The sequence below is a fragment of the Giraffa tippelskirchi genome, chromosome 2 (assembly GCF_054371585.1).
Source record: "Giraffa tippelskirchi isolate mGirTip1 chromosome 2, T2T-mGirTip1v1.2.pri, whole genome shotgun sequence".
Classification (NCBI taxonomy): Eukaryota; Metazoa; Chordata; class Mammalia; order Artiodactyla; family Giraffidae; genus Giraffa; species Giraffa tippelskirchi.
The window spans coordinates 43,364,503-43,508,681 of record NC_137276.1 but is presented as its reverse complement, the minus strand read 5'-3'; positions in this window follow the sequence as shown (position 1 = coordinate 43,508,681).

The window sequence follows — 144,179 nt, the reverse complement described above, 5'->3', positions numbered from 1 at the left end:
TTGGAAAACCTAAAATTTATATTTTATATGTTAAAATCATAATCATTTATTGCATAATAATTAAACTCTAAGGCATGCTTCCGGATAAAATGACTTATGAATTCAACTCAGATTATTATCTCTATATTTATAAATAAAATAGCATATTAAGATGACACCACCTTTATGCAGATGACACCACTCTTATGGTAGAAAGCAAAGAAGAACTAAAGAGCCTCTTAATGAAAGTGAAAGAGGAGAGTGAAAAAGTTGACTTAAAGCTCAACATTCAGAAAACTAAGATTATGGCTTCTGGTCCCATCACTTCATAGCAAATAGATGGGGAAACAATGGAAACAGTGACAGACTTTATTTTTTGGGCTCCAAAATCACTGCAAATGGTGATTGCAGCCATGAAATTAAAAGACACTTACTCCTTGGAAGAAAAGTTATGACCAACCTAGACAGCATATTAAAAAGAAGATATATTATTTTTCCAACAAAGGTCCATCTAGTCAAAGGTATGTTTCTTCCAGTAGTCATGTATGTATGTGGGAATTGGACTATAAAGAAAGCTGAGCTCCAAAGAATTGATGCTTTTGAACTTTGGTGTTTGAGAAGACTCTTGAGGGTCCCTTGGACTTCAAGGAGATCCAACCAGTCCTAAAGAAAATCAGTCCTGACTATTCATTGGAAGGACTGATGCTAAAGCTGAAGCTCCAATACTTTGGTCACATGACATGTAGAACTGACTCATTTGAAAAGACCCTGATGCTGGGAAAGATTGAGGGTGGGAGGAGAAGGGGACGGCAGAGGATGAGATGGTCAGATGGCATCACCATCTCAATGGACATGAGTTTGGGTAAACTCTGGAAGTTGGTGATGGACTGGGAGGCCTGGCATGCTACAGTCCACACGGTCACAAAGAGTCAGACACGACTGAGCAACTGAGCTGAACTGAAGATGATATTTTCACTTCTTGCCCATGTTGCATTAATGGACAAAAATGAAAAGAAAAGAGGAGAATTTATAGATATTTTAGTATTTTTTCCTTATTGTTCTATTAGAAATTTTTCTTTCCTAATTAACAAAAAGGATAATTATTATAGCTAATAACACCAACTACTTTAAAAAGGAAAATAGCATTTATAATAGTGGGACATCCTTGAAATTATACACAGTTTGACCATGATATAGATAAAATAAATTTACCAAAATATCCATCATCAAAGGTGAGAAAATAAATGTAGTTTTCTGTATACTGTGTTTTAAACTGAGTACTCAAATTCTACTCTTTTGTTGCCATTTCTTTTATTCTCAGATTACTTCAAAGAGATTTATAGTCAATGCAAATTAAGACTTTTCCAATTATTTTCTCAGGCTAATATTTCAGTGCATTAAACATCACAAATAAGATGATTATTAATAATAAACATATAAAACAGAAGGAAATGTATATTAGAGAGTCAATTCAGCTCAAAAGCAATTTTCATCAAAATGTTTTTAGAGATTTATGTGTTCTATAGTACTGAGGTAATGATTTCATTCCAAACATCCCAGTTTCCATTTAGATCATTATATGCTATTAATGACACTACTAATAAAGATTCCTTCTGGAACAGACACAAGTGAAAGGAAAGCAATTTGTTAATATTAAAAAATCTGGGCTGAAAATATCCTGATAATTCTTCCCAGTATGACTTAACAATCATTGCCTCTGCTAATCAATATAAAATTATTAAGACTTCATGAAATAGTTTTATATTATTTTAGTTACTCTGGATAAGCAATATTCCCTCCTCAAAAGTTTATGAGCAATTGAGGTAAAAGCTTGGCTTAGGTAATCCTATGCACATCTATCCAATATGTATTGTCTCTCCCTAAAAATATCTCTATGATGCATGCTAAACAATAATGTTTGCACATAGTTCAAAGAGACATGACATTAAAGTTTAGCACTGGAAATTTGGAAATACTGTACTGAACATAAATATTTTGATGAAAGATATTATTAAACATAAATAGACATTAGTTCATGAAAGCTGTGCCATCCTTAGTAGATACATTGATTCCTATTGTGGCATGATAAGAAAGAATTGATGCTCTCATGTTGTGGTGCTGGAGAAGACCCTTGAGAGTCCTTTGGACAGCAAGGAGGTCAAACCAATCAATCCTAAAGGAAATCAATCCTTAATATTTATTGGAAGGACTGATGCTGAAGCTGAAGCTCCAATACTTTGGCCACCTGATGCAAAGAGGACTCATTGGAAAAGACCCTAATGCTGGGAAAGATTGAGGCCAAGAGGAGAAGGGGGCAACAGAGGATGAGATAGATGGACAGCTTCACTGTATCAGTGAACATGTGTCTGAGCAAATTTCAGGAGATAGCGAAGGACAGAGAAGCCTGGAGTGCTGTTGTTCATGGGATCACAAGGAGTCAGATGCAACTTAGCAACTGAATAACAAAAAACAAGATATATCAAGACTATAAAGTGATTAGATTAGAACTTCCCTCATACCATACACAAAATAAAATGCTTTAAAGACCTAAATGTAATACCTAAAATCATAAATCTCCTATAAGTTGAACATAAGCATAACACTTTTTGATGTAACTCATAGCAATATTTTCTTGAATCAATTTCCAAGGCAAAAGAAAAGTAAAATTAAACAAATGGGACCTAATTAAATTTAAAAGCTTTTGCACAGCAAAGGAAATCATCAACAAAAGAAAAAGACAACCTACAATATGAAATAGAATAAAGTATTTGCAAATGAAGTGACAAGGGGTTAATACTGAAAAATATACAAACATCTCATAATACTCAATATTAACAAAATAAATAATCCAATCAAAATGGGTAGAAGATCTGAATAGACATTTCTCAAAAGAAGATATATACTTGGCTAATGGGCACATGAAAAAAATCCTCAACATCACTAATTATTAGAGAAATGCAAATCAAAACCATAATGAAATGTCACTTCACATCTATAAAAATGTCTGTCATCAAAAAACCTAAAAGTAACAAAAAATATGGAGAAAAGGGAATCTTTGTACATTCTTGGTGGGAATGTAAACTGGTGAAGCCACTATGGAAAATAGTATGGAAGTTTCTTTAAAAAAAAAAAGAACTACTATGTGATCCAGCAATTCTACACCTGTGTATATATCTGGAAAAATGAAAACACTAGTTCAAAAGCATACACACACCCAATGTTCACAGCAGCTCTATTTACAATAGCCTAGCTATGAAAGCAACCCAAGTACCCAGTAATAAATAAGTGGACTAAAAAGATGTGGAATCTATCTATCTATACACAATGGAATATTGTTCAGTCATAAAAAAGAATGAAATACTGACATTTGCAGCAATACAGATGAATCTAGATAGTATTGTGCTTAGTGGAATAAATCAGACAGGCAAAGTCCAAAACCAGTTCACAAGTGACTTGAATTACTAGCAGTGCTAAAATATACTTAAATGAAGATAGCTTTAAATTTTCTTTAAGTTTTCCAGTACATAAGAAAATTAAAGTGCTTAATATGATCATTTGAGCAGTTCAAATGTTTGCCTTTTTATGGAGACCATATACTCCATGGTGAAATTCATATATTCTAGATCGGAAATTATAATAATAATGTTATAATGTTAATTATGTATAACATTTATATATAATTATATATTATATAATATATAATTATATGTATTTAATAATGTTTAAAATACACATTTTTTTCTTTTAAATTAGTTTATTTTCTATTTTTTAACTTTACAATATTATATTTGTTTTGCTATACATTCACATGAATCCACCATGGGTGTACATGTTTTCCCCTTCCAGAACCCCTCTTCCACCTCCCTCCCCCTCCCATCCCTCCGGGTCATCCCGGTGCACATATTGTTATTACCCTATCAATTATAAAATAGAAAGGCTCAGGATAGATATTTTACTAATATTTCATGACTTTCAATAAATCATAAGTATTTAAGGATAATGATTACATAACTGCATGGCAACCCACTCCAGTACTCTTGCCTGGAAAATCCCATGGACGGAGGAGCCTGGTAGGCTGCAGACCATGGGGTCGCGAAGAGTCAGACGCGACTGAGCAACTTCACTTTCACTTTTCACTTTCATGCATTGGAGAAGGAAATGGCAACCCACTTCAGTGTTCTTGCCTGGAGAATCCCAGGGACAGAGGATCCTGTTGGGCTGCAGTCTATGGGGTCACACAGAGTCGGACACGACTGATGCAACTTAGCAGCAGCAACAGCAACTGCACACATTTTTTAACCACATAAAGAATAGCCATAAAATTTTTCAAAGTGGTAAAACAGGTATTTGAATGAATGACAGGTTTAGCTTTTTTACCCCACAAATTAGAATCCCACATTTGCAATGTACATTATATAATATCAAAAATATTTAATGATTAAGTTTATGATTGTTTACTTGTTATTAAATCATGAGACTATAACTACCCAGACAAGTAAAGAAAATAAACAACAAAGTAACATTTAAATTCTGAAAGTAAAATTTTTTCATTACTCTTCATATGATGTATATATGTAATAAATTCAGAAGCAATAAATTCACAGTGATGTACCTTATTACTATGTTGTAAAATCACAATTAACTAAAATTTTCTATCTGAAGTAGTTAGGATGTATCATCACACATCTTGCTGCTAACTGCAAAACTCCTTTGACTAGAAAAAAGAGGAAGATTGTTGGATAAAGGTGACTAATGAAAGATAACCTAGCTATGTTAGACAGCTCTAGTTTCTCAGCCTTATTTGAATAATGTAACAAGATAATGGCCCTGCTACTTCACTGAACACCATAAAAAGTAAATCATTCAGTATTTCTGAATAATGCTCTGAATTGTATTGGGAATATTTTACTGTCATAATAATAAGGAAAGTTTTGATTTCAAATATCTGAAATTGAGATCTGAGAGGGCTTATTTGGCTCTATAAGATTTACTGATGGGAAAATTAATTATTATGGAAACTGAATCACACATGTGCCAAAATACTGACAATAGATTTTTTAAAGTGTTTCCCTGAATCACTGCTAACAAAAAAAGAAAAACCAAAAAAAAGACATACCTAGTCCCAAACCGACTAAATAATATGTGGATTAGTTTCACTTGATAGTTAACCATGGTTCTGCTGGTGATAGGTTTCAAATCAGTGCCAGATTTAGCACCCATTTTATTTTCCAGACCTTATTATCTTTGCAAGTAATTGATTTTTTATTCTTTGGTCTTGTCTTAATGCATTCAGCTCTGATATTACATCCATCTCCAATTAAACATCTGTGCTATGCAACTTTGTGTTAATCTATTGTGAAAAGTTCCAAAAGAATCACTAATGGTTTATGGATTATCTACACTACTCCCATTAAAATTAATGGGAATTACATGGCTAATTCCCTAAGTGCCAGAATGAAAATTGCCCCATGCTATTCAAAAGCCAGCAGTTCTCATTTCTGAGCCAGCATTCCAAATACTAAGTAGATGGTGCTACCTGCTTTAATTACATATTTAAGTGGAGAAAAAAAAAAAATAAAGATGCAGTAGGATTTCACTTGTCATATAGGAATTGAAACCATTTTACAGGCTAGGAATATATAATAGTACACAGTTATTGGCTGAGGTTGAACTAATATTTTGAAATTAATTTTATTGTTGAGAAAATTCCTAAAGAACATTAAATTCTAAGCAATACATAAGTCATAATACTTTTAAAATAATATGGGAAAGATATGCACCTTACCATGAAAGAAATGTTTGTCTTTGTTACCAACGATGACAGCCAAATATTTGATGTATTGGTAATTGAGACCAATCCTTCCCATCTTACACTTAACTTATTACTTGCTCCTTGACAATTTTTGAATTATTGGCTTAAAACAAATAGTGGTTGGTGGATTAGTCGTTAAGTTCTGTCCTACTCTTATGAACCTGCCATGATCCTCAGTCCATGGAATTTTCCAGGCAAGAGTACTGGAGTGGGTTGCTATTTCCTTCTCCAGGAGATCTTCTTGACCCAGGGATTGAATCACAGTCTCCTGCATTGCAGGCATATTCTTTATATGACTGAGTCACAAGGGAAAACAAATAGACTTCCATTTACTTTAAAAAAAAAAAAACAGATTTATTCAAGATCAACAGTGACTTGAAAATCAGGGTCTTCAACCATGGTGAATATCCAAAAAAAGTAGAGTGGAGATCTGTTTTATATAAGAGGAAATGTAAGTTAAATGGGCTATAGTCAAGGAAGAGTCTATGGCTTTGCTATGGCTAAACTGTGGCAATCTCTCATTCACCGAGTTCTTGTCAGGAAAAAAGAGGAAGCCTTCCATCCTCTTGGGCTCTGCTATCATTGCAGGGCATGAGAGCTCCCTGTTTTGGTCCCCTGAATCTATTTAATTGAAGTTTTTATTTAATAGTTTTTTTACAGAATACAAATACATTTATATTAAATGTTGAAAAATAAAACTAAAAGTTGGTGGCATGAAATTCTCCCTTTGTCCCTTCCCTTCAATCCATAGCCAATAAAACATTCATAGCTCAACAAAGGCAACTGTGCTTAACACTACCAAGACAACAGAGAATTTCATATACTGTACATATAAAGGTGATTGGACTGGAAACAGCAGACATAGGTGGAACTCTGAAAACTGAGAAATTATACTTCCGTTAGAACAATTTACATTTATAAGGGAAATCTCTATTTGTAAATGTATGTCTTTCTCTGTGTACCTGGATGATTAAACTTCAGGAACTCTTACCAATGAAGAAGGCAGGAACTTAAATCTGCAACATGCAATTGTTCATTATATTTTTCCTAGTTACCCAATCAAAACTGCAATGCGGGAGACCCCGGTTCCACCCGTGAGCGACTAACACTTTCACCTTCAACCAAGACTGTCCTCTGTCTTCCACCCTCCACCCTCACATACCAACATTTCCTTTTTTTCTTTAGCTAGAGATGATATTCAAGGAGTGGCTAGGGCTATTTCCAGGAGCTACTCAGTTTCCTGGGCTATCTCCCCTGTATACAGGTATGAAAAGTGAAAAGTGAAAAGTGAAAGTGTAAGTTGCTCTGTCCTGTCTGACTCTGTGAGCACATGTACTGTAGCCAGCAAGGCTCCTCTGTCCATGGAATTCTCCAGGCAAGAATACCGGAGTGGGTAGCCATTTTCTTCTCGAAGTGATCTTCCCAACCCAGAGTTGAACCTGGGTCTCTTGCATTGCAGGCAGATTCTTTACTATCTGAGGCACCAGAATAACCATACAGCAGGTGCACATGTTATTAAATTTCTGTTTGCTTTTCTCCTGTTATTCTGTCTTTCATTATGGGAGAGGGTCTCAGCCAAGAACCTAGATGAGTAGATGAAAACACTTTTTCTTCCTACACATACCCCATATCCTTTTCAAGATAAAATATTTTCATCAACCCAGAAATATCTTTCTTATTTCTCCCCAGCCAAACCATGCCCTTCATCCAAGCAAACAATATTTCCACTTCTTTCAACACAGATTCCACATATAGAAATTATGCAATATTCCTTATATCTATTTTCAATTGTTTAGCATGTTTTTAAAATTTATTAATGTTACATGTGCTAGTACTATTGTGGAACAATATTCAATGCATGGATATAGTGAAATTTATTTATCAATTCTATTGATTCTTCATTTCAGTTTTTGACTGTTATGAATAAAGCTGCTGTAAATATTCTATACAGTTCTTGTATAGACCCAAGTAATCAATTCTGAATGGCAAAGTAGGTATCCTTCAATTAAAAAAAAACAAATTAAGAAACAAAAATTTGAATATCAAATAACTAGGAGTAGAATTACTGGGTCACAAGGGAGGTGCATGTGTAACTTTATAATAAATTCCCAACTATTTTCCAAAGTGGTGCTACCATTTTACACTCTCACCAGGAAGCTGTAAGAGTTGCAAATTGACTCCTAATCATTATTTGAGGTTTTCAAGCTTTTTAATTATACTGACTCTAACAGGTGTGAATTAGCATTTCCTTGTATCTTTAATTTGCACCTCTAGGTGAATAATTATGGCAAGTACCTTTTAGTGTTCTTACAGACCATCTGATGTTTTCTTTTGCTGAGAGAAGTGAAGTCTTTTAACTTCTTTCATTCAAGACTTTTGCCCAATTTAAATTTAGAATAAAGTATAAAAACATTTTGGTTGATGTGCACTTAAGACTAACTTTTTATTGTTTTTGTTTTTCACTTTATTTTACATTTTAGTATTTATTTTATATATTATTATTGGGTGTTAAGCCCTATGCATATAAATTAGGTTGTTGATAGAATTGCTCCAATCTTCTCTATACTTCTTAATCTCTAATTGTATCGAATATTGAGAGAGAGGTACTGAAACACGCTCGAGATTAAGATTTCCAAACAATTATAAAAAATGAAAAGTGCCAAAAGTTTTCATCTGGAAACACAAAAGATAATATCTAACAGTGAGATTCCAGGACAGTAATGCAGTAGTTATGAAAATGGTTCTTTTGGAAGGAAAAGGTATTTAGTAATGAATAAAAATTAAAGTTGACATATGGTGGTAATATGTGGGTTTCATCCCTGTGTTAGGAAGATCCTCTGGAGGAGGGCATGGTAGCCCACTCCAATATTCCTGTCTGGAGAATCCCATGGGCAGAGGAGCCTGGAGGGCTACAGTCCAAAGGGTTGCAAAGAACTGGACACAACTGAAGGGACTTAACACATGCCCATGGTGGTAAAAAAAAAACAAAAAACAAACTGACTTTCTATGCTAAAGCCAAGATTTTTACCTACCATCCAATGAGACTGTACATAAATTTTGCAATGTGGCTTATAATTTCTTAAAATGAAACAAAGTTTACATCAGTTCAGTTCAGTCACTCAATCATTTCTGACTCTGCCACCTCATGGATTGCCTCCCTGTCCATCACCGACTCCCGGAGCTTGCTCAAATTCATGTCAATCGAGTCAGTGATGCCATCCAACCATCTCTTCCTCTGTTGTCCCCTTCTCCTCCTGCCTTCAATCTTTCCCAGCATCAGGATCTTTTCCAAAGAGTCAGTTCTTCTCATCAGGTGGCCAAAGTATTGGAGCTTCAGCTCCAGCATCAGTCTTTCCAATGAATATTCACGACTGATTTCCTTGGGATTGACTGGTTTGATCTCCTTGCAGTCCAATGGACTCTCAAGAATATTCTCCAACATGACAAATCAGTTTTTGAATGTTGATACTGAATCATGTATTAGTCAATTTCTACAGAGTATTTAGTAATATAACATTCTAGCATTTAAAGATAAACATCAGAATCATACACTGCTATTTAAAAGTAATTTCTTGTCTATAACTGATAGTTATCTTATGACTTTAAATTTCCCCTAGTTTCAATGTTGATGTTTTTAAAGCTGTGTTTACTTTTATTTAAAAATATGCATTGTATTCAAAGGTCAGTATATTTTCACTTCTACAGTATTACGAAGTCCTTACAAAACAGCTTAAAATATTTATGTGTTTGTATATGTTTGACACATTTTTTTCAACAAAAAGAAAATGAGCTAGTATAAAGTACAATACTCAGTGTTGGTGTAGCATTATAATTTATGAGGGGGGAATAGTCTGTTCATGAAATCTCACCATGCTGAACAAGATCCTCTGGGCTTATGCATTGCAAGTACTTTTTGAATCACCTGTTAAGACTTATATTGAGTTCAGGAGAGGAATTATAAAGTCCTCTCTGTACTTTATTTCAGTAAGAATGCTAAGTTAGATGACTTTCTTGCACATAGCCAAGGTCTCATTCAATGCAATATAACGATGCCTCCAGCTGGTATGAAAACCAAATGGATAACTGCCTGCTGAGCAAATTGAGTCCAAGACAGAGAAAGTAAGGAGCTAACATTGTTAAATGCTAGCCTTGAAAGTAGAGGCTTCTTTAAACTAAAATAACCCAAAATATGGGTAAGCTGTGTTAAAGAATATATAAAGTAGTTTATGCTCCCTAGGGTTTTAAGGAGTTGAAGAAAATATCCAAAATGTTAGAAACTCTGTAATTATATGCATAATTTTACAAGCCCCAATATTCTCACTTCCTCAACCATTCACTATTTTTAAGGTAGGCAGCCCAAAGATAACCCTGTATGTTTTACTAAATGTAATGTATATTAAAAGTGTGGACCACTATGACAGCATCCAGAATCAGACATTTCTTTCAGGCTCCAAGTTAGTTGTTAATAAATTGTTTCATTTTAGGATATGGAAACATAAAATTTCTGAAAAAAATAGATATGTTTCTGTATACTTTCTTACATAGGAATGTTACTGACCAATAGTAGCAATGTACTTAGGCAAATGATTAAATAAAATTGGAATGATGTGGCAGTGCTGGGTGCTGAGTTGATGGAGACAAAAAGGAGAGAGATCTTGGTCAACAGTTTACAGGTATATCCTCTTTATCATATACCTTAATTATATCATTGCAGCATGTATTAAAAATAACTTGGTCAGAGACTGTTTTTCTATTCAAGTGACTGGGGTAGGGGAAAAGTAATGGGTGTCTAGAGAAACCTTAAGCAATTCTATGTATGAAAGGAGGACACAAGAATCACTACCCCCAAGATGTTTGTAGGAAATCAGATTAAGGGTTTGGATCACATTTATCACAAACAAAATTAACACCAAAACTTTCTTCAGTAATATACCAGAACTGTTCCCTTGCTTCTTAAATAGAAAGTAGAAATTAGCCTCGCTGAATTGTCTGCTATGGTGTTTGTGAAACTTCTGTTTTCCTGGATACCCATTTTGGTTACACTCGAATCTCTGTCTCCCCACCACTATATATCACAAGGACACCTCTCTTCTGTCAGAACCATCAGAATCAATTGCCCAGTAAGGAGAACTCCAGCTCATATTTGCTCTTAAGCCTAAACATATCTAACTGTTTTACTTCTTTCATCCTGACCAAGAAGATATTGAAAACTGAGGGGAAAAAAAATGGATGAAAATGGAAAAGGAAAGATAACCTCCCATAAGTATTGTGCAAAGTAACATCTTGCCCCTTGAACTGAAAAATCAAAAAAACCACTGATCACCAAACTTTTTTTCTATAATTTATGCACTGGAGAATAAATTTAACAACATTTTTGAATCTATGTTTGAATGATAGTATTATTAATTAACATTACGGAAAGAATACCTAAATGCCAATCTTCTGTCCATATTAATATTATTAATATTACTTAAGGAAGAAGAAGCAATAGAAGGAGGAGGAAGAGAAGTGGGGGAAAACACACAATTAAAAAAACAAGCAAAAGTTCTGAATATAATTCTCATCAGATGGAAACAAGCATGTGATAAGTTGCTCAAAGTTATGGTTTAGGTAATTGTAAATGTAAACAAAAATGAGACACCACTAAATATCAACTAGTAAAGGTAAAATTTAAAACACAACACCAAATTCTAGTGAGGATGGCGAAAATAAGTACTCCCATTCACTGCTGTGGGGGAAGCAAAATGGTACAGCTACTCTAGAAGAAAGCTTGACTGTTTCTTAAAAGTTAAATCCATTTTTACCATGGGATCCAGTAATTGTATCCTTGATCTTTATACAAAGAAGTTAGCATGTCCAGTACACTGCTCACTCCAGTATACTGCTCAGTCGTGTCCGACTCTTTGCGACCCCATGGACGATACAGTCCATGGAATTCTCCAGGCCAGAATGCTGGAATGGGTAGCCATTCCCTTTTTCAGAGGATCTTCTCAACCCAGGGATCGAACCCAGTTCTCCCACATTATGGGCATATTCTTTACCTGCTGAGCTACAAAGGAAGCCCAAGGATACTAAAGTGAGTAGCCTATCCCTCCTCCAGTAGATTTTCTAGGAATCCAACCCAGGTCTGCTGCATTGCAGGTGGATTCTTTACCAACTGAGCTATCACGGAAGCCCGTCCAGTACACTGCTAGAAGTGCGTAAAGGGAAATTAATGGGTGGATCAAATATACTAGAAAAGAAAAAAGATTTAAAAACAATAATCTAATCTAATCTATCATAGGAAAGTAGAAAGCAAGAGCAAATTAAGTCTAAAGCAAACTGAAGAAAAAAAGTGAGAAGAATTAGAGCAGAAATAGGTGAAACTGAAAACAGGAAATCAATCGAGAACGTCAACAAATACAAAACCAAGTTCATTGGAAAGATTCATAAAATAACTTAGTCTCAAGCCAGGCTAACTAACAAAAAAAGAGAGAGAGAATACGAATTACTAATACCAGGAAAGAAAGTGGGAACAGCATTACAGAGCCCACAGACATGAAAAAGATGATAAGGGAATACTCAGCACAATTCTGCCCAGAAATTTGGCAACCTTGATGAAATGAACCAGTTCCTTTAAACACACAATCTGCACAAAGTCACTTTAAAAGATATAGACAATCTGAATAAGCCTATATCTATTATATAACTTGAATCATTAATTAATAATCTTCCAAAACAGAAAACACTAGGTCTAGATGAGCCATAAACTAAAAGTCCATTTTAACACAAAATACTTTTTTCAAATTTTATTTTTCATTCAGATTTAATAAACAAAGACTTCTGAAGTACAAGTGACTCACCTCCTGTCCATATCTCTGACAATACTAAGGTCAAAAAGTAGTTAGTCTCTATGGTGAGTTCGCAGCAATGAAATTGTTTTGATATTGTACCAACAGACATTTTTTTTCTTCTATGCATAAAGCATTATCATTTAGAAATAATTATTTTCTGTTGACTGAACATTGTTTTGTTTTTTCTTTTCTTTTAGTTTTTATATTTATTTGATGTTTTAATTTATGGAAGAAAAGAGGGTAATAGGGCAAATTCATTCAGCAACCAAATAAAACACCACTGTTAGAAGTGGAGCTTGACTAAATGGCTTATTATGATAATACGTTTTTTAAACTTATAGTGTTCATTTCCCTCCCAGCTCAGTTGGTAAAGAATCTGCCTGCAATTCAGGAGACCCCGGTTCCATTCCTGGGTCTGGAAGATCTGCTGGAGAAGATGGAGAAGGAAATAGCAACCCACTCCAGTATTCTTGCCTAGAGAATCCTGTGGACAGAGGAGCCTGGTGGGCTGCTGTCCATGGGGTCGCACAGAGTCGGACACAACTGAAGCGACTTAGCGTGCATGCATGCGTTGGAGAAGAAAATGGCAACCCACTCCAGTACTCTTGCCTGGAGAATCCCAGGGACAGAGGAGCCTGGTGGGCTGCCGTCTATGGGGTCACACAGAGTTAGACACGACTGAAGTGATTTAGCAGCAGCAGCAGCAGCAGCAGCAGCAGCAGCAGCAGCTGGAGAAGGGATAGGCTACACACTCCAATATTCTTGGGCTACCCTTGTGGCTCAGCTGGTAAAGAATCCACCTGCAATGTGAGAGACCTGGGGTTCGATCCCTGGATTAGGAAAATCCTGGAGAAGGGAAAGACTACCCACTCCAGTATTCTGGCCTGGAGAATTCCGTGGACTAGTCCACGGGTTGAAGAGTCAAACACCACTGAGCGACTTTCACTTTTCAGTGTTCATTTCAAAGCAGTACTGCTTGCAGTAAAGCAAGCATCTGGCAGACCATTTACGCAGATCATAATAAAAGAGTAAGATAATTCTTTCTAGCATTGGGATTTTGGTAGAAAGTACATCAATCTTCTCATATCGATGTAATTTCTTAGTGTATCCCCAATTGGGTTGCCTCAGGTTCCAAAGAGACCCCTGGGAAGATGCTTTGTCATGTGTAGAGTGAGCTAATAAAAAAGTAGTTGGTATTTAATTTTATGAGAGAAAAAAAAAAGAAAAAGCTTCAACTTGATGTAGAGCTGGTTAATGCCTTTTTTTTTTTCAACCAAAAAGACACTAAACCTACTATTATCTCCCTTCCCACTGTCTACTATTGAAATGAAAATGAAACTAGAAAAAAAGAGTAGATAAGATACCCAAACTGAGTTTGAAGGGAAGCCAATATGGTGTTTTAGCTGAACGTGCCATCAGTTCTTTCATTTTTCCCTGTGCCTTTCAAAAAATATTAGGTTCAATAGGCCAGCATGAAGCATTGCTCTTTCCAAATAATACAGTGTTACATTACACAGTGTCTATTAGACAATCTAAGATAGAAAAGGTTCCTGAGTTAGTTATTAAAAATACAAAGAAGTAGCAGACTGGAAGGGAATGAGAAATAACAAAAGAGGTTCAAGGATGAAGTAGAATTTATTTTAAAAATAGTTATATCTACCATGAATAGAACTGAAATTTGTTGACTCTTCAGAACATTTGAATCCAATTGTTGCCCAACAACATAAAGGCATGGTTCTACATTGCATCCTTTTATCTTAGCTTTCTAGGATGTGTAGATCCATCATTGACTTCTTATGCATGAAGTCATTGCTAAAATTTAATAGAATTTTGCATATTTTATTTAATTTTGTATTTTTGCACAAAACTAGGAGTTAATGAATTTCAAATTTATTGGGAATCTAGTAAGAAAAATATTTAATTTGCTATTGTAATCACTTTGGGCTTCCTTTGTGGCTCAGCTGGTAAAGAATCCGCCTGCAGTGAGAGAGACCTGGGTTAGATTCCTGGGTTGGGAAGATCTGCTGGAGAAGGGATAGGCTACCCACTCCAGTATTCTTGGGTTTCCCTTGTGGCTCAGCTGGTAAAGAATCCGCCTGCAATGCGGGAGACTGGGGTTCAATCCCTGAGTTCGGAAGATCCCCTGTAGAAGGGAAAGGCTACCCACTGCAGTATTCTGGCCTGGAGAATTCCATGGACTGTATAGTCCATGGGGTCACAGAGTCGAACACAGACTGAGCAACTTTCACACTTCACTTATAACCACTTTGATCTGCATACTTGAAATCTACATTCAATGAATTCATGAATCCATTATTTTCTCTTCATCTCAATTGCTGCCACGCAAGGCATCATCACTTATCTGATGGAGGATTATCATAGTCCCTGCATATATGCTATACATATACATGGGCTTGCCTGGTGGCTCAGTGGTAAAGAATCTGCCTGCCAATGCAGGAGACGTGAGTTCGATCCCTGGGTAAGGGAAATGACAGCCTGCTCTAGTATTCTTGTCTGGGAAATCCCATGGACAGAGGAGGATGACAGGCTACAGTCCATGGGGTCGCAAAGAGTTGCACATGACTTAGCGACTACATAATAAAAACAATATGTATATATAGTATTTATACTATGTGTGTATGTGTGTGCTAGTTGTTCAGTTGTGTCTGACTCTTCACAATCCTATGGACTGTAGCACACCAGGCTCCTCTGTTCATGGGATTCTCCAGGCAAGAATACTGGAGTGGGTTGCCATGCCCTTCTCCAGGGAATACATATCCTATATACATACTACATATGTGTAATATATAATCTATATTAATTACATATGCAAATAAATAAAATTTTATTTTTAGACTTCCACCTACAACCCATTCTCTAGTAGGGTGACATAATTCTGGTTGTGTCAGGCACAGCACAAATACTTTAAAAAACTTGCAGCTGCACTAGTAACAACAATACACCAGGCTAGACAGAGCACTGTGTGTTTTCACTCTGTTTTTATCTCTATCCTAAACATGGGCAACCTCTCTACTCACCTGTCTGTGCCAGCCACTTTATCTTTTCTCAGTTCTTCTAAAATATTATGCTGACCCCTGCTTAAAGACCTTTTTATATTCATTTCCTCTATCAGGATTGCTCTTCCTAAACTCTTCACACTAATGTGTCCTTATCTTTCAGGTAACAGATTAGGTATCACCTTGCCCCCAAAAGCTTTTTCTCACCCGTTCCCCATGATTAACAACTAAAGTAGAAATGTGGTACATTTATTTCACAAAATTTACAGTAATTTATAATGATATCTATGCCTATTTTTCTTGACATTTTTATTTTGTGTCTCTTAACAGCAACCATTCAGCTGGGTCTGGTCTTTCTTGAGGTCTTTCTCATTTTCTTGGATGCAGAAAGCCTAGGACATTGGAAGTAATTAGAAGCTCAGAAATGCCTTTTATCAAGTGAAAAGACTTGAGATTAGAGGAGATAATTATTAAAAGCTTTTGATATTAAATTAATGCTTTAAAAGCATAAAGAAGTCCATCATTAATCTAGTAAATTTAGCTTCATCATATCTTTGCTATTCTTTATTGCCACATCTAAGATTGTTTACAATAAAAATGGCCGATATAATATATCATTATAGGAACTCTTTGTTTTGTGAAACTTTGTTTTTATAGTTTCATATTTTAATAACACCATCAATTTTTAAATGAGAAACTCTGTTGAGCCAGAGTCTTGCTCCTTTCCTTATTTTCTTTTCAAAACAAATTTAAATTAATTAATTTATGGCTGTGCTGGGTCTTTGTTGCTGCACGGGCTTTACTCTAGCTGCGGTGCTTGGGCTTCTCACGGCAGTGGCTTCTCTTCTCAATGGAGCATAGGCTCTAGGTTGCGGGCCTCAGAAGGTGTGGCACATGGGCTCAATAGTTGCACCTCCTGGGCTCTAGAGCACAGGTTCAATAGTTGTGGTGCAGGGATTAGCTGCTCCGCAGCATGTGGGGTTTTCCCAGATCAGGGAACAATTGAAACCGTATCTCCTGCATTGGCAGGTGGATTCTTTACCACTGAGCCACCAAGGAAGTCCCTTCTTGTTTAATTTTTAAAATTATTTTTGATTTGGCTTAGGCTGGATTGGTTTTTGTTACTTTTCTCTTATATTTGCAACTTCTTTACATTTAAAATATAGTAAACATTGCCAGCTCAGTACCATAATTGGTCATGCCAAGGCTATCTTACTAGTTAGGGAGACTGAATGTAAACATGTGGAATGCTCAGTAACACCACAAAGACAGGAAACTTTGTTTCAGAAAAATTTGTACTCTGTTGTTATTTTACTCTTTAGTAAGTATCAGTGAGTTATTTCAGGTGGATGCTTTCCTTTGATGATATAACACAGACACGTTGCAGTCATGTATTTTACTAAAAGAGAAACTCAAGGCAGTTTCAATAAAATATGACAAATCTGTGAAGACAAAATTTTATGAAACACCTTTAACTATATGTAGATAAACTAAATTCAAGACAATAAAAATGATTATGACGTTTATTCCAAAACTCCAGCCATAATATTGAAAAAAAATAAATCCCCTTTTCCATATGTTACCGTTATTTTCATTTCAAGCCATTAGTTAATCCATATGTTGCAACTATGTCATGATTTTCGGTTTACTAATATGAAATCTTTGCTTGATTTTAAAACTGTAGGGAAAGAAGTATTTTAGGGCTAGGTGAATGATTACCTTCTCTGTCCTTTACATGTTCTTCAAAGATAAAGAAAATAAAGATTTGTGTTTATAAGTGTACATTATAGAAATTAAATAATGTAAACTAAAAATAATGTAAACATTTTTTAAAAGTCTGTTAATTTTTTTCAGATTCTATTTATAAGGTTATGTTAAGCATCCAGTTCTTTTTTGAGTTCAATGTAGATATTAAGCAACCAAAACCTTGAGAAGTTTTTTAAAAGTCACTGAATTTATTGGAACTTTTTCAGGTGCTCTCTGATCAAAATAATAACAATTTTTATGTTTTCTATGAAATGAAATTCTCCTCAAATATAACTAAAACAGATGAGATTTACTACTGACAGTTCTTGATATGTTTTACTACTACATTATCGTTACCTGGGAGACCATGTGATTCAGCAGAGAAAACACGGCCATAGTTAGAGAGGCTTAGGATTTTACCTTGATTAACAATGAGACTACAGGGAAATATTTTTTCCACAATATGTTTTATTGATAATGTTATTTTTGTTTTGATCATCATTATAAATAGTCTTCATTATGTATATGAACAGCACCATATTCTGTAAAACCTATAACTTTTACAAGAAAATACAGAAAAAATTTCTGTGACTTTGATTCAAACAAAAAATCACAAACCATTGAAAAGTGATAAATTCTGATAAACTGATATTCATTAAAGTTTATGAAATTTATTCTTCAAATAATACTGTTAAGAAAGTTAAGAAAGAGAAAAAAAACATGTATTTTTAAAATACCTACCTGGTAAAGGATTTAATGTATATAAAACATATGCATCAATATAATAATATATATTAGCACATCCACACACATATATACAAATATATAATTATATGAAAAATATATGATCAGGCATTTCACCAGAAAGGAGAAACAAATAGCAATAGGAAATATGCTCAAAACAGTTATTAATGAAATATGAATTAAAGTCACTATTAAATATCAAACATATCTATTAGAATGGCAAACCTAAACAAAAGCAAACAAAAACTAAACAAGGCACAAGAAAACTCTAGCTAACAATGCCATACTGTAGAAGATGTGGAAAACCTAGAATTGTTACTTTCCTCTACTACAAAGTTGGAAAATAGTTGGACAGTTTCTTATTAAGATACCATATGTTGTTCTTAGTTGTTCAGTTGTGTCTGACTCTTTGCCACCCCATGGACTATATACCATACCACCCAGCAATTCCACTGCTAGCTGTTTTCTTATGAATAGTGAAAATATATGTGTACAAAAAGACTTGTGTTGGAAAAAAAACAAATTTCCATCAACTTATAGATGGGTAAATATATATGGCATATTCCTAAATGGAATATAACTCAGAAAAAAAAAAAGTAAATGAATGAATGGATGAAACTGAATAATCGACAAACCGGGTATATCTCAAAAGTATTATGCTAAATTAAAGAAGACAAAGATAGGAAAATTTATGCTCTGTAATTCCATTTGTATGATGCTCTGGAGAAAAAGGCAATATTAAAAAAGAGCAACAATTGTCAAGAACTGAGGGCAGAGGCAGAAGATTGACTAAAAAGGAACATTAAGCATCTCTTTGGAGTAATGGAAGTATTCTCCATTTTGATTGTGGTGGTGGTTATAGCTGTAAGTGTTTGCCAACACTCATAATTGTGTCACTAAAAGGGTACTTTTAATAGGATGCAAATTATACCCCAAACTCTAGGAGAAATAGTAGTGATTATGTTAGTCATATAATTTTCAGTAGCAAGAATATACATGTCTGCAAAATAATATAGTGTCATGTAACTAAAGATGTTTATTTGCTGTAATGTATGAGGAACTTTCCAATAGACCTTGCTGGAAGTGATGATGGCGCTATCCTAATAAATGTGTTTCATATCTCATTGTGATTTTAGTTTGCATCTCAAGGGGAAATGGGTAGAGTACTATGAAAAGATATGTGGGAAGAAGATGCTGGAATTTAGATTATTCCTATTATTGTGACATTTTTTAAACTCACAAGTGTTAAAGCCTGGGGAAGCTAAGGTCAAATTCACAGGAGAAGGAACTCAAATTAGTAGTGGCTTAAAATTATAGATAAAATCTCTTTCCTCTATAAAGCTTCCAGATTCTACAAACCATACATCTAACAATGAGAAAATGTTCAAATAACTGAATAGCAGTTCATGTTTTCATGCTTACCAAAGCAAACAAAAGCAAGGGTGAGAAAATAGGGTTTATAGAAAATGTTGGACTGTATCCTAAAACTGGTTTTCCTGGCAGCATTTAAACACAACTAGAAAACATTTCAAAGCCTAGTGATGGCTCAGTAAACATCTCTGGGCCCTCATTTCTGCTGTATCAAAACACTTCAGGCTGTGCTAATGCAGCCCTGCAAATAAGCATTACTGAAGAAATGTCAGTGTGTGTCGTGGTACTGACAAGTTGAAAGCAACTGGGCTATTTAAGCCTTTCAAATCCAGCCAACACAAGATAATACCTGATTTTTTTTTTCTTTTAAGTCCATCAAATATTCAGCCTGAAATGCCTTCCTTATAATTTCTGTCCAGTGAAGGACACTTCCTGAGTCTCAGATATCACATACTCTCTTTGTCCCATTACATGAACCCTCTTTTCAATCCACAAACCCTACAATTAATGACTTCTTTCAAACATACCGGTATTAGGGCACTTAATGTGAGTAATTGCATCTGATCTCTTGTAATAATGTTATTTACTGCTGCTAATATATTTATTTTGGGCAGTTTTATTGACCATTGTAATAATTGATTGCTATTTTTCATGTTTATTATAATAATTAACTGATATTTTTCATATATGATGTACTTCAAATCTCATAATTTATTCTATTATTTGCTTCTAATCTAAATATTTCTACTCTTTCAATACAAATATAAATTTATTCTAAGAGCAAAATATAGAAGGAAAGAAATTCTCACCATTTTGACCCGTCTGAAACAAAATTGTTGCAGGAACCACATCAAGGCTCTTGCTAAAGATTTGCTGCTTATATCATTTTTATTTACAAGAAGTCAGAGTACGGTTTGAATTGAATCCTCCCAACTAATGAACTATAGCAATAAAGTCAGCTTCTCTCCATCTATAGTAACCATTTACTTTTCTGTAAAGGGATCTTCATTTAAAGTGGGAAAAGGCAGGTGTTAGAAGAAATTGCTGTCAATTATTTGAACACATTCAGCATCATGGCATAACAGGGAGTCTATTCCATAGTTAGACTTCTTTGAACTGAACATTGGTGGTGGTTGTTAAGTTGTGTCCTACTCTTGCAACCCTATAGTTTGTAGCCAGCGAGGCTCCTCTCTCCATGGGACTCTCCAGGCCAGAATATTGGAGTGGGTTGCCATTTCCTTCTCCAGACGATCTTCTAGACCCAGGAATTGAACCTGTGTCTTCTGCATTGCAGGCTGATTCTTTAACAACTGAGCTACAAGGAAAGTCCAACTGAACAATAGTACTGCTTTAATCATTTAGAAAAAGCACAGGCTTGTCTCAGAGAAAGAACAGCCAATTAGATAGATGACCCTGATTCCTAGCCTACAGCCTGACTTACACACAGATAAATATACTACCATTTACATTATATATTTTGTGAGAAATATCGAGTAGATTTTATTAGCCATTAAGATCACCCTTGCATCTATCTTAAAACCTCACTACAACCTTGATTGTTACTCTCTACTTTGGACCTTGAGCATCATACTATTTTAATTCCCCTGGAAGCCAAAGAACTATGAACTTTCTAGATTACATTTCAAGCCACATTAGGCTACATCTTACATTAGGTTACACTCCATCTGCTTTTGAATTTCCAATGAGGAGAGAGTACCTTAGAATATAGATAGAAGTTCTACGTATTAGAAGACTATGTATTAGTATCTCACAATATACAGGTGCTAATACACATGGAGACCTCCTGAGAGAGAGGGGTTAGAACATGTGAGCTCAACCCTGATGACTCCAGGCAAGCTCTTCTAGACTAGAACAATAAACAGTATGTCAATACTTATTCTACAGTGGTTCATACTGTTCTTCCTTGGGTAACATTTGAAGACTGCAAATTACTACTTACTATTGCACTCAGCAAATGTTCGTTTCCTTGTACCATATTCCAGTCACACTGAGCCAGCATCTGAAACATTACAAGTATGAAGGCAGTCACCACAGATACTCAAGTAATTTAATTAACTCTAACTCAACACTTTACTAATATAACAAATGTTATTGAACACGTGCTATGTTTCAGTTACTTGACTACGTAGTGGAGATACAAAAAGATGTTCAGTATCTCCCAGAAAAGGCACCATAAAAATAAGTCCTTCAGGTTGCACAAGCAATTGCACTCTTCATAAGTTTCGGGTATGAATTCTCAAGGCCACAGATACCACACTGCTCTTACCAGCCTTCAATGGCTAAGTGTCCAGGCGAACACACTCAGTACACAGGTACTTATCTATCCAGGAAAATCACTTCAGTTAACTAAAAGCCGTAGGAATTCCCAACTACACATCAGATGTGCCCAGATATTTCTGGATCCTCAGTTCAGTTCAGTTGCTCAGTCGTGTCTCATTCTTTGCGACCCCATGGACTGCAGCACGCCAGGCTTCCCTGTCCATGACCAACTCATAGAGCCTACTCAAACTCATGTCCATTGAGTCGGTGATGCCATCCAACCATCTCATCCTCTGTCATCCCCTTCTCCTCCCGCCTTCAATCTTTCCCAGTATCAGGGTCTTTTCAAATGAGTCAGTTCTTTGCATCAGGTGGCCAAAGTATTGGAGTTTCAGCGTGAGCATCAGTCCTTCCAATGAATATTCAGGACTGATTCCTTTAGGAATGACTGGCTGGATCTCCTTGCAGTCCAAGGAACTCTCAATTCTGGGTCCTAGAGAAAGACAAATATTTTATATTAAATCTCTATCTATCAGTCCCTCTGTATGTGTCTGCTTGGGCATGTGTACATTTCTCTTGCATAAGCAAAAAATTTATCAGAAATTCTCCTCAGATAGTTTTCTTGATATGAAAAATTAAATAGAAATAATTTATTAAAAGATAAAAAAAAATTGTTAATTCTGAAAAAAACTAGCAGAAAAACACTTTTTGATTCCAAAGCTCATTTTGCAGGAGCAAATTTTCCTCCCAGGCACAGATTTTTTTAAGGTAGTAGAAAAAAAGCAATTTACCTAGAAAAATTGTTATACATTGCAGTAACTATCTTCCAAACTATTAATGTTAATGTAAACATTTGTTTTGATTGTTAGTAATAGCACAATAAAATCCCACAGAAGGATGTAAATAGATTGCTTTGAATGTAATGGGAAATAGACAATTTCCCAGAAACCATCAACAATATTTCACTGATTACAAAACTTTACAAAGGAAACCCATAAAAATCCTGTAGTTTATACCACACTGGAGATATTGGTCATGAGAAAAAAAAAATCAAAAAGGTCTAGAAGAAATTACTTTCCATATTATCCTTGTAATAACCTGCTGTGAATTATGGTTTGTGATTAATAAAGATTCACTTTGCTAATATTACAATCCATGGAAGGGAAGCATTGGAAGAAAAGTCTAGACCTAAAGCTGAACTGTAATATTTCATTCAATAGGATGGAGGAAATCTAAATAAGAGGAAAGAGAAATTATTAGGAGGATCTAAATTAAAGTAGATGCTTACTGTTTGTATTCAGGAGGCTATGCACCTTTATATCCATTAAATAATTGCATGTAAATTGAGTCATGTGGAAGGGATAAAGTTTAATAATGTCCTATTTTATGTATCACAAGTATAGAGCTAACCTATTGATCATCTATTGTAATTGAGAGCATCCTTTGCTTCAAATGAACACAGCCCCTATGGTTCAATTTATGCTCTAATTGCTCCTAACATCTCTCCTGATGGAAACAAGCCAAATCATCTGTCATATGGGGCCAATTTCTCATATTATGATGCATATTTTAATTAAAAGCACTTTTTAAAAATAAAAACACAGTTTGCTAATAATACCAAAATACTTCATTTTTTTTTTTTTTTTTTGTCATGGAAGTTACCCTTCCAGTTACATTGTACACTGAAAAATAAAGTTAAGTGACAAATGTGAAAATGCAACTATTTTTGATAGAGAAAGATATAAGCATATAAGAGGTTTTTAACACGGAATTTTTGTTTCTGTCCTATAATTTTTTTTTTCCTGTCATCTCACTCTGTCTTGCCTCAGAGCAGACAGAAAATGCTGCACAGTGACTTATTAATAGGGCAAGGATTGATGAACTAAAATGTGCAAGTGTCTCTTCATCTAACAATATGCACATCAGTGGCATTCTTTTTGTGACCCATGTAGCCTTTAAGTGAAGGTTTTATCACCCCTACTGCTTATATTCCTGTCTTTGAAAGAGATTTAAAGAAGGTACAGCCATTGAGGAGAATAGTATGGAGACTCTTTAAAAACTAAAGACAGAGCTGCTGTGTGATCCAGCAATCCCACTCCTGAGTATATATCCAGAGAAAACTGTAATTAGAAAAGACACATGCACTCAAGTATTCATTAATAAGAGGTGGCAAGAATACACAGAAGAACTCTACAGAACGGGTCTTAATGACATGGATAACCACAATGGTGTGATCACTCACCTAGATCTAGACATCCTGGAGCATGAAGTCAAGTGGAACTTAGAAAGCTTTACTATGAACAAAGCTAACAGATGAGTTACTTCAAATCCTAAAAGATGATGCTGTGAAAGTGCTGCACTCAATATGCCAGCAAATTTGGAAAACTCAGCAGGGGCCACAGGACTGGAAAAGGTCAGTTTTCATTCCAATCCAAAAGAAGAACAATGGCAAAGACTGTTCAAACTACCACAAAATTGCACTCATTTCACATACTAGCAAGGTAATGCTCAAAATCCTTCAAGCTAGGCTTCAGCAGTACATTAACCAAGAACTTTCAAATGTACAAGCTAGGTTTTGAAGATGCAGAGGATCCACAGATTAAATTGCCAGCATTGGTTGGATCATGGAGAAAGCAAAAGAATTTCAGAAAAACAATCTACTTCTGCTTAATTGACTATACTAAAGCCTTTGATGGTGTGGATCAAAACATACTGTAAAAATTCTTAAAGAGATAGGAGTATCAGATCACCTTACCTGCCTCTTGAAAACCTGTATGCAGGTCAAGAAGCAACAGCTAGAATTGGACATGGAATAACTGACTGGTTCAAAATTGGGAAAAGAGTAAAACAAGGCTGTATATTGTCACCCTGCTTATTTAACTTATATGCAGGGTACACCATGCAAAATGCCAGACTGGATGAATCACAGGCTGGAATCAAGATTGCTAGGAGAAATATCAAAAACCTCAGATATGCAGATGATACCACTCTAATGGCAGAAAGTAAAGAGGAACTAAAGAGCATCTTGATGATGGTGAAAAAGTAGAGAGTTAAAAAACTGGCTTAAAACTCAACATTCAAAAAAACTAAGATTATGGCATCAGGACCCATCACTTCATGGCAAATAGAAGGGGAAAAGTGGAAGCAGTGACTGATTTTGTTTTCTTGGGCTCCAAAATCACTGCAGATGGTGATTGCAGCCATGAAATTAAAAGACACTTGCTCCTTGGAAGAAAAGCTATGACCAACCTAGACAGCATATTAAAAAGCAGAGACATAATTTTGCCAACAAAGGTCCATCTAGTCAAAGCTATGGTTTTTCCAGTGGTCACGTGTGGATGTGAGAGTTGGATCATAAAGAAGGCTGAGCACCAAAGAATTGATGCTTTTGAACTGTGGTGCTGGAGAAAACACTTGGGAGTTCCTTGGTCTGCAAGGAGATCAAACCTGTTCATCCTAAAGGAAATCAGTCCTGAATATTCTTTGGAAGGACTGATGCTGAAGTTGAAGCTCAAATACTTTCGCCACCTGATGTGAAGAACTGACTCTGGAAAAGACCCTGCTGCTGGGAAAGATTGAAGGAAGGAAGAGAAGTGGGCAACAGAAGATGAGATGGTTGGATGGCATCACAAACTTGATGGACGTGAGTTTGAGGAAACTCTGGGAGTTGGTGATGAACAGGGCAGCCTGGCATGCTGAAGTCCATGGGGTCGTGAAGAGTCGGACACAACTGAGCAACTGAACTGAACTGAAATGTTCTGCCAGTGATTTCTCCACATGAGTCATAGTTGACATGTGGAGAGAACTTGGTCTCCCAGGTATGGATCATATGATGTGTATGTCCAAAACTAGGTGACAAGTCTTGCTAAGTAAGAGTCATTCTTCCAGAAGGGATAAGAAAGGAAATAAAAGTGGGACATGTGGGAGAGACTTCCAGGCTCATGTACATCACAGAGACTTCCTCAAGCTTTGCTTTTTCTTTTACGTGTTAAGGGCAAAAAAATTGTCTTAATCCCAAAATTTCAAAACTGTAACGTCTCTTGAAATATTTTTTTATTAGAATTTCAGTCTCCTCAATAAAGATGCTCTAAATTTAGTCTAACCTGTAAAGCATTTCTGAATTTCTAAATAAACAAGTAACAACCTCCCTCTCCAAACAACTTTTCCCTTCTCCTTGTAATGTGATATATTTTAGTGGTTAAGTTTGGGCTTTGGGATCAGAGAGATTTTCTTTAATATTCTAGTTTTGATACTTAGCTGTTGTACAATTTCATAAAACCCACTTAATCTCTAAATGCCAAAATGTTCAACAAGCAGTTATTGTAGATCCCAATCATGATGGTAACCGTAGCAGAGTATCAATGTTATTAGCACTAAATCAATGCATAAATATTGACACTGTCTTCACACTGTGATTTCACAGCTCACTTCTCAGACTGGATCCTATGCTTGTTGCTTCTGACATAAGAATTCTAAATCCTGGTTGTCTCACTATAAGATTCTTTTTCACTTTGAAAAAGATAATATGAAAGAGAAAGTAGGGAGAATAAGTAAAACAAGACAAAGGAAGAAGAGAAGGAGGAAGGGAAAAAAAAGAGGAGAAGGAGAAGAAGGAACAGTTGACAATTTACATTTGATTTTAATGTCTATTGAATAATGACACCGGAAGCATGAGTTACTTTATTTCTGCACAGTTGCTATTTTTATTTGTTTAATGCACTTAATTTTTGGTCTTGACATTGTTCATAAGGGTAATTATTTGTTCATTAGCATTCCTGACAGTAATTTTACAAATCTAGACCTATATGAATATCTTTCTAGTGACTTGAATGTCATTTCATATTTTGTGCATATTCCTGTTTTTCTCTGAGTTCATTAGCAAGCTCTCTGTGCAGCCATATTGCTTTCTGGTATTTGTTCTAGGGATTTCATCAAGGGCAATAAAATTTTTGAAATTCTTGATGAATATTTGTGAAAAAAATCCCTCTACTTTATTTATAAATAATGTGAATTCATCTTCCATTCCTCTGTCCTTGTTAAGAAGTCAACTGAATAAGATTTCCCAATAGTTTGTTCCTCTTTTTAGATTATGACAGACATTCAAATGAATTTCCTTTTTCAGAGTATTAATGGCTTGTGAAATTGGACTCTGTGAGATAGCCTGCCCAGCCATATAAATATCCCCTCCCATACAGACTTTGTGAATGATGGACAGGTTTTCTTCTGTTTAAGAGATGTGTGATAGTTACCAAGAGGATCTGAGAACTATATAAAGACAGGGGGAAAAATAAAAAAGTATGACTTTTATTATTTAAGCGGGAGAAGTTAGAATATTAAGCTAAAGAAAATATAAATATCTGAATTATGATAACCTTAAAGAATGCACAATCACTGTAATACTGAAAATCAGCAACAATGGAATCTAGATTTTGAGTATGCTGTCTCTCTATGAAGTAGGAAAAAAATAACTTTTAGATATTTCTTATTCATTCGATATCAGTATAAATTGGGAAGTTGTATGTAAAAGCATTTCCATGTCATAGGAAAAAAATATGAGGCACTAGAAAATGTTCTCAAAGGAGAAAATGACATTTTAGCCTGCAAACTCCACATTAAATTGCCCTGTGCTGGAAGGAAATCTCTTAATTTGAACCACATCACACAAATCAAATGAATATAGAGTAAAGGAGCCAAGATTTGCAAGTTTTTGTACTAAAAGCTGAAAGACTTAGGAAACTGAGATATGATTTTATTTGAATTAATATTTTATATAAAAACCAAATTGCTTTTTATAATGTATCTCACAAGCAAGACCCATTTTTATGAGGGGGCAGTGTCTCTCAAGCCAGTCATTATCCCTAGTTATAAATAATACAGGTAGATTAACCTTAAGAATGCAAGACTCAATCAAATCTGACTGCCCTAGAAAATGCATTTATCCAATATGCTAAGCTGAAGAAGGAAGGCAGGCTGTCATTGTGACTCTTTTAATAAGGTTCTTCTACCTAACAGGTGGAAAATTTTGGGAAAAAAATGACTATATTATCTTAGTTACTGTTAGTACTGTATGGGCTCTATCCCTAGATCAATTTCATGCTGGGCAAATATTAATGAATGGAAAATCAATAAATAAACAAATAAATAAAATGAAAATAATTCCCCTAACCATATGATAATATGGACTAATTCTTAGGGTTGTCTCTCATCTCCTGCATTCAGGAGACCTATGGTTCTGAATGGAACCCCATCTAAGCCTGTCATACTTGAAGAGCTCATCAGTGGGAGGGCCACCACTTCTGGTAATCATGCCATGAGTCCTGGTAGAAAACTAATAATAGCACTGCCTGAGATTTGCAAGTTTCTAAGTATAAATCAGCAGGACTACATAAAATGAGGAAACTCTATGAAGTGTGTGAAGTGTTAGCTACTCTGTCATGTCCGACTCATGCCATGTCCTCTTTGTGACCCCATGGACTGTAGCCTGCCCATCTCTTCTGCCCATGGAATTCTCCAGGCAAAAATACTGGAGTGGGTAGCCATTCCCTTCTCCAGGGATCTTCCCAATCCAGGGATCAAACCTGGGTTTTCTGAATTGCAGATGATTATTTACCATCTGAGCAACCAGGGAAGCCCCCAACTATGATGCAACTGGCTACTTTTCTGGATGATGTGAACACCTTACTATCCCTGCACTTATTTGTCGTGCATTATGAATATCACAGGAAAATTACAAAAATTAATCTGCCTCCTAAAATTTCCTTTGGCCCATGTACTCTATTAAGGACATTTATGAGCACAGTTAGGGAAAGAAAAAGAAAGGAATTGAAAGTGACCATGAAAGATACTTGTCAAGATTAGAGTTTATTTCCTTCAGTGAAATAGTTTCAGCTAGATGTACTTGGAAATTTCTTAACACCTTTGTATCTGACTCTTCCCCGGTAATTACATGTGCATACATACAACTAAGATCACGACATCTGGTTCCATCACTTCATGGGAAGTAGATGGGGAGACAGTGGAAACAGTGTCAGACTTTATTTTGGGGGGCTCCAAAATCATTGTTGATGGTGATTGCAGCCATGAAATTAAAAGACGCTTACTCCTTGGAAAGAAGGTTATGACCAACCTTGATAGCATATTTAAAAGCAGAGACATTACTTTGCCAACCAAGGTCCGTCTAGTCAAAGCTATGGTTTTTCCAGTGGTCATGTATGGATGTGACAGTTGGACGGTGAAGAAAGCTGTTTTCCTCTATTTCTTTGCATTGGTCACTGAGGAAGGCTTTCTTATCTCTCCTTGCCACTCTTTGGAATTCCACATTCAAATGGGTATATCTTTCTTTTTCTCCTTTGCCTGTTGCTTGTCTTCTATTCACAGCTATTTGTAAGACCTCCTTAGAATCTAACTCTATGTCCTTTTAAAGGCAATACAATAAAGTTTTGAATTTCAATATAACTTTCAGAATCAATGAATTAACAAAACATGCACTTATATAGATTAAAGCAGAGTAAAGGCCCATGTTTAAAATGTATGGATTCCATGGCTAGATTTTTTTAAACTATTCATTTAGTAAATATTGAATATTTGCTGCTTTTTATTACTAATTTATTTTTATGTCTTATCTTTTCAATTATTTTCAATGCTCTTTAAAGATTTGTCTTGTTTCATGCCTTATTATTTCATCTTCATTTTGAAAAAGAGACTTCTACCTATTCATCCTTAAATCTTTTTTTGTTGACTAATTTATATCTATTTCAACTTAGTAGAATTTTAAAACTGAAACATCTTGTGAATATTTACAGTTTTAAAAATTATATTATGGTCATAATTAAATAATTTCATAAAAGAGTTGAACATTTTGAGATTTATAGTCCATGTATTTAATACACAAATTTGTAACCTCACATCTTTTTTAAATTGTACTTTTGGCATGATACCTATAAATGACAGAACTAATTAGGAAAAGATTATTTCTTTGGCTCTGGAATGGTCACTTTAAAGTGCTTCACTGCTAAATTTTATTCTCACTGCATAATACTATTTTAAAAACTCCTTCTAGAGGCATTATTATTTCTTAGTTTAGAGGACAAATAATCCAATAATAATTACACGAAGAAAAAAAACTAGAGCTCAGATAGATTGGGTGCCTCAATTTAGGACATAAACATAATAAGTGGAGGATCCAGCATTCAACATTAGAAATCTGACTCCTAAATCCACACTCCCTATCTTTATACTACAGGTGACTCATCTGAGAAATGTCAGATGAGGGAAGGCAAATATTTGATCTTATAAAACCTTTATGTACATATGCTACGTGACTATCAAAATAATTTGTGAGACTACTGACTTAACACATGTTGATCCTTCAAACAATCAACTGGGGTCTGTGGTTTAATCAAATCAATGTATATAGTCCAGCTAAGTTTACTTTTAAGCTACATTTCTATTAAATTAACTTTAAAATGATTTTTCTAATTAAAGAGATAAATATAAAATGAATGGGTAAACAAGTCATAGAACTGTGGATGATTAGTAATGATGAAATTATTACAGGGGAGATTATAGGAGAAAAGCACATACATTTGGAATTTTATAAATATGAAAGCATCATTAATTAAAGTTATAGACCATAAACAATAGTACATACAAGTTCATGTAAATGTAGTTCAAAGTTTATGGTGCAACATAATCTAGAGTAATGAATGAACAATTAAATCGGGTGTTGTATGTAACCAATGCCCATGCTTTTTGAGTGACCTTATGTTTGATTTTTAAATCAAAGCAAATAGATATTTTTTTCAATTGGAGAAAGCAATGTCACCTGGTCATTCCTTAATTTGGGATTGAAACAGACTTTTAAATATATTACCAAAGTTTAAAAAGTACTTGCTAATTTATCTCTCACAAAAACTGCATTTTAACTTTACCGTGGTTCTGCCTTTTCTAGTGTCAAAATCCACAATCAGTGGAAAAAGTTAATTAGTAAAACTAACTTATTCTTTTTGTTACAGGCAAAGACAGGAATTAAGCAATCGTTTAAGAGTATTTCCAGATGGGGTTTGTCTGAAATTGTAGATGCTTTTGAATGGAAAATCCATGACACACATATGAAATTAGTCACATTTTAAAACCAAATCATGAAAGAACAGAAATGAGAAAATAATCCAATATACTCAGAGTTGTGAGTCTTTAATGTCTTATTCATCCATGCAAAGAGTACATTCCTAGTAAGTCAAAGAAACTTGATAGACACTGATCATTTTAAGTTTTTTCCAATAAAAGTAGTTAAAGAAGTGTATGGGGATTAAAGCTACTTAACACTTATGGGAGTCTCCTTTGAAAATCACATCACATGGTGAAAAATGAGTAGACGTAATTAAATAAATGTGCCTTTACTTTTTATACACATTGAAATTAAGACAAAAACTATAATTCATGTGGTTTCCCTTAACCATGATAAATGGTACTTCAAAGATTGATTAATGCACTTTCCAAACAAACTTAATCCAAAATAACATTGCAAGCAGTTTCTTTCTTTCTTTCTTTCTTTCTTTTTTTAATTTAGACAATTTCTTGGCCTGATGCACATTCTCTGAGTTTTATAAAATCTGTAACTGCCACCAGAGGGGAGGTGGGAAACTGACGGCATGATGACCCGACTGTAGTCATGACATAAACTGCTCCATCTTGAGCAATATTGAGTCTATGGCTAGCACAGTTTCAAGAACTGGTAAGAGAATAAGATTAACACTGTTGCTCATAATAATCTATATCTTTGTGGCCATCCAAATAACTATAGTTTGTTCTGCCCACTTATGTAAATAAGCAACTACAACTGTCAGCCAAGAAATGCTACAGACCCATGTGGACATCTTCCACTCTAAGAATATGACACCCTATGTCAGCATGAAGAAGTTACAGAAGATGGACCTTGTCCATGATCTCATAGAAATGGAATAATGTTCTGACAAGTGGGAATTATTAGAAGCTTTGGGCAGGAAAGAGCACTTTGCAAGAAAGAGCTCTCTGCACGTAGCCCCTTTTGTTTTGTCACTAACCATAAACCAAGCATCCCCATGCTCTGTTCCTCTCCAGCCCTAGCGTATCTTTCACATGTTTTTATCACACAATATCTTGCATATCTTATCGGTTCACTCCATAGATTGAAGAAGTAGAAATAAAGAATAAGTAAGCAACAGATGACCAGATCTATTTTCTATCTTCCCCTTTGGTAATCTCACAATAACCAGTATGAAAAACATACTATCAAAAGAAAACTCACAAGACGTCGACTAGCCTGCACACAAGCCTGCACACAGTGGTGGATGGCGATGACTCTGACCTCCTATCAGATTTGCTGAGATTACTTCTCTTTTTCCCTTTAAAAGCTTTCATGACAGAGCAGAATCTTTAGAGGTGACTTCTGGGGGACACTTGAACCCACTGTCTCCCCAGATTGCTGTCATTATGATTCAAAGAAACTTTCCTTTCTACCAACAACTGCTTCTTTGGTATTGATATTTGAGTGGCAAGCAGCCAGACCTGATTGGGTAACAGGTCCGGGATCATTTTCAGGTGAAACTGTCAAAAACTTATCGGAAATGATGTATGTGCAACTTATTTCTTGAAAACTCATTCTGATAACTTCTTATATCATATAGTAATATAGGTATTAGTTCATAGAAGAGTCAGATTGGGAAATAAATATATTTTCAAAAAGTCAGAAAGACATATCTAAGGAAGAATGGTAGTCATAAGCTTGCAGTTTATTGATAACAATTAAGACACCATTATATGTAAAATAAGCTGATAAAGCAATATTAAACTGTGAACTCCTGACTCTCACACTATAATATTTCCTTTGCACAGATGGTAAGCTCAGGATGACTGCCAAGATGAAACTAAGGTCAGTTCACCCAGCAAATGAAAACAAATTATACTTTTGACTCCATCTGCTATTGTCCTTATCTTCCCCAAGGCCAGGTGATTGCAACAGAACTGCAGTGTTATTGCTCAGCTCACTACGTTACTATAGAATTAATCAATTAAAAACACAACCAAAATTTTCCCTCCTCATTATTCTATTTCAAAAACTTAACTACCAGGCAAATTTAATGTCTTGCAAAACCTAGAAAGCAATTTTCAAAACTTCTCCCACAACTCTTATTAGCATAGCCTAAGGAAATTCAGAGATGTCCAGATTTTTGTTAAGTCCTATCTAGTGGATTTCAGTCCTCTTAGTGCTTTAAATACACTGTAATAGACTCTTGGTTCAACATATACTGTTTTTTTGTTTTTTTTTTTTAATTTACTATTGTACTCTGGCACCCATATAAAGTTGCACCCTTTCTGTGATTTCATGCCAAATCACTTGTAAAGCCGAGAAACTTTACTGAGGTCTTGGGGAAGAAAAAGGAAATGTTCTCTAATAAAAACTATTACCAAACAGTGAAACATTCACCTTTTTTAGAATCTCCTGCAACTAGACCATTATAAACTTTGATATTATAGGATCCATGGCAGTGAAAGCCCCAAGTCTTAACCACTGAATTGTCAGGGATTATCTTGCGTTTCTCTTTACTGTTTTTATCTTTGCTCCACTTTCTTTCCTTTATTAATTTTCTTGTTTTCCATTTCACTGATAAGTTTGTTTCATCTATGCTCTTCACCCTTTTTTAAAATTTGGGGGTACATTTGAAGCAATTCATTGTAATTCTATTTTTGTTAGTTATCCTTATGTATAAGTAAGTAAGTAAAGTCGCTCAGTCGTGTCCGACTCTTTGCGACCCCATGGACTGCAGCCTACCAGGCTCCTCTATCCATGGGATTCTCCAGGCAAGAGTACAGGAGTAGGTTGCCATTTCCTTATGTATCCTTATGTATACTTAATTTTAAATTCTAAATTGTTCAACAGCTTATCTTCCTTCCAATGAGAAAAGAAGTTGTCAATTTATTTCTTAGTTATTTAGCATTCATTTCTCAGGCCTTCCCCACATGCTTCATTACTATTAAAAAATTTACAGTCACATTTTTTCTAACAGCCGATTTTATCAGCATTACTATGGATGCATTCATTCCACTGTGTCTTTGGGGTTCAATTCTACTTACTAAAGTTAATCATTTAATACTTTTTTCCGAAGAAGTTCTGTGTGTATTTTGCTTGATTTTTAAAGTATATATCAAAATGCTTTTAATTTTGCTTTTATTCTAGTCTGCTATCTTTCCAGGTTATAAACTTCTATTACACTTTAGCCCTTTTGATTTGTCAGTGTTTTCTGGAAACTAATAATGCTGATGATGAGAAATCTAAAGTCATTCAAATTGTTTTAATATCTTCTTCACTGTGATAATATTCACAATGATGTTTTGCAATTTCAATTCATTATGAGTCTGGGTGTATTTAGTATGCTTTTTTATTGACTGGTAATTGGCCAATTATTATTTTTTATTGAAATTATTATACTTTTCATTTTGAGATTTGCAATTGTTTTTCATATTCATCTCAATACTATTTCCTCCTTGTCTTTTAATCTTTGTTTAGATTGTATTATTATATTTTTCATGGCTTTTTAATTTTACTTCAGAGACTATGCATATTGATTTTAAATTCATTTTCAAATTTCACTATTATTTTCATGTTGTTCTGAGTGAATAAATATCCAGAATATTATTTTATGTGAGTTTACTATTCTTCATCTTATGCATTTTGGATTTTTTACCTCTTGATTTCTGTAACTAGTCTTTCCTCTGTGTGTGCTAAGTCACTTCAGTTGTGTCCAGCTCTTTGCAACCCCATGAACTGTAGCCTGCCAGACTCCTCTGTCCATGGGATTCTCCAGGGAAGAATACTAGAATGTGTTGCCACGCCCTCCTCCAGGCGATCTTCCCAACTCAGGAATACAACCCTTGTCTCTTATGTCTCCTGCATTGGCAGGTTGGTTCTTTATCACTAGCACCACTTGGGAAGCCCTAGCCTTCCCTATCTAGTACTTATGTTGCAACTTCCAGGTGTCGCTATTGGTAAAAACCTGCCTGCCAATGCAGGAGACGTGAGACAAGGGTTTGATTCCTTTGTCAGGAAGATCACCTGGAGGAGGGCATGGCAACCCACTCCATTATTCTTGCCTGGAGAATCCCATGGATGGAGGAACCTGGTTGGCTACGGTTGCACAGAGTCAGACACTACTGAAGCAACTTAGCATGCATGCAGGCACTGTCCTCAAGGATCCTTGGTTTACTGGCCTAGTAAGCCTATTACAGTGCAGTACTGGGACAATGTCAGATCGAGTATTTAACAATAATTTTATCCCAAATTTAGGCTGCTAATCTATGTCAGCTTTCTAAAGCTGCCTTAAGTAGGAGACTTTGTCAAAACATTAACCTTCTGTTAGTGGATCTCTCTCACTTTCAAAAAGTGAGCCTGAATTTTTGTTTTCTTCAGATGGGCCATTTTCTTTAAACAAGACCCTGTATCTACTGTTTGGACGCAAAGTACAAGACACCAGTTGCCAATTCTCACCTTTGATGATTAATTTGTTTATTTCAACCTTCTTCATTTTTCTGCTTGTTTTCTATCACTGCAATCCACTTGGACAAATGGAGTGAGTATAATTCTTTAAACATTAATTACCAAAGTTAAAAAACACATTTTTGATAAATTCATTTAATAAAACATAGATTAAGCATCATCTCTTCTATATTTCATATTTCCATTCTAAAATTATTCTAAAAATGGGATTATTCCAAAAGGGAAAAAATGATCAATTAAAGTTTCCAAAGGTTGAACTGCTTCAATTTCACTCACTTGGGCATGTTTAGTAATTGAAGAAAATCCCTCTACTACCACCTGTATCCAGTTGAACAAATCCTTCCTATTAGAGGCTCACCAAAGATAAAACATTATTTTCATTCTTTGCCAGATTTGTTTAATTTAAACTTACACTGCTGTCTAAACCAAAAATATTTGGTTTGTTTTAGAAATTCTTTTGTACTTAATTCTCTCTCTTGTCAGCAAAAGATGATGCTGTGTGTTAGTAGAAGCTGTTCACCTTCCAGACACTAAGTGATTAAGAAGCATCCTACAACTTCAAATAAAACAGCAAAATGAGTGCAAACCTCTAAGCAAACTTTGTCAAATATTATTTTTTTTACTATTTCCATTCAAGTTTTGCTGACTCGAGCAGTCACCAGACCCTGATAACTGCAGTCTTCTGTAATTACTCTGTATCCATGAACAGTTCCAGTGCTATGCCTAAAATAATTTATTGCCTGGTCACAGAAGGACTATTGTTGACAAATCCCTTTGTTCCACACCTGGCAGATTGTCTCATCACACCTATAGTTTTATAGACTTTAGTAAATCCTTCTGTGTTTAGAGATGGTGTCTCACCTGTCATTTCATCATTTAAATTGCCTGTAAAACCACATTTCTAATATGGCCACTTGCCTGGTTTAATTAGTACAGATCAGAAATGGCAGGGTATTTTTGTTTTCCAACCAAGAAATTCAACTGCCACTCTAGTAGCCATATCTTGGATACTCTGTCACATTAACTCAAAGAAGTATCTATCTATTGCTTTCAACTTTGTTTTGTCGCCTGTGTTTGAGCTCAGGTTCTATGACTTAACCCTGTCTTTCCATTCCTGTGACAGGCCTTCCTTCCCAAACTGATTATTTTCCATACTAGTAAATGTAAATGAATTATCCACATGTGAATATTAGCTCCTGCTCTTCCTCAGTAAGCATAATAACAAATGTGTGTCCTAACCAAGGGGGAAAGTGCAATATCTATTATACATCTTCAATTCAATATTCTTTTTTTATAACATATCACATATTATTGCCTCATAGTCAGGATTTAATTCACAGTACAGAACGAAAGATACATGGAAAGTCAACAAATAAAAAAGCAAGATACTTACATACATAAACTATTAGCTATGAATAAAAAGTGTTGCCTGCCCTATCAGTAAACAAAGGATGTTGAAGCCACAAAGCCACTACAGCTACTCCTACCATGAGCCTTGAGGGAAATCCTGACAGAAACAAACAGGATACCCTCCATCAAGCCCTCAGCCACTGCAACCACCTCCAAAGGTACACCGTGAAGGGACTCAGGCTGGGAAAGAACAGAATACTGGCTCTAGATAGCTAAAGTTCATATAAAAAGGATGATTTCAGTGAACTCAGACTCTAACACTGTCACATACTTCAGTTTCAGTTTAGTCGCTCAGTCGTGTCCGACTCTCTGTGACCCCATGAACTGCAGCATGCCAGTCCTCCCTGTCCATCACCAACTCCCGGAGTCTACCCAAACCCATGTCCATTGAGTCAGTGATGCCATCCAACCATCTCATCCTCTGTCGTCCCCTTCTCCTCCCGCCCCCAATCCTACCCAGCATTAGGGTCTTTTCCAATGAGTCAACCCTTCGCATGAGGTGGCATACTTAGAAAAGTGCTAAATTCATTAACTTGAGATAGCTGATTTTCTTTTAACAATAATCTTTTGATGACTACCTTGTTTTTATTGCAAAATCTCCTATCTATGGTGGCTCTTACCTCTTCAGAACAGTCCCTCAGCTATCTGAAAGACTGTCTTCCAGGCTTGGAAGTTCTCAGAAAGACCGTTGAGTGAAACATAATTCTCAACTTTTATGTTTCTCATATTTTTTTTTTTTGTAGACGTGGCCTTTTAGTTTATGATGCTTTAATTTTGTATTCAAATAACTAAATATATTTGCATTTATCATTTGAGTTTCAAGTTATATTATTTTTTTCCTTCCAGTTTTATTGAGCTATAAATGACATAAAGTACTATAAAAATTTAAGGTGTACGGCATAATAGTTTTAACATATATATTATAATGTTATTACCATAGTAAGTTTAGTGAATATCCATCATCTCATGTAGATACAACACTAAAGAAAAATAAAAATATATATATATTTTTCTTGTGATAAAAAATCTCATGATCTACCCTCTTAACAACTTTCATATATAACATCGTGATAGCAGTTTAGTTGTTAAGTCATGTCTTACACTTTTGCAATCCCATGAACTATAGCCAGCCAGGCTCCTATGTCCATGGGATTTCCCAGGTAAGAATACTGGAGTAGATTGCCATTTCCTTCTCCAGGGGTTTTTCCCCACCAAAGGGACTGAACCTGGTCTCCTGTATTGCAGACTGTCTTCTGCATTGCAGGTGGATTCTTTATCAACTGAGCCAACAGACACTCTGTATAACATATACTAGTGCTAATTATGTGAAATGCCAGGCTGGATGAAGCACAAGCTGGAATCAAAATTGTAGAGAGACATATCAATAACCTTAGATATGCAGATGACACCACCCTTATGGCAAAAACCAAAGAGGAACTAAAGGGCCTCCTGATAAAAGTGAAAGAGGAGAGTGAAATAGCTGGCTTAAAACTCAACATTAAAAAAAATGAAGATTATGGCATCCAGTCCCATCATTTCATGGCCAATAGCTGGGGAAACAACGGAAACAGTGACAGGCTTTATTTTCTTGGGCTCCAAAATCACTGCAGATGGTGACTGCAGCCATGAAATTAAAAGATGATTCTTTCTTGGAAGAAACGCTATGCCAACCTAGACAGCATATTGAAAAGCAGAGACATTACTTTGCCGACAAAGGTCCATCTAGTCAAAGCTATGGTTTTTCCAGTAGTCATGTGTAGATGTGAGAGTTAGACTATAAAGAAAGCTGAGCACCGAAGAATTGATGTTTTTGAACTGTAGTGTTGGAGAAGACTCTTGAGAGTCCCTTGAATTGCAAGGAGATCCAACCAGTCCATCCTAAAGGAAATCAGTCCTGAATATTCATAGGAAGGACTGATGCTGAAGCTGAAGCTTCAATACTTTGGCCACCTGATGTGAAGAACTGACTCATTGGAAAAGATCCTGATGCTGGGAAAGATTGAAAGCAGGAGGAGAAGGGGATGACAGAGGATGAGATGGTTCGAGGGATCACCAACTGGATGGACATGAATTTGAGCAAGCTCCAGGGTTTGGTGATGGACAGGGAGGCCTGGCATACTGCAGTCCATTGGGTGAGAAAGAGTTAGACACGACTGAGTGACTGAACTGTTAACTTTATTTATCATGTTGTACTTTATATCTCTAGTACCTATTTATCTTATAATTGAAAGTTTGTGAAACTGAGCAGGACCCTGTGGGGTCCTCTTGGGCACAAAAGCCTTTCTGTGTCACCAATTACTTGATTGTAGGAAATAGGCTTCTTTTGGCCTTCTTCACTTTCCCTGAGTTTCAAAGCGCAGATTCAAACAGTTGCTAACCAGGGAATGGAGAAACAAGGGAGGAGCAGTCAAGAAAAATAGTGCTGCCTTGGGGTACAGTCCTGGTTTCTCCTCAAGAAATATGTTGTACATAACAGTATCTTGAGTTCTTCTGCAGGAACTAAGGCTCCCTGCTCCCTCCCCCGACATGGAGGATAGTAACTTCATGCAGATCACCAGATTCCTGGAGCTTTTCCCTGTTACCTCACCACCAATCAATCAGAACATACGCTGAAGCCCTCACCCCAAATTTTGCCTATAAAAACTTTTCTCTGAAAACCACTGGAGAGTTTCAGGGTTTTAGCATGAACCACCCGTTCTCCTTGCTTTGCCTTGCAATAAACCTTTCTCTGTTCCAAATTCTGATGCTTGGATTTGTTTTGCCTCACTGTGTGTCAGGCACACAAACTTGTGTTAGGTAACATTTGTACATTTTGATTGCATTCATCCAACTCTCCCTCTGAAAAACCCAGCCTCTGGTAACCACAAATCTGATCTTTTTTTCTACTAGTTTGTTCTTTATAGGTTTCTTTACTTATAAATTAGGGATAATATTACCTATTTCATTCTATTGATATAATAATTGAATGAAAGAATGTGTCAAAGTTTCTCAAACTTTAGTCTGCTTAAAAATCACCTGATATACATGTTAAAATGCAGAATGGGTACTAACCCATATATTCTCATGCAGGATACCTGGGATACCTATAAGAAAATGAATTTTTAGTGAGTCATGGTGATTTTAATGTATGTAGCTAGAGGGAAATTTGAAAATCATTGATAAGTGCAATTAATTACCACAATGTCTCACATATTAAGGATTCTATAGATGATAATTAATAGGGTTATTTTTAATAAGTACCATGGAGTTGAAACTATGTATACAACATATATATAACTATATATATAACATATAATATTATATAACTATAACTATAATATTATACAGCTGATGATATTTGAGTCTTCCATCACAAGACAATAGACTCTCCACAAAAGTGGATTTGAAGTGACCCTTGCAGCTAGTTATTGTCCTGTCCATTTATGAGTCATAATCCCTGTGCTGAGTGTCTAATCATGTTCTCTAATTGTGAATCTCAAATTCTTCTTGTGTTAATGTTGATATGCTCAATACAAAAGTCTCAGTCTATTCACAGTTGCCTGAAATTACATCCTTAAACATTTAATTAGATTTGGACAACACAGAATTCAGCAACTGAATGTGCATTTTTCTGCTATTTGTGTTTTTAAATGTTTGGAGCAAGTTTGAATGGTTTTGGAAGTGAATCAAGCACTCCTTTCTTGATTGTCTCACTATGATTTTCTAAATGCCTGAGAATGGCCTCTTATTCTTTGCCTTGTCACACCATTTTGTTTTTCCACTACAGCCCCATTGATAAAGAAAGTTCTTTCACTGGGAGTAAAATAAAGGTAGCCTGTTTAATCTAGGTAGTGGCCTGATATATGCTCAGTTTTCATGCAAATATTTTCATCATATTAAAATAGCTAGAAAAGCATATTTGGTAGAAAAATCAGTTGTTTATTAGATAAATTAGTATGCTATAGACTTGATTTCCTATGAACTAGAATGGTAATTAAGAGAATCATGGAATTTATTGATTTCAAAAACTTTAATAGAACCACTCAAAAGTATAAGTAGAATTAGATACAACCAAGATTATGCGATTTCTGGGAATTACTCACAGATCATTCTTCATGTGACATTAAACATCCATGTGTAGGTGATGATTTCCTTGATTGAAGACACAGCAATTAGATGAATCCCTTATTGAAAGCAGAGTATTATAACAAGTTGTCCTCTTAGAAAAATATTTCTGAAAGTTTGTCTTAAGGCAATTATTTGTTCACTGGAAAAGAGTATAGGAAGGTGTGGTTCCTAGCCACTGACTAAGCCTCTCAGAGTGGCATGCACAGAGTTGTCTTGTGGCATCATGTGCCTGGAAGGAGGGAATAATGAGCCAGAAGTAGGGAGATGAGCATCGGAAGAAAAGTTGACTAGATTCAGAAAGAAGGCTTAATTACTTTACAGTTGTATCCAGGTGTTTCTCTGCTCCTAAATAATCTTAAGCAACACATTCAACAGTGAGCTATGCCCAAGAGCTGGTTAGTAGAATTATCCCTACCCTCTGGCCCTATCCATTGGGTAGAAAACACTAGAACAACTAAAAATGAAATTAATGTGCTTTGAAATTGACTTTAGCAGGAGGAGAAATTTAATTATTTGCTAACATTAAAGTTTAAAGTATCTTTTATTGATACCTTTATATTTTAAGCTTTTAAGTTGAGATGATCAAAAGAATATTTTAGAAATCATAAATCTAAACCAAACTGAAAAACTTACACAGCTACTTATATTCTGTTTAGTATCTCCTATATCATGATATTGATAAATGGCCTTCAAAAATAATTGCTGTTTATTTGACACCTCATTCATTATATAGAGACATGATGGATTAGACACCTGAAACATATTCACACAAGTTGACTGTAATGGAATGAGAGAACATGGGGAAAGCTGAAATTGGAAAAGCCCAAGAACTGATCAGGGGTCTAGGCTAGGGGAACTGATGGAATAATAACACTGTATCCTTCAGAAAAAATTCTTACTTGAATTTCAAAACCATGATAATTGGAGCATAAGTTCAGTCAGTCGCTCAGTCGTGTCTGACTCTGCGATCCCATGAATCGCAGCATGCCAGGCCTCCCTGTCCATCACCAACTCCCGGAGTTTACCCAAACCCATGTCCATCAAGTCGGTGATGCCATCCAACGATCTCATCCTCTGTCGTCCCCTTCTCCTCCTGCCCTCAGTCTTTCCCAGCATTAGGGTATTTTCCAATGAGTCAGCTCTTCGCATGAGGTGGCCAAAGTATTGGAGTTTCAGCTTCAACATCAGTCCTTCCAATGAACACCCAGGACTGATCTCCTTTAGGATGGACTGGTTGGATCTTCTTGCAGTCCAAGGGACTCTCAAGAGTCTTCTCCAACACCACAGTTCAAAAGCATCAATTCTACGGTGCTCAGCTTTCTTCACTGTCCAACTCTCACATCCATACATGACTACTGGAAAAACCATAGCCTTGACTAGATGGACCTTTGTTGGCAAAGTAATGTCTCTGCTTTTTAATATGCTATCTAGGTTGGTCATAACCTTCCTTCCAAGGAGTAAGCGTATTTTAATTTCATGGCTGCAATCACCATCAGCAGTGATTTTGGAGCCCCAAAAAATAAAGTTTGACACTGTTTCCACTGTTTCCCCATCTATTTGCCATGAAGTGATGGGACCAAGTGCCATGATCTTAGTTTTCTGAACGTTGAGCTTTAAGCCAACTTTTTCACTCTCCTCTTTCACTTTCATCAAGAGGCTCTTTAGTTCTTCTTCACTTTCTGCCATAAGGGTGGTGTCATCTGTATATCTGAGGTTATTGATATTTCTCCCGGCAATCTTGATTCCAGCTTGTGTTTCTTCCAGCCTAGCGTTTCTCACGATGTACTCTGCATATAAGTTAAATAAGCAGGGTGACAATATACAGCCTTGACGTACTCCTTTTCCTATTTGGAACCAGTCTGTTGTTCCATGTCCAGTTCTGACTATTGCTTCCTGACCTGCATACAGGTTTCTCAAGAGACAGGTCAGATGGTCTGGGATTCCCACCACTTTCAGAATTTTTTGCAGTTTATTGTGATCCACACAGTCAAAGGCTTTGGCATAGTCAATAAAGCAGAAGTAGATGTTTTTCTGGAACTCTCTTGCTTTTTCGATGATCCAGCGGATGTTGGCAATTTGATCTCTGGTTCCTCTGCCTTTTCTAAAACCAGCTTGAACATCTGGAAGTTCACGGTTCATGTATTGCTGAAGCCTGGCTTGGAGAATTTTGAGCATTACTTTACTAGCGTGTGAGATGAGTGCAATTGTGTGGTAGTTTGAATATTCTTTGGCATTGCCTTTCTTTGGGATTGGAATGAAAACTGACCTTTTCCAGTCCTGTGGCCACTGCTGATTTTTCCAGATTTGCTGGCATATCGAGTGCAGTACTTTCACAGCATCATCTTTCAGGATTTGAAATAGCTCAACTGGAATTCCATCACCTCCACTAGCTTTGTTCATAGTGATGCTTTCTAATTGCAGCATATTCTCATCTAATCTGGGCTGATATATACAGCCAAAGGGTCATACCTTTCGGTTCAGTACACTATACTACATCAATATTTGTAATTAGGAAAGTAGCCCAGGCCTGTTTCCTGGAATGTGAACCTAGTATGAAGTATGCATTCTTAGGCAACTGGAACAGGAGAAGCCTAAGGTCTTTGTGAGATTGAATGCTACAAAAGAATTTTTGCTTTGAATTATTTTAGCTTGTGACTTTCAAATCCTACAAAATATAACCACATTCTTGTGATAAGATAAATGTCACTTCAGCCAAGTTTATCCAATGAGGATGCCCAGCCTTTAACTAAGGCCTTTATCAGAGCCCCAGAAAATCATCTTCTTCTTTCAAATATGGAGAAAAAAAATCAATGTAGGTAAAAGTTACTGAATCTTCAAGTTTCATAAAAAAAAGAAAAATAATTTATGTATTTCAGAAAGAAAGGGGGACTACAGAGGATGAAGTTATTCTTTATATTGAAGTAATGTTGTGTCTTCCCCTCAGCTGTTGAGCCAATATCTATTATTATTGGCTTCAGTTTTTGCATGAGCTTCAACAAATGTTTCATTCTATTAGATCTCACTTTTTCACATTTTTAAACATAGATTTTATTCTACTTTCTTTTCAAGCTATATTCAGGAAGGAGATGATGAATGACTTGACTTGATGGGGAACAATCTGTCAGTGTACCTAGTAAGAGATAATGCCTTGATCAAATTATTTTTTAGTGTCCAGATTTCATCCACAGGATAAGCTATATTAACAGCTGCTTGAAGTATAGTAGATAATCCTAAGATAAGTTTAATAGAGAAGTAGCAGCACCTCTGTAGTTAATACTTAAAAACAAAACATGCCATAGAGGGAAGTGTAAATTAGGAAAAGTCATCAATTTGTGTGTCAAGGTAAATGGTGCAAACAGAAGCACAACTAGAAAACACACTGGATAAGAGACAGGTTGGAGGGACTGTGGAAAGTATAATATGGAAAAATGAAAGCAACTCTGAAAATATCTGAAGATATTTCTATGAATGTGGAATCTCCTCCAAAATGCTTTATATAGAGGTCAAAAGACTCCCCTCCTATGGAGGTGAACTCTTTAAAGAGGTGTAAAAGGCTAGATAGACAATATCTCAGGGTGCTCTTTAACATGTGAATCCAGTAAACCTCCCTGGCTTGGAGGGCTATTTCAAGGGGAAGGTTATCAGCTTCACAGAAGACTTTTAGTTTAATCTGACTTTCTGAAAGAATGCAGCTCTCTGCTCTAAGCATACCACAAAAATACTTTTGGGAGAGAGTAACTTCTTCATTGGAATTTGATTTGGGCACGTCTTCTTGAAAAACCATTTGCTTCCAATCTTTGCAATATTTGCAGTTGTCTGAGGGCATAATGACTCAGTCAAATAATTCCCAAGTTTTTAAATAGCTGTATTTATATTCTAAGAAAATATTGTCTTCAAAATTATATACCATTTAAAAAAAACAAGCAAAAACTAGCCAGGATGCAGGAATTGTACTATACTAATCCAGAAAGAAAGCTATGACCAAACTAGACAGCATACTGAAAAGTAGAGACATTACTTTGCCAACAAAGGTCCATCCAGTCAAAGCTATGGTTTTTCCAGTAGTCATGTTTGGATGTGAGAGTTGGACCAACAAGAAAGCTGAGAACTGAAGAACTGATGCTTTTGAACCATGGTTTTGGAGAAGACTCTTGAGACTCCCTTGGACCGCAAGGAGACCAAACCAGCCAATACTAAAGGAAATCAGTCCTGAATATTCATAGGAAGGACTGATACTGAAGCTGAAGCTCCAATTCTTTGGCCACCTGATGTGAAGAACTGACTCACTGGAAAAGACCCTGATGCTGGGAACGATTGAAGGCAGGAGGAGAAATGGATGACAGAGGATGAGATGGTTGGATGGCATCACAGACTTGATGGACATGTGTTTGAGCAAGCTCCAAGAGTTGGTGATGGACAAGGAATCCTGGTGTGCTGCAATCCATGGGGCCGCAGAATTGGACATGACTGAGTGACTGAACTGAATCCAGAAATGCTACTCCTCTTTTCAGGGTGAAATTCTGCAAGAATGAGTGGTTAGAATGAAAAATACAGCAAATATTATAATAATGATGATGTTTCTGATGAAGTTATTAGTCAATACTTTATATGAATATCATTTTATAAATGTTATCGAATAACATCTGTCAAATATATTTATGAAAATATTATATTATCCTAATTATACAAAATAAAAAATAGAAGTAAAACATCTATTAACTTTAGCAAGCATAAGTTTGGCCAAGGATGGAATTGTCCTAATTTATGTAGTTGTAGCTATAATCATATATTTAAAGAAAGAGAATGTCACAATTTCTATTGTCAAACTGCTACTAAGGCATACTGAACATGGAACAATTATTTATAAACTTGTAAATACCTAATACAATAGAATACTTCAAAATGTATTTTATTCCACATCAATAAACTTGTCAGAAACGTCATACATAAATTTGAACTAATATATACTGCAGTAAAGTGGTACCAGAGTGTTGAAAGACAGGAGGGCTGTCCTGTTTTATTTTTTGTATTCACCAGTTCAAAATTCATGGCTATTCATGCTTTAGGCACTATAGTTAATATGACATAGTAATAATGAAGACAAATGTTTCCTTTTATAAAATAACCCAAGAATATTACCACTCAGTTACAAATGCTCACTTTTTGTTTTGTTTTGGTATTTGCAACTTGTTTTGAATATTATGCTGGAGCTACTTGATATTCAAATTTTTTAAAAGATAATATTCCAAATCACCCCACATTGAAACATACACATTACTAGATAGATAATACACATTAATAGATAGCAAGTAGGGGTTTGCTGTATGACAAAGGAAACCCAAAAGCCCTCTATGACAATCTAGAGGGGTGGGAGGGGGAGGGGGAGCTAGGGGGTTACCAGAGGGAGGGGATATACATATATCTATGACTGATTCATGTTGATGCATGGCTGAAGCATCATTGTAAAGTAATTACCCTACAATTAAAAATAAAATATAATTTTTTAAAATGCTAATATTCCAAGAGCAATTAAATTTAGTCATTTTTTGTTGCTGATGAAAATAATGATCTAAATATTTTATCACAATTTTGTGTTTACTTTTTGCCTCATGATTATGAGCTCCATTTATTCAGCCACACTAGAAATCGACAAGCGTGGCTGTTGCTGGAAAGTAGCACTGCAAATATCATTTTTCTCTCCTGACCCTCCAAGAATCAAACAGTGTTCATTAATGTGTTCATTCATTTTCCAGCCACTATCTAATGATTAGTATGTACCATACCTCATTTTCAACACAGAAATGAAGTAATGAATGTGTGATTCATTCAATAAGCAGTTACTGATCTTTTTCTGGAACTGTAATGTCCTAAACACAAAAGAAAGGGCCCAACAGATAACAGCTTCTGATTAAGTAACTATTGATTCAGTAACTCCCAAAAGAAATGCCAAATGCCTGTTCAAACATTCCAAACCTTACAATTTACCAGTACATACAAGAGCTCCTTTTAAAAGAAAGAAAGTAAAAGTTAGTCACTCAGTCATGTCTGACACTCTGTGACCCCATGGACTGTAGCCCACCAGGCTCCTCTGTCCATTGAATTTTCCAGGCAAGAATGCTGGAGTGGGTTGCCACTTCCTTCTCCAGGGGATCTTCCCAACCCAGGGATCAAACCCAGGTCATCCACATTGCAGGCAGACTCGTTACCAACTGAGCCACCAGGGAAGCATTCTGGGCCCTTTTAAAAGGGTATGTCCTAAATTCTTGATAATAAACCTAGAGAGAGATGACAGCATCCCCACTGAATCATGTGTGATACCTGCAGGAATCATTTACTTTACGTAAAAGTTGAGGAGAAAAAAAAAGATCAATCCAGTGACAGCACAGAGCATAACAAATCTAGTGATTAACCTGGTAAGCCTAGGTAGTTCAGTTCAGTTCAGTTCAGTCACTCAGTCATGTCTGACTCTTTGTGACCCCATGGACTGCAGCATGCCAGGCTTCCCTGTCCATCACCAACTCCCAGAGTTTACTCAAACTCATGTCCATTGAGTCGGTGATGCCATCCAACCATCTCATCCTCTGTTGAGCCCTTCTTCTCCTGCCTTCAATCTTTCCCAGCATCAGGGTCTTTTCCAGTGAGTCAGTTCTTCACATCAGGTGGACAAAGTATTGGAGTTTCAGCATCAGCATCAGTCCTTCCAATGAATATTCAGGACTGATTTCCTTTAGGATTGACTGGTTTGATCTCCTTGCGGTCCAAGGGACGCTCAGGAGTATTCTCTAACACCACAGTTCAAGAGCATCAATTCTTCAGTTCTCAACTTTCTTTGTGATCCAACTCTCATATCCATACATGACTACTGGAAATGCCATAGCCTTGACTAGATGGACCTTTGTTGGCAAAGTAATGTTTCTGCCGAGGTAAGGAAGATATAATAGCCATTCCATACATATGGGAGGAAGTTGTAAACTTATTTTGTAAATGCAATGTTTGACAGAATTGCTTGTACCAATAATTTAAAAATTCTTTAGAATTACAGATTGTAGGTCAACATATTCAATAATTCCAACAGAGCCAGTTTTATTTGTTTGTTTTGTGTATGCAGAACTGATCTAATTAAACTTCCTTCATCTGAGTAGTAAATGAAATTATTAAACAATGTTGTAGCTATGCTAGACTTAGAAATTGACTATAATTCCATTACATATAAATATAGATGTAATTACTTATAGAATGAGAGAGGAGTATAAACAGAGATGAACTGTGAAAAAACAAGAGTTATGACAACCACCTCGTACTCCATAGAAATGTTCATATTCCATTTGAACTTGAATGTTGATATTCCATTTCTTTGATTTTTATTTCCTTTCCTTTTGTTTTATCTTTTTGGTTAAAGGTACTTTTGAAAGTCAGAGCTCAGAACATAGCTGTTTCAGAGTTGGATAAAAATCATAATCATTTCTTTTAACTCAGAACAAGGAAGAATGGATCAAGAAGTGTGAAGAAGTAAGCCACATATGGAGTTGAAGCATAATGACAAAACAGTTTCAAAACCAGCAAAAAAAAGACCATTTTATTAATAAATGTCATAGTCCACCATTAAACATAGATAGTACTTAATTGTTACAGAATAGGTTCAAGCAGGGGAATAAAGGGTAGTTCATAAATATCTGAGTATAATAGCAATCATAGATCTAATACAAAGGTGGATTAATTAACTGAATAACATTCAGAGCAGTGGGTTTTAAAGTATTATTTCCTGTTCTAATATTAACCTGCATTTTAAATTATTTTAAATTACATTATAAAGTAGTAGTATTTCTTCTAGTTATTTTATTTTAAGTTAATGGTAAAAAAGCAGTTAGATTCTGACTTCACTTTTGGTAAGCATATGTTCCATTGCTTCAAAACTAATTATTTCAGATATGAAATTATTTTAAGCTGAAGAAACTGTTTACACAGAAATATTGAGTCCATGATTAGGTAATTAGCTTGTGAAACACAGGGCCACTGCTGGCCTTTATGATGCCTTTCTAGTAATTTGTAAAAGGTATGAACTCCTCAGGACAGAAGAAGTTCCAATCAGGGGACACGACCTACAGAATGGTATGTTAGCTGGATTTCAAACCCCTCATCACTCTCAGCTGGGCTCCATGGCATTAGCGTTCGTTTGTCGCTCAGTCATGTCTGACTCTTTGCGACCCCATGGACCGTAGTCCTCCAGGCTTCTCTGTCCTTGAAATTTTCCAGGCAAGAATACTGGAATGGATAGCCAGTCCCTTCTCCAGGGGATCTTCCCAATGCAGGGATCCAACCTGGGTCTCCTGCATTGCAGGCAGATTCTTTACTGTCTGATCCACCAGGGAAATTCAAGGATCCAAGGGAACAAACTGCCTAATAGGGTCCAAAAACCCAAAAGTTACGTTCCCGGTGTTTTAACCTGTGGTTAGATTTGTATTTCACAGCAAGAAATCAATTGTAGACTTTTACTTTTTTTCTGGATTCTTCCAAAGGGCCAGAGGTGAAGTCATGTTTAAACACTCTTCTTTAACCTACATGATTATCGATGACTTTCTTTTGTTTATTTTCAAGTATAGATAAGACAACTGAGGCTTAAAGAGTTCATCTATCTTTCCTGAGATTACCAGTGATATCAGGGTTATACTGAGGCCTAGCAACTTCAAATTCAGATGTCTTTGTACTAAAGCTCAACCATCCCAAAGAGGCAATGGAAAATAAAATAATCAATCTTCTTTTATATTTGAAAGAAGTTCCCTAGTGCTATTATTCTCACTGTTTAGTACCTAAATGGATACTTTATGATATATTGTAACCGAGACCATTCTCGGATAAAAAACTTTATCCTTGGTTACCATCTTTCACTCAATAGATGCAAGCAGTTATTTAATTTGTCCATAAACATAGCACTGGGATTTTTCTATAACGATTTTGTGGAAAATGTATCAACTAGTTTCAACTTTTCAAAGGGTGAATAATTCTCCAGAGACAAACCACAAAATTTTTGAACTTTGAATTTTGAAAATAATAAGATAGAAATTAGCTTAATATTTTAAGTAGAAAAGTGTGATATCTGTTTAAAAGTAATGGTAAAACATCATTCACTGATATTGTGGTAAGATAAGGCAAGATTAGATCATCAAATATTATGATACTATTAAAACTGTTAAACTGTGATTGACAGTATCTTTTTTCAAGATTAACTGAATTTTCTAAGCAGATGCTGAATTTCATATATAGAAGGTACTGAATTCAATAGTTTATACCTAAATAATCTTAATTCAGTGAATATAGAAAGATGGATGTCTAATTTTTGCTTTGACAGAAAATTTCAATTGCTTAAACTTCCCAAAGAGTATTTGTGTGTAATTTGAAAAATCTATAATGGAAAAGATTTAGGAAGACCACACATTGACATAAAATGTGCTTTCTTTTGTTGCTTAATCAATAGCAGTTGTGTTCTGGGAAAATGACATATTTACAACCAGCAAGCTATCTGCGTCTTTTGTGATTTTCACTCCAGGACTATGTATGTGGAACTGAACAAGCTTGTTATAAGTAGTTACTCATCATCTTTGGCACTGACTGTCTATTGTAGCTATTATTGTACTGTCAAGCAAAAGGGCTATGAACAATAAACAGGCAAAAGGGTAGTTTACTTGGGGTTTTATAATTACAATTTGGGGATCAGAGATTCTGGAAGAATTGATAACAGTGTCCCCACTTGGGGGGAGGTGATGAGTAGGATTTTGAATGAGGAAAAGGAACAAGTTAATTCAGGCTTATGTGAATTGTTTACCAATAATTTGGATTAGAGAATAAAATTGTTCTACACATATGTTCGGGTTTTGAACCCATCTCAGTGTTACAAGGGAAAAGTATATTTTCTTTAGGCCAGAAAAAGTCCAGTTCTCAGCATTATTCTTTCCTTTTGGCAACTCAGCATCTATTCAGCAGTTTTAATTTAGATATTCAACAAAAGTCAGGCACAGGAAGCAAACATGAAGGTCTTTGGTCACAGCTCAGTCATTCCTGACACGGTTCTTTTCACAGTTACCTAACAAATGAACCCACATCTTAGTGATTGACAGATTCTGTGAGTTAGGAGTTCAGGTAGGCCCAGAAGCAACAGCTTCTTGTTTTCCTCCATGATGTTTAGATGTCAGTCAAGAAGACTAACTGCTCAGAGTGACTCAGTAGCTGGAAGAGAATATGATCTAGAAGCTTCCTCACTCTCATGTCTGGTGGTTAATGACAGCTGTCTTCTGTCAGCCTGAATACATACATGTGATCTTCCCATGTGACTTGAGCTTCCTCATAGCATGGTGTTTTCAGTTAGTCAGACTTCTTAAAATGATAACATAGGCCTCCAAAGTCAGTATTCCAACTAGTAAGGCAACTTATTTTTCTACAGCAAATCAAACACACATCTAAATCAACACACACACACACACACATAAAATGCCTGTGGCTTCTCCAGTAGTTCAGTGGAAAAGAATCTCCTGCCATGCAGGAGATTCAGGAGATGTGGGTTAGATCCCTGGGTTGGGAAGATCCCCTGGAGGAGGGCATGGCAATTTCATGCCCACTTGAATATTTTTGCCTGGAGAATTCCATGGACAGAGGAGCCTTGCAGGCTACAGTCCATAGAGCCGCAAAGAGTTCGACAAGACTGAAGCAACTCAGCACAACACATACAAATTTATATAGAGCTAATAATTTAAATTATTTGGTTTCATAAGCTAGTTTTCTCTTTTAAGTTGTAATTATTAGAGAGAAATGAGCTATTTTGAGAAAACTGTCTTTCTCATTTTCTAGCTAGCCTGTCATCTTTCCCCCAGCAATTGGCTGAATGTTCCTTATGATCCTACTCATGAGGAACACAAGGAAGATAAGACTACCAACATAATCCAGTAACGCCATGAGTCTCTTACAATCCCTTATATGTAAACTCAACAAAATAAAATATCAAAAGATCCTTTTATCTCTGAGATTTGGCCAATAAATGCAGAGATCATCAGTCAGCACACATCTATGGTGTCTGTCGGGTGTAGCTCAGGTGAGTTTGGAATTGAGTGTTTGAAGTTAATTAAAAACTTCATCACAGAGTTAATCGTTGGTTGATGTAGCATTGACATATCTAATTTCTCGCATGCAACTTTCTCTGCTTACAATGACATACCACATTTCTATATAAACAGCATCAATTATGTATAATTACATATAAAATAAGGATATTATCATCATTGTTTTGAGCACCTACATTGTACTAGGGCTTGACAGCATAGTGATTAATAAAGTATGATATGAAAACATACTATCTTTGGGAGGGTGTCAACTAGTTATATGATCTTATGCAAATTATTAAACTTTCAGGGACTCAGTTTCCTTACAGGTAAAATGGAAGAAAAATAATAGCATTTAACCACATAGTCTGAGATGAAGTAACATATAAATTGCTTAGAACAAGTGTCAATAAGTGTTTAGGATATGTTAACTGTTAAAACTTTATGAATGATGGAATAGCTGCAGTGAGTTTAAGGCACACAGTTAAAAATAGTGGAGCCAAGATTCAGTCTCAGGTTTCCTTAGCACTAAAATCACACTATTCTATTTTTTTAAACTTTTTCATTGCCAATGATTTTACTGCCTTGTAATTTCTGATAGTGAACAGACTCTCAAGTCAGACTGCTGGGATTTAAATCTCAGCCTGCTATCTACCAGCTGTGAAACCTTGAAAAAATTTAACTCTTTCTACATTGGGTAACATGTTTCTAAACAGTAGATAACAATAACACCTAGACTGGTTGTGATAATAAATTAAATAACTGAAGTGCCAAAAATAGTTTCCCACGCATAGTAAGTGCAATGTATCATTCTTACATCATTAAATAATTACCATCATTATTTACCACTTTTTTTAGGATTATTTTAGATACTGCTTTTAGGTCTAATCTCAATGATGATTTATTTTCCTTAAGAGCAAAAAAACAAAAAACCTCACATAATTCATTGTTGTTGGTTAGTTGATCAGTCATGTCTGACTCTTAGTGATCGCCATGGACTGTAACCCACTAGGCTCCCCTGAGCAAGAACACTAGAGTGGGTTGCCATTTTCTGCTCCAAAGGATCTTCCCAAACCAGGGAATGAACACCTGTCCTCACTGCAGGCAGGTTCTTTATTGCTGTGCCACTGGGGAAGCCCCACATAATTCATAGATTCCTCATTATTCTTATCAGTAGGTATTTGGTAAGCATTTATCAAATGATGATAATTTTCTGATGCTAAAATATGTTATCAGAATATTGATTTTTTTAAAAATTTCTTGACAGTAAAATGATTACAGTGTGGTTTTTAACATTATTTGATAGATCTAAATTTCTAATACTTTGGTTTTCTAAAATGATTACAATTTCTTGAGTCCCAGAAATAAATTCCATAATATTTAAAATCCTTATCATCTCACACTAATACTATACTTTGGTCTCTAGAAACTCCATAATGCAGTTTTCAAAAAGAATTAATTTACTTGATGGGATGGTGAAATCTTTTCAGAGTGCATGTGTATATCAGATCATCACATTGTATACTTTAAATATCTTACAATTTTATTTGTCAATTATACCTCAATGAAGCTGGAAAATAAGCAAATTAATATACTTTATCAAATGTCCTGGTTTTAACTGTAGGAATTGCTTAGATACAATGAGAATATGTTTCAACGAGAATTTAGAGGAATATTAGCTAAATTTGAACTAGTTTTTCCATTCCTTCTTATACTCACACACAAAAGCAGGAAAGAGTCATTTTTCAAGGATACAATTATAGTTACTTTTGCCATAAGAATAGCCTCTTCAGGAGCTCTTAATAATGAAGCTGGTGAGTTGCAGAAACCAAAGTCCCAAAACAGTAACCTGTTAGGTTGTCAATGCCAAGGACATAATCTTTTCTTCTGGGGGAAATTTTTCCAGGTGTAATCAGAGCTTCTTAAAAGTTTAACAGGGAGCTGACTTAGACTGGAGAACTTGGGCAAGTTCATATACTAGTACTCAAGAGGAAATACAGAAAACACTAAAAGAAATGCCTTAAGCTATAAAATCAGCTTCTGCCTGAATGGTATTGCTGTTCTTTTTTATTTCAAAGGAAATAGCATAATGAGCTCATTTCTTCCCAGGTTTATTTTATATTCACTAGGAGAAAGGAAAGAAAGAATAGGAGCTTAGAGACTCTTGAGTATGGGTCTAGATAAATCCATTTAAAGTTGGGGAACATGCCTTCAGCAATGGAATGAAACTACCACATTCAAGAAACACATGGCGCTTTATTTTACTCACGGGGAAGATAGCAGATGCACATGAAATGATGGCTTGTCAACAATTAGACAATTTAGACTACCAAATGGAAGATTATGTCTGAATTCCTTTATAATTTCCAAAAGCATTCAGGGTATTTTACATACTATGAGATTACATTCACATAAAAATGAGCCATATAAATCACGTGGGAAGTATTAGTCAACCAATGACAAAGGCATCCCATAGAATAAATTGAATATGGGAGACTATTTGGTGGTATCTCTGTTCTAGATTTAAAGATTTATCTTATTTATTTATTTTTTTTCAGAAAGTTTCCCAATACTTTAAAGTACTTTAAATAAATACTTAATACTTAAATAATATTACCTTTGTTATCTGTTTCTTTATAAAAATCTGAGAAAATTTCCTATTTCTCACATCCTTCTTTTTGGAAGATATATATACATGTGCTTTTACTAACTCTTTACTGATAAGCTAGGATTTTACCTTTCCAAAACATAAAATACGCAATTATTTGTGTGTTTTATTTAAATGCCTCTGGACCAGCTCTTTCTGGGAACATACCCTACCTTGCCTCTAATTCATGCTTTCCAAATACAATAGAAAACATCTGAACTCAAATTATCTGTTTCTTTTCTGTAGACACTGAAGAAAACATTCATTCTCAATAAATTTCAGTTTCTGCATTACATAGTCCCTCAATTTTTTTCTTAATCTAATTCACAAAGCACGATTCATCATCCTGTTTCATCGCTCTATTCCATCTTCAATCCTCCGCAGGCAGCATGTTTCTCATGCAAATCCCTAATTTGATATCTACATATGCAGGTCTTTCAAGTAGGTCTTATTACTCAGTAAGTTTCATGGGCCAGGAAAGTAGACAAATAGTGAGTCAAGAAAGATCAAAAGATACTCGCTTGATGAGAAAAGGAGTACAATAATAAAATGTGAAGTTCACTATTATGAGGAGTTATACAACTGCCTAAAGGGAACAATCCACATAAAACCACTTTTACTTATGACACCTATGGCAAGCTTGAGGGTTTCCCAAAATGACCATCAGTTTTAATTCACTAGAAGGACTCACAGAACTCACTGAAATGTTTCATACTCACAATTATGGTTTATTGCCATAACAAATGAAAATGTGTCAGAAGACTCATAGAGCAGAATCTTGTCCAGTCTTTCTCTCCCTGTGGAGTCAGGCCAGTGTTATTCTACTGACACTGGTATGTGGCTACACATGGAGTATTACTAAACAGAGGTGCTCCCCTGAGCCTTGATCTCTAGAGTTTTTATGGAGATTCCACCACATATGCATGGATGACTGGTGATGTGAGTAAATTTAGTCTCTAGTCACTTATGAAGTTTAATTTTTATTGATTTACTACCCCTCCATCAAATCACTTTGAACAAATACAAAGATAAATAAAGTAAGATAAGTTTAATTAGTCAAGTCAAATTTTACTTGGAGAGACAGAAATACAAACATTTTCAGAGTACAGGATTAAATGCACAAAGATTCTACAAGAAATCTTCTATCATACTTTTGTGTGTTTGTGAGTGGTTTGGCAAGATTTCCAGAAATACTCTGCAAGCAGCAGTAGTAGAGAAACACTGGTGGAGGATGCTATGCAAGACCCAGATGTCTTAGCAGCTGGAAAAGAGGCAATAGCCCTGGTAATGTGCATATATAAATGGATCACTGATAAGAGGGTCATAATTAATGAAGTTATAAGAATATTGAATATTAAGATGTTTTTTTCACGGACATTCAGCTGTCTTGTGAAACTAGCACAGTGCACATAAAAAAGACGACACAAATGATTTAACAATTTCTATTAGGAATTTTCATTAAATTGTCAGTAGTTATTGTTTGCTAGGTGATTAATGATGGCCATGCAATTAAAAGATGGCTTTCACAAAATATTGTAATTTATCTTTTGGGGAGTGTGTGAGTTCAGAGAATAGACCACTTACTACTGCTTCCATTATATTACAAAGATGTCTTTTAGAGACAGCCATTTTCAGATTGCTTTAATTACATTTTAAGGCAGTTTTTTTTTTTTTTTAATAAATTTATTTATTTTAGTTGGGGGCTAATTACTTTACAATATTGTAATAGTTTTTGCCATACATTGACATGAATCAGCCATGAGTTTACATGTGTTCCCCTTCCTGGACCCCCCACCCACCTCCCTCCCCATCCCATCCCTCTGGGTCATCCCATTGCAGTTTTAATTTGATTAAGATTTATGGAATACAATTCACCACCTTTCAAAGAAAATGAGAGACCCAGTAGTCTTGCAATTAAATATAACAACAGAGAAAACAGACAAAGCAATGTGCAAGGCATAGTACTAGACGCACTTCCATTTTTTAACTTGCAAATGTTTTGTCAGAAGTAGGAGAAAAGACATTTTGCATGACCATTGCTTACAGAATTATTTTATCACAGGAATAATTCCTATCTTTTTAAAAATGAAGATGAGAAATAGAAAAAGTAGTTTATTTTATAGCCAATGTCAGGTCATATAAGGAGATTTATATGTTAAAAAAAAGCACAGATTTATCAGTTGAGACAATGGTCAATAGTATGACAAATTGAGCTCTATCTGCATTTTTTTCTTTTCATTTACATTATACAGAAAGCAACACTTAGAAAACAGTTAGTGCTCAGTAACTGTTTAATAATATTTTGTGCTAATCTTGTGCATTGGTAGTATAAAGAAAAAAAAAAGGTCTATACATTTAAAAACCTAAAACCTATCATTTTCTATGTCATGGAAGCAAGGGATTATTTTGATACAACTAGCTGAGCTGATGAGTTGTTTTGGTATCATTTAGACTGCTAATTTTTTCAAATGCAGGGTCATGATTCAGTAGCACGTGGTAAATTAAATTTAGTAACATAAATTTAGTGTAGTAAGATAAATATAGCATGAAGTAAAGTAAATTTAGTGAAACAATATAGACAAGACTATAATAGATGTCTAAACATAAAAAAGAATTAAGAGAAAAAAAGAGTAGAAAATATCAGGAGACAGCATAAAATGTAAGGGAAAGGGTAATTAAAATGAATTTTTATTTTAGCGCTATGGAAGTATGAGGTGTGTACCTTTGTGGAACAAAGAGAGAGAGGTTTTCCTATAGCAAAACCTTATTCATAGACTTGCATTTATCCAATTCCTTTAGAAGTTAAACCTTGGGAACAAAATGTGAAGGACAAAGGAGAATGGAATAAAAAAGGAGAAAAAGTTAATGTAATGTAGCATTCGGGGTTAACATCACCAGGAATTTTCTGAGGAGCATAAGAATGCTTCTGAGCATTAACAAGATTGCCAGGAGAAATATCAATAACCTCAGATATGCAGATGACAACACACTTACTAGAGAAAGCAAAGAAGACTAAAGAGCCTCTTAATGAAAGTGAAAGAAGAGAGAGAAAAAGTGGGCTTAAAGCTCAACATTCAGAAAACTAAGCTCATGGCATCTGGTCCTATCACTTCATGGCAAATAGATGGCGAAACAATGGAAACAGTGACAGACTTTATTTTTTGGGCTCCAAAATTACTGCAGATGGTGATTGCAGCCATGAAATAAAAAGACGCTTGCTCCTTGGGAGAGAAATTATGACCAACAACAAAGGTCTGTCTAGGCAATGCTATGGTTTTACCAGCAGTCATGTACAGATGTGAGAATTGGAGTATAAAGAAAGCTAAGCACTGAAGAATTGATACTTTTGAACTGTGGTGTTGGAGAACACTCTTGAGAGTCCCTTGGACAGCAAGGAGATTCAACCAGTCCATCCTAAAAGAAATCAATCCTGGATATTCATTGAAAGAACTGATACTGAAGCTGAAACTCCAATATTTGGCCACCTGATGCAAAGAACTGACTCATTTGAAAAGACCCTGAGGCTGGGAAAGCTTGAAGGCAAGAGGAGAAGGGGACGACAGAGAATGAGATGGTTGGATGGCATCACTGACTCAATGGACATGAGTTTGAGTAGGCTCCAGGAGTAGGTGACAGACAGGGAATTCTGGTGTGCTGCAGTCCATGGCATCCCAAAGGGTCAGACACAACTGAGTGACTGAACTTAACTGAACTGAGCATTATCTTCATAAGGTCAGAGAGAAACCTGTATCACTTCACTCTTTACTCCATATATGCAGATAATACCTCCCTAAGGACAGTGAGGAGGAACTATAGAGTCTCTTGATGAGGATGAGAGAGGAGAGTGAAAAGCTGGCTTGAAATGCAGCATTAAAAAAAAAAAAAACAAACTAAGATCATGGCATCCAGTCCCATCACCTCATGCAAATAGAAGAGGAAAAAGTGGAAACAGTGACAGATCTTATTTGCCTGGGCTCCAAAATTACTGCAGGCAGTGATTGCAGCCATGAAATTAAAAGATAACTTGCTCCTTGGAAGAAAAGCTATGACAAACCTAGACAGTATTTTAAAAAGCAGAGACATCACTTCTCTGACAAAAGTCTGTACAGTCAAAACTATGATTTTTCCAGCTGTTGTTGTTGCTCAGTCACTCAGTCATGTCTGACTCTTTCTGAATCCATGGACTGCAGCATGCCAGGCTTCCTTCACTGTCCTTCATTATCTCAGATTTTGCTCAAACTCATGTCCATTGAGTTGATAATTCCATCAAACCATCTCATCCTCTGACACCCACTTCTCCTTTTGCCCTCAATCTTTCCCAGCCTCAGTGAGTTGGCTCTTTGCATCTAGTAGCCAAAGTATTGGAGTTTCAGCTTCAGCATCAGTCCTTCCAATGAATATCCAGAGTTGATTTCCTTTAGGATTGACTGGTTTAATCTCCTCACTGTCCAAGTGGCTCTCAAGAGTCTTCTCCAAAACCGTAGCTCAACAACATCAATTCTTCAGCTCTCAGCCTTCTTTATGGTCCACTCTCACATCCATTTTTCCAGTAGTCATGTATGCATGTGAAAGATGGACCATAAAGAAAGCTGAGAACTGAATTGATGCTTTTGAATTGTAATGCCGGAGAAGACTCTTGAGAGTCCCTTGGACTGCAAGAAGATTAAACTATTAGGTTGGTGGAAAAGTAATGATGATTTCGGACCATGAATTTTAAATCATTATAACTAGGCTCAAACACATCTTCATTAATCAAAATATGAACCATTGCAATCAAGACATTTTTCCAATGAGAAATAAGTTAGTCTATTCCTGTAGCATAAAAATTGTTCAGGATTTGATGAACTCCTGGAAAGTATTTTTTTGCCTCCTGCTGGTTGTGGAAGCATTTTCCCCTCAGAAAGTTGTCCAGATGCTTGAAGAAATGGTAGTAGGTTGGTAAGAGGCCAAGTGAATATGGTGGATGAGGCAAAATTTTGTAACCCAATTCGTTCAACTTTTGAAGTGGTTTTTTGTGTGATGTGCAGTCATGCATTGTCATGCAGAAGAATTGGGCCCATTCTGTTAACTGATGCTGGCTGTAGACATGGCAATTTTCAGTGCATCTCTTTGATTTGTTGAGCATACTTCTCATCTGTAATGGTTTTGCTTGAATTCAGAAAACCATAAATCAAACTGGCAGCAGACCACCAAACAGCGGTCTTTTTTTGGTGCAGTTTTGCTTTGGGAGTGCTTTGAGGTTTCTTCTCAATCTATCCACTGAGATGATCAGTGCCAGTTGTCTTATAAAATCCAGTTTTCATTGCACAATCAGATCAAGAAATGGTTTGCTGTTGCTACACAGAATAAGAGAAGACAACAATTTAAAATGACTATTTTTTTGATTTGTGGTCAGCGCATGCGGCACCCATTTATGGAGCTTTTTCACCTTTCCAATTTGCTTCAAATGCTGAATGACCTTAGAATGATTGATGTTGAGTTACTTGGCAACTTCTTGTGTTATTATAAGAGGATCAGCTTCAGCGATCCCTTCAACTGGTCATTGTCAACTTCTGATGGTCAGCCACCGAACAGTTCATCTTCAAGGCTCTTGCCTCCTTTGCAAAACTTCTTGAGCCACCACTGCACTGTATATTACTTAGCAGTTTCTGGGCTAAATGCATTGTTAATGTTGCAAGTTGTCTCCACTGCTTTATGACACATTTTGAACTTGAATAAGAATATTGTTCAAATTTGCTTTTTCCTAACATCATTCCCCAGTCTAAAATAATATAAAAATAAACAGCAAATAAAGCAAAGAGTTGGATATGACTGAGAGACTAGCACTAATTAGGCATTAGCAAAAAAGCATAAAGCAAGAAATGTACATTAAAATGCTGTATAACATAATCACATTTATTTAAGAATAAATTCCAATATCAAACAGCAAGTTCAACAACGCAAAACTACAATTACTTTTGCACCAACCTTAATAATCAATTCTAAAGTAAATCAACCCTGAATATTCATTGGAAGGACTGATGCTGAAGCTGCTGCTGCTGCTGCTGCTAAGTCGCTTCAGTCGCGTCTGACTCTGTGCGACCCCATAGATGGCAGCCCACCAGGCTCCCCCGTCCCTGGGACTCTCCAGGCAAGAACACTGGAGTGGGTTGTCATTTCGTTCTCCAATGCATGAAAGTGAAAAGTGAAAATGAAGTCGCTCAGTTATGTCCGACTTGTAGCGACCCCATGGACTGCAGCCCACCAGGCTCCTCCGTCCATGGGATTTTCCAGGCAAGAGTACTGGAGTGGGTTGCCATGGCCTTCTCTGATGCTGAAGATGAAGTGCCAATACTTTGGCCACTTTATACTAAGAGCTAACGCATTTGGAAAAGCCCCTGATGCTGGGAAAGATTGAAGGCAAAAGAAGAAGGTGTGGCAGAGGGACAGATGGTTAGATAGCATCACCGACTAGCATCAATGGACAAGAATTTGAGCAAACTCCAGGAGATAATGAAGGACAGAGGAGTCCAGCATGCTGCAGTCCACGAAGTCACAAAGATTTGGACATGATTTAGTGACTGAACAACCACCAACACTGGTTGGAGATTGTTCTCGGGACATTAACTCATTGCTGCTTCAAAGAGGTTTTCTGTTGGTGTTCACTACACTGGAGAAATCCCAGGGCAACAAATATAAGGTAGGAGGAACGTGCCTGTGCAAGATTTCTACAGCACAAAGTGAATGAATGCCTAGGAATGAATATCTGCTGAGGATGAGGATGAAATCAAAGGTGAGACCAAGATACCATGAGGCAGGCACCAGTGGTATCAGATAGGATTTATTCCTGCACTACTGAGGTCCATTCATATCTTGCACTTAGTTAAAATTTTACACTTAAGTTTATCTTACACTTAAGTTTTTAAGGTGATAGCCAACAGCACAGAATATACTGCTTAATGATTCTTAAACAATTTTTAAAAGCTAGTTGATACTTTGTGTTATTTTCTCTTCATATTCACAATTTCTATAAACTTTTGATTTCCAGCATTTTGTCATATTTTTAAAAATTTGCTTACATTATTCTATAGCCCCTGTAATATGTTATCTGTCAATTCTCAAACCAACAGCAGCTATGAGAAAAACAGGAAGCACATTTATTTAAATAGCATTACATTTTCATGACTTTTATTTTTTTTATGTTTTTTTAATAAATTTATTTATTTTAGTTGGGGGCTAATTACTTTACAATATTGTAGTGGTTTTTGCCATACATTGACATGAATCAGCCATGGGTTTACGTGTGTTCCCCATCCTGAACCCCCCTCCCACCTCCCTCCCCATCCCATCCCTCTGGGTCATCACATTGCCCCAGCCCTGAGCATTTGTCTCATGCATTGAACCTAGAATGGTGTTCTGTTTCACATATGATAATATACATGTTTCAGTGCTATTCTCTCAGAACGTCCCACCCTCACCTTCTCCCTCAGAGTCCATAAGACTGTTCTATGCATCTGTGTCTCTTTGTCTGTCTCGCATATAGGGTTATTGTTACCGTCTTTCAAATTCCATATATATGCATTAGTATACTGTATTGGTGTTTTTCTTTCTGGCTTACTTCACTCTGTATAATGGGCTCCAGTTTCATCCATCTCAATAGAACTGATTCAAATGTATTCTTTTTAATGGCTGAGTAATATTCCATTGTGTATATGTACCACAGCTTCCTTATCCATTCGTCTGCTGATGGACATCTAGGTTGCTTCCATGTCCTGGCTATTGTAAACAGTGCTGCGATGAACATTGGGGTACACGTGTCTCTTTCAATTCTGGTTTCCTCGGTGTGTATGCCCAGCATTGGGATTGCTGGGTCGTATGGCAGTTCTATTCCCTGTTTTTTAAGGAATCTCCATACTATTCTCCATAGTGGCTGTACTAGTTTGCATTCCCACCAACAGTGTAAGAGGGTTCCCTTTTCTCCACACCCTCTCCAGCATTTATTGCTTGTAGACTTTTGGATAGCAGCCATTCTGACTGGTGTGAAATGGTACCTCATTGTGGTTTTGATTTGCATTTCTCTAAGAATGAGTGATGTTGAGCATCTTTTCATGTGTTTGTTATCCATCTGTATGTCTTCTTTGGAGAAATGTCTGTTTAGTTCTTTGGCCCATTTTTTGATTGGGTCGTTTATTTTTCTGGAATTCAGCTGCAGGAGTTGCTTGTATATTTTTGAGATTAATTATTTGTCTGTTGCTTCGTTTGCTATTATTTTCTCCCATTCTGAAGGCTGTCTTTTCACCTTGCTTATAGTTTCCTTTGTTGTGCAAAAGCTTTTAATTTTAATTAGGTCCCATTTGTTTATTTTTGCTTTTATTCCCAATATTCTGGGAGGTGGGTCATGGAGAATCCTGCTGTGATTTATGTCGGAGAGTGTTTTGCCTATGTTTCCCTCTAGGGGTTTTATACTTTCTGGTCTTACGTTTAGATCTTTAATCCATTTTGAGTTTATTTTTGTGTATGGTGTTAGAAAGTGTTCTAGTTTCATTCTTTTACAAGTGGTTGACCAGTTTTCCCAGCACCACTTGTTAAAGAGACTGTCTTTTCTCCATTGTATAGTCTTGCTTCCTTTGTCGAAGAAAAGGTGTCCATAGGTGCGTGGATTTATCTCTGGGCTTTCTATTTTGTTCCATTGATCTATATTTCTATCTTTGTGCCTTTTCATGACTTTTAGAATTAATTTTTGTGGTATCTTTAAACGTTATGGCAGACTTTGTTTCTTTGCCATCAAAATGCCAAAGATGAAATTCTAATTTACCATATCTAGTTAAATGCCAAACTGATTATATTTGATTTATTTCTGTATGATCATGATATGTGGAAATGAGTTTCCTTGATTGTTTTTGTTGTTCTTTTAGTTAGGGATCCAGTATAATCAGGTAGGTGGTGTGTGGATTATTAAGATTTGTCTCTTTTCTTATTCTCATTATATTTTTCATTTTTTTAAAAACATCACATTTTAATGTTGTATGTCATTTTAACATTTCTTTGGTCTTTTCCAAGAACTTACTTAGAGAAAAATTAATGACAGTCACATAAAATTGATTTGTTAAGATGGCAATGTTATTTCAGGCTAATTTCTTTTCCTTCTTAGTTTTCATATTTCAAGTCCTATAATGATAAGTTGTTTGTCAGGGTCATCCAGTATCTTTATTTTATTTATTTTATTTCATTATTACTAATACTTTGAAGTTACACATTTAAGTACAATTATTTATATTATATTTAACCGTCCTTTACCCAGTAAAACAGTTATTTTAAGAACATTAATGTTGTCAATTTCACAAGATAAAAGAGAAGAATAAATGTGAATTCCAAACAGAGGGAAAACATCCAAGATAGTTCAAAATTCTACATTTTTCAGAAGCCTTGAAATCTGGTAAAATATATATATATATATTTTTTATTTGGGAGGTTAGCTTTACCCCTGTTTTGGTACTAAAGAAAAGGAGCACAATTATATTTTTTCTTAAACTTTCCAACAGTTTCTAAGTTCTTTACAAATATTATTCAAATGATCTTTTTTTTTTTAAGAAATAAAAAGCTCCTTGAGGCAGTACAGAAGATTTATACTATTAAGCTATAATCTTCCAGTATTGTTATTCATTGTTACATATAATGAAAGCAGAAACTTAGCACATGCTATCAACAAACTATTTGGAAACAGGTCAGCACATATGAGAAACATGGCAACAATAGCCATCAGTCCATTGCATTTCCCGTGTTACTGTGGATTTCTACTGAATGCATACTCACCTTGTGCTTGGATACCAACACTAACACACAATATATTGTTTATACTCTATCTCCAGTGGTTGATTACAGCTTATTATAAGAGGTATGAAATAATCATTATACCTGGGCTCCTAGCCATGCAATCTGTACCATAGCTTGTCCAGAGTATTGGCTGATGGATAAGGTGTCCTTAACTGCCAGTTCCATCCTAATTATTCCTTGGTCACTACCCAAAGCTCATTTTGTTCATTGGCTTTATTCCTCAATCTACTGCTTAACACTTTGTCCAACTCCCTGGTTAAAATTGCAAGCTCACTCTCGTCCCTACACAGCCCCAAACTGCCCATTCAGACACAAAACTGGACTATCCTGTGTGGTGCTCTGCTAAGTCACTTCAGTTGTGTCCAACTCTTTGCAACCACATGGACTATAGTCTGCAAGGTTCTTCTGTCCATGGGATTCTCCAGGCAAGAATATTGGAGTGGGGTGCCATTTCCTTCTCCAGGGGATCTTCCTGACCCAAGGATTGAACCCACATCTTTTATGTCTCCTGTATTCACAGGCAGGGTCTTTACCACGAGTGCCACCTGGGAAGCCCATAACCCTATCCTCTTTAGACCTAAATTTTAGACTCAGGAGACGGAAGGTGCATCCTAATGATTTAGGGATGACCTGGAAGGTCAAGATTTGCATGATCTTGCTAAGCCCCAAATAGGACTTTCCCTTTGAATGCTACTGATATAGCTAAAAATAATTTTTTAAAAAGAGCACTGAATGCCAGAGAAACATGCTTTTATTTTATATACTTTAGAAGGTTTTAAGCCTGGAATTTTAATAATTGCTGCCAGTATAAGATATAAATGGATTTGGCAGTAACAGAATTATTGCAGTGATTCACAGGACTGTTAGAACTGTGAGCTGGAAGAGCAGAAGAGTAGTGTGAGTTCAGAGATAAGTAAAGTCTCCATATTTTTCAAAAAGGCCATGTATAATTTGGTAATGAACTGGATTAAAATAATAAGAAAATATACAATCACCACTCCAGCATGATAAATTTAACAAGGAAAATGGACATTTGGAGAAAAATATAATTGGAGGACAATATAGACCTGCTGATTTTGACTTTGCTAATATTGACCAAGATATGATGAATGGCAAGTCTCTAAGCTGGAAAGGTTAAAAATTTCTAAATTTAATACCCTACCTCACAGCATATACAAAAATAAAGCTAAAATTAATCATTGACTAAAATATGAGATCTAATAATATAAAACTTCTAGGGAAAAACATTGGAGCAACTATCTTAACTTTATTTTTGTGAAAGCCTAGGGCATTCTCCATTCTTTTCTGATCATTTCTTATGCCTTGGGCATGAGTGTGGCTTTTTAAATTCCTCAGTGCATGCAGGTGTTTTAGAATGCCCTAATTTCCTAAAGAAACTCTCCCTACCTTTTTATTCTGGGCTTCAGGCCTTCTATTGTATGTCTCAATTGTAGTCTTTAGCCTCAGGCGGCTGCAGGTTTTTAATTTGCTTACAGTGTTTTCGAGAATTGCCTGCTGCTTCTCTGTCTTGAGTGAATTCCATGGTAGGCAAAACAGAAACTATCATCTTGTGGCAGCTCCTCAGATAATTTAGAATAGTCAAACGTAATTACAAATAAGTTTTGCTCTGCTTCATTTAAAACCAGGGACAAGGGTCTCACACTGGGAACACAGGCTGCCATCTTCAAGATCACCATTGTGCCAGGAAGAGAGTGAAACAAGGCCAAAAAAAAATGTCAACAATTTCTTAGTTTCCTTTTTCCTAACTTATTGTTCACTTGGTTTCTATAAACCTTTGCCTATTTCCAGAATTCTGACAAATTGATCCTGACAGTTTCAACTTGTTTTTCAATATTTCTGTGGAAAGCTGGGAGTTGGAGTTGCTTACTCCAACATGTTTTTTTTTCCCCTAAGCTATGTTATTGTTTTCTAAGCTCAGAAATTTTTCTTTAGGCTTCACTAAAATTTTGTATGCAATTTGGGAGTGAAAGCACCACCTGTGAACTGTTTTCAGAAGGGCATCTGCTAACCTACCTTCAATTGTTTATTCCCCTTCCAGCAAGAATTTCAATCTTTACTAACACTAATATATCGACAAATATGATACCTTCTCTTTCTTCTCAAGGAGCAGAGGCTGTGTATATCAGGGTGATAGAGGTTTGTGTGTCACGGAGCTTAAGACCAACATCTAACACTTTCTTTGGGAATTTACAAATTTCAGGGATGGCTATATGGCAATAATAACCAGCTTGGATGTATAGCAGCTAAGTCTTTGTGATTCACTGATAAACAGAGAATTTCTCATTGAGAAACACGATGTTAAACTTGGTGCAATTATGTTGCTTAGGAATCACTAGGTATGTAACACTGAACATTTTCAATCTAAAACACAGGTTTTCAAATCATCGCTTATTTTAAAAATCAAAGTTTAAATTTTCATAAAGATGTCATATTATTTGTTTTCATCTTGTGTTAAATATTTAAGTCTGTATAGATACAGTCTTTATATACGTATCTTAGTATATAAAGCCAAGGTAATACTAAAAAAAAAAAAATCAAAGGCTGTCAGTAACTTGGTACAAGTTTCTGTGTGTGGGTGATTCACAGAACAAGTGGATTGCTGTAATTTCAATTAATTGATCTCTACTTAATTTATTTCATAAGGTTTTTGTGAAGAGCTTTAAAAGAGTGATTTTTCATATACCAGTTGATATAGGGGGAAAATAAAAGCCCTTTATCAACTAATTGAATTAAAAAATTCAACTCAACCATAATCACATAAGTGATTATAATTGCACAAACTTAAATGTAATTTCTCTGAAATGATTTCTTTTCAATCAGAATCTCTAGTGATTGACAGTAGGAATTAATTTTACATATGGGAATTACATTGCAAAATATTTCAATATAACCAAAGTACATCTTTTTTCAAACTCAGAAGTGCTTTTGTTTCAATATTGGAAAGGCATATTTGTATTAATTAAACCAATGAAATCAGATAGCTTTAATACAAGCTATTTCCCCAGGTCATGATCCTGAAAAATATTTGTGTTAGTTTATATTATATTTTTTGAGAATTTTTATGAATACTAAATTTATGTAAGCATTTGTTTGTTTAGTCACTTAAACAAAGTTCTTTAACAGATAAATTCAGTAATACCATTCAGTTCAGTTCAGTTCAGTTGTTCAGTCGTGTCCAACTGCAACCCCACAGACTATAGCTTGCCAGGATTCCCTGTCCATTACCAACTCCCGGAACTTATGCAAACTCATCTCCATTGAGTCGGTGATACTATCCAACCATACCATCCTCTGTAGTTTCATTCTCCTACTGCTTTCAATCTTTCTCAGCATCAGGGTCTTTTCAAATGAGACAGTTCTTCGCATCAGGTGGACAAAGTATTAGAGTTTCAGCTTCAGCATCAATCCTTCCAATGAATATTCAGGACTGATTTCCTTTAGGATAGACAGGTTGTATCTCGCAGTCTAAGGAACTGTCAAGAGTCTTCTCCAACACCAAAGTTCAAAGCATCAATTCTTCAGCATTCAGCTTTCTTTATAGTCCAACACTCACATCCATACATGACTACTGGAAAAACCATAGCTTTGACTAGACATACTTTTGTTAGCAACGTAATATCTCTGCTTTTTAATATGCTGTCTAGGTTGGTCATAACTTTTCTTCCAAGGAACAAGCATCTTTTAATTTCATGGCTGCAGGCACCACCTGCAGTGATTTTGGAGCCCCCCAAAATAAACTCTCTCACTGCTTCCATTGTTTCCCCATCTATTTGCCATGAAGTGATGGGACCGGGTGCCATGATCTTAGTTTTCTGAATGTTGAGCTTTAAGCCAACTTTTTCACTCTCCTCTTTCACTTGCATCAAGAGGCTCTTTAGTTCTTCTTCGCTTTCTGCCATAATGGTGGAGTTTTCTGCATATTTGTGGTGATTGACATTTCTTCTGGCAATCGTGATTCCAGCTTGTGCTCATCCAGCTCAGCATTTTGCATGATGTATTCTGCATATTAGTTAAATAAGCAGGGTGACAATATACAGCCTTGATGTACTCCTTTCCAGATTTGGAACCAGTCTGTTGTTCCATGTCCAGTTCTACGTGTTGCTTCTTGACCTGCATATATATTTCTCAGGAGGCAGGTTAGGTGATCTGGTATTCCCATCAATTTCAGAATGTTCTATGGTTTGTTGTGATCCACACAGTCTAATAATTTGGCATAGTCAATAAGGCAGAAGTAGATATTTTTCTGGAACACTCTTGCTTTTTTGATGATCCAACAGATGTTGGCAATTTGATCTCTGGTTCCTCTGCCTTTTCTAAATTCAGCATGAACATCTGGAGGTTCACGGTTCAGGTACTGTTGAAGCCTGGCTTGGAGAATTTTGAGCATCACTTTACTAGCATGTGCTGCTGCTGCTAAGTTACTTCAGAATTTTCCAACTCTGTGAGACCCAAGAGACGGCAGCCCACCAGGCTCCTCTGTCCACAGAATTCTCTAGGCAAGAACACTGGAGTGGGTTTCCGTTTCCTTCTCCACTAGTGTGTGGGATGAGTAAAATCATTCAATAGTTTGAACATTCTTTGGCATTGCATTTCTTTGGGATTGGAACTAAACTGACCTTTAGTCCTGGGGCCACTGCTGAGTTTTCCAAATCTGCTGGCTGATTGAGTGGAGCACTTTCACAACATCATATTTTCAGTTCAGTTCAGTCGCTCAGTCGTGACCTACTCTTTGTGGCCCCATGAACCACAGCACACCAGGCCTCCCTGTTCATCACAAACTCCCGGAGTCTACCCAAACCTATGTCCATTGAGTTGGTGATGCCATCCAACCATCTCATCCTCTGTCATCCCCTTCTCCTCCTGCCCTCAACCTTTCCCAGAATCAAGGTCTTTTCCAATGAGTCAGCTCTTTGCATCAGGTGGCCAAAGTATTGGAGTTTCAACTTCAACATCAGTCCTTCCAATGAACACCCAGGACTGATCTCCTTTAGGATGGACTGGTTGGATCTCCTTGCAGTCCAAGGGACTCTCAAGAGTCTTCTCCAACACCACAGTTCAAAAGCATCCATTCTTTGGCACTCAGCTTTCTTTATAGTCCAACTCTCACATCCATACATGACCACTGGAAAAACCATAGCCTTGCCTAGACAGACCTTAGTTGACAAAGTAATGTCTCTGCTTTTTAATATGCTGTCTAGGTTGGTCATAATCTTCCTTCCAAGGAGTAAGTGTCTTTTAATTTCATGGCTGCAGTCACCATCTGCAGTGATTTTGGAGCCCAGAAAAATAAAGTCAGCCATTGTTTCCACTGTTTCCCCGTCTATTTCCCATGAAGTGATGGGACTGAATGCCATGATCTTAGTTTTCTGAATGTTGAGCTTTAAGCCAACTTTTTTGCTCTCTTCTTTCATTTTCATCAAGAGGCTCTTTAGTTCCTCTTCACTTTCTTCCATAAGTGTGGTGTAAACTGCATATCTGAGGTTAAGATATTTCTTCCAACAATCTTGATTCCAGCTTGTGCTTCTTCCAGCCCAATGTTTCTCATGATCTACTCTGCATATAAGTTAAATAAGCAGAATGACCATATACAGCCCTGAAGTACTCCTTTTCCTATCTGGAACCAGTCTGTTGTTCCATGTCCAGTTCTAAGTGTTGCTTCCTGACCTGCATACAGGTTTCTCAAGAGGCAGGTCAGGTGGTCTGCTATGCCCATCTCTTGAAGAATTTTCTACAGTTTATTGTGATCCACACAGTCAAAGGCCTTGGAATAGTCAATAAAGCATAAATAGATGTTTTTATGGAACTCTCTTGCTTTTTCAATGATCCAGTGGATATTGGCAATTTGATCATCTTTTAGGATTTGAATTAGCTTAACTGGAATTCCACTGACTCCACCAGCTTTGTTCATAGTGAAGCTTCCCAAGGCCCACTTGACTTTGCATTCCAGGATATCTGGCTATACGTGAGTGATGACATTACCATGGTTATCTGCATCATCAAGATATTTTTTGTATAGCCCTTCTATGTATTTTTGCCACCTCTTCTGAAGATCTTCTGCTTCTGTTAGGTCCATACCATTTCTGTCCTTTATTGTGCCCATCTTTGCATGAAATGTCCCCTTGGGTCTCTAATTTTCTTGAAGAGATCTCTAGTCTTTCCCATTCTGTTGTTTTCTTCTATTTCTTTGTGTTGATCACTTAGGAAGGCTTTCTTATCTCTCTGTGATATTCTTTGGAACTCTGCATTCAAATGGGTATATCTTTCCTTTTCTACTTTGCTTTTCACTTATTTTCTCTTATCAGCTATTTGTATGGCCTCCTCAGACAACCATTTTACCTTTGACATTTATTTTTCTTGGGGATGGTCTTGATCCCTGCCTCCTGTACAATGTCATAAACCTCTGACCATATTTCTTCAGGAACTCTCTCAGATCTAATCCCTTGAATTTATTTGTCACTTCCAGTGTATAATTGTAAGGAATTTTATTTAGGTCATAGCCAAATGGTCTAGTGATTTTCCCTACTTTCTTCAATTTAAGTCTGAATTTGGCAATAAGGAGTTCATGATCTGTGCCACAGTCAGCTCACAGTCATGTTTTTGCTAACTGTATAGAGCTTTTCCATCTTCAGCTGCAAAAAATATAATTAACCTGATTTCAATACTGGCTCTCTGGTGATGTCCACGTGTAGAGTCTTCTCTTGTGTTAGTGGAAGAGGGTGTTTGCTATGACCAGTGTGTTCTCTTGGCGAAACTCTTGTTAGCCTTTGCCTGGCTTCATTTTGTACTCCAAGGCCAAATTTGCATGATACTCCAGGTATCTCTTGACTTTCTACTTATGTTCTGGTCCCCTATAATGAAAAAGACATTTTTTGTGTGTGTTAGTTCCGGAAGATCTTACAGGTCTTCATAGAACCATTCAACTTCAGCTTCTTCAGCATTACTGGTTGGGGCATAGACTTGGATTACTGTGATATTGAATGGCTTGCCTTGAAAATTAAAAGAGATCATTCTGTCATTTTTGAGATTGCATCCCAGAACTGCATTTCAAACTTTTTTGTTGACTATGATGACTACTCCATTTCTTCTAAGGGATTCTTGCCTGCAATAGTAGATATAATGGTCATCTGAAGTAAATTCCCCCATTCTGGTCCATTTTGGTTTACTGATTCCTAAAATGTTGATGTTCACTCTTGCCATCTCCTGTTTGGCCACTTCCAATTTGCCTTGATTCATGGACCTAACATTCCAGGTTCCTATGCAGTATTTCTCTTTACAGTATCAGTCTTTACTTCCATCACCAGTCACATCCACAACTGGGTGTTGTTGTTGTTTTGGCTCCATCTCTTCATTCGTTCTGGAGTTATTTCTCCACTTACCTCCAGCAGCATATTGGGCACCTACTGACCTGGGGAGTTCATCTTTCATGTCCTATATTTTTGCCTTTTCATACTGTTCATGGGGTACTCAAGGCAAGAATACTGAAGTGGTTTGTCATTCCCTTCTCCAGTGGACCACATTTTGTCAGAACTCTGCCATGACCTGTCCTTCTTTGGTTGCCCTATGTGGCATGGCTCATAGTTTCATTAAGTTAGACAACACTGAGGTCTGTGTGATAAGATTAGTTAGTTTTCTGTGATTATGGTTTTCATTCATCTGCCCTCTGATGGAGAAGGATAAGAGGTTTATGGAAGCTTCCCGATGGGAGAGGCTGACTGAGGAGGAAACTGGGTCTTGTCCCGATGGGCAGCTTCATGCTCAGTAAAATTTTAATACAATTTTCTGTTGATGGATGGGACTGTGTTCCTTCCCTGTTGTTTTACCTGTGGCCAAACTATGGTGGAGGTAATGAAAATAATGGCAACCTCCTTCAAAATGTCCCATGCTCCCACTGCTGTACTCAGTGGCCCCAACCCTGCAGCAGGCCACCTCTTACCCATGCCTCTGCTGGAGACTCCTAGACACTCATGAGCAAAGCTGGGTCAGTCTCTTTTGTGGTCACTGCTCCTTACACCTGGGTTCTGGTGCACAAAATGTTTTGTTTGTGCCTTCCAAGAGTCTCTTTCCCCAGTCCTGTGTAAGTTCTGGTGGCTCTATGGTGGATTAATGGTGACCTTCTCCAAGGGGTCTTATGCCATACCCAGTTCTACCGCACCCAGAGCTCCTGCCCCTGCAGCAGTCCACTACTGACCAATACCTCCACAAGAGACACTCAGACACAGTTCTGGGTCAATCTCTATGGGGTCTCTGGGTCCTGGTGAGCACAAGGTTTGTTTGAGCCCTCTGAGTGTCTCTGGTGAGTATGGGGTCTGATTCTAAATACAATTTAGCCCCTCCTACCGTCTTGCTGGGGCTTCTCCTTTGCCCTTGTATGTGGGGTATCTTTTTTTTGGTGGGATCCAATATTCTCCTGTCAACAGTTGTTCAGCAGTGAGTTGTAAATTTGGAGCTCTCGCAGGAGAAGATGAGTGTACGTTCTTCTACTCCACCATCTTGGAGTCATTTTTGGACTAATACCATTAGCAGGTTAAAAATGTGCTACAAATGTACAACACATATTTATAGGCTTGTAAATATCAATATATAGACAGATGCAAACAGAGATTTTATAATTTTCATTTTAAAATCAGTTACGAGATAGGTATGATAATATAAAATTCACTAGTTTATAAAAGAGCAGCTGGAATAAGTTTGCTTGACTAGATTTTGGGCAGAGGAGAACAAGATGGCAGAGGAGTAGGTGGACGTGGAGCACCTCTCTCTCCACGGATACATCAGGAATACACCTTCAAACACAGAAGTGCATGCAGAACATTCCTGTCTGCACAGGAGTACATGACCAGCAGAAAAGAATATATAGAACCATGCAAAACTTGCTGCCAACTCCCTTGAGTACCTGGTGCTGCCAGAACCCCTGTGACCCAAGAAGCTACACCATCTCCACACCTGGCCTTCACAGGGGCAAACCCAATTCCTCTAGGGCAGCCTTAGGAGCAAATCCCAGGGGACAGCCCACATACAGAGGTGGAAATAAAACCACAGTCGAAACCCAGGGGCAGTGTGGCTAAGGAAGAAGACCCAAAACCTTCCCACCAGCTGTACAAGCTGCAGATTAAATCCACATGATCAACTAGGCAGACTTTGTGTCTATGGAATATACAAAAGGACACTGAGAGCTCCCACAAAAGAAAACGCACTAGTTCTGTCTGATAGCTGTGGACATTGGAGGCAAGAACACATAGGAGTAGGAGCAGATTAGAATCTGATCTGCCCCAACAGATGGTCCAGAAATCAGCACCTTGTTGGAGGGCATCCTAGGGAGGTAAGGTGGACTATGACTCCCAGCGAGGGAAAGGACTTTGACAACACTGACTCAAGAAAAACATTTATTATTCTTATGCTTTGACTTGTTCTGTAGATTCTTTTGGATTCATTTTTCTTCTCTTTCTTTTATTTTTTTTTTATCTTCTTCCACTCCCCCCCACCCCCATCTGTTGTTGTAGTTGACGATTTTATTATGAAATCTAATTAAGCTTTCGAGCTTTTTTTTTTCTCCTTCAGTCACATTTTTTATTGTTGTTATAAACCTCTGCCTCTATGTTGGGCTTTTACAGTTCTGTGGAGTTTTCCTTTTCTTTCTTTTCTCTTTCTACAATTTTAATTTTTTAAAACCTTTTATTATTTTTGCTACATTTATTCCTTTGTTTGCTTTTCCTACTGTTCTTTTCCCCTTGCAGGTAACTTTTAATGTATATAAATCATCTTTATCTACCACTATTTAACTTTGCATGCCTATTTTTTCTTTCCTTTCTTTTTTTTCCCCTCAACATATTTGTTAGTTTTATTTCCATTGCTCTTTTCCCCAATTTGCACTTTGCTATAGTTTTTTTTCTAGTTTGTGCTTTAGCTGGTTTTGTTCTTAAATGGTAGGTATAATTTTTGGTTTCCTTTGTTCACCGTGTCAATCTATTATACTTTATTTTTGTTAGACTGTTTTGATTTTGCTTATGACTGTACATGTATATGCATATATTCAGTCATACTTTTTATTGTTGTTATAAATCTCTGCATCTACATTGGGCTTTTGAAGTTCTGTGGAGTTTTCTTTTTTTTCTTCTTCTTTCTTTCTTCTTCCTTTTTTTTTTCTTCTCTCTTTTTTATAATTTTAATATATATATTTTTAAACCAGATGGCTTCACAGGAGAATTCTATGAAACATTTTGAGAAGAGCTAATGCCTATCTTTCTAAAACTCTTTCCAAAAATTGCAGAGGAAGGAACACTCCCAAACTCATTCTGAGGTCACCATCACCCTGATACTAAAAGCAGACAAAGATAATGCAAAAAAAGAAAACTACAGGCTGATATCACTGATGAATATAGATGCAAAAATCCTCAACAAAATTTTAGCAAACAGAATTCAGCAACATATCAAAAAGCTCATACACCATGATCAAGTTGAGTTTATTCCAGTGATGCAAGGATTCTTCAATATATGCAAATCAATCAGTGTGATATACCATATTAACAAATTGAAAGATAAAAGCCATATGACAACCTCAATAGATGTAGAAAAAGCCTTTGGAAAAATTCAGCACTCATTTATGATTAAAACTCTTCAAAAAATAGACATAGAAGGAACCTACCTCAACATCGTATAGGCCATATACAATAAGCCTAGAGCAAACATTATTCTCAATGGTGAAAAACTGAAAACATTCCCCCTAAGATCAGGAACAAGACAAGGGTGTCCACTTTCACCATTGTTATTCAACACAATTCTGGAAGTCCTAGATACAGCAATCAGAGAAGAAAAAGAAAGAAAAAGAATCTAGATTGGAAAAGAAGAAGTAAGCTCTCACTGTTTGAAGATGACATGATACTGTACATGGAAAACCCTAAAGATAGTATCAGAAAATTACTAGAGTTAATCAGAGAATTTAGCAAAGTTGCAGGATACAAAATCAATACACAGAAATCACTTGCATTTCTATATACTAACAATGTAAAATCAGAAAGAGTAATTAAGGAATCAATCCCATTCATCATTGCAACAAAAGGATAAAATATCTAGGAATAAACTTACCTAAGGAGACAAAATAACTGTACATAGAAAAGTATAGGACACTGATGAAAGAAATCAAAGCTGACATAACAAATGGAGAGATGTTCCTGGGTAGGAAGAATCAGTATTGTAAAATTGACTATACTACCATATGTGATCTACAGATTCAATGCAATCCCTGTCAAATTACCAATGACATTTTTCACAGAACGAGAACAAAAAATTTCACAATTCATATGAAAAACAAAAGACCCCGAATAACCAAAGCAGTCTTGAGAAAGAAGAATGGAGCTGGAAGAATCAACCTTCCTGACCTCAGATTATAGTACAAAGCTACAGTCATCAAGACAGTTTGGTACTGGCACAAAAACAGAAATATAGGCCAATGGAACAAGATAGAAAGCCCAGAAATAAAGCCATGCTCTTATGGGTACCTTATTTTTGAAAAAGGAGGCAAGAATATGCAATAGGACAAAGACAGCCTCTTCAATAAATAGTGCTGGGAAAAGTGGACAGCTACATGTAGGAGAATGAAATTAGAACACTTCATAACACCACACACAAGATAAATTCAAAATGGATTAAAGACCTAAATTTAAGACCAGAAACTATAAAACTCTTAGAGGAAAACATAGGCAGAACACTCAATGACATAAATAAAAGCAAGATCCTTTATGACCCACCTCCTAGAGTAGTGGAAATAAAAACAAAAGTAAAGAAGTGGGACCTGATTAAACTTAAAAGCTTTTGCACAGCAAAGGAAACTATAAGCAAGGTGAAAAGACAACCCTCAGAATTGGAGAAAATAATAACAAATGAAACAACTGACAAAGGATTAATCTCCAAAATATACAAGCAACTCATACAACTCAATACCAGAAAAACAAACAACCCAATCAAAAAGTGGGGAAAAGACCTAAAAAGATATTTCTCCAAAGAAGACATACAGATGGCTAACAAACATATGAAAAGATACTAAACGTTGTTTATTATTAGAGACATGCAAATCAAAACTGCAATGAGATATTACCTCACACCAGTCAGAATGGCCATCATCAAAATGTCTACAAACAATGAATGCTGTAGAGGATGTGGAGAAAAGAGAATGCTCTTGCACTGTTGGCGGGAATGTAAATTGATACAGCCACTATAGAAGACAGTTTGGAGATTCCTTAAAAAACTAGGAATAAAAGCACCATATGACCCAGCAATCCCACTCCTAAGCATACCCTGTGAATAAACCAAAATTTAAAAAGACACATGTATCCCACTGTTCATTGCAGCACTATTTACAATAGCTAGAACATGGAAGCAACCTATATGTCCATCGACAGATGAATGGATAAAGAAGTTGTGCTACATATACACAATGGACTATTACTCAGCCATAAAAGGGAACATATTTGAGTCAGTTCTCTTGAGGTAGATGAATCTAGAACCTATTATACAGAGTGAAGTAAGTCAGAAAGAGAAAGATAAATCTCTTATTCTAATGCATACATACGGAATCTAGCAAAATGATACTGAAGAATTTATTTACAGAGCAAGAATGGAGAAACAGACATAGAGACTAGACTTATGGACATGGGGAGAGGGGAGGAGAGGGTGAGATGTATGGAAAGAGTAACATGGAAACTTACATTACCATATGTAAAGTAGATAGCCAATGGGAATTTGCTGTATTGCTCAGGAAACTCAAACAGGGGCTCTGTATCAACCTAGAGGGGTGGAAGGGGAGTGAGATGGGAGGGAGGTTCAAAAGGGAGGGGATATATGTATACCTGAGGCTGATTCATGTTGAGGTTTGACAGAAAACAGCAAAATTCTGTAAAGCAATTATCCTTCAGTACAAAATTAATTAATTAAAAAAGATCCAGAAAATCATTATAAAGATTTTCTTTAATGGCTAGCTTATGAAAAAAAAGTCAACTTATTTAAGATTTATTGTTTCATATTTTATTGGATAATTGGTATAACATGTATTTAAGATATTTTATGTGCTTATACATATGTCCTAGACCATTTTATAATTTTTTATTGAATGCAAGAATGTCCATTTAGATAATAGTTTATGTATTCTTAATAGCCTAAGCTGTTGTTTTCTTTTTTTTATCCTTATAGGCAATTGTACTCGTTTCCCTTGTGTGAAACTGTTTGGTATAACTGTTAATAGGCTTAAATGATGAAAAGTTGGTGCTTCAACGCTTTGCAGGGAAGTTGAGAGTTTTGATTTTTAGTAAATATAGATTTTGCTGTGATTTCAAATCTTCAGCTCTCTTAACTGTACTATACACAGCATAATGTAAGAGTTGGAAACCTGACACAAGCAACAAATGCCAAGCTCAATTTTGCTGGCTTTATACTTTTAGATTAATCCTATATCTAACATTTCTCCACAGTTCCCTACTGGTGGATATTATAATCTACCAATACTAAGCACTATTTTATTATTTCTTCTCCATTTTCATTGTAGACATTATGAACCAATCAATGCAAAAACTTGTTGAGTAACATTTATGTTCAAAATACTTTCCACGACAATGGGGAAAGATACACTTGGAGATGTAGAGAAGACTCAGTTTTGTAAGAATTTACAATGTTTTTTTTCAAATAAACAGCTGAGATCAATGATCACTTTAAAAAAAGCAAGACATGATTGCATCAATATGCAATTTTCTTTGATAACAATTTGCTCTTACTTCAAGTCATAGCATCAAGAATTGACAGAGTTCTGCTTATTTTGTAGGAGATGCAATATAGTAAATAGAGATAGACTGTTGGTCTATTTATTCACAATGTCACCAGCACTACAGATCAACAGTATGTATTATACTTGCAAAGAATATGCCCAGCTAGTAATTCATGTGCTGGAGGAAATAAAAAAAAAATATATGAAGCCTTTGTCCTCAAAGTGCCTGTGTGTTGATGCAGCTCTCATGCTGTTTGATCTAGAGTGGACCTTTATTGCATCTAGTTGAAAATATTTCACTTACAGATGTAAAACCATAATGGTAGGGAATGGTATGCCTGAAATTGGCGGTGGAGGATGGTTTGCTATACATTCAACCTGGCCTACAATTCAGGCCTTCTAATTCTCTTGTCTGTATTCCTTTTCCGATGTCACACTGCCTTTCAGGCCTGAAGTTATAAAAATACATTTTCCAGGACGACTTGGAAGCCTCACAAACCCAAGGTAGCTCCATCTGGTATGCATGTAAACACACACACACACACACACATCCACACATGCACATACGCAGACACTGTTTCTTGGCTCATTAGGCAGAAGTTCATTAAGATTTGAACTTGAAACAGCTCAAGAAGAAATACAAACAAAATATGCATTGTAAGATACCAGAAAGGGCCATTTTTCACAGAAGGAAGAGATAAGAATGGCCTAGAGTATTTGGAGTAGCCAGTCCATCTCTTTTCAGAGATAAATTTCAAAATATCATCTGGCTGAGAGATTGATTCTCTTGTGGGAAGTGCTGTACGTTTATATGGTATTTAGTTTGAATTAAGTAAAAAGGACTTTCCCTGGAGTAATTTTTTCTGCATATTTATACCTCAGGGAGTGAAAGAGTATGATGTGAACAGGGTCAGTGGCTGACTGTCATGAGGATTTTCATACTAATTTAACTCATTACCATTAGCAGCTGCTGTCAAGGGGAGTTTTTAATGTAACAATAGGAAACATGCCTCTGGACAGCACATTCCTTGCAGCATTCATAGACATCCTCATAATACTTCTAGAAAGGGAAAATCTAATTTCACTGTAAAATTGCTTCTATTGTGTGTATGTTTATTTCACATTTGTCAAGTTTTGCCTCTACATTTTAGTTTCAAGAACTCTTATAATCCATAGCTTTTATGGGTCAGTCAATTTAAAAGCGGCAATATATTTACAATTAGTGTGTATAAATGACTATCCTATGATATACACCATTTACCAGATGACTGTCTAAACATATATGTCATTTATTCTTATTATTCTCTATATAAGAACTCATCCCACTGATGTAAAATTAAGTTTTAAAAACGTTAATTATTTTATTAAATTATTTTCAATGGCAAATACATTATGGTAGATTCTTGACATTCTCAGGAAATACATATTAATGTTACTAATTCTATTACTTGTTTCCTCTCTGATTAATATTCTTAAATAGAACAATTTATATAGCATAATTCCCATATATAATATAATTAAAAGAAAAAAACACTCTGAGATATGTATGCTGGCAGTAGCTGGATTCACTCAAAATTTCTGCCACTTCCTTTCACTTACTGGTTTTGCTGTGTGATTACATTTTATGCCTTTGCCAGAGAGCAAGTAATTGTATAATATTGACTCCGGTTCATTCTCAAAAATCAATGATAGAAAAGCTAAAAATCTGAAAATTAGCTTGATTGCTCATAATCACTTTTTTAGTGATGCCTTATTTTCAGTCATTATCTAGAGGACTGAGCTTGCCTAAAGACAATCATTAAGTATGTGAACTGTTGCTACTTCAGAAACCGATTTTACATAATTTTTAAATGAGAAATTTAAATATTTGTGTGTGTGGGAGTTTTAAAGGAAATTTCTCTAAATATTTCACTCAGATGTTCAATAAGCTTGAAATAAAAATCAGCACAAGGTGATAATGACATGCTCACACATTCTTGAACTAAGCAATCTAAAGTAGAGTTTCAAATTTTTATAGGTCAAAATTATTTAGCATTAATTAAAATGTATATATTATGCATAATGATTAATAACAGCATAGCATAGCAGTTGATAGCACAGACTCTGCAATCAAATTGACAGGGGCTCATTTTCTGACATCAGTACTAGCTGGCTGTATGACTTGAAATGTATTAATCAGTTTCCTTAAGTTCAGTTTCTTCAGGCAATATATGGATATAATAATCATTTTATCATAGAGTTGAGGGAAAAATAAATCTACATATATACAAATTAGCTGTAAAATAAATTATATATATGTATATATATAGTATATATATAGACATAGACATATAGAGGGCTTCCCTGGTAGCTCAGATGATAAAAAATCCACCTGCAATGAGAGAGACCTGGGTTCCATCCCTGGGTTGGGAAGATCCACTGGAGGAGGGCATGGCGACCCTCTCTAGTATTCTTGCCTAGAGAATCCCCATGGACAGAGAAGCCTGGCAGGCTACAGTCCATGGGGTCGCAAAGAGTCGGACACAACTGAGCGACTCAGCTCAGCACAGCACGTACATATACAAGGGACTTCCCTGATGGCTCAGCAGTAAAGCATCTACCTGGCAAGGCAGGAGACTCAGGAGATGCGGGTTTGATTCCAGGGTCAGGAAGATCCCATGCAGGAGGAAATGACACCCCACTCCAGTATTCTTGCCTGGAAAAATTCCATGGACAGAGGAGCCTGGCAGGATAGAGTCCATAGGGTCACAAAAACTTGGACATGACTGAGCTGCTAAGCACACATGCATACATATATAAACTCCATTAAAATATATTTCAAGCATATATCATATATATATATAATTTTTCTTTATATTTTTATATATGAAGTTCTTAGAAATCTGCCTGTCACATATTCAGCACTCAAATTGCTAAAATATATGTTCACACTATATAATTTCACTAAAGGATTATGGAAAATAGAAAAATATATAGAGAAATGTCTAGTGCCTATTGTAATCTGAACAGGATATAATAATTGCATATATTATTATACATGTGTATACATATATAAACCCACTCCAGTATTCTTGTCTGGAGAATCCTGTGGACAGAGGAGCTTGGAGGGCTGCTGCTTATAGGGTTGCACAGAGTCGGATGCAGCTAAAGCGACTTAGCATGCATGCATACATAAATTATTACGATTTTTCTTATTGTCTTCTTCAAAACTCTACCAATTTCTGCCTATTGCCAATTCCATAGTCACTTCTATATTTTCAGATATTTATTAGAGCTTTGTCTCACTGCGGGTACCACAATATATCATTTTCCCATCACTGCTGTAGATGATTACCAAAGAGTGTTCTAACAACATAAATGTACTATCATTCAGATCTAGAAATCAGAACTATAAAATGGATTACTTTATTTCTGGAGACTCTAGAGGAAAATCCATTTCCTTTTTCCAGCTTCCTGATGGTGCCTTGATTCCCTGACTCATAGTTCTTCATCACTCCTATTTCCATTCTACCGTCCCAACTTCTTCTCCAGCTAACTCTTTTGTCTTTTTTTTTTTCCCCTTATAAGCATTTTGTGGATATATTAAGCAGATCTGCTTTACCCCAGTTAATGTCCCATCTCAAGATCCTTTTTTTTTTTGTGACTTAGTTGTATAAGCAAAGTCCCTTTTCCCATGTAAAGTTGTGTAATCACAGATTCTGGGGATTAAGATGTGGGCATCATTGGGGGACCATTATTCTGCATACTACATTAATGGTGCATAATTAAAGTAAAATTATTGTAGTGGAAATCACAGGAATTCAGAATTTGAGGAAAAAGTCATGTTTCTTTGTGATATTCTGAAAAGCATTTTAAAATAGTTGTCTAACACAGAAAATTATCGAGTTAGACAAGGCTGTGGTCCGTGTGATCAGATTGGCTAGTTGTCCGTGATTGTGGTTTCAGTCTGTCTGCCCTCTGATGCCCTCTCTCAGCGCCTACTGCCTCACTTGGGTTTCTGTTACCTTGGACATGGGGTATCTCTTCACGGCTGTTCCAGCAAAGTGCAGCCACTGCTCCTTACCTTGGACATGGGGTAGCTCCTCTTGGCTGATCCCTCCTGCGTCATCGCAGCCACTGCTCAATGAAACTAAGCCATGCTGTGTGGGGCCACTCAAGACAGACAAGGCATGGTGGAGAGGTCTGACAGAATGTGGTCCACTGGAGAAAGGAATGGCAAACAACTTCAGTATTCTTGCCTTGAGAACCTCATGAACAGTATGAAAAGTCAAAAGGATTGGACACTGAAAGATGAACTCCACAGGTCAGTAGGTGCCCAATATACTCCTGGAGATAAGAGGAGAAATAACTCCAGAAAGAATGAAGGGATGGAGCCAAAGCGAAAACAACAGCCAGTTGTGGATGGGACTGGTAGTAGAAGCAAAGTCCGATGCAGTAAAGAGCATTCTTGCATAGGGACCTGGAATGTTAGGTCCATGGATCAAGGCAAATTGGAAGCAGTTAAACAGGAGATGGCAAGAGTGAACATTAACATTCTGGGAATTAGCAAACTAAGATGGACTGGAATGGGTGAATTTAATTCAGATGAGCATTATATCTACTACTGTGGGCAGGAATCCCTTAGAAGAAATGGAGTAGCCATCATAGTCAACAAAAGAGTCCGAAATGCAGTACTTGGATGCAATCTCAAAATTGACCCAATGATCTCTGTTCGTTTCCAAGGCAAACCATTCAATATCACAGTAATCCAAGTCTTTGCTCTGACCAGTATTGCTGAAGAAGCTGAAGTTGAACAGTTCTATGACGACCTACAAGACGTTCTAGAACTAACACCCAAAAAAGGTGTCCTTTCATTATAGGGGACTGGACTGCAAAAGTAGGAAATCAAGAAACACCTGGAGTAACAGGCAAATTTGGCCTTGGAGTACAGAATGAAGCAGGGCAAAGGCTAATAGAGTCCTGCCAAGAAAACGCACTAGTCATAGCAGACACCCTCTTCCAACAACACAAGAGAATACTCTACACGTGGACATCACCAGATGGTCAACACTGAAATCAGACTGATTATATTCTTTGCAGCCAAAGATGGAGAAGCTCTATACAATCAGCAAAAACAAGACCAGGAGCTGACTGTGGCTCAGATAATGAACTACTTATTGCCAAACTCAGACTGAAATTGAAGAAAGTGGGAAAACCGCTAGACCATTCACATATGACCTAAGTCAAATCCCTTATGACTACACAGTGGAAGTGACAAATAGATTTAAGGGACTAGATCTGATAGACAGAGTGCCTGATGAACTATGGACGGAGGTTCGTGACATTCTACAGGAGACAGGAATCAAGACCATCCCCAAGAAAAGAAATGCAAAAAAGCAAAATGGCTGTCTGAGGAGGCCTTACAAAAGCTGTGAAAAGAAGAGAAGCAAAAAGCAAAGGAGAAAAGGAAAGATAAACCCAGTTGAATGCAGAGTTCCAAAGAATAACAAGGAGAGGGAAGACAGCCTTCCCCAGCGATCAATGTAAAAAAATAGAGGGAAACAATAGAATGGGAAAGACGAGACATCTCTTCAAGAAAATCAGAGATTCTAAGGGATGTCATGCAAAGATGGGATCAATAAAGGACAGAAATGGTATGGACCTAACAGAAGCAGAAGATATTAAGAACAGGTGGCAAGAATACACAGAAGAACTGTACAAAAAAGATCTTCACGACCCAGATAATCACAATGGTGGGATCAATCACACTCACCTAGAGCTAGACATCCTGGAATGTGAAGTCAACTGGACCTTAGAATCATCGCTATGAATAAAGCTAGTGGAGGTGATGGGATTCCAGTTGAGCTCTTTCGAATCCTAAAAGATGATGCTGTGAAAGTGCTGCACTCAATATGTCAGCAAATTTGGAAAACTCAGCAGTGGCCACAGGACTGGAAAAGGTCAGTTTTCGTTCCAATCCCAAAGAAAGGCAATGCCAAAGAATGCTCAAACTACCGCACAATTGCACACATCTCACACGCGAGCAAATTAATGCTCAAAATTCTCCAAGCCAGGCTTCAGCAATACGTGAACTGTGAACTTCCAGATGTTCAAGCTGGATTTAGAAAAGGCAGAGGAACCAGAGATCAAATTGCCAACATCTGCTGGATCATTAAAAAGCAAGAGAGTTCCAGAAGAGCATCTATTTCTGCTTTATTGACTATGCCAAAGCCTTTGACTGTGTGGCTCACAATAAACTGCAGAAAATTCTTCAAGAGATGGGAATACCAGACCACCTGACCTGCCTCTTGAGAAATCTGTAGGCAGGTCAGGAAGCAACAGTTAGAACTGGACATGGAACAACAGACTGGTTTCAAATAGGGAAAGGAGTACGTCAAGGCTGTATATTGTCACCCTGCTTATTTAACTTATATGCAGAGTACATCATGAGAAACGCTGGGCTGGAAGAAGCACAAGCTGGAATCAAGATTGCCGGGAGAAATATCAATAACCTCAGATATGCAGATGACACCACCCTTATGGCAGAAAGTGAAGAAGAACTAAAGAGCCTCTTGATGAAAGTGAAAGAGGATTGTGAAAAAGTTGGCTTAAAACTCAACATTCAGAAAACTTAAGATCATGGCATCTGGTCCCATCACTTCATGGCAAATAGAAGGGGAAACAGTGGCTGACTTTATGTTTTTGGGCTCCAAAATCACTGTAGATCGTGATTGCAGCCATGAAATTAAAAGACACTTACTCCTTGGAAGGAAATTTATAACCAACCTAGACAGCATATTTAAAAGCAGAGACATTACTTTGTCAACAAAAGTCCGTCTAGTAAAGGCTATGGTGTTTCCAGTGGTCATGTATGGATGTGAGAGTTGGATGGTGAAGAAAGCTGAGCACTGAAGAATTGATGCTTTTGAACTGTGGTGTTGGAGAAGACTCTTTAGAGTCCCTGGGACTGCAAGTATATCCAACCAGTCCATCCCAAAGGAGATCATTCCTGGGTGTTCATTGGAAGGACTGATGTTAAAGCTGAAACTCCAATACTTTGGCCACCTGATGTGGAAACCTGACTCATTGGTAAAGACCCTGATGCTGAGAAACATTGAGGGCAAGAGGAGAAGGGGATGACAGAGGATGAGATGGTTGGATGGCATCACCAACTCAATGGACATGGGTTTGGGTGGACTCTGGGGGTTGGTGATGGACAGGGAGGTCTGGCGTGCTTCAGTTCATGGGGTTGCAAAGAGTCGAACACGACTGATCAACTGAACTGAAGTGATCGGAACTCAATACAGAATATAGAGAGAAATTAGGAAAGGCTTCAACAAATATAGAGAACAGAAGTCCATAGATGTCTGTAGCCTCTTTTTACCTTAATTGATAATGGTCTAAATCTGTCTCCCAATGTTTGGCTTTTTTTTTTTTTTTTTTTAAATTCATGCTACACATTCTGTGAATCAAAGCTGCTATGGCCAGTCACTCTTAAACATTCCCTGCTTCCTGAAATCCAGTCAATCAACTCCCTTTTTTTTACTCACCAGCAATTGTACTGCAGTTTTGGAATGACTGACAAGCAAAGAGCCAACTGATACTTTGAGTAGAAGCCTTCCAGGTCTGTAGAAACCAAGACAATTTCCCAAACAATGACTCTGGAAATCAATGGTTTCTATGACCTTGCATCTCATCATCAGAGCACAGTCTTCTTTCTTCACTCTGTCTTTGTATGTTAGAAGTCAGAACGTCAGTGATTATAACTGGAAAGAAGAAGTATACAAGGTCGTGACAGCCTCTTAGTTATTATATTTAATAATGTGATACTCCTGCTGTAACAATTCAAAAGAAATTAACATTTAATTTAGATACCAGGTTGTTGGTATTTTTACTTTTAGGAAACTCATGTTTTCAGTGAATGAAAACATAAAAATGTGAGACTGTTTTTGCTCATGATCAGTGAGAACCTAAATATATAGAGATAAATACTGCAGTTGGTGACTGCAGCCGTGAAATTAAAAGATGCTTTCTCCTTGGAAGAAAAGCTATGACAAAGCTAGACAACATATTAAAAAGCAGAGACATAATTTTGCCAACAAATGTCCATGTAGTCAAAACTATGGTTTTCCCAGTAGTCATGTATGGATGTGAGAGTTGGACCATAAAGAAAGCTGAGCACCGAAGAATTGATGCTTTTGAACTATGGTGTTGGAGAAAACTCTTGAGAGTCTCTTGAACTGCAAGAAGATCAAGTCAGTCAATCCTAAAGGAAATAAGTTGTGAATATTCATTGGAAGGACTGATGCTGAAGCTGAAGCTGCAATACTTTGGCCACCTGATGCGAAGAACTGACTCATTGAAAAAGCCCCTGATGCTGGGAAAGATTAAGGCAGAAGGAGAAGGGGACAATAGAGGATGTGATAGTTGGATGGCATCACTGACTCAATGGACGTGAGTTTGAGCAACTCCAGGAGCTGGTGATGAACAGGGAAGTCTGACGTGCTGCAGTACATGGGGTCGCAAAGAATCAGACATGTCTGAAAGATTGAACTGAACTGAACTGAACTGAATGATACAGAGGAAATTTAAAAAGGACAATAGGATTTAACCTAAAGCTACAATGCTTGATAGAAATTATGATGTTATAAAAAAGAAGATAATGCAAAGGGTAATTACTTTGCCAACAAAAGTCCGTCTAGTCAAGGCTATGGTTTTTCCAGTGGTCATGTATGGATGTGAGAGTTGGACAGTGAAGAAAGCTGAGCGCCGCAGAATTGATGCTTTTGAACTGGGGTGTTGGAGAAGACTCTTGAGAGTCCCTTGGACTGCAAGGAGATCAATCAATCCATCCTAAAGGAGATCAATCCTGGGTGTTCATTGGAAGGACTGATGTTGAAGCTGAAACTCCAATACTTTGGCCACCTCAAGCGAAGAGTTGACTCATTGGAAAAGACCCTAATGCTGGGTAGGATTGGGGGCGGGAGGAGAAGGGGACGACAGAGGATGAGATGGTTGGATGGCATCACTGACTCGATGGACATGGGTTTGGATGGACTCCGGGAGTTAGTGATGGACAGGGAAGCCTGGCATACTGCAATTTATGGGGTCGCAAAGAGTCGGACACGACTGAGCGACTGAACTGAACGGAAGAATAAATAAAGATTATGGTGATGTTGGTGGTGGCAGTGGTAATATTAGATGTTTACATGAATGATCTCAACAAATGTGTAAGTGCTATTACATCCTTTGACACACGATAAAACTGGGATTCAGAGAGTCTGTGTCTTTCTTAAAGCTGTATCACTAGCATATCACATTAAAATAAGTTCATGATTCTAATTTAAAAGAGCTATTTTTCATTCCCTGAATTTCATAATTAAAAATCATAAAGATTTTTGGTATGTATATGATAGAAATAAGGACAGGCACAATAAGGCAGTGGTTGACCATATTTCTGCACATATCCAACATTTAACCATTTTCATCACAAACAATGACTAACTTGGATTTCATATTTCCTGACTAGCTATTAGAATGTCTACTTATGAGATTCTACATATCTATTGATTCAGCCACCTTAGGCAAGTTGGTCTCTATAGCTCTTTACTGTTACTGTTCTCTAAATGGGTACAATAATAGGTCTGAATTAAAGGTAAGCACTTCCTAACACCATACACAAAAATAAACTCAAAATGGATTAAAGATCTAAACGTAAGACCAGAAACTATAAAACTCCTAGAGGAAAACATAGGCAAAACACTCTCCGACATAAGTCACAGCAGGATCCTCCATGACCCACCTCCCAGGATATTGGAAATAAAAGCAAAAATAAACAAATGGGGCCTAATTAAAATTAAAAGCTTTTGCACAACAAAGGAAACTATAAGCAAGGTGAAAAGACAGCCTTCAGAATGGGAGAAAATAATAGCAAATGAAGCAACAGACAAATAATTAATCTCAAAAATATACAAGCAACTTCTGCAGCTGAATTCCAGAAAAATAAACAACCCAATCAAAAAATGGGCCAAAGAACTAAACAGACATTTCTCCAAAGAAGACATACAGATGGCTAACAAACACATGAAAAGATGCTCAACATCACTCATTCTTAGAGAAACGCAAATCAAAACCACAATGAGGTGCCATTTCACACCAGTCAGAATGGCTGCTATCCAAAAGTCTACAAGCAATAAATGCTGGAGAGGGTGTGGAGAAAAGGGAACCCTCTTACACTGTTGGTGGGAATGCAAACTAGTACAGCCACTATGGAGAACAGTGTGGAGATTCCTTAAAAAACTGGGAATAGAACTGCCATACGACCCAGCAATCCCACTGCTGGGCATACACACCGAGGAAACCAGACTTGAAAGAGACGCGTGTACCCCAGTGTTCATCGCAGCACTGTTTACAATAGCCAGGACATGGAAGCAACCTAGATGTCCATCAGCAGATGAATGGATAAGGAAGCTGTGGTACATATACACAATGGAATATTACTCAGCCATTAAAAAAAATACATTTGAATCGGTTCTACTGAGATGGATGAAACTGGAGCCCATTATACAGAGTGAAGTAAGCCAGAAAGAAAAACAACAATACAGTATACTAATGCATATATATGGAATTTGAAAAATGGTAACGATAACCCTATATGCGAGACAGAATAAGAGACACAGATGCACAGAACAATTTTATGGACTCTGAGGGAGAAGGTGAGGGTGGGACTTTCTGGGAGAATAGCATTGAAACATGTATATTATCATATGTGAAACAGAACACCATTCCATGTTCGATGCATGAGACAAAGGCTCAGGGCCGGGGCAATGGGATGACCCAGAGGGATAGGATGGGGAGGGAGGTGGGTGGGGGGGTCTAGGAAGGGGAACACATGTAAACCCATAGCTGATTCATGTCAATGTATGGCAAAAACTATTACAATATTGTAAAGTAATTAGCCCCCAACTAAAATAAATAAATTTATTAAAAAAATAAATAAATAAAGGTAAGCACTTATCACAGTGTCACCGATATGAACTAAAGGCATTAATTATCACAATGCCTCATATACACTAAACATTCATTTAAAGATAGTTGTGTTAATATTAATACCATCATCACTGTTGTAATTGTAAATTATAAATGGATAGTTTCATTTATCTATACCAAGCTCAGCTTCCAGATACATACAGCCCTTTGGACTCCAGGACCTGACTGAGATAACTTCTGCTAAATAACCTATGCCCATATTTCAAAATTCTCTTCAGTTTTATTTCACTTAGCTTTCACTCTTATTTCCTTCTGAGGTATGGGTTCAACTCAGCATGCACATTTTAATGAAGCTGGATTTTAACAGTGTGGCTTTCACTTTTGAGCTTCCCTTAGTGTTGATACAGGAATAATACCTTACAGCCTGATATTCTTGTACAGTGAAATTTTGCCCTACCCTTGGACAATCCAGATAATGTCTTCAGTCTTTAGCCTGTATGATTTGCCTTACTTTCTCCATTGCTGATCAACCTCCTTTTATGTTTCAATTAAATAAAAATTTGGAAACCACTCTCTACTAACATTTTCATTTTCTTGTACATATAAACTTCCTAGTCTTCTGAGGTATCTCAAATAGAACCCAGAGAAAGGCTCATTCAGATAATGTTAAAGAAAGAAACAAATGTTAAATTAAATTAAACTTCTACCTCATAATTGATAAGCTCACAATTAAATTTATTTTGTTAGAACCTGAAAAAAAAAAGAAAGAAAGAAAGAAAGAAAGAAACAACACTCAACCTTGTATACTTGTCTTTGACTGAGCCTATGATAAATAGAATTGTGGGGTTCTGTTGAAAGCTAGTTCTTCAAATGTTTTACCAAAAAGGGTGTTCAATGTGTAAATAAATTATATTCTATCTCCTTGTTTTGGGTATATATTTTTAATATTTGACTAAGCTTTTCATCTTGAGATAAATGTAGATTCACAGACAATTGTAAGAAATAATACAGAGAGATCCTATGTACACTCTTCTCAGTTTTCTCCAAAGGTAATGTCTTTAAAAAATAGTATAATTTCATGAGCAGGTTGTTGAAATCTATTCAGTCAAGAAAAGGCTATTTTCATCATCACAGGAACACTAAAATTTCCCTTTTGTACCCACATCCATTTTTCTCTCAATTTTATCCTTTGTAACTCCTGACAACTACTGGTCTGTTTTTCATTTTTATAATTTGCTATTTAAAAAATGTTATATAAGTGGAATCATAACATATGAATCTTTTAAGATTCATAGAATATTATCATTTAGTAATTCTCTGGATATTTATCCAAGTTGCTGAGTGTAGCAACTGTTAATTTCCATTATTTTGGGTTCATATTTTGAAAGACGGATGTAACAGTTTGTTTAACCATTTGCCCACTGAAATACATCAGGGTTGACTGCAATTTTTTGCTATTAAAAATAAACTGCTATAAATATTCACATACATATTTTTGTCTGAACATAAGTAAGTCGTACTTCTCTGAAATAAATACCTAAAAGTGTAGTTTATGGGTAGTTGTACATTTAGTTTTATAAGAAATTGATGAATATTTTCTGAGTTATTGTATATTCACATGTTCTTAGCAGCAGTATATAAATGATTTCATTTCTCCACATCCTTGAAAGTGTTTGCTATTGTGACCATATTTTATTTTAGATATTCTGATAGGTTTGTGCAGAGTACATCATGAGAAATGCCAGGCTGGATGAAGCACAAGCTGGAATCAAGATTGCTGGGAGAAATATCAATAACCTAAGATATGCAGATGACACCACCCTTATGGCAGAAAGTGAAGAAGAACTAAAGAGCCTCTTGATGAAAGTGAAAGAGGAGAGTGAAAAACTTGGCTTAAAGTTCAAAATTCAGAAAACTAAGATCATAGCATCCGGTCCCATCACTTCATGGCAAATAGGTGGGGAAACAGTGGAAACAGTGGCTGGCTTTATTTTTCTGGGCTCCAAAATCACTGTAGATGGTGACTGCAGCCATGAAATTAAAAGACGTTTACTCCTTGGAAGGAAAGTTATGAGCAACCTAGATAGCATATTAAAAAACAGAGACATTACTTTACCAACAAAGGTCTGTCTAGTCACGGCTATGGTTTTTCCAGTAGTCGTGTATGGATGTGAGAGTTGAGCTGTGAGCTGTGAGCTGTGAGAGTTCAGTTGAGGGCTGAAGAATTGATGCTTTTGAACTGTGGTGTCGGAGAAGACTCTTGAGAGTCCCTTGGACTGCAAGGAGATCCAACCAGACCATCCTAAAGGAGATCAGTCCTGGGTGTTCATTGGAAGGACTGATGTTGAAGCTGAAACTCCAATACTTTGGCCACCAGATGTGAAGAGCTGACTCATTTGAAAAGACCCTGATTCTGGGAAAGATTGAGGGCAGGAGGAGAAGGGGACGACAGAGGATGAGATGGTTGGATGGCATCAGTGACTCAGTGGACATGGGTTTGGGTGGACTCAGGGAGTTGGTGATGGACAGAGAGGCCTGGGATGCTGCGGTTCATGGGGTCACAACGAGTCAGACACGATTGAGCAACTGAGCTGAACTGAACTGATAGGTTTGTAGAGAATTCTCATTGTGGTTTTAACATGCATTTCTCTAAAGGTTAATGTTGAATATTTTTAATTGTGATTAGTTGCCATCTCTAGACCCTCTCAGTTGAAATGTTTCTCATGTCCCTTTCCATTTTCTAATTATATTAGTTGTTTTGTTACTATTGACGTGAGAATTCTTCATATAATCCATATACTAGTCTTCTATGAGCTATGCTATTCACAAAATTTTCCCTTATTCTATAGCCTACCTTTTAATTTTCTTAACAAGGTCTTATAAAGAATAAAACTTTAATTTTGATAAAGTTTGATATATCACTTTTTCCTTTTATTGATCATACTTTGGGTTTCAAGTCTAAGAACTCTATGCCATACCTTAGAAGTCAAAGATTTTCTCTGATGTTTTATTCTAAGATTTGCATACTTTTACAATTTTACCTTTAAGTGTGTCAACCATATTAAGTTAGTTTTGATATTGCTTGTGAGAGTAAGGTTTAGAGTCATTCTTTCTGCATAACTTACAGTTATAGTGATGAATACTATATGTGATTATCAGAGGAATAGATCAGAAGTAAAAACCCTCTGATAATAAACCTATTATCTAACATAGATCAAGGAAACAAGACAGAAAACCCCAAAATAGAATCATACAAATACGTCCAACTGATTTTTTATAAAGGATCAAGAGTAGTTCAGTGAAGGAAAGGCTTTTCAATAAACGGTACTGTAGCATTTGCTCATCCAGCTGGGAATATGACAGAGATTAAACCAGTTATATCATTTTAGGGAGAATTGCCATCTTTTAGTATGCAGACTCTTCCAATATATGAACAAGATACATCTCTCCATTTATTTATATCATCTTTGATTACATTCATTAGTATGGTATAGTTTTCATCATGTAAATTCTTAACAGGTATTTTTTTTTTTACATTTATATCTCGAATATTCCTTTATCATCAGGTTTTGATATATATTCCTGCTGTCCTGAATCCTCATCTGACTTTATTATGAGACTTCACTTTGACCTGTGATTTCCTCTGGATTTCTTGCACCTAAGATTTCTTGATGTGCTCCTTTCATTATTGCCTGTGTCCCTCACTCATGATGATACAGGTCAAATATGATACCAGGAGGGCACCTTCATTTATTATAAATAATTACTCTTATTAGAAGTTGAACGGTTCTATGAAGACCTACAAGACCTTCTAGAACTAACACCCAAAAAAGATGTCCTTTTCATTATAGGGGACTGGAATGCAAAAGTAGGAAGTCAAGAAACACCTGGCGTAACAGGCAAGTTTGGCCTTGGAGTACAGAATGAAGCAGGGCAAATGTTAATGGAGTTTTGCCACGGAACACACTGGTAATAGCAAACACCCTATTCCAACAACACAAGAGAAGACTCTACACGTGGACATCACCAGATGGTCAACACCAAAATCAGATTGATTATATTCTTTGCAGCCAAAGATGGAGAAGCTCTATACAGTCAGCAAAAACAAGACCAGGAGCAGACTGTGGCTCAGATCATGAACTGCTTATTGCCAAATTCAGACTTAAATTGAAGAAAGTAGGGAAAACCACTAGACCATTCAGGTATGACCTAGATCAAATCCCTTATGAGTATACAGTGGAAGTGACAAATAGATTTAAGGGACTAGTCCTGATAGACAGAGTGCCTGATGAACTATGGATGGAGGTTCGTGACATTGTACAGAAGACAGGGATCAAGAAAATCCCCATGGAAAAGAAATGCAAAAAAGCAAAATGGCTGTCTGAGGAGGCCTTACAGATAGCTGGGAAGAGAAGAGAAGCGAAAAGCAAAGGCGAAAAGGAAAGATATTCCCATCTGAATGCAGAGTTCCAAAGAATAGCAAGGAGAGATAAGAAAGCCTTCCTCAGCGATCAGTGCAAACAAATAGAGGAAAACAACAGATTGGGAAAGACTAGAGACCTCTTCAAGAAAATTAGAGATACCAAAGGAACATTTCATGCAAAGATAGGCTCGATAAAGGACAGAAATGGTATGGACCTAAGAGAAGCAGAAGATATTAAGAAGAGGTGGCAAGAATACACAGAAGAACTGTACAAAAAAGATCTTCATGACCCAGATAATCACGACGGTGTGATCACTCACCTAGAGCCAGACATCCTGGAATGTGAAGTCAAGTGGGCCTCAGAAAGCATCACTACGAACAAAGCTAGTGGAAGTGATGGGATTCCAGTTGAGCTATTTCAAATCCTCAAAGGTGATTCTGTGAAAGTGCTGCACTCGATATGCCAGCAAATTTGGAAAACTCAGCAGTGGCCACAGGACTGGAAAAGGTCAGTTTTCGTTCCAATCCCAAAGAAAGGCAATGCCAAAGAATGCTCAAACTACCGCACAATTGCACTCATCTCACACGCTAGTAAAGTAATGCTCAAAATTCTCCAAGCCAGGCTTCAGCAATACGTGAACTGTGAACTTCCAGATGTTCAAGCTGGTTTTAGAAAAGGCAGAGGAACCAGAGATCAAATTGCCAATATGCGCTGGATCATCGAAAAAGCAAGAGAGTTCCAGAAAAACATCTATTTCTGCTTTATTGACTATGCCAAAGCCTTTGACTGTGTGGATCACAATAAACTGTGGAAAATTCTGAAAGAGATGGGAATACCAGACCATCTGACCTGTCTCTTGAGAAACCTGTATGCAGGTCAGGAAGCAACAGTTAGAACTGGACATGGAACAACAGACTGGTTCCAAATAGGAAAAGGAGTACGTCAAGGCTGTATATTGTCACCCTGCTTATTTAACTTATATGCAGAGTACATCATGAGAAATGCTGGGCTGGAAGAAACACAAGCTGGAATCAAGATTGCCAGGAGAAATATCAATAACCTCAGATATGCGGATGACACCACCCTTATGGCAGAAAGTGAAGAAGAACTAAAGAGCCTCTTGATGAAGGTGAAGGAGGAGAGTGAAAAAGTTGGCTTAAAGCTCAACGTTCAGAAAACTAAGATCATGGCATCTGGTCCCATCACTCCATGGGAAATAGATGGGGAAATAATGGAAACAGTGTCAGACTTTACTTTTTTGGGCTCCAGAATCACTGCTGATGGTGACTGCGGCCATGAAATTAAAAGACACTTACTCCTTGGAAGGAAGGTTATGGCCAACCTAGATAGCATATTTAAAAGCAGAGACATTACTTTGCCAACAAAAGTCCGTCTAGTCAAGGCTATGGTTTTTCCATTGGTCATGTATGGATGTGAGAGTTGGACGGTGAAGAAAGCTGAGCGCCGCAGAATTGATGCTTTTGAACTGTGGTGTTGGAGAAGACTCTTGAGAGTCCCTTGGACTGCAAGGAGATCCAATCAATCCATCCTAAAAGAGATCAATCCTGGGTGTTCATTGGAAGGTCTGATGTTGAAGCTGAAGCTCCAATACTTTGGCCACCTCATGCGAAGGGTTGACTCATTGGAAAAGACCCTAATGCTGGGTAGGATTGGGGGCGGGAGGAGAAGGGGACGACAGAGGATGAGATGGTTGGATGGCATCACCGACTCGATGAACATGGGTTTGGGTAGACTCCGGGAGTTGGTGATGGACAGGGAGGCCTGGCATGCTGCAATTCATGGGGTCGCAGAGAGTCGGACACGACTGAGCGACTGAACTGAACTGAACTCTTATTATGTCACCCGCTTTAGCTCTTCTTTGACTCCCAACATCCATGCTCTTTCCCTTTAATTAGTTCTAGAAGCAGATATCAAGAATAAGTGAAAACTGAGAGACCGACTAGTTTGGCCTTTCTGAAAGTTTATTTTATTTTTTAGTAAAATACTGCTAGAAAAACTTCAATTCTTTTGTTAAATAATGTGCAGAGTGGAAGAAGCAAAACTGCTAAAATATGTTTTTGTTTTGTTTGTTTTTGCTTCCTAAAATATCGATTCATTGAGAAAGAGAGAAATAGATAGTATTAATTTCACAATATTTCAGGTTCTGAAAGCAGTAATAGAAAAATTTTGTTCATGAAAGTCAGATGAGATATTTGTGCCTCATTCCAGAATAGAGTAAATGCTCTCTGTGAAGACTAGATTTGAGAAATGAGAGAGATATTTAGTCCAGTGATTTATGTGTTCAGAACAGAGCTAGGAAGGGATGAGAATAAAATGAAGGCAGGCTCCAGAATAGTTTTGGAGAATAAAACGGGGCTGGAGAAAACTGCTTTGTGCTACATGTCAGTACAGTATGTACATAAGTGTAAATTGTTCAGCTTTTATGAATGCATTTTGTTAACTGACTTTTATCATGAGCCTTCACTATCAACTTATGATATTAGACCCTTTATTGTGGATATATTTTGTAGTTCTTATTCTTTATTCAGGTTTTTGATAAAATTTTGTTGAAAGTTTATCCATTTCAAATTGAGATACATCACTAGCTTATCTTGAAATCTCGAAAAAATTGTGCCGTATGCTCAGATGCTCAGTCATGTCCAATTCTTTGCACCACGTGGACTGTTGCCTGATAGGCTCCTCTGTGCATGGGATTCTCCCTGCAAGAACACTTGTGTAGGGTACCATCTCCTCCTCCAGGGGATCTTCCTGACCCAGGGATCAAACTCATGTCTCTTGAGCTGGCAGGTGAATTTTTTTACCACTAGCACTAACTAATGTTAAATAATACCATTCATATTTCCCCAGCAATCAGAACTACAAAGTAGGAGCATATGTCATGTGCAAGTTTTATTATATATCTGACACACAGTAAGTGCTAAATAAATTTTAACAAAAATAAGACAAAACAAAAATGAAAGGCCAGAATTGGCAGGACTTTGGCCTTCTTAAGAATATAGAGGTGCCTGTGGGGTGGAGGAAGATAGTCAAGAGCAGTGAATATGATGAGAGGAAGACCTGAAAAAGATAGACGGGGATATAAGAGTAGAATATTAGTTTTTCAGGGTTTTTCTAAGAATAACTTTTTCATGCTCTTTCCCTAAAATGTTGCCTACAAATAAACTATTCTCTAGTTTTCTAATAATATGACTGCCCTCTTAAAATGGCTTAGTCTGACAGTCAATATAATTATTCCACTCCAGTTTTACCTCTTTCTGTTCAGTTTATCTAATACTCTGTCCATATTATAATATTCAGTGTGTTGGTCATTTTCTTCCCTAGTGTTCAGCTGAATGATAGAAAGCCTCAACTCAAATTTCATTTCCTACCTCATTGCTGAGTAAAATAGAAAAAAAAAAAGATAGTTTAGTACTACTATCCACAAGACCAGTTGTGATCAAATTAGACTTAATTGCCTCACATATTCTTACTTCTCCATCTTTCACTGCCAGCAATCATTGAAGATTAAAATAGCAGAAACTGCAGCAACAAAAATAGCACCTGACATGGATGATAATAACTGAATTTGGATTTATAGAAATTGCAGAGTCAACTTTGGTTAGGCAAAGGGGTGTGTGTGTGTGTGTGTTTGTACACATAGTTATAATTTTTCTAAGAGAAGTGGCTTGGTTGTGAAAGATATGCTGCAGCAGAAACTGCTTATTCAGCTGTAAGAAAATAGTTTTAGATTACAACGTATAACTAACATGGAAAGGTGACTCCTTCAGAATCAGGAACTTACTGGCAATTACTAAGTATAAGGCGCAACTACACTTCTATGTGACTCTCCCCAGATTTTGAGCTACATAGATTTTTGTTTTGGGAAAAAGTATTCAAAGATGTTCCTTCTGTGCACATAATTGACCGGGATTTCTCTTTCAGGTATCCTGAGAGAATCAGTAACAATATCCTAACTCGTGATATATTCTGAAACATATAACTTTAAGCTATAAAACCATTTTGTTAAATATAAGTCTTGTCCACTGGCATGTGGCATGTAGAAGGTAAAATGAAGGCCAGGTTGGATCACTGTGATTGAAGGAGTGAAAGAGTGTCTGGGATCTGTTTACCCCTATATAGCAGAGCAACATAGTCCCCATATCATTTTTTCATCAGTCATGTTGTCAGAATGTACCTTCTTTATTTAACATCACATAAGTGTAGGATTTGTTTATTACTATGATTCTAAAGATAATTACTAAAATATTTTATCTTGATATATTGAGTTTCTTACAGAATATGCAATGTGTAATGATAGGAGCTTATTAGAAAGTTTTGTAAACTAAAAAAAAAAACTCACGCTTGACTTTCAATATTCATTGTTATGGTTTCTCACGTTTGCAGTGTTGTGTATTTTCTTATTTTCTGACATTTTACTTCTGCATGAATTCTGATGCCATTGCATCATGTAGTCCCTGAGAATTTGCCCCCTATTGACGTATGTTGTGCCAAGAATTCCAGCTTTTATGTATGTATCATTTCATTCAGGACTGGTTTATATAACAGAATACCTCCATTTGTTAATTGTACCACAATACGAAATGCAACAATAATTATACTTCATTATACATCAGTGTCTAATAAGACGGCTTGCAAAATCCTCTTAATTTAATTTTTATCACTTTATTTCAAAACAAGAAAATGCATTTATCAGACAAACCAAGGTACCATATAATATTATTTTCAAGTACTCTTTTTCCATAGGACCTGAGTTCAAAACCTAACTTTACCATCCTTTAATTTCTGTGATCTTGAAGGAACTCTTTTATATTTCTCATGAGTATTAGATTTCACTGATTTTAAGTTGTGGCATTAATAGATTTCTCTATAAGATACAGGATTATCAAGGGGGGTGGGAGGAATTTTTTATGTTCTTTTTTATGTTCATATGACATATTTTATTACTTGTGTTTCTATTCTGGGCTTCCCCAGCGGCTTAGCAGTAAATAATCCACCTGCAAAGCAGGAGATGAGACACAGGAGATGCTGATTCAATTCCTGGGTTGGGAAAATCCCCTGGAGGAGGGCATGGCAACACACTCCAGTATTCTTGCCTGGAAGAATCCCATGTACAGAGGAGACTAGCGGGTTATATTCCATAGGGTCGCAAAGAGTCGGACAAGACTGAAGTGACTGAGCACACACGCAAGTGTTTGTATTCTCAATTTATCTAAAGAGGTCTTTTAGTCTTATTTAGATTTATATACATACCACTCTTGTACAGACATAAAGGAAATATAAATAAATTTGTGACATATTTGTAATTGCTTCTTATTCAGAAACTGAATTTGGGGAATTGCTTTTAGATTTAGAGAAGATGTATATATATATACATATATTGTTTCTTTTTTTTCACAATAATGTCACTTGTGCCATAAGAACACCGGCAACCCAGCATTTCTTTAAAGTGTGTTTCATTATTCCACCTGGGGCTGCCTTGTAAATTATTACTGGTGCCACCAATCAAAATGCAAGCTTTCACTTTGAAGCTTTCTTGATCATATGAGAGGGTTACCATGACAAATGCTGTGGAGGAATACACAGTCTTTTTTTTGTGAAGTGAACTCATCCACCAGCTGTAGAGGGTGTTGAATGCTCACAACTCACATCCATGCTGCTCTCCAAAAGATTAAACTCAGGGGACAGAGCCACCTAGCCCAGAGATATCCTGCGGGGTGCTCCTTGTTCAGGGACTTGTGGATACCCAAGTATAGCAGTTCTAGCCTCTTGACCCTGGACAGGACAACTTCTTGATATATTTCGGCATTCCCTGTGGATACAGGCTAAGACTTGTCCTACTGTGTAACCACATATTAGTCTAGCTCCTTCCAGTATTCTATCCAGCTTCTCTTATAATCCAAGTGGTTTATCTTGAAAAAACTCGGTAAATCACAAGTGATTTCCATCTTTTAAGCTTATCATATAGTTGCATATCTGCTCAGTCACTCAGTCATTTCCGACTCTTTGTGACCCCATGGATTGCAGCCTCCCAGGCTCCTCTGTCCATGGAATTTTTCCGGGCAAGTATACCAAAGTGGGTTGTCATTAACTCCTCCAGGGGATCTTTCTGACCCAGGGATCGAACCCGTGTCTAATGCGTCTCCTGCATTGGCAGGCAGATTCTTTATCATGAGTCAGTTGGGAGGTCCCTAGTATTTAGTTACCTGACATAAATCAGTAACTTCAAAAACCTTAAGATTACAATCAGAATTCATATTTCTTCCCTCAAATAGAGTACTTGTGACCTGCTGATTGAAACTCAGTTTTTGCAGTTCTCCATTTATGGCCCCAGGCATAACAACAAGATTGAGCATGTTAGGTGTAAAAATACCCTGGCTTGCTGCTATTAAAGACAGCCATTCATTATGAGAAACATTCTTATTTAAAAGATTTTTAAATTGTAAAATATATGCATCTTAGTACTGAAGAAATATGGTACTTAACATTTTATTACTCAGTTTCCTTATCTGGAGATGGAAAAACAGACTGGCTCCAAATTGGGAAAGGAGTATCTCAAGGCTATATATTGTCACCCTGCTTATTTAACTTATATGCAAAGTACATCATGCAAAATGCCTGGCTGGATGAAGCACAAACCAGTATCAAGATTCCCAGGAGAAATATCAACAACCTCAGATATGCAGCAGATGACACTAACCTTATGGCAGAAAGAGAAAAAGAACTAAAGAACTTCTTGAAGAAAGTGCAAGAGGAGACTAAAAAAGCTGGCTTAAAACTCAACATTCAAAAAACTAAAATCATGGCATCCAGTCCCATCACTTCATGACCAATAGATGGAGAAACAATGGAAACAGAGACAGACTTTATTTTCTTGGGCTCTAAGATAACTACAGATGGTGACTACAGCCATGAAAATAAAGACACTTGTTTCTTGGAAGAAAAGCTGTGACAAAACTAGACAGCATATTAAAATTCAGAGACATTACTTTAGCGACAAAGGTCCCTATAGTCAAAGCTATGGTTTTTAGTTTTTTCCCATAGTCATGTATGGATGTGAGAGTTGGACTATAAAGAAAGCTGAGCACTGAAGAATTGATGCTTTTGACCTGTGATGTTGGAGAAGACTCTTGAGAGTCCCTTGGACTGAAAGAAGATCAAACCATTCAATCGTAAAGGAAATCAACCCTGAATATTTATTGGAAGGATTGATGCTGAAACTGAAGCTCCAATACTTTGGCCACCTGATGCAAAGAGCCAACTCATTAGAAAAGACCTTGATGCTGGGAAAGATTGAAGGCAGGAGGAGAAGAGGACAACAGAGGATGAGATGTTTGGATGGCATCATCGACTCAATAGATACGAGTTTGAGCAAGCTCCTGGGGTTGGTGACAGTCAGGAAAGCCTGGCGTGCTGCAGTCCACAGGGTTGCAAAGAATCGGACACGACTGAGCGACTGAACTTAACTGAACTTCTTTATGGGTAATATAAGGTCACTTATTGCTCCTACCTCATACAATTATTGTAAGTATTACATTAGTAAATATATATAATGCACTCAGAAAAGTGTCTGGAACAGAGTAATCAATATATATGTTTCATTAGTAGTAGTCATACTGTTGTTTATGTTTAGTCGCTAAGTTGTGTCGGACTCTTTGTGACCCCACGGACTAATGTGTCAGGCTCCTCTGTCCATAGGATTTTCCAGGCAATAATACTGGAGTGGGTTGCCATTTCCTTCTCCAGGGGATCTTCCTGACCCAGGAACCTGTGTCTCCTTCATTGGCCTGCATTGGCAGGCAGATTCTTTACCACTGAGCCACCAGGGAAGGCCCAGTAGTAGTTCTATTAATATATAAAAATTTTGGTGTAGAGGTTTACTTTAAGATATATTTGTTATTCAGTTTATAATAATTTTTTAATTTATCCCAAATCCAAATATATTCATACCTATTTCCTTTATTTATTATCTTATTGTACTTCAAGTTGTGACAGAATCCTTTTAAATCAAGTAAAACTTGTTGATAACCTAGTCCTTGATAAAGGATAAGAAATTGGACAAGAGTTATCTCTGATACATATTTTTTTTTTTAAATCCCTTGTTTCACAGATTAGAAATGTTAATGTTTCCAACCAGATTCAGATGCTCATTAGAACTGGAGAGCCCTCTCACCCCAAGAGTTATCCAGGTGTAAATTCAGGTATCCAAATTGGAGCCTATTTGGAGGATCCACTATCCTCTTTCTATCTAAGCCATAATTTCTCAGGTTCTATAATCATCTCTTCTTCCTTATTATAGGTCTAAGCAGTATTTCTGTTTTAAATTATTAATATAATGTAAAAATCAATAGCCTTCATGCACAGAAAGAGTGACTAATTAAAAGATGCAATGTTAGAGAAAACTCTAATATTGAGAAAAGTATTAAATACTAAAAATGAAACTAAAGAATTCTTCAAAACTTATAAAAAATGATTCTAACACTCCTGAGATATGAAAAGTAGATTCAACCAAATGGAATAATGCCCCTTAATTTTGGATAGAATTACACAACATTATAAAGATGTCAACTGTTCTCAAATCATAGGTTTCATGCTTATTTGTACACAATACAAAGATTTTTTATAGAATGGAAATGTTTATCGTAAAGTGCATTTGAAAAGAAAACCATGCAAAATGACAGCCAGAAAAGAAGAAAAAGGAAACACTAGAAACGGTGACCAGCCTTACCAGAAATTAAAGCATTCTATTAGACTTGTATAATTAAAACAGGGTGATGCATGCATGCATGCATGCATGCATGCTCACTAACTTCATTCGTGTCTGACTTTTTGTAACCCTATGGACTATAGATCGCCAGGCTCTTCTGTCCGTGGGATTCTCTAGGCAAGAATACTCTAGTGGGTTGCTATTTTCTCCTCCAGGGGATTTGGAATACAAATAGAAAATAGTCTAATGGAATAGAATCTAAAACCCAGAAATGGACTCAATTACCTATGAAAATCTGATATACAAAAAAGGTGAAACATCTCAAATTACTAGAGCAAAGATGGACTTTTTAATAAATCATGTTGGGACAACCAGGTAGTCACTTGGAAAGTTACATGTAAATTTTATATTATACACAAGTTTTAACTTCAAATGAATTAGAGACCTAAATGTTAAAAAAGGATCATGTAGGTACTAGAGTCCTTTGCTGTTAGAGAAAGAAGTTGTAAATAAGGTAAGAAAAGGCTAAAACAGACTGCAGTATTGGATTAGAATTGGAAGCATAGGCATGAACTTATGGTTTTTAATATATTTTAAATATAATATATATAAAATATACAAAATAATATATACACACAAGGGCACAAAAATAAAGCCTCTTTTTATTTGATAGCAACATATACTTAATTTGTCCTTGAGGAATAATATTTGATTTATGAACTGCAAATTATCACCTAGACATACATGTTACCCAAAGATTAAATGTATTTTAATTGTCTAAAAACTTGAAAAATGTCACACTAAGCTGTCTCTCAACATTTCTAAAACTAGTTTTTAGACCCTGTCTTTAAATAGGGTTAAGTATTCATATTTAATATATTTGGGGAGATGATGACAATACAATAGTGTAAATAAAGGATTTATAGAAAGGTTAAAGCACAATACAAACATATGGCATTTTTGCTACTAAGATCATAAAATGATCTGCGCTTCCTATATTGAGTTTATAATCTTTAGTACAATTGGCTTATAGGTCACATGTTTGTAGTGAGTTCACTAGGTTTCAAGACTAAAGAAGTCCAAGTAAAAATATGAGACCTCAGAGGTCATTACAAGTCAATATCTGAGCAGATGAGGAAGCACTGATGTTTCTGTCTGAGCTGTTTAAAATGATCCCCCAGTGATACCCCACCAGATTTTGTCTCCCTTTTCCTCTTTTTAAATTTTTGATCTTGGCCTGGTTTCAAGATTGGATTTCCTTTCTCTCAAGATGTACTGTATTTGTAAACATCAATTCAAAGAAAGAGTGTGATATAATCTTTAAAATATCTAAAAAAAAAAATATATATATATATATATTTTAGAATTCCACACCAATGAAAACTAAATCATAAATCTCTGTTGGACATTTAAAATTATTTATCATCATGTTTTTCTGAGAAAGATAAATTTGAGTGTAACATTTAATGGATTAGAAATAAAATGTTATAATTAGTTGGCCCAAGAGCCTAGGCCCTATGTATTGCATATAAGAGTAGAGGGAATCTATTAGTAGTGTATATGCACTAACCCAAAGCAGAAATAATTTTTTTATTCCTAAAATGTCTCTGTAAAGGAGACTGTGTAAAAGGTCTGGTTACCAATATTAGGCAATAGAATTCATGAAAATCATATTAAGTAAGGCTCATATTCTCTTGAAAATAAGGATGCTGACACAGCTGCTGCTGCTGCTACTAAGTCGCTTCAGTCGTGTCCGACTCTCTGAGACCCCATAGACGGAAGCCCACCAGGCTCCCCCGACCCTGGGATTCTCCAGGCAAGAACACTGGAGTGGGTTGCCATTTCCTTCTCCAATGCATGAAAGTGAAAAGTTAAAGTGAAGTCGCTCAGACACAGAACTTCATACAAATATATAAACAGATATGTTTAACATTGATATATATTTAAGATATAGAAACATGGTTATAGGTGTAGATATAGATATAGATCTTATAATAGGATTAGTTGGAGGACTATTTTCTTTCAAGACTTCATGAAAATAACAAAATTATTTTTTTAGAAAGACTAGAAAGAGAGTAAATGTGGGGGGCAACCTGACAACAAGCAGGATCAGCTTTGGGAGCTGCCTTGTTAACTCAAGGGTCAAGTCCAGACATAGCTCTCTGTCCCGCCACCTCTTATTGATTACTAAGGAAACTTCTTGCAGCCCCTGGAGCGCATCTGACGCAGGACAAATGGCTTTTATGACCTGAGTCCTGAGATACGACCTGAGTCCTGAGATACAGAGTCATGAGATCTTAGTTGATAGCTTTATGTTACTTAGGTGATACCTGAGTCCTGAGATACAGAGTCATGAGATCTTGATTGATAGCTTTATGTTACTTAGGTGATTTTTGGTGCATGTTACTTAGGTAATTTTTGATGATTGTGTCGTATAAGAATTTCCTGGTATAAGGGTATAAAATTCTGTGTGTAAAAATAAACAAGCATCACTGGCATTACAGATTGCAGTGATCCTCTCAACCCCCGCTGTGTCTGTGTCTATTTCTTTCTCAGCTGAGGAATCCCGCGTTTGTGCCTACGTTGACTCGTCGGCTGGTCCCAACAGTAAACAGGGAGGAAATACTAGCATATTAAATTCATAGCAGCATTCACTATTGGGTTTCCCTGGTAGCTCAGCTGTAAAGAATCTGTCTGCAGTGTGGGAGACCCAAGTTTGATCCCCAAGTCTGGAAGATGCCCTGGAGGAGGGCATAGCAACGCACTCCAGTATTCTTGCCTGGAGAATCCCATGGACAGAGGAGGCTGGCAGGCTACAGTCCATCGGGTAGCATAGAGATGGACACAACTGAAGCGACTTAGCACTACACACACACACACACACACATACACTATTCACTGTAGTAATTTATGGAAATGAAAGCAAATGATGGTTTATTTGTTATTTTCTGGGAAAGTGAAGAGAAATCTAGCAACATTTAACCTGGATTGAAGAAAACAGACTCTAGCTGTGCATAGTGGGACTTAGAACTGTATGAACAAGGAAGTGCCCTCCCTCTAGTTCATCACATCCTAGAAATTAAATCACTGTATGAACTAGATCTAATCCACCATCCAGTGTCCATGGTTGAGAAGGAGTTAGCCCCTCCCCTGGTGTGATAAGGAGGCTAGGTACAAAGCCTGACTGTTGCCTCTCCTGACTACTAGCTGCAAGCTTTTCTTAGCCCTCTACTGGGATTGGGGATTGATGGCTTAGGCATCTAGCTGTAACTAATATCCATGGAGATCTGCAGAAGGCCAATTCCCAAGCTGGAAGTCTGGCCAGTAGGGTATTGTTTTAGACAAGTTAACCCTGACCACTCACTGTATCATATTTATCCTAATAAAATACATATAAATAAAATAAATGGAAAAATATAATATTCAGTTCAGTTCAGTTGCTCAGTCATGTCCAACTTTTGCAACCCCAAGCAATGCAGCACTCCAGGCATCCCTGTCCTTCACCATCTCACGGAGCTTGATCAAACTCATGTCTATCAAGTTAGTGATGCCATGCAACCATCTCATCCTCTGTCATCCTCTTCTCCTGTCTTGAATCTTTCCCAGCATCAGGGTCTTTCTCACTGAGTCAGTTCTTCACATTAGGTGGCCAAAGTATTGCAGCTTTGGCTTCAGCATCAGAGTTTCCAATGAATATTCAGGACTGATTTCCTTTAGGATTGAATGGTTTGATCTTCTTGCAGTCCAAGGGACTCCAAGTCTTCTCCAACACCACAGTTCAAAAGCATCAATTCTTCAGCACTCAGCTTTCTCTATAGTCCAACTCTCACATCTATAAATGACTACTGGAAAAACCACAACTTTGATTAGATGGACCTTCATTGGCAAAGTAATGTCTCTGCTTTTTAATATGCTGTCTAGGTTGGTGATAGCATTTCTTCCAAGGAGCAAGCATCTTTTAATTTCATGGCTGTAGTCACCATCTGCAGTGCTTTTGGAGCCTAAGAAAATAAAGTCTCTCACCATTTCCATTGTTTCCCCACTTATTTGCCATGAAGTGATGGGACCAGATGTCATGATCTTTGTTTTTTAAATGTTGAATTTTAAGCCAGCTTTTTCATTCTCCTCTTTCACTTTCATCAAGAGGCTCTTTAGTTCCTCTTCACTTTTAAAATATACATGCTTTTAAATTTATCACAATTTTATTGCATACCTGCCATAGCCCAGGCAATTTCCTAGGAGCTAGAGATACAGAGACAAGTTGAAAACACCACACTTTCATATGAACAAGAGTATTCACGCACACTCAGGACTTCACTATTAAAATAAGCTATTCCTTTTGACTAAATTATATATAAATGTACATATATAAGAGAAAAGAGAAATCATTACCTCAACTCGGCATACTTTGATGAGATCAATGTGTATTTTTAAATAAGCTCTCCCTTATCTTGCTTTCAAAGAAGCTGATATAAAGATTCCTACATTATTAATTGTGAGGGAAAACAATAGTAATTCTTAAGATTTGTTCATGAGAGGAAAGTGACAGCTTGTTAGACATTTACAAAAATAACCCTTTTTATCCTACAAAATAATGTAAATCTCCATTTAGAGATCTCCTTTAATAAGTGTGTGCCCAGGATATTAGATTTCTATTCTCAGTGTGTTTTCATAAGTGAAATGCAATGAACTTCTTCTGGTAGAAAATGCATCTGCTTTCTAATCAGCTACTATGGAGAACAGTGTGGAGATTCCTCAAAAAACTGGAAATAGAACTGCCATATGACCCAGCAATCCCACTGCTGGGCATACACACCGAGGAAACCAGAATTGAAAGAGACACGTGTACCCCAATGTTCATCGCAGCACTGTTTATAATAGCCAGGACATGGAAGCAGCCTAGATGCCCATCAGCAGACGAATGGATAAGGAAGCTGTGGTACATATACACAATGGAATATTACTCAGCCATTAAAAAGAATACGTTCAAATCAGTTCTAATGAGGTGGATGAAACTGGAGCCTATTATACAGAGTGAAGTAAGCCAGAAAGAAAAACATCAATACAGTATACTAACACATATATATGGTATTTAGTCAATTGGTAAAGATAACCCTGTATGTGAGACATCAAAAGAGACACAGATAAATAGAACAGTATTATGGACTCTATGGGAGAGGGCGAGGGCAGGATGATATGGGAGAATGGCATGGAAGCATGTAAATTATCATATGTGAAACGAATCGCCAGTCCAGGTTCGATGCATGATACAGGGTGCTCAGGGCTTGTGCACCGGGATGATCCGGAGGGATGAGATGGGGAGGGAGGTGGAAGGGGGGTTGTGGAGGGGGAAACATGTACACCCATGGTGGATTCATGTCAATGTACGGCAAAACAAATACAATATTGTAAAGTTAAAAAATAGAAAATAAACTAATTAAATTCACCTTTAAAGAAAAAAAAAGAATTTTGCTCAGTGTTCCCACCATTTTCTGGAATGGTCCTAACTTTGGGTACTTCCAAAGAAAGGAGCCTGAAATGTTTTCATCCTATTCTGATACAATTTATAAACATCTATTTTTATTGTACTGTCCATTAAAATTTTTCTTCTTCTGTTTTCTAGATACGATTAGAAATGAATCCCATTTCAGTAATGTTCTCCCTTTTACAAAGAATGGGTTAGATAGAAAGAATGGGTTAGATATAAACAAAACAGCTGGTTAATGTGATTTGTTAGAGTTTTCTATAAATAATTTACAAGAAAACGACTAGAGATGGTGAATTCTAATCGAAAATAAATTGTAGATGTGGTATTGATAAGATATTTATTCAAATATTGGGTCTACTAATATTAGCTCTATAAGTCTGTGCAAATTATTTAACATTTAAGATCCCTATTTTCCTTATAGTCTTGAAAAAAGCAATACCTCCCTTACAGAGCTGATATGAGAGATAGAAATGACTGTAAATTTCTTACTATGGAGGAACTCATTAAATTTCTGATCTTTAGAGATAAATGTTGGTCTGTTCTTTGTGTTAGAATCATGTTCAATATCTAACTCAATTGGCAAATTCAATGCACTCTTCCATAATATGACACTGAACCCATGGTTGGAGGAGAAGATGTGGACATCTGAAATTAAAGAAGAATTCTCCCTTATTCTTTCTGCCCTTCAGAAAGCGGGCACTCAGTTTCTTATCTTCTCAGTGTCCAAGCACCCTCAAGTCAGGTGGTAACAGCTGGAATGGGAGCGAGCTTATGGATGTTCCCCTTCCTAGAGCTGAGGAAGGACATTCTTCACTTACTCCTGAGCATTAACATGATTGAAATGATTGTTCATAGACCCACTTCGTCCTTGCGTAACAGACAAGAGGAGTCTCTCCCACAGTATGGTAAGTTGGGCCCTCTACCCAGACTCTCTCCTACCTTCTCCAGCAAAACTGCAAGGAACTCCATGTGGAGTTAAACTACTCAGAGGTGATGCAGCAAAATGATCCCTCAATTAGATGTCGAAAAAGTTATTCTGGTTTTATCACAGATTTTCACTTTTTTTCTACCTTGAGCAATTTTTCTCAAGAGTGGGTCATTTTTTAAAAATTATTTTTTTTTGTTTTTTCCTCCACATGCTTAAGATCCACTTAAGCATCGTAAAATAGGAACTACTTTTATCCCTTTTTCCCATGAAGACATCAGGAGTCTAAATCCTGAGCTTCATGAAGACATCCAGTGTCTAAATCCTGAGCTTCTGACTTTGGTTACTGAACAGACTGTGATGCTACCAACTAAGATTAAAGTGAAAGTCGCTCAGTCATGTCTGACTCTTTGCAACCCCAAGGACTATAGTCCATGGAATTGTCCAGGCCAGAATACTGGAGTGGGTAGCCTTTCCTTTTTCCAGGAGATCTTCCCGACCCAGGGATTGAACCCAGATCTCCCGCATTGGAGTGGGGAGCCTATCCCTTCTCCAGCAGATCTTCCTGACCCAGGAATCCAACCAGGATCTCCTGCATTGCAGGCAGATTCTTTACCAACTAAGCTAGCAGGGAAGTCCAACAAAGGTGAGGGAGAGAAAATAATAACTATTTTTACAAAGGATAATTTTGAAGTTCATGTGAAATGACTTTAGAATTCCGTGGAGCATCTTGGCTGGAGATATGTATATATTTTTTTAAAGTTTCAGTTTTATAAGGCTTTTATCATCTAGGATAGTTCTATCTATGTAATTACTGCTTTAGACTATTACAACATACACATAAGTTAAAAATAAGTTCTTACATAAGTTAGTCAAACCATTTTCTGGCTCTCATAATTGCTAGACTTTAGCTGAGCTTATCAATTTTATTAAACTAGCTATCTTTGCAGAAATCAATATACATGGCCTTGTCTCATGCAGCACAATCAGTGCTGGAGTCCTATACTCAGTAAATGGTGAAGAAATATTTAAATATTGACAAGAATTTGAATTTGATGCCTCTACAAATAAATTAACAATGTCAAAAACATATTTGATCAAGATAAATCTCTTCAGGCAGTAATAATTAGTATGGTGTACATCTGAATTTTGGTATATATTTTGTTTCTACTAATAATTGCCAGAGCTACTTTTTAAAATCTGTGATAAGTAAGGTTTCTCTCTGAACCCTGAGTCATTAAAATACAATATTTTAGAGATTAAATAATATATAAAAATCTAAATTATGTCATAAATCCAGTGACATAAACTGACAGCTCTTGAACTTAAGAAAATTATGACAGACAAAAGATCACTGATGAGTTATTATTAAAGAAATGTGTAAGATCTGAATAACCAAACCAAAATTCTCATTCTATGTAAATGAATGTTCTTTCCAACCTAGGATTTACTTCAACAAAAGTCATCAGGTAATAAGCCATACATATTAGGAGTATAACAGCAGAGGCTCTAAAATAACCAATTGTTAAAAATTTTGAGGAGAAAATCATCTTCCCCTCTATTCCCAAGCATGTGGGTGATCGCCTTGCTTTCCTTGATCTGGCAGTCTTAGTTTGATAATGTCTAGGGTTATTTTGGAAATAAATGAGAATAATCTCAACTTCATCCAAAGTGAAAGGAAAAGATAGAATCAAACTTTTTATTAGGTAGAAATCATTGTCTTTGGGAAATCAGATAACATGTCTACTTCATAAATCAACTCCCTTTAAAAGACATAGATAAGCACAGTATTTTTCCCCTACACTAATTTACCCTTAGGGTAAAATACAAAAGCATTGATTACAAATGTTAACCCAGATAAAAAGGATAAAATGTAAAATCAAAAGTAGCTGTTAGTAAGTCTTTTATATAGTTTGCAGACAAGTAATTTTATCTATACTAGAGATCCAACTTGGAGAAGGCAATGGCAACCCACTCCAGTACTCTTGCCTGGAAAATCCCATGGATGGAGGAGCCTGGTAGGCTGCAGGCCATGGGGTCTCGAAGAGTCAGACACGACTGAGCGACTTCACTTTAACTTTTCACTTTCATGCATTGGAGAAGGAAATGGCAACCCACTCCAGTGTTCTTGCCTGGAGAATCCCAGGGACATCAGCGCCTGGTGGGCTGCCGTCTATGGGGTCACACAGAGTTGGACACGACTGAAGCGACTTAGCAGCAGCAGCAACAGCAGAGATCCAACTATACAATTAAAACCAAAAAAAAAAGTCAAACAAAAATCCAACAAAAATTCATTGATAAAATATAAGAATAAGAAAATAACAGAAGCATTCTTTTATGAAATCTTCAGACAATCCAGAAATGTATAATCCTAAATTTATTTCCTCATTGGCTTAATTAAAAACATCTAGGAAAGGCACTTCCCTTGTGGTCCAGTGGTTAAGATTCTGCTCTTCTGCTATAAGGGGAGTGGGTATGATTCCTGGTTGGGAAACTAAGACCCTGTGTGCTGCACAGTGTGGCTAATTTTTTTTTTTTTTTAATCTAGGAAATGTCCTTCTTGCTTTCTTGTTCAATATTATATTTTTATATGTACCATTGATGCACTTTAGTCACTCCTGGTAATCTGTACAACTTCTAAAAACTAGCCAAAAAAGTATTAGAGAAGCAAGATGTGAGAAATCCAAGAAAGCTGCACAAGTTTTTGCTGTCCGGTATATAACTATAGGAATTAGAAACCAAATTACATTTTAGATGATTATATTAACTCATTCTACTTAGCAAATCTGCTGCTGTTTTTCTACAAGATTTTATGCCAATGAGGAAAGCACAAGAATAACATAATTTTCATTAAGGTATGTGTACTCTTTTCATATTATTATTTTATCACATATTATTCCCTTCTTATAAATAAATAATTTGAAAGTATTTTCCACTTCTTCATATTTGATATTGTATGACCTTGGGACTATAGCATTATATTTTAATTCTCTGTTGGAGAAGAAAAAAAGTCCATCTTTAAGCAGAGATTAATAACTATGTTTTTGCTTTCCAGAATCTCCAAATAAATATAACCAAAAGAGGACTTCATTTAATTGTGTTCTTGTTTGTTTTAAAGATAACTTGGAGACTAATAATTCTCTATATCCAAAAAATCTTACTTTCTGAATGCATAAAAAAAATCAAATCATGGGCTCAGATATAGTGTGTAAGTGACATTTATAAAATAATTACGGGCACCCATCAGGTGAAATTTATCACATATGTCAGAACAACAATAAAACAATTCAGATAGAAAGTAGACAGGAACACCATTTGCAACAAGCTTAACATCAGGTATGAGTAATAAGGGTTATGCCCCCAACAGTAAATGGATTTTAGAAGTAATGAATATCATTGCTTTTCTGCTCCAACTAGGTGTGAGATGACGGAACCTGAAGAGAAAAATCAATGGTGGCAGGTTTTGCAATTGGTAAGGGTATACCCTCAACATGAGGTGGTGTCACAAGATTGAGTGAGAAAAATTTTGGAAGAAGAGACAAAACATGATACTGGTGTTTATTTGGTGTAATATTTAAAATTGATGTAATATTTAAAACACTGAAGACATTGTCATACTGTATTTTGCATCAAAAGCATCTTAAAGGTAATTTTTAAAATCTTCCACATATTGAAGAAATTTGCTACCACAAAACCCAGAAAAATAACTAGAAGAGGACACTCAGGGAGTGAACAGTCATCTTTTTGTCACAAGAAACTGAAACACGAACTCCAAAAATGCACTTAGATATCTTTCCCCTAGATCCAGTTAAGCAAAAGCATTAATATTTGTTGACCCACCATTGAGAAAAGACAATGTGGCTTTATCAGTTTCCTATCAGTGCTGTTAAAAAGTTGCCACATATTTAGTGGCATAAGAGCACACAAAGTTACTGTATTGCAAGTTCTAGAGGTTAGAGTCCAAAATAGTCTTACTAGGGTAAGAGTAGAATACTGGCAGAGTGGCATTCTGGAGGAGAGAAGACATTTCTTGCCTTTTTGCAGCTTCTAGAGTCTGCATACCTTCCCGGCTCATGGCTGCATCACTCACTGTCATATTTCCTTCTATTATTCTGAACTTCTTGTCTCCTTCTTTAGAAGGACATTTGTGATTACATTGGGTCCACCAGAAAAGTCCCCACATTAGAAGATCCTTAAACACAATCACATCTGTTGAGTCCCTTCTGCCAGATAAGGGGTAGTTACAGGTTCCAGGGGTTGGAGTGAACATTTTAAGGAAGGAAAATTACCTATCATAAGGGTGCAGAAGTTTTTCAAAGAAAGTGAAAATTCATTATACTTTTAGAAACTAACTGTATTGTTAGTGTCCTCTATTTTACATTTTCCCTATTTAGGATTAGCAATCCTAAAGTCTTTTTGATTCTTTCCTAGAAAAATGCTTTTTCCTTGTAAGCCCACATCTGCAATCCAGCACCACTTCTAGTCCTTGGTAGAAGTGTCCAAAGCTTCCCCAGTCAAAATTGTTTTTCCTTGCCTGACTCTGAGTTTCTGATTCCTCTTCCCTACTTGCCATAACTAGCTGCTGAATCCCAAGACTTTAAAATATTAAAATTGAATACCATGTATTATTTTATGTCTTCAAATTTTTCTTGGCTGTTAGGACGTCTGTCTCTGTATATATTTCAAAAGGTGACAGCTATTTAAGCCTTGGGCTTAGTTTTACATATTGAAATTCCAAAATTCCTCATTTGTTCCTGAGTTCTAGTATCTAGCTTAAGGTCCTCTGACTATAGGCTGCACAGGGTAACATTGCCCTGCATGCATCTCGTTATGCTATTTCTGAATAACCTGGGAGTTGAAACAATTGACTCCATCTGCTGCCAGAGATACTTGAAAATATATAGGCAGTCTTAAAAAACATTTATGTTAGAGAAATTTGAATATTAAATCTAAATATCCTAAGTACAGATAATTTTAAAGTTATGTTTTCTATGTTTAGTTGTTAATTTGAATGGGCTCATTAATAAAAGCCTAGCTAATAGTCTGCATCCAGTTTTGGATTCCTGTGCCTATGCCTTATTATAAAATTTTACAGCTCTATTTAAAAAAAAATTATAAATGCTGTGATGACCATCTGTTTAATTACTCTCACACTTAATGAGAGATTTTATATGCCAAATATGAATATCAACTTGTGTGCAAGTGTGTGTCTGTGTGTAAAATTTATTCCTTTTCAGTTCCAAAGTATAAAAAGTAATTGCTGACTAAACAATAAGGAAATTGATACTTGGAAATATGTGTGTGTATTTCCCATAAGACTCTTTAAGTCTTTTGCAGAAATTTGTTTTCAATGTCATTGATTCATTTGAATACCAAGAAAATAGATGAAAATTATTTTTGGCTGTGGTTATATTTGTGTAGAAGAATGTTTTATTTTCTATTAGTAGATACTATTTTCAGAGAAATTCAAATTATAGAAAGATACATTCATTTTATACTTGGAATAATAAAGTACAAGTAATTTGTTGAGGGGATTTTTTTTTTTTTGTACACACACACACACATCAATCAAACAAATTTTAAAATATTTAAAACAACAGTTAAGAAGTTACCATTGAAATATTTTCTGCTCCTACTTAGTAATTCACAATTTATTTCATGACAAATTTAAAATAGAGACTATTTGGAGACAAAGGATTCCATCGATGGCAAATTACAGAGTCAGGTAAGAAGGCAGCTTTTGGTTATCAAGATGGTAACATAAATTGTTCCTGAGTGTGGTCTGCCTCATGAAAGGGCCAACTAGGAGTTAGCTATGGAGAAGACACCACTGTGAAAATCGAAGAATCAGGAAATGAGTCTAACATCATTCTCAAGTGAAAGCTTAAAATAATTTCCTCTAAAATTAGGAAGAAGACAAGCCATGTCTACTCCTACTACTTTTATTCAACATAGTATTGGAATTCCTAGCCATAGGAATCAAACAAGAAAATGAAATAAAAGGTATCTAACCTGGGAAGGGTTACTGTCAGTGATTACAGAAGACATGACACTATGCATAGAAAATCCTAAAGAAAAAAAAACAAAAAATTACTAGAGCTCATAAATTAATTCAGTAAAGTTGCAGAATACAAGTTAATATACAGAAATATGTTGCATTCTATACACTAACAACAAACCATAAGAAAAAGAAATTAAAGAATTTATATCATTAACAGACCCATCAAAAAAATAAAATACCTAGGAATAAATTTAACCAAAGAGGTAAAAGATATTTACTCAGAAAATTATAAGGAACTGATGAAAGAAACTTAAGACAACACAAACAGATGTAAAGATATATCATGGTCATAGATTGGAATAATTAATATTGTTAAAATGACCGTGCTACTACCCAAGTGTAGTTGCTCAGCGATGTCCAACTCTTTTAACCCATGGACTGTAGCCTGCCAGGGTCCTTTGTCCATGGAAATCTCTAGGCAAGAATATTGCGGTAGGTTATCATTACATTCTCCAGAGGGTCTTCCCAACCCAGGAGTCAAACATGGGCCTCCTGCATTGCAGGCAGATTCTATACCATCAGGGAACCATGGTAGTCCTTATCAAAATATCAAAGGAATTTTTCCAAAAGTGGAACAAACAATTTTAAAATTGTCAGGAAACACAAAAGACTCCAATAACCAAAACAATCTTGAGAAAGAAAAGAGCTGAAGGCAACATGCTCCCTGACTTCAGGCTATACTATAAAGCTATAGTAATCAAGACACTTGCTCCTTGAAAGGAAAGCTATGACAAAACTAGACAGCATATTAAAAAGCAGAGACATCACTTTGCTGACAATGGTCTGTATGGTCAAAGCTACGGATTTTCCAGTAGTCATATGTGGATGTGAAAACTGGACAGTAAATAAGGCTGAACGCCAAAGAATTGATTATTTAAAACTGTGGTGCTGGAGAAGACTCTTGAGAGTCTGGACTGCAAGGAGATCAAGTCAGTCAATCCTAAAGGAAATCAACCCGGAATATTCATTGGAATGAAATACACACACAAATTAAATATTATGCAGTCATAAAAAGGATATCCTGTCATTTACAGTAATATGAATAGGCCTAGAAGGGGGTTATGTTAAGTGGAATACTTAAGATAGAGAAAGACAAATACTGGGTGATATCACTTATATGTGGAATCTAAAGAAGACAAATTCAGAGAAATAAAGAGAACAGAGGGGGTTGACAAGAGTTAGACAGTAGGGGAAATGGGTAAAAGTGACAGAGAGTACCAACTTCCAGTTATAACATGATTAAGTTTTGGAGATATAATGTATAGCATGGTGATTATATTTAATAATACTGTTTATATATTTATAATTTCCTAAGAGGTAGATCTTAAATGTTCTCAACACCCACACAGAAACACAAAAGGGTAACTATATGAGATAATGAATGTGGTAGCTAACAACAACAAAAAAATCTATGTGAGGTGATGGGTGATGAGTGTGTTCACAAACCTATTCTATAATCACTTGGCAGTATATACCTATATCAAATCATTACAGCATATGCCTGAAACTTATACAATATGTCAGTTATATCTCAATACATCTGGAGAAAAAGTGAATTCAGCTTTTTATGGGGGATTGTTATCATCACAACATGATTACAATAGTACTGCAAGTTAATATGCCTGAGTTAAAGTAAAACAAAAGGAACACATATTAAGATATAGTTTGGCAAATATTTCCATACCAAAAGAATTCTTTTGAAGTCAAAATTGCTATTAAATTGTATTTTATTAGCTGAATTTGTAATTTGTGGTGACTTTTTTCCTTTGATTTTAACCCATGTTCAAGCCACATTTTCTTAAGAAAACTACAATATTTTTTTATGTCCATGCCAATTTCCTTCTCACTTCAATTCTCTTCACTTCTTTTATTCTGACTTACATGATTTCATAAAATAATTATGCAGTTGCCTTTCTTTCATCTTTTATGTCTCATCTCAAACGCCCCCTGCTCTGAGAGCCATCACACTTTTTGCTGATAGTCATTCTGAATTAGAGCATCCCCACAACTAGCTCAGTGCCTTGATTTATTATCTTCTTAGCACTTATTCATTGTCTAATCTCTTCTAAGAGAATGTAAGCACAATGAGAGGAGGAATCTTGTCTTTTATTCTTGGTATTGTCTGCCATATAAACAGAGTTCACTGTCAATAATTATTGTTACAGAAATCAAATGAGCCTTTTTACAGACAGCAAAGGTTAATGAGGTTAGTGTTTATCTCCTCCTTGCAGGAGCCTAGAATACACAAGAGAAGAAAAAGTATCTACAAATGTACATTAGTAACTCTTTGACCCTCTGAGATTTAGTGTAGCACTCTTATCTCTAGGATAATTATTATTATTTGCACAGTCTATTACAGCCAGGCAGGTTCTTTTGGAAAAAGTCAAATAGGTTGTGGGAAAATAACTTAGAGATAACTAAACTGAAACATAAAAGCTATTTTACACCCCGCCTCCAAAAAATAAAAATAAAAAACCCTGACTTATTTTCTAAACTTTGGAAAAATAAGTTTAAAGATAAGGTGAAAGGTAATTCACACTCATTCATATAATATTCTCTTTACAAATAGAAAGGTGGAATTTGATTTAGTTATTAGAAGACCTCAAAGGCAATAAAAAGAGCTGTACTCATTTTAATACATTGTTTTATTACACATACTTTTTTCCTTTCATATTTTTGTCTACACAATACTTCATGTAATTCTTAAACATTTTGAAGTGTATGACATTGTTCTTTTGGTCTTTCTTGCAATGAAAAGATGAGTGTTCAAATCAGTGAATGATGCTGTTGAAGTTATGGAGAAATCCCACTGAATTCAAGAGGAGGATAAGAAAGCCAAGCCTTTTAGCAAACGAGTGTATTGGAAACTAGAAATTTAGTAACTAAGAATACTTTCTTTGTTATTAGTTGTATGTTGTCACTTTTACTTCTCTTTTATTCTTTCTCATGATTTGTCATCCAACACGTTCTATCTCTCTCCACCTCATATTATTTTATATTCTATTTCTTCAGCAATGGATGATAATTCAGAATCAAAGTACCTGTATTTATGTAAGAGCCTGTATTTACATTTAATATTTGTACATTTTCATAGTTAAGATAGCTCATTAAACTGTCAAGAAATTCATTCTGTGCTGTCTCTTGTATTTCTCCATATATTGTTATGATATGATTTATACTTACAAACTTTTCTTGAAATTCCTATATGAATCCTTTGTACAGATATACTATAATGTCTTTTGCTTCTCTCTTTGAACTTTTTGTTTAAATATCAATTTTATTTAGTTTTATTTACTCTCTCCTCTATGGACCGACTAAACTTGAAGAGCAAGAAAACCTATTTACATGCACTGGAGCAAATGAAAATGAAAAAAAATAAAGAGCCTTTAATGCTTTCTAATTAATGTAGAATATTTAGATTAGCTATAACCTCTGCTGTCAAAGATCTGCCCAAATAAGATTCACATCAAACAAAGGTCTAATGTTTACTTGTTTTCCTGAATGACTTCCATAGTAATGCTAATCTCTGTTTCAGCCCACTGCTTGGGCACCTCAAATTATTAAAAATGTGAAGTTATTATAGAGCTAAGAGACTATTTTCATTTTCACCAAAGGATGAGAAGAGTCAGAAACTAACACAGATATAGGTTATGAGGGCCCAGAGATTGTGACTGGCTTACTAAAAGCATCCAGCTAACAGCAAAGACAATGCTGTAAACTAAGTCTATTTAGTCAGGATCAGGGTTTACAAAACCATGCACTCTCTGAAGCAGCACTCTCGAAGGAAATACCGTTACCCATTTCTCTTGTCGTTCAGCTGAAAGGAATAGACATGAGAACTGGCTATAATCTAATAGAAGTTACAGGAACTCAAGCAGAACCCTGATTGACCTAAGAGAGATAAATGAAACTCATTCCACCCACCTTCCTTTGTCGCTACATCAAGGTAATATTAGAAAGAGAGGCTGAAAGAAGTGAGGTAGAGGATCCCAGCATTATCTTGGGAATCAGATTCAGACAGAGAAGGAAGCAATGTATGCCTCCAACATCTCTGGGAAAAAAATAAAGTCACATGTGAAGAACTCCTAGTATTGTTGTATTTGGAGATCTGATTTGTAGGAAATACAACTAAGAATAGAAGATCTGCAATACCACATATGAACGTTACTTTCCCTCACTCCTTCAAAACTGGTCAAACTTTCCCCACCTCTTGCCAAGGATTTATTACTACTGCGAAATTACACCAGATTCTTCATGTACCAAGATGATGCACCAGAAACATTGTTTAACCATTATTTGTATTTGTTCATCTTCTAGTTGTGTTTCATGTTAATACTAGTCTCATGGTGCTAGTGGTAAAGAAACTGCCTGCCAATGCAGGAGACATAAGAAACGCAGGTTTGATTCCTGGGTTGGGAGGATCCCCTGGAGAAGGGAACAGCAACCCACTCCAGTATTCTTGTCTGGAGAATATCATGGACTGAGGAGCCTGGTGGGCTACAGTCCATGAGGTTGCAAAGAGTCAGACACAAGTTGGACATGACTGAAGTGACATAGCACACAAAGAAACAGATGTAATACAAAATCTTAGAATTTATCAAAACAGTTTATAAAGATGGCAAAGAAACTTCTACCAATTCAATGATAAATATACTTCTCAGAAAGGATAAGAGCCATTATACATTGACTAACATTTATGAACCTTTACTCTTAAGGCACTAAATATTTCCTGGCACAACCTGTTGATGCCAACCAATCCCAGAATTGTCCATGAATTGATGACACCAGGATCCTTGAACACTATAAAACTCTTTACCACTCTCTCCAGGGTGGGTCACAGTCTTGAGGGCATTAACCTATTGTAGCCCACACTCTGCCCTTTGCCCAACAAAGCACTACAAGCTACTCTTTTCTGCTGCTGCTGTTGCTAAGTTGTTTCAGTTGTGTCCGACTCTGTGCGACCCCATAGACGGCAGCCCACCAGGCTCCGCCGTCCCTGGGATTCTCCAGGAAAGAATATTGGAGTGAGATGCCATTGCCTTCTCCCTACTCTTTTCTACTTCACCCCAAATTCTGTCTCTGTGTTTGTATCTGGCATAGGTGAACAGGGGCCAAGTTTTGCCAACATATCAGCCAAAGAAAATTCCTTAAAGGCCTCATGTGATTAGGTTAGGCCCACAGAGGTAGCCTTCCTTAAAATAAACTGAGACATATAAGCTAATCATTGGAGTGAAATTCATAAAATTTAAAGTCCTGGAGATCATACAGAGTATGTGTATTGGGGAGAGAGGTAAGAAATCTTTAGACCGTTTTAGAATTCGGCTTGCTACAGTCCATAAGGTCTCTGTACTTTTATCAGTATTTCTAAGAGAAATCATTAATTCCTTACCAGGTGTCACAACAGCATTGGAAAAGGAAGGTATTTGCATATATTTTTCACATACCTAAACTGAAAGCTATATCAGGAAATATCCTACTTATTGATTTCAGCTTTTTAAAACAGAATGTGTTTGCTGTATCACAACAAATTTTTACATCATGTTTCAGTTCAGTTCAGTTCAGTTGCTCAGTCATGTCTGACTCTTTGTGACTCCTCTTTGCAGCACTCCAGGCCATCATGTTTAAGGCTGTCTTTTATTTTTGTGGGGCTCGTCATCCTTGGAAATGAAGGACAGAAAAGTTTCTTGCAGCTACAAGTAGATGACAGCAAAGCAAATTGATCATTTCCCATGTATACCTGGGAGGGCTTTCCTCAGTGGGCTTGGAGAACAGCAAATCATGCCAAATAGGTCTGTTGTTTACTTATTTTTTAAATAATCCTATCTCTAACTGACTACTGTACTCAATGGCTCCTAGAGACCTAGTATTATCAAAAATCCATATATTATTTTCCATTAAAAAGTCAAACTACTCATCTGTGGTAGACATTATGTCTATATTTCATTTTACAAATACACATGACCATGTTGGCCTTTTTCATGAGCTATGCTAAAAATAGTAATGATTAAATGTATCATCATTATATTTTAGATACACCAAGAAAAGTAACAATGTGACTCAATTTAGCGATCCAGCAAATTTAGTTTGGCAAATCTTCAGAAACTGTCAGTTTAATGACCCATTCTAATAAAAAAGAGCATTGATCACTAGATCAATATCAACTTGACATAAGAGCAACAGAAGAGGAAAATGTTAATTAATCAGGTAAAGCATCCATTCAACAAATGTGTGCTGACAGCCTTCTGTGTGCCTGGTAGACAGAGGGGTTACAATGGTGAATAAGACAAGGCCCTTGCCCTTAAGTCATTTTTCACCTCTTTTATAGAAAGAACAAGCAAACCATCAATTACAACAACAAAAATGTGACTAAGGGATTACATGCTCTGGGACTATGTATTATGAACATCTGATGTTATATTAAGGACCACTGGGAGAGGCTTGAACTGACAGTGAAGGTATAACAATTTGCAAGTGTCCTGTGCTTTTGAATGTATCCTTAGTTAACATGGATGAAAATAGCAAAGGCATGTCTATCAAATTTCTGTGTAATTCAAAACTGAGAATGATTGCTGCTTTTAAAAAGAATTATATTTCAAAATATGCTTCAAAATAACTACCTCACTCCAGCTAAAATAAATGCCCACTACCAGGAAAAGAAAAGCTAGAATAGAAAGAAAGATAAGTATCAGTAGTTTTAAATCATTAGACTTATATATAATTATATTTAAGAAGAGTAATAGGAACTTGTGATGATTTGGTTTGAAGAGTGAGACAAAGATGAAGAGAAGTTGGGCTGAGTAAATCAATCAAATAATAGCTACCACGTATTCAAAACCTATCTCATACTTACCTCACCAATTTATAAGTCAGTAAATTGATAAATTTATGTAAGTTTACATATTGGTGGTAATTTCTGAAACCAGTATTTGAGTCTAAATCTTTCAGTGACAGACATGGATTGATAACATAATTTAGGAGGTAATTTGGGGCTTCCCTGGTGGCTCAGATGGTAAAGCATATGCTTGTAGTGCAGGAGACCTGGGTTCGATCCCTGGGTTGGGAAGATCCCCTGGAGAAGGAAATGGCAACCCACTCCAGTACTCTTGCCTGGAAAATTCCATGGACTGAGGAGCCTGGTAGGCTACAGTCCATGGGGTCGCAAAGAGTTGGACATGACTGAGCGACTTCATTTTCACTTTCAGTGTATTAAAATAGATGAAATTACAGTACATTAAAACAATAAATACTTCCTATGATAAAATATACTTTAATAGGAATACTGTATGACAGTAAGGGGTATTTTATGTGACATATACAGTTAGTTAATGTAAGCTATATTAGGCCATGTACTGGAGAATATATATTTCAGTACATGAGGAATTGATTAAAAACAAAAATTCAAATTTGGAGGACAAGGCTACAAATTACAAACAGAGGAATGCAATGAGCTGACCTCACAGCTAATAGTCCAATCATGTGAAGCAAATGTTACAGCTAAAACTAATCCCATTTCAAGATGACCCTGATGTAAGAAACTCTCTTCAGGCTGATGATACAATAATTTTAAAATTTATAGAAAATTACCACTTCCCATTCAAGAAAATGTTTGAGATGAGTTTAACAGTGTTTTGTGCAACAACAAAAAATAAATGAACTGAGAAAAGGTGTGGTTTATCTATCAAAGGGACAACAGAGCCTGTGACATTGAAAATGTCTTAAATAATTGAAGAATGTTTTAACTATAATGTCAGTGTCAGTAAGGTCAGTGTCAGTAAGCCAAGTTTCAAGAAACATGTTCCACTGGATGGAATTGCAACAAGGAAAAACCCCTGCCTTAGCAAATAGGGATGCTCATTGTCGTGATTCCTTTCTGTGAAATGGCTTGTGTTGCTATAAAATATGGCAGCTTACAGTCTTGATTGTTTCCCTGCCCTTTGCTAAGACAGCAGATGGAACTAGCTGAAAATGAATAGAATGGCTATGAAGAGAATTTGGGGTAGTGAAGGAATCCAAAATAGTCTAAATACAAGAGCTTTAAGAGGTATACAATGGGCCTCTTTAGATGTATAATTACCTTCTTTGAATATGCAACAGTGCATTTCCTAAAGTTATTCTTGCTTCAGAAGGTAGAACAAAACCAATGGGTGAATTTTATAAAAGAGAAGTAAAGAGTAATATTTTAGATAAATACTGTGTTAATTTTGAATACTTTCATTTTTCAATAAGACTGTGAGTCCTTTGACCTAGTCAGTTCTCCCCATCATTGAAGTAACTAATCAGAAACGGAATAGAGTGCTTTGTCAGGAAGCTGTGCAGGGAATTTGTCCTTTAGATAGACAGTTATATAAATTGATGTTAAAACCTGTTCAGACTCCAAACAATATTATTCCAAGTGTATTTTCTTCATAATGAAAAAAATAAATTACACAAGTTAATGAATAAATAATTAGATATCAAACAATGTGGGTGGAAAGGAAAATTACCAGTTCTGTAAATAAAGCCTATAATAAAACCTACTTCCTTTATATGAATATGTTGCCAAGGGGCCTGGATTCATTATTTAGAATAAAGAAACATTTTCTTCTTTTCATTCAAATACCTCTTAATAGAGAATTATTAGGCAGAGAAATGAAAAAGTATGTAATACCATGGTAACCATAAGAGGAACTAGGAAAAAGACTCACTAAATTAATCAAAATACTAACACAATGATCTCAGGAAGAGTTGAGGACAGGCAGGAGAAAAACTGTTCATTTATATGAATAATTGCATTTATCTCATTATTCCAAAGGTTCTTTCCACTTAGATGACCTAAAAAATTGCTTACATCTCATGGAAAGACTTTAGCATTCCATTAGTAAAATATTTCATTTTCATTAAAGCTGTCTATTGGTGAAAATCATTCAAATAAACTTTGGAGCTCACTCTGATACATATAAATTTGATCTAACACCAACACATTTATCCTAGTCTTTTTCCTGTCTACATTTGTTAATTTTCTTCCCTGAAAGTGAGAAATTTGGCAACTCCAGACCCATTTAATCTCAGTAAGTTTATACTTACTGGTTTAGCACCACTGTATATATTTAAATTTCAAGCTGATCTTACCCAAAGTTTGTTCAGACATGCTGCCCACCACTAATCTCCACCTGGTGAGCTCTAGAGATATCACTCTCTATCTCCTCAGAAGGCATATCAAACTAAATCTGGATCCTAATCACTCTGACACCTTTACATCAGGTATACTGAATTGACTGATGGCTCAACTCTGATAAATGAGAAGTGGAAGAAACATTAGGTTAAATTTTTATGTAAAGAATTAAAGATTTCCAAAGGTTAACCTGCTGATTAGGTTACCTTTGCCAATTATTTTATTACCTTAAGCTAAGGTCCATATCTGAACATTCTTTGGCATTGCCCTTCTTTGGGATTGGAGTGAAAACTGACATTTTCCAGTCCTGTGGCCAATGCTGAGTTTTCTAGATTTGTTGGCATATTGAGTGCAGCACTTTCACAGCATCATCTTTTAAGATTTGAAATAGCTCAACTGGAATTCCATCACATACACTAGTTTTGTTCGTAGTAATGCTTCCTAAAGTCAACTTGACTTTGCATTCTAGGATGTCTGGCTCTAGGTGAGTGATCACACCATCATGGTTATCTAGGTAATGAAGATCTTTTCTGTATAGTTCTTCTGTGTATTCTTGCCACCTCTTCTTGATAACTTCTGCTTCTGTTAGGTCCATACCATTCCAAGGTAGGCTTCAACAGTATGTGAACCGTGAACTTCCAGATGTGCAAGCTGGATTTAGAAAAGGCAGAGGAACCATAGATCAAACTGTCAACATCCATTGGATCATAGAAAAAGCAAGAAAATTCCAGAAAAACATCTATTTCTGCTTTACAGATTACACCAAAGCCTTTGACTGTGTCAATCACAACAAACTGTGTAAAATTCTTCAAGATATGGGAATACCAGACCACCTGACCTGCCTCCTCAGAAATCTGTATGCAGGTCAGGAAGTAACAGTTAGAATGGGACACAGAACAACAGACTGGTTCCAAATTGGGAAAGGAGTAGGTCAAGGCTGTATATTGTCACCCTGCTTATTTAAGTTGTATACAGAGTACATCATGTGAAATGTCTGGCTGGATGAAGCACAAGCTAGAAACAAGATTGCAGGGAGAAATATCAATAACCTCAGATATGCAGATGACACCACTCTTATGGCAGAAAGTGAAGAGGAGCCTAAGAGCCTCTTGATGAAAGTGAAAGAGAGTGAAAAACTTGGCTTAAATCTCAACATCCAATAAACTAAGTTCATAGTATCTGGTCCCATCACTCCATGCAAATAGATGGAGAAACAATGGAAACAGTTAGAAACTTTATTTTCTAGGGCTCGAAAATCACTGCCGATGGTGACTGCAGCCATGAAATCAAAAGATGCTTACTTCTTGGAAGAAAAGCTATGATCAACCCAGACAGCATATTAAAAAGCAGAGACATTATTTTGCTGACAAAGGTCTGTCTAGTCAAGGCTATGGTTTTTCCAATAGCCATGTATGGATGCGAGAGTTGGACTATAAAGAACGCTGATGAAAAGATGCTCAACATCACTCATTATTAGAGAAATGCAAATCAAAACCACAATGAGGTATCATTTCACACCAGTCAGAATGGCTGCTATCCAAAAGTCTACAAGCAATAAATGCTGGAGAGGGTGTGGAGAAAAGGGAACCCTCTTACACTGTTGGTGGGAATGCAAACTAGTACAGCCACTATGGAGAACAGTGTGGAGATTCCTTAAAAAACTGGGAATAGAACTGCCATATGACCCAGCAATCCCACTGCTGGGCATATACACCGAGGAAACCAGAATTGAAAGAGACGCGTGTACCCCAGTGTTCATCGCAGCACTGTTTACAATAGCCAGGACATGGAAGCAACCTAGATGTCCATCAGCAGATGAATGGATAAGGAAGCTGTGGTACATATACACAATGGAATATTACTCAGCCATTAAAAAAAATACATTTGAATCGGTTCTACTGAGATGGATGAAACTGGAGCCCATTATACAGAGTGAAGTAAGCCAGAAAGAAAAACAACAATACAGTATACTAATGCATATATATGGAATTTGAAAGATGGTAACGATAAACCTATATGCGAGACAGAATAAGAGACACAGCATGGAACAATTTTATGGACTCTGAGGGAGAAGGTGAGGGTGGGACGTTCTGGGAGAATAGCATTGAAACATGTATATTATCATATGTGAAACAGAACACCATCCCATGTTCGATGCATGTGACAAGGGCTCAGGGCCGGGGCAATGGGATGATCCAGAAGGATGCGATGGGGAGGGAGGTGGGTGGGGGGTCCAGGAAGGGGAACACATGTAAACCCATGGCTGATTCATGTCAATGTATGGCAAAAACTATTACAATATTGTAAAGTAATTAGCCCCCAACTAAAATAAATAAATTTATAAAAAAAAAAAAAAAAAAGAACGCTGAGAGCCGAAGTCTGAATTTGCCAATAAAGAGTTCATGATCTGAGCCACAGTCAGCTCCAGGTCTTGTTTTTGCTGACTGTATAGAGCTTCATCATCTTTGGCTGCAAAGAATATAATCAATCTGATTTTGGTGTTGACCATCTGGTGATGTCCATGTGTAGAGTCTTCACTTGTGTGTCAGAAGAGGGTGTTTGCTATGACCAGTGTGTTCTCTTGGAAAAACTCTATTAGCCTTTGTCTTGCTTCATTCTGTAATCCAAGGCCAAATTTGCCTGCTATTCCAGGTGTTTCTTGACTTTCTACTTATGCATTCCAGTCCCCTACACTGAAAAGGACATCTTTTTTAGGTGTTAGTTCTAGAAGGTCTTATAGGTCTTCATAGAACTGTTCAACTTCAGCTTCTTCAGCATTACTGGTGGGGGCATAGGCTTGGATTACTGTGATATTGAATGGTTGGCCTTGGAAATGAACAGAGATCATTCTATAATGTTTGAGATCTCATACAAGTACTGCATTTTGGACTCTTTTGTTGATTATGTTGGCTACTCCATTTCTTCTATGGGATTCTTGCCCACAGTAGTAGATATAATGGTCATCTGAGTTAAATTCACCCATTCCAGTCCATTTTAGTTCCCTGATTCCTAAAGTGTCGGCATTCACTCTTGCCATCTCCTGCTTGACCACTTCCAATTTGCCTTGATTCGTGGACCTAACATTCCAGGTTCCTATGCAATATTGCTCTTTACAGCATCGGACCTTGCTTCCATCACCAGTCACATCCACAACTGGGTGTTGTTTTTACTTTGGCTCCGTCTCTTTATTCTTTCTGGAGTTTTTCTCCACTGATCTCCAGTGGCATATTGGGCACCTACTGACCTGGGGGGTTCACCTTTCAGTGTCATACCTTTTTACCTTTTCATACTGTTCATGGGGTTCTCAAGGCAAGAATACTGAAGCAGTTTGGCATTCTCTTCTCCAATGGAACACCACATTTTGTCAAAACTCTCCACCATGATCTATCCATCTTGGGTGGCCCTACATAGCATGGCTCATAGTTTCATTGAGTTAGACAAGGCTGTGGTCCATGTGATTAGATTGGTTAGTTTTCTGTGATTGTGGTTTTCATTCTCTGATGGAGAATGATGAGGCTTATTGAAGATTCCTGGTGGGAGAGACTGACTGAAGGGGAAACTGGGTCTTGCTCTGACTGATGGGGCCATGCTCAGTTAATTGTTAATCCAATTTTCTGTTGATGGGTGGAGCTGTGTTCCCTCCCTGCTGTTTACCTGGGGCCAAACTATGGTGGAACTAATGAAGATAATGGTGACCTCCCTCAAAAGATCCCAAGCATATACTGCTATACCTAGTGCCCCCAACTCTGCAGCAGGCCACCACCGACCCACTCCTCGGCCGGAGACTCCCAGACACCCACAGGTAAGTCCGGGGCAGTCTCCTGCAGGGTCACTGCTCCATTCTTCTGGGCCCTGCTGCACAAGGTTCTGTTGTGCCCTCTGAGAGTCTATTTCCCAGTCCTGTGTAAGTTCTGGCAGCTCTATGGTGGGGTTAATTATGATCTCCTCCAAGAGGGCTTATGCCATACCCAAGTCTGCTACACCCAGAGCCTCTGTCCCTGTGGCAGACCATCTTCGACCTGTACCTCCACAGGAGACACTCAAACACAGTTGTGTCTCAGTTTCTGTGGAGTCCCAGGGTCCTGGTGCACCAAGGTTTGTTTGAGCCCTCTGAGCATCTCTGGCGGGAATGGGGTTTGATTCTAAATGTGAATTCGCCCCTCCTAACATCTTGGTGGGCTTCTCCTTTGCCCTTGGACGTGGGGTATCTCCTCACAGCTGCTCCAGTGCCTACTGTCATACTGGGGGTTCTCTGACCTTGGACTTGGGGTATCTCCACACGGCTGGTCCAGTGAAGTGCAGCTGCCACTCCTGGCCTTGGACGTGGGGTATCTCCTCTTGGCGCTCAACACTCCAGCGAAGTGAGAAATAGATTTAAGGGACTAGATCTGATGGACAGAGTTCCTGATGAACTATGGATGGAGGTTCATGACATTGAGGAGAGAGGGAGCAAGACCATCCCCGAGCAAAAGAAATGCAAAAAAGCAAAATGGCTCTCTGAGGAGGCCTTGCAAATAGCTGTGAATAGAAGAGAAGCAAAAGGCAAAGGAGAAAAGGAAAGATATACCCACTTGAATGCAGAGTTCCAAAGAATAACAAGGAGAGATGAGAAAGCATTCCTCAGTGATCAGTACAAAGAAATAGAGGAAAACAATAGAATGGGAAAAACTAGAGATCTCTTTAAGATGACTAGAGATTTTAGTGAAACATTTCATGCAAAAACGGGCTTAATAAAGGACAGAAATGGTATGGACCTAACAGAAGCAGAAGATCTTAGAAGAGGTAGCAAGAATACACAGAAGAACTGTACAAAAGAGATCTTCATGACCCAGATAATCATGATGGTGTGATCACTCACCTAGAGTCAGACATCCTAGAATGTGAAGTCAAGTGAGCCTTAGGAAGCATCACTGTGAACAGGCTAGTGCATGTGATGGAATTCCAGTTGAGCTATTTCAAATCCTAAAAGATGATGCTGTGAAAGTGCTGCACTCAGTATGCCAACAAATTTGGAAAACTCAGCATTGGCCACAGGACTGGAAAATGTCAGTTTTCATTCCAATCCCAAAGAAAGGAAATGCCAGAAAATGCTCAAACTACTGCACAATTGCACGCTTCTCACACGCTAGGAAAGTAATGTTCAAAATTCTCCAAATCAAGCTTCAACAATATGTGAATCATGAACTTCCAGATGTTCAAGCTGGATTTAGAAAAGGCAGAGGAATCAGAGCTCAAACTGCCAACATCTGCTGGATCATCAAAAATGAAAGGGAGTTCCCGAAAAACATCTATTTCTGCTTTATTGACTATGCCGAAGCCTTTGACTGTGTGGATCACAATAAAATCTGGAAAAATCTTCAAAAGATGGGAATACCAGACCACCTGACCCTCCTCTAGAGAAATCTGTATGCAGGTGAGGAAGCAACAGTCTTAGAACTGGACATGGAACAACAGACTGGTTCCAAATAGGAAAAGGAGCATGTCAAGGCTGTATATTGTCACTGTGCTTATTTATCTTATATGCAGAGTACATCATGAGAAACGCTGGGCTGGATGAAGCACAAGTTGGAATCAAGATTGCTGAGAGAAATATCAGTAACCTCAGATATGCAGATGACACTACTCTTATGGCAGAAAGTGAAGAGGAACTAAAGAGTCTCTTGATTAGAGTGAAAGAGGAGAGTGAAAAAGTTGGCTTAAAGCTCAGCATTCAGAAAACTAAGATCATGGCATCCAGTCCCATCACTTCATGGTAAATAGATGGAGAAACAGTGGAAACAGTGGCAGAATTTATTTTTTGGGTCTCCAAAATCACTGCAGATGGTGACTGCAGCCATGAAATTAAAAGACGCTTACTCCTTGAGAGAAAAGTTATCACCAACCTAGACAGCATATTCAAAAGCAGAGACATTACTTTGCCAACAAAGGTCCGTCTAGTCAAGGCTGTGGTTTTTCCAGTAGTCATATATGGGTGTTTGAGTTGGACTATAAAGAAAGCTGAGTGACTAAGAGTTGATGCTTTTGAACTATGGTGTTGGAGAAAACTCTTGACAGTCCCTTGGACAGTAAGGAAGTCCAACAAGTCAATCCTAAATGAAATCAGTCCTGAATATTCATTGGAAGGAGTGATACTTAAGCAGAACCTCCAATACTTTGGCCACCTGATGTGAAGAGCTGACTCATTTTAAAAGACCCTGATTCTGGGAAAGATTGAAGGTTGTAGGAGAAGGGGATGACAGAGGATGAGATGGTTGGATGGTATCACTAACTCAATGGACATGAGTTTCAGTAAACTCCAGGTATTGGGGATGGACAGGGAGGCCTGGCGTGCTTCATTCCATAGGGTCGCAAAGAGTCGGACACGACTGAGTGACTGAACTGAACTGAGCACCGAAGAATTGATGCTTTTGAACTTTGGTGTTGGAGAAGACTCTTGAGAGTCCCTTGGACTGCAGAGAGATCAAACCTGTCAGTCCTAAACAAATTCAGTCCTGGATATTCATTGGAAGGACTGATGCTAAAGCTGAAGCTCCAATACTTTGGCCAACTGATGTGAAGACCTTATTCCTTGGAAAAGACCCTGATGCTGGGAAAGATTGAAGGCAGGAGGAGAAGGGAACAACAGAGGATGAGATGGTTGGATGTCATCACTGACACGATGGACAATGAGTTTGTGCAAACTCTGGGAGTTGGTGATGGACAGGGAAGCCTGGCATGCAGCTGTCCACGGGATCACAAAGGATTGGACAGGACTGAGTAACTGAACTAAATGTCCACATTGACTCTAACTCACCGTCCAAATATTTTTAAGAATTTCAAATTCAATATGCCAAAGGAAGGTGTCATTAACATTTAAAATTTGTATTAATAACACCATTGACCTTCCAATTTTCTAAGATAAATTATTTTACTTAGTCCTCTCTTTATCTTCTATATTCAGATGGTTGTCGAAACTTTGATGGTTTTAATTCCAAATGTCCATATCTCTCAAATATTTGTAGAGTATCGTTTTAGCTGCTCAAACAAAAAGATCTTTCTAACTAAATCATTGTTTAAATAAGATCACCATTCATATCTCTAGCACTTGTAATTCAATGCAGCTATTCCAAAAGACGTAAAGTGACTTGATTGTCTTTAGGGGCTAAGTCTCTAACCTTGATTGATCTGAACTATTTTCCCAGTTTTCCTGGGTTTTCAGATTATAGATGGCCAACCATGAAACTTCTCAACTCCATATTTGTATGTGCCAGTTCTTTATAATCTTTCTCTCTTCCTCTATCTTTTTCTGGAGAACCCTAACTAATACAGCATATTGTATGCAATGGGATTGTTATTATTATCATCATTCTTACAATTATTATTAACATTATGTTGCACATTCTACTAGTTGCTTTGGGAAAACAAAAATAATAAAAGCATGACCATGGTTCACCAGGAATTTATAGACTTATAGAATAGGGGAAAAAGTGAGTAAAATTTGATATTAATTATTTTTAAAAATAAAAGTGATGAATAAATAGAAGTTATATCCAAGTAAATGCCTAATATTTGTTTGTTTATATAAAGAAAAGCAGTATTACATATCTTACTTCTGTAGTTAGATATTCAAGGAGCATTTTTTTCTGTTTAATGGTAACTGAATAAAAGTCACTGACTCTTACCTTGTACCCAGAGGGATTTATTCTACAATTATTTTGAAACTGATCAAAGAAGTGCACTTCTGTGTAAAGGGGGCATTGATAATTGCTTTGGGACAACAGTCAGAAACTAAGACTGTCTTGGGAAAATGAGACTACTTATGTCTCACATCAGTCTTTTCTGTTTCTAACCCTGCTCTAGAAGATGGAGCATCATCTTCAAACAGAATCATCTCCAGTTCTCCAAATCTGTCACCAGTGATTTTGGCTTATAAACATAATGGAATGAATCAAACTGTACAAGTTAAAGTTAAAACCAGAGAACAAAGATATCTCAAATTTGGCACAGGCTAAATGAAATATTAGGAATATATTATATTGAAGGTCAAAACTTATGTTTAATTTCAATCCCTCTAAATTTGTAAGGCATTCATTGAAGCACTTTGATATGAAGTCATCAAGCTGACATAAAAAAGCAAGAAATAGATTCTATGAATGGATTTCAACTGAGCTACTGCTATTGTGTGCCTGGGATGAGAAGAAAGAACTGACTTTACTTATAGTCCTGCCAAAGAACTGATTGTGCTCAACTGTCTGTTTTATTGGCATTGAACTGCCCAGTTGTGAAATAAAGTCTGTATATAACACATTAGCATAAATGTTTTAGAAACTATTGATTTGTGCAGAAATGAAGCCTCCAAGAAAGGATAAGAGTTTTGATAACTGAGTTTCTATCACCTTGAAGTTTCCAGGAAGGTTTGTGTTCCTCAAACATTTTCTGGACTCTTGAAAAGAGAAGAGACACAGTGATATGCTTACCTATTCACTTTAGAAAAATAACTACTTGGCTACTCTGCATTTTGACAGTCTTTTTTTTCCTCTGGGATCTAAAAATATTTTGTCAGTTTATACTGAAATACAACCATGTGTGCATTCTCAGTCGCTCAGTCATGTCCGACTCTTCGCAACCCTATGGACTGTACCTGCCAAGTTCCTCTAGCTGTGGGATTATCCTGGCAAGAATACTGGAGTGGGTTGCCATTTCCTTCCCCAGAGTATCTTCCCAACCCAGGGATCACACCCACATTTCCTGCAGCTCTGGCACTGGCAGGTGGATTTACCACTGAGTCACCTGGGAAGCCCAAAATACAAGATACTCACAAATTTTTCCTAACATTTAGTTAGATACTTTTAGGATACTTCTTCTGGACCATATGGATTTAAAAAACACAACAAACAAAAAATAAACCTTCAGATATCACATCATAAAAAGAATACATCCTCAATATCCCATCTCTGGTAAGAGCTAAGAACCTAGGAAGAGAACTTCATTAAAAAAAAAAAATTCTTTCTGAAATGTTAGTTACAGACCATCAATTTAAGACAATATGTTTTTCTCTATATTTACACTTTGAAAATGCATAAACTAGAATTTTAGAATACCAAGGATTATTTCTATTTTAAAAACTTTATCCTGTACTACCCCATTCCCAGAATAAAATCTAGAGATAAGAGAGGAAGCCTATTTATTCTAGTGGTAGGAAGAAAATAACTGATCTTAAAATGACATAGCAGAATTAAATTGATAAAAATGAGCATTTTCCTCTATATTTTTCCTTTGACTAAACATAATCACATTAGCCTGACCCCTTTTCTTAAGTGTTGATGGAGTATGGCTTTCTGCCTTGTCTGAGATATGTTCTTTGAAGAATCTTTCAGAGTATGAGGTCACAAGTCTACATCCTCCATAATGGCAAGTTAACACTTGGCCAAATTTGCTTCTCAGGCTATTGGAAGATTGGAAGCTTTCAACCATCACCATCATAGTCTCTTCTTGCCTTAAAAGATTCCAGCCATCCTTCTTTTCCTTCAGGGTTATGGCATATCAAAATATCCAGTGACAGAATTTAACCTTACATGTGCCTCAGGGAGGAGTCATATGTCTTCTGCTATAGTCAGGGGTGTTTGCAGTTCTCTCACTCAGCATATATTGTTTTAATCTTGGGAAAGTACTTGACGAAGACATGCGTTAGTTAGGTAACTCAAATGTGTTAAAGTAACTCTTGCCTCAGCTTATATTCATTACATACTATGCAATTTTCAGTGGCAGAATTCAGCTGTAGATCAAAAAGCTATGTATTTAATCTTATAAAAGTCTACAAGGCACAAAGAAAACATCATAATTCTACTTTTGTAGTGAAACAATTTATATTCCAGAATGTAATTAGCATGTCCATATACATTTTGATTTCTGATAGAAATGGGACTTTTCTTGTTATCTATGCATATTTGCTAGAATGCAAATACAAGAATAAGAGATGAAAAATCACCCTTACCTACAACCACACAAAACACAAATTCTGAAGAAAGGTCTTACAAAAAGACAGCCAAAAACATTTTTGCAATACTACGCTTTACCCTGCTGTTGTTTAGTTGCTAAGTTGTGTTAGCCTCTTTTGAGATCCCATTGACTATAGCCCACCAGGCTCCTCTGTCAATGGGATTCCCCAGGTAAAAACATGGGAGTGGGTCTCCATCTCCTTCTCCAGGGAATCTTCCTTACCCAAGGGATCAAACCCAGATCACTTGCATTGCAGCTAATTTAAATCAATCATGGAATGAAAAAGTAAAAATCTAGTAATCTACCTCAGTGTTTCCAAATACCAACATAAGGAAACTTGACTGGAATCACCCCCTTGTGTTTTAGTTATATTTCACTGTGTGTATGCTACAGGAATATAAAATGCTCTAGGGCAACATTATGTTCAGATGTGTTTGTAGCTTATAATGCTTAACACAGTATTACTAATTCTATAATTATTCAGTTAATTCTTATTGACTTGACATTATACAGTATACATTGCAGGAAGCTTTCTGTGTCATCAGACATTTTCATAATTGTTATAAAATACACAATTTATATGGCAAGAGAATTATTTGGTTTTGCTTGTATCATGCTTTACATGTGTGTGACTAGGTGTGTTTTCACTGTTGTATACATGTGTGTGTATGTGTATGTTAGCAATTTTATAATCTATCAGTTCCTTTTTTTCCTCCTGAATATATGGGATATTATGGGATATTACAATTATTTTTATTAGTTTTTATAATCAGATGAATTTCTGTATTTTTAAAATACATAAGAAGTGTGATGCTTTTATTCATGGGATTACTACGTTGGTAATATAAAATGAGCCACATATGCAAAGTTCCTGGCACAAAATATGTGTATTATTATAGAAGGAGGAGAAAGAAGAGCCATAACAATGCACTATAAAGTTCAGAGATAAGTAAAGCATCACTTTTATTCTGATCTAGTAATCAGCTATAGGAAACAGACCACAAAACACAGCAATTTTCATTATTCACAGTAGTTATTAATATATACTATACTCACTGTAAACAGTTAATGAATACCAAATCACTGCTCTTAGTGGAAATAGAGCTAGTATTCTAAAAGCCTTTGGTCATATTTTTATCAACCTATCAAGTCATAATCTTACCATATATGCATGCATATATATATCTGCTTAAAGACACTTTATTGCTAATCAGTTAGCTTGGAACTCATAGCCAATAGCACTATAACTCATGCCTGAATGAGCCTTATATAATGCATGTATATTCTCCTTATGGCATATAACAGTCTTCCTGCATTTAAAAACATTAGACAGCACTTAGGCACTATCCTAGGGAGAGATTTTAAATGGCAAAATCACCAACAATAGACACAAAAATATAAAAAATGTAGCACTAAATAGAAAATGAAAAGAACGCTTGTTTGTATGAACTGAAACAAGAAGGCAGAGTGTTGCCTTGTCCATCCTCAACTGGGAATATACCTTTAGATGACTCAAATATTTTGTCACTCTGTTCATGTCTGCAAATTACTGCAAAAGTCACATAAGTATTGATTTGGGGGTTACAAAAAAATTTAGCAAGTAAGTAAATCTGCAAATAACAAAGATCAACCTTATTTTTTTTTTTAAATACAAATTTTGATTGGTAGAAAAATCTACAGTGTCTCCCTATATTTTATTTAATGCTAGAATGTGCAGTGAAGATATGCTTACAAATATCTAGAAAATCTTTTTTATGCAATTTTATTGACACACTATTAATTGAAAACTATAGCTTGGTTATTCCAAAAATGTAGTTTAAGTTTTATGAAATCTATCCATTATCTAATCTTAAATTCAGATTAACTGTTTTCATTGACACATATTTATCATGTTTTTGGTTGTTTTGTTTTCAATAAAGTATACACTTGACTATTTTACAGGTTACTTGAAATTAACACTTCTAATACAATAATTGAGAATATGAAAATGATGTTTCTATGAACTAGATTGGTCTACCAATTGCTGTACTTACAATATAGCTTATGGAGAATTAAAAAAAAAAAAGAAATTAAAGTCATTATCTTCTCTCCATTACTTTCAATGAACATTTCTTTGCCTATTCATATAAAACCAAAAGGCATTTCAACCCAGTTATCCATAGTAAAGTGCATTGATGACCATTCAAAAGTACAGCTGAATCCACAACTTGAAAATTAGCCTAATGATCCCACCACCTGTCCAACTGTTAGTGAAAGTAAATGGGCCTTAATAAGCAGCTAGAAAAATTCAATTACCTGTATTACATCCCCCATGAGGATAAACCAACTAAGCCATGCAATTCAATTTGGCCAAATATTTATTACATGTCTACAGTTTGTCACTGTGGTAGACACTAAAAGGGATTCAAAGCTGAGTAAGCTATGTACCCTTAGAAAACTTATCTTCTGGTTATGGAGATCAGAGACATATAAAAGACTAGAATGCAGGACAACCTAAGATAATTGGCATAAAAGAAGCACATGCAAATTGTTGCAGCAATTCAGAGGGGAAGGAATATTCCACTGTGGGAAACAAAAAACGTTTCATGGGTAAAGATATGTACAATGGACCTTGAGTAGTTGGAATAAACTTTCATCTGAAAGGTGTGGAAAGAGGAGTTCAGTTAGTGATAAAGGTTTGACTTAATATGTAGAAACATGGAACACTGGGGGTGGTTAGGGAGGACATGCAATCTAAAAAGAGGTTTTATGGGAGACGTGTATGTGTGTGTGTACTGGTAATGTGTCAAGATTTGTCAAAGGCTTTAGATGCCAGAATGAAAAATTAAAACCCAAATTGGAAACTAAAGCTACTGTTTTGAATAGGAGGATAAAATAATGGACAGGAGCAATGTCTCAGAATTATTTATCATGGCTAAGATAATAGGCAAGTTTAGAAGAGAAAGATATAAAGGAGTATAAAGATATAAGTAGGAGATAAGTTTTAGAGCCTTAGTGGATACAATGTGCTTTATATTTATTTTTCTGTTGTATGTCCCTCAAGCCCTTTTTAAAAGTTGCAATAATTATTCCTGTTTTATAAAGGCTTAAAGACTTTTAAGTAAGTTTCTCAAAGCAACAGAGCTAATAAATGATGAGCTGAAATGTAAACTATAGTCTGTCAATTAAAGGGCATAGAAAGTAAATGTTGTTTGAATAACTAAGTAAATGAATGAATAAATATTTTGTGACTGAGTATAATTCCTTAATAAGTTTATTTCCTGTCTCCAAGTCAATTTGTAATTGACTTTTCTTGAAAATGCTTCCCCTTATACTTTACTTATACATGGAACTGTAGGAAGGTTCCCAGCAAACCAAGTGACTTTTTAGAATCTCAGCATGTTTCTTGTGTTTAGACACAGTTAAAGATGTCAAACTACAATTATTTCCAAAAGCTCTGTTTATCTGCATTGTCTTTACTATTTGAGTGGTTCCTAAGAAGTTCTTGAATTTCATCTCCTCTAATCTTTCAGGCAGTAAGAGCCCTAGAGAAACATTCCAAGGTACTGCTTGGACTCCAGAAAAGGGCTTCTCGTCAGCATGACTTAGTAAGTCTGGGACATGTGATTCAAACAAAAAACTGGGAAAAAACACTCAAATGGAAAAAAACAAAAACAAAAACAAAGCAAGCAACTTGTTGTAAAAGGTTAAAATCCAACAATCATTCAAAGATAATATTAATATTTCATTGAAAGTCCCAGTATATTGCCTGAAAGTTGCATTTGAGTGAGTACCTGAGAGAGAGACAGGTTTATCCAGAAATTAATTCCCTCAAAGGAGTCCACATTAGGTACATGAGCTACATTTTTAGGTTCTTATAAATGCTAAAACATTTGATTCCTCATAGAAACAGGAAATCTGACCCTGTAAAGCAAATGAAACTCACAGTGAATCTTGTGAGGATGACTATCATAGGAACACTCCTTCTGTTCTTCAAAGGAGCTATGAAAGAAACAAATTTGACACTGACTAAACTAATCTCCAGGAGAAAATAGCATTAGAGTTTAGTTCTTGGCCTCATGTGTTGTTTTTTTTTTTCATATTCATCACATTAGAACTGTACTTTTCCTTAAAAATCATTGTTTTTTTTGAAAAAAATTGTTGAAGTATTATGAACAATTACCTCTGGCTCCAGCCTTCCCCTGTGGAAAAGAAACCTGTATGCAGGTCAGGAAGCAACAGTTAGAACTGGACATGGAACAACCGACTGGTTCCAAATAGGAAAAGGAGTACGTCAAGGCTGTATATTGTCACCCTGCTTATTTAACTTATATTCAGAGTACATCATGAGAAACGCTGGGCTGGATGAAGCACAAGCTGGAATCAAGATTGCCCAGAGAAATATCAATAACCTCAGATATGCAGATGACACGACCCTTATGGCAGAAAGTGAAGAGGAACTAAATAGCCTCTTGATGAAAGTGAAAGAGGAGAGTGAAAAAGTTGGCTTAAAACTCAACATTCAGAAAACTAAGATCATGGCATCTGGTCCCATCACTTCAGGGCAAATAGATGGGGAAACAGTGGAAACAGTGGCTGACTTTATTTTTCTGGCCTCCAAAATCACTGCAAATGGTGATTGCAGTCATGAAATTAAAAGATGCTTACTCCTTGGAAGGAAAGTTATGACCAACCTAGATAGCATATTAAAAAGCAGAGACATTACTTTGTCGACAAAGGTCCATCTAGTAAAGGCTATGGTGTTTCCAGTGGTCATGTATAGATGTGAGAGTTGGACTATAAAGAAAGCTGAGCACCGAAGAATTGATGCTTTTGGACTGTGGTGTTGGAGAAGACTCTTGAGAGTCCCTTGGACTGCAAGGAGATCCAACCAGTCCATCCTAAAGGAGATCAGTCCTGGGTGTTCATAGGAAGGACTGATGTTGAAGCTGAAACTCCAATACTTTGGCCACCTCATGCGAAGAGCTGACTCATTTGAAAAGACCCTGATTCTGGGAGAGATTGAGGGTGGGAGGAGAAGGGGATGACAGAGGATGAGATGGTTGGATGGCATCACCGACTCAATGGATATGGGTTTGGGTGGACTCCAGGAATTGGTGATGGACAGGGAGGCCTGGCATGCTGCGGTTCATGGGGTCGCAGAGTCGGACATGACTGAGCGACTGATCTGAACTGAACAAACCTTCCCTAAAACTAAAAGAAGAGATGTTGTTGGTGAAATTTCTTTGTAACAATTTCAAGGAGAACTTTCTAGCAAAGATGTTGAATTACAGAGGTAATACATATTGAAGCATCCCTATTTTGGACACAGTCTTTCATTATCATTTCTCCATTAGTACATCTCTCCAGATTTACTAGTAAAATATGGGAAAATAAAGAGCCATCATCTATGGAAGATAATTATAACACCAATTTCTTTTAAAAATATCCATGAACTTTGTGAACAAATCTTTAATTTTTAAAAGAAGCATTATTTAAAAATATTTAAAATAATATTTTTATTTATAGGTGAAGCAAAATATATAGTAGTTTTATAAAAATTATTACTAGGACATATCAGTTGAAGAGGTATTCTATAGAAGGTGATATAAATTTGCTCAGTTGTTGCTAAAAAAGATGGTTACATTTAAAATATTACAGTATGCAGGATTTGAGAACATAAGCTAGAACTTTATTAAACCTTGATTTCTCCCATAATTAGAAAAAAAACAGCTAAAGTTTACCTTATACCAGATTTATACTAAATGCTTTATTATTATCTCACTTCCTATGAACAACCTGTACACAAAAGACTATATCTCTTCTTTATATAAAAGAAAAAACTGACACTTGGAAAGTTTAATAAGTTTGTTCAAATGTCAAATGGTTTTAATAGCTGATTTCAGATGAAGTCAATATTTGAACTAAGCTGATTGTAAGACCACTAAACAAGTCCATGACTTTGTCTCTGAGACCTTAGCCTTGATAAGTTAGGCAGAAAGGAGTCACTGAAAATTTCTGAAAAGATACCTAACAATGAGGAAAAGACTATTCTGGGAGGTCAGTATATAGGAAAAAATTGAGAGAGAGGAAGTGAGAGAGCTAGGTCTTGGGGTCAGTCTGGGTGTACCAAGGCTATGCAGTGATACAGGATTGAAGGAAAACTGAATAATAACATAGTAACACTTTATATTCTTATGAGATTTTGATAGCATCTCCTTACAACAACCTTATAAGACAGGCACAATGTTATCCAAACTTAAATAAACTAAAGCTTTTAAAAGATTTAGGTATCATTCAGGGCTGCACAGCTAATAAGAGATGAAGGTTCCTAGGCCTGGGTTCAAAACCAGGCCTATCTGATTCTAGGGTCTATGTAAGTACCAAGCTATACTGATCATATTATTAATATGTTATGTAGATAAAACTGTTCTGAGACTCATACCATTCTTTGAAGTACACTGAGACTTGGAAAGTTTAAGGGACTCAAAGTCACATAATTCAGATTCAAACTCAGGCTTATTTATGATTTTGGGTGAAGTTATATAAAATATACAATTGATGTAAACTACTTTCAAAGCAAATTATTAAGCTTAGAAAGTATCTAATGTTCTTTTTTCATGAAAGACTGGCTCTCAGTTCTAAGACCAAACATTCCTTTAGAGTAGCTTCAACAATAAAAGAGTTGTTTTTTCCCCTCTAAGACCATTTTATATTTATCATCTGAAAGTTCTCAGGTACTGCTTATTGCTGAGTTCACTGAGGGAAGCATTCCTGAAATGAAGGAATTAATCTCAACAGCACTGGGTTACTGTTGTTGTTTTCTTTTTTCCATAAAAGAAGGACAAAAATGCCACAAAAACTAAACTGTGTTTCTCATGATGTTTTTCTATAAATTACAGTAAGAATTCCTATCTGAGAAGCTGCAATGCTAGTCCCAGCTTATCTCAGACCACACATGTATATGCTACCCTTCCATACTGAAAAAACAGAATAGCTGTGTCATGTTATAGCAAGACCCACCATCGGGGTTGATGAACTTACATATGGGATAAATTCAGGAAGGATCTGAAATTAGAGAATCAGAGTAAGTCAACAAAAGGAAAACAATAACACTCTACTTCTCGGAGGTTGGTAGAGACTTGTCTTGTGCTCGTCAACTTGAGCCTGCCTTTGTTTTTCTGAATTTGGAAATTGCAGCGCTGTTTTCTCAAGCATACTATGCTGTGACTGACAGATTGACATGTCTACTAAGATAGTAACTGGCTTTGGCTTCCTGCTTACTAACAGCTGCAGGCACAATTTAGAGTCTGACCCAACACTTGACTCCATGTTTCCTTGACTTATGTTTTCCCAGAACGGTAGGATTTTTGTTGTTATTCTTAAAGTCATGTTTCAAACAGTGTATTGTAAGGTTAACCACTTTAACTCAAAACTTATAAGTCCTATTAAGCATTATAGAAGGGCTTCTCTAGTGACTCAGTAGTAAAGTATCTACCTGTGGTGCAGGAGATGTAGGTTCAATCCCTGGGTCTGGAAGATCCCTGGAGAAGGAAATGGCCACCCACTCCAGTATTCTTGCCTGAGAAATCCCATGATCAGAGGAGTCTGGTGGGCTACAGTCCATGGGGTCACAAAAGACTTGGACACCATTTAGTGACTAAACAACAACAACAACAAAGCATTATAGAATGACTACAAAATTATAAATGTATAAAACTCATTGAAAATAGTTATTAGGATTTCTTCTAAATTTCTCTTTGGCATGAAAAATTCTCTCAAGTTGCTCCTTGCCCCTTTCAGAACTATGACAGATAGATATTGCAATGGATCCTGACACTGGTTTTCCTGAGCTTGAACATGGCAGTCATGCCCAAGCAGCTAAGTATGGATCTATTTATTATCCTTGCTGTTGTTCATGCCAAAATATACAGCTCAAACAACAGACATGGATATACTGAAAAAAACTCAATTTCTGAAATCCTGGAGGAAGGGTTAGCTGTACACTTAGAATCACCGTTAAGTCAGCATAGCTTTTCTCTTTATACCAAATCCAAATTGTTTTAATGGTTCCCTCTTATATAAAATTAGCCATAGCTGTATGGGTTTATTTCCAGACTCAACTCTATTGCATTGATATATATGATTATCTTTATGCCAGTATCATGCTGTTTCAATTACAGGAGTTTTTCAGTAGGTTTTGAGATTGGGAATTATAAGCCCTCCCCACCAACCTTGATCTCTTTTAAAGGTCCTTTACTATTCTAGATCCCTTGCATTTGTATTTAGCTTTTAGAATTAATTTGTTAATTCCTACATAAAAGTTATCTTGGATTTGATAGTGACTGCATTGTATATTTTCCTTTTTATATATTGTTGGATATGATTTGCAGTTTTTTAAAAATACATTTTTGTTTCCATGATTCTGAGGTATATTGATCCACAAGATTTGTTTCTTTAATTGATTGTTAGGTTTTGTTATTACGCTCGTGAAAAGTGAAGTGAAAGTGTTAGTCACTCAGTCAAGTGTGACTCTTTGCAACCCATGGACTGTGGCCAGCCAAGCTCCTCTGTTCATGGAATTCTCCAGACAAGAACACTGGTATGGGCAGGCATTCCCTTCTCCAGGGGATCTCCCTGACCCAGGGACTGAACCCAGGTATCCTACACTGCAGGTAGACTCTACCATCTGAGTCATCAGGGAAGCCCATCATACTAATGAGGGCCTCATAAAACTATTAATAGTTGAGAATTATCCCACATCTTCTATTATCTGGCCTTGGGTAACATTGGGAATATTTCTTACATTAAATATTTAATAAAGTTTACCAATGAAACTATACAGTCAGCAAAAACAAGACTGGGAGTGGACTGTGGTTCAGATCATGAACTCCTTATTGCCAAATTCAGACTTAAATCGAAAAAAGTGGAGAAAACCACTAAACCATTCATGTATGACCTAAATCAGATCCCTTATGATTATACAGTGGAAGTGACAAATAGATTTAAGGGACTAGATCTGATAGGCAGAGTGCCTAATGAACTATGGACAGAGGTTCCTGACATTGTACAGGAGCTAGGGGTCAAGACCATCCCTAGGAAAAAGAAATGCAAAAATGCAAAATAGCTATCTGAGGAGGCCTTACAAATAGCTGTGAATAGAGGAGAAGTGAAAAGCAAAGGAGGAAAGGAAAGATATACCCATTTGAATGCAGAGTTCCAAAGAACAGCAAGGAGAGATAAGAAAGCCTTTCTCAGTGATCAGTGCAAAGAAATAGAGGAAAACAACAGAATGGGAAAGACTAGAGATCTCTTCAAGAAAATTAGAGATACCAAGGGAACATTTCATGCAAACATGGGCTCAATAAAGGACAGAAATGGTATGGACCTAACATAAGCAGAAGATATTAAGAAGAGGTGGTAAGATTACACAGAAGAACTGTACAAAAAATGATCTTCAAGACCCAGTTAATCGTGATGGTGTGATCACTCACACTCACCTAGAGCTAGACATCCTGGAATGTGAAGTCAAGTGGGCCTTGGAAAGCATCACTATGAACAAAGCTAGTGGAGGTGGTGGAATTCCAGTTGAGCTATTTCAAATCCTCAAAGATGATGCTGTGAAAGTGCTGCACTTAATATGCCAGCAAATCTGGAAAACTCAGCAGTGGCCACAAGACTGGAAAAGGTCAGTTTTCATTCCAATCCCAAAGAAAGGCAATGCCAACGAATGCTCAAACTACCACACAATTGCACTCATCTCACATGCTAGTAAAGTAATGCTCAAAATTCTCCAAGCCAGGCTTCAGCAATACGTAAACCGTGAACTTCCAGATGTTCAAGCTGGTTTTAGAAAAAGCAGAGGTACCAGAGATCAAATTGCCACCATCCGCTGGATCATCCAAAAAGCAAGAGAGTTCCAGAAAAAGAGCTATTTCTGCTTTATTGACTATGCCAAAGCCTTTGACTGTGTGGATCACAATAAACTGTGGAAAATTCTGAAAGAGATGGGAATACCAGACCACCCGACCTGCCTCTTGAAAAACCTGTATGCAGGTCAAGAAGCAACAGTTTGAACTGGACATGGAACAACACACTAGTTCCAAATAGGAAAAGGAGTACGTCAAGGCTGTATATTGTCACCCTGCTTATTTAACTTATATGCAGAGTACATCATGAGAAATGCTAGGCTGGAGGAAGCACAAGCTAGAATCAAGATGGTCGGGAGAAATATCAATAACCTCAGATACGCAGATGACACCACCTTTATGGCAGAAAGTGAAGAGGAACTAAAGAGCCTCTTGATGAAAGTGAAAGAGGAGAGTGAAAAAG